We start from the raw sequence: 144,179 nt of genomic DNA on the forward strand, positions 1-144,179 counted from the left end.
TCCTGAGCTCAAATCAGGAAATTCTCAAAGGCAAATGTGATTTTTTTCCTTCTGTGAAGATGAGGTTTGCCTAAGCCTTCCCTCTGCATCCATGGGGTTGCCTGCATGTTGGTTCATTCCTGAGCTGTATCATGATATAAACTCGGGTTTTTATTTCACCTAATGCATTATGCTCCCCAGCGCCTCTCCTTAACCCAGCACTTCTGAGGATAAAGATAGTGATCAGATGGTCTTGTAGAGTAAGTGACCAGTACAAATGACCTTTTTGTAGCCTGGAGCTGATTTCTGGAAACACACTTTTTGAAGGTAATTCAGTTTAATAGATAATTCCTTATTAAAGCCAAAATGTTTCATTATATGAGATGACTAATAAATGTTTGGCTTCTTTGTATGATTGTTTTATCGTTTTCCCTCCAAGATCCTCACATCTCTGCTCTTTCAAAAAGTCCCAGAACAAAGCAGTGGTTATAGTGCCTCTCTGTGACATTCTGGTGGCATGACATCTCCCCTAGTGGATGACTGTGAGGCCTAAAGATGCAGGGGGAACTGGGGACCAGAATTCTTTGTCAGAGTGCTTTTCCTGCTAGGATATGAGTGACTGTGAAGCACTCAAACAGTAGGCTTACACATGGCAGGAATTATAGATGAAGCCAGCTTCCCTGAGACAACGCTGCTACATCACTGACCTGAGGGCAGTGGGTCCAAATACAAAGTTATTTGCTTCAAAATTCCCACACCCACAAACTAAACATTATCTTTGGTGCAAACACTGAACACTTAATATTTTTCAGTGCTGGGAAGGTGTGCATGATAAGTCCTCTTTCCAGTTATCTCAGGAACTTGTGAGACTTAGAAGGACTAATACTGTCTTTCATGCGAAGACCATGCACTCAGCTGCTTGGGCTCCAGTGTGTGTGATGAGGTTTCCCTTGGCCTGGACTCTTCAGCCTCATCTATAGCCCCGGCGAAACACGGCTTTGGGAAGAGCACAGTGGGAGACCAGAGCATTTCGGTGAATATATATGTACCTAATTTGATTCATGAACCAATCTGTCTAATCCATAAAGTGGAACAAAGGTATTTTATGGGCAGTGACCAGACCAAAAATTTCTGTCATTTTAAATTAGAAAATAGAATTACTTACATTTATAGTAAGAGTTGATGAGCTTGAGAGTAAGTGTTCTGTGCTCACTCAGGAGTAGGAGTACTATTTGGGGTTAAAGCTCTTTAAAAGCACTTCAACTGTTGTTTATATTTTAATTTTTATCTACCTTTGTGGGAACAAGTCAGATAGTTGTGGCCTTGGGAGGAAGACATGATGTCTGAGGGCAGGGGAGAAATGCTTGAAATGGCCAGGCTAAACAGAAAAACAGCCTTGTTGGCTCTGCAAATGAATGCTCTCTCTCCATAGAGGACTTGCTTTCTGCTATGCCTCCACGCTCAGCAGTGAGAGCGCCGTGTGCTGCTGTCCTGCTCCGGGAGGCGTGGGCCGGGACCATGTGGGCTCCGGGAAGCCACCTGCTGCCCTGCATGCGCATGTCCTTCCTGCTGCCCGTGCACCGAGTCTTGTTTCCAAGGCTTCTCAGGTAGCCCCATGGTGGAGATTTCGTTTTCAGGGCTTCCCAAAGCTGTGTATCATTTGAAATTGTTCCATTTGAGGAAAAACTTCAAGAATAGCTCTGTGCTCTAGTCACCAAGAAAGAATGTCATGAGAAACCTAAGTGTTGAGACATAAACTACTGAACTGAGGAGTTGGGATTAAGTGTATGGCAATAGTTAGATCATAGTTATCATTTTTCCCACCATCAAAGAAAGGTTAAATAGTTTCCATAATGTGGAATGTGGACAAGGCTCCTACCCTTAATGTAGACTTAGATATGCCGTTGTTTGTCTCAGGCTATTTGTGGTGAATAAGCGGAGTATTTTTAAATGCTGTGGCAGCCTTGGAAAAACTGCAGGGCTTTAAAGTTGCTGACAAAATATTTCTTAAACAAATAAATCTGATTTAGGAATATCTAAACATGGACAAAGTACTTTTAAATCTGACATGTCACTGCAAGTGACTTTAAAGTGGTTGCTTAAAAACAACACTAACATGTCAAAAGGATTTGTAGCGCTTAAGTTGTTCTGCTAAGACCTGCTTTTCCTAAAAGTACCTTAGAAAGGTTATTTTAGGTCTCAAAGGATCTTATGGTAGAAAACTTAAGGTCTGAACAGAACACTAAACTTTCTTGGCTCTAAGTAACTTCTCTAAAGTACATCATTCAAGTTTTACCTGACCACCTCTGTAGAGGTGTTATGTGCAGGCGCGTCCTTCTGCAGAGGTTGGACTGTGTTCTGACCAGCTGCTGGATGTGCTGGGGTGCCTAGGGCCTTAAGAGTCTGAAACTAAGTGGTGTTCACCATGTACCCAGGAAAGAAATTCTGAAGAGTTGGGAGAGCTTCTTCTCAGCCTAAACACCTTAAGTTTTTTGTTTTTTCTAAAAGAAAAATTATAGTTTTATGTTTAACTTCCTTAATTATTAACAACAGAGAGAAACTCATGTTTTAACAAGTCCAGTTACAGCTACTCTGAGTAGCTAGCTGCCCATGGACCACTTACTCCCCAGCACTCTCTTCCAATAGGAATGAATAATATGCAGAGAAGCAACAGCTCTGCTCTGGGGCTCAGACTCATGGAATCCTAGTTCTTTAAATATATTTTGGTGGTCCTGAAGAAAGCTGTGACCAATAGTGGAATTCTTATTTCAGGAGTGTGCTTGTTCACTTCTCAGTCTTTGGATCCACTACCAGAGACTCATCTAGCTGAAAAGAAATTCTTAGGTAAGATCTTACGTGAATAAAATGATACAAAATGGGTGGTAGCTTAAAGCAATGTGAGCTTGTTGGTCCTTACTCTAATAGCGAGAATATTTAAATTAAAAAGTACTAAGTCAGCCAGATACTATCTGGCTTTGGGATCACTGAAGACATTGTCATACTGGGCAACATCTTCGTCTTGAATGAGAATAATTAATATCTGGGGTCACCACATTTGCTACCATTTAAAACAGGAGTAGTATGTAATTGCTATCTGCAATAGCATATCTAACCTAATACTTTAAAAGCAGCATTCAATTCCTAACAGATAACAGATGCACATGCCTTGATGTGACAATGTAAAGCCATATATATTGAAAATGGTAAAGTAAAGTAATATGGCCTTGGCTAAGTTACTGAGCTGTGTTCCCTACCTATAAAATGACTTTTGGAAAAAAAGCCCCACGTTGTAGTCCTATACCAAAATAGTTTACATTAAAAAACTGAGGCCCATTTAAGTGCTATAAATTTGGCCATTAATCATACTAGACTATGTTTCCTTTAAGAGAAAGTCAAATTGATATCACTTTGTCAAACCTAAACCCACCTGAACTAGCAGTCTCTAGTTGTGCTAAGGAAGGGCTCAAAGTCAGTATTAGAAATATTATACTTTATTGATTCTAGAGCAGCTAATCTACCGTCCCATGTTGACAAATAACAGTAAGAATGGAAGAAACACATGAAGGTTAAAGTGAGTGTCTACACCACTGTGGAAAATGTTGTAACAAGGTTCACTGTTCTGAAGAGGCAGTTATAGTACCTTAAAGTGTACAGTAATGATCCATTCTTGTTCCAAGCAACAAGAAGTGATTTCACTTGGGAGTCTGAAGTGAATTTATTCACACTGATTGTGCCCTCTGTTTTCATAAATGGTTCTAACTCACAAAAAAGCCCTCTTCCCACCCTCTAATGCTTGAGTTTAAAAGACAAAGAGGATAGGGAAGGCTGGAATGGGGTGGCAGGAGCTACCTGTAAGGCCCACGTTAATTAATTTTACTCACTATGGTAAAGAAGGAAGCTCTGTTCTTTTCGGGTGGCTTGCTCCTTTGTCCTCTTTCAGCTAAATTCTTTCCACAGATTTACCTCAGATGGGAAAAAGACCATTTGGGGGGAAAATTTTTTCTTTTTTTTAATTTTTGCTTATCTAAAAACTGTTGATGTGGATGAAGACTTTTGCCTCAAAATGCAATCACTACAGTCCATTCCAGCCCAGCCCTACAGCAAGTAGAGAACACTCCTGCAAAGCCACTGACAGCAGCCTTACCAGAGTCATGGAAAACCTGAAAGCTTGTAAAGAAAAACTCTGACCTTAACAAAAGACTACATTTGATAATGGAAATAATATATTTCTCCACTGATATACAATACTTATGTAATGCACTGAAAAAGATGGGATTTTGGAGTAAGAGCACAATTTGTACCATAACATTTTTGGCTCACATCTTCCCATTGGCGTCCTTGCTCCACTCTGAGGCCCTTCGCCACCCTTAGTGTATCTGGATAATACACTGCCACACACCGATGATGAAACAAGACAAGGAAACCACGTCACAAGCCACGATGGAGCCCATCGCATGCAGTTCAGCCCAGCTTTACCCTTACTTTCCTCCAATACAGACTCCAATTTTGAACCATCTGCAAAGAGTGCAGACACACAAACTAAAACAAGTATCTCCCTATGATTAGAATATTTTAGTCTTCAGAAACTTTCCAGATGTACCTTTGATGGAGGCCCCCCACCCCCCACTAGGACCCACACAGGGACATCCTTTGCTCCTGTGAGTCCTGCCAGAACTTGTGTAATGGGTGCTCAGCGTCTGCACCTTCTTCCTCACTCCTCCTCCTCTTCCTCCTCCTCCTCATCATCATCTTCGTCATGGCAGTGTGTAATTTCCTGGGGGGCCAGTGGGAAGAGGTTGGGGGGCTTAATCTCACTAATTGACCGTGTCAGTTGGTGCCGCTTGTAGTCGGTATCTTTGAAATCCACTGATGTGCGGTTCCGGGTGGCGAGCGGGGACTCCATCTCATTGATATCTACATGTGTGTGTTCCACTGTTGACTCATGAGGCATCTACAACAAAGCCAGAAGTTCAGAAAGCAGATGGAATAGACACAGCTGTCTCCTAAGCCCTCTGCCTGTGTTAGATGGCCACACGGTAACTCCCAAAATGGACCAGAGGCCAAGTCAATTCAGTTAAAGTATCTTCTTAGAACTTCCTAAAGTTCCCTATCCTCTTTTCTCTCCCAAACCCTCAGAACTGTGCCCAGATCAGATACTATAGTCTAAAACTGGTAAGATGGGAGAGAAATTACTATTTCACAGCTAAAAAGTCTTGAAATCTAGATGAGTATTATTAACAGAATATAGGAATATAAAATTACACTTCTCTCATTTAGTACTAAATAGAGGAAAGCCTTCACCATTCAAACAACTTCTAAACCTCATAGTTTCAGAGTAAAGTTAAGCTCTGTAACATTCTATCTCGATTGATCTTTTTCAGACACCTTTTTGTGCAACCATGTAACCTGGCCATGAGCTCTGCACATTAGAAAGAAATGATCTAAACTTTCATGTGCCATGCAGATAGCTAGTTGCAGAACTTGGCCTTAACAGTGTATCTTAACCGTAAATAATGGCCTTGGGCTATATTAACTCACCAAGACATGGGCAGCTCTGAAGAGGTAGCTGAACGGATAATACAGCAGGTTGATGAATGATGCTGCATAGAGATCAGCGTAGCGCATCACCTGACTGGCAAAGAGGGTCTGCCGGGAGCCACTGCGGAATAGGCTCCCCATCATTCCATAGCACATGTCCATATCGTGAGTTACTTTCTAAAACAGAGAACAAGGTTAACGCTCAGCTCATTCAGCAGACATTTACTGAACAGTGGCTATGTGCCACTTCTTGTATAAAATCAGAGAAATCATTTCAAGTTTATTTTCCAAGTTTTCTCTCAAATCCCATTTGGTGGATACCTTAATACGTCTCTGGATGGAGCTGATATCTGGGCGCTCATTGCTGCTGCTGTCAAGGTGCCTGGAGACAAGAAAAATTCAGTGAAAATCTCTAGAAAGGATGTCTCGTATATCTAGGTGACTCCTGAAGAGGTAGATGATTTTTAGGGAAGTAATTTTTGATATGAGGAAACTTACTTGTAGAGTTCAGCCAAGAAAATATCCAAGCTCTGAAGCTCTTCGAAAAGTGCTGGAGTTTGGAAGAAAAAGGAAAATGTTTTAAGTAAATAAAAAAGCATCTAGTTTTTAACTATTACTAAAAACTAAATTACAAGGTTTCAGATATGGCTGAAGAGTAAAGCTGTAGGTGAGGGTATAAAATGACTTCCCTCACCTTCAGGAAAACCCACTAACACTGCTTGGAATCTGGCAGCACATGACACCAGAATTTCCTCTAACTGCCCTTCCTCCTCCTCAAAACCACTAACTATACAACTTTCCCAACTGGATGCTGATTTTGAGCTTGCTGCTACTGCTAAGTCATGTCAGTCGTGTCCGACTCTGTGCAACCCCATAGACGGCAGCCCACCAGGCTCCCATCCCTGAGATTCTCCAGGCAAGAATACTGGAGTGGGTTGCCATTTCCTTCTCCAATGCATGAAAGTGAAAGTGAAGTCACTCAGTCGTGTCCGACTCTTCGCAACCCCATGGACTGCAGCCTATCAGGCTCCTCCATCCATGGGATTTCCCAGGCAAGAGTACTGGAGTGGGTTGCCATTGCCTTCTCCATTCTGAGCTTAGTAAGTGCCAATTCATACCCCATCTCGGGTATGTCAGCAAAGCAAGTGTTAACAGTTTCACTTTTGGATAAAAGAATGAGTCACAAGTTCAGAAAACAGAACTAAATCAACTAAATTTCTGAAGTTAGTTGTTAGTGAGTGAGAGTCACTCAGTCATGTCCGAATCTTTGTGACCCCGTGGATTGTAGCCTGCCAGCTTCCTCTGTTCATGGGATTTTCCAAGCAAGAATACTGGAGTGGGTTGCCATGGCTAGCCAGAAAGTCCCACCAAGAACTACAAGCAGTAGCAACAGCCAAATATGTTGTAAGCGTTCCAGCCTTTCTTAGCCTGGGTTCCCCAAAGAGAATTAAGCAGTGGCGCATCCACTGTATATAACAAATATTCTTGATCTACCATCTGTGAGAGAACTGAGAGTCATATCAAATCATCTTTGTTTTGCAGTTCAAAAGAGGAGTCTCAGTTGAAAAAGGTTGTACTTCTATCTCCTTTATAAACACACTGCCTCAGTTAAGTCCCAGCAACTTTATGACAGTAGGTATTATCTTCATTTTCACATCTGAGGATACTAAGGCACAGGGTGTCTCAGCATCTGCCTGAGGGCATGAAGATATTAAGTGGTAGAGCCAGGGTTACTACCTGAGGCGGGGCTGAGTTTTCAGAGCAGTAACATTCTATATTTTAAAAGAATTCAAGAAAAAGGGAAAACAAGATAACCTCTCCAAATTCTGGACTTGTGTGAAATATGTGCCTATATGAGAAGGAGGTGCTCAACTATTAGGACCCGCCTCTGACTCCCTGCATACAAAGTAATGGTTCATCAATGAGGACTGATTCATAGCTAGCCATTAAGATATAAACTAGCAATAGAAAAGATTTATAAAGTAAGAACAATGGTTCCTTACAACTCTTATCGGTCCAGACATGCAGTTCCTGTGCGAGTTCAGGAATCACCAAGAAAGTTCGCCACCCTTGCCGTTTCTTTGATTTTAAAATGTCCCCAAAAATGTGATCTCCAATATACAAAATGTCTTTGCCCTTGGCTCCCAACAGATCACAAATTGTATCAGATGAACCTGAAACAATGCAATGAGAAAATAAAAACCAGCATTCCAAGTACCATAACCATTAAATAGTATATAGATTAATTTTATTCTTTTAAGTATGTGAGGAATAGACCGGAAAAAGGGCTCACCTTTCTTAAGTCAAAGACTCACCATTGTCTTTTTTCATCATTCTTTTTACTGCCTCTATGACAAGGCCTTTAGCTCCACTGTGCTGACCAGAGCTCTCGATCCCCAAATCCAAGAGCAACAAAACCACGTCTCAGCTTGAGGGACCATAACCCTCCAAAGCACCACTACCATTTCTCCTCACAGGTCTGCCATTAGGTTGGCTTTGTTCAACTGCTGCTCATTCCAATAAAATATGCATCTATGTCTGTAGAGACTCCTAAAACCCCCTTGAGGTCTTGGGAACCATCCATGTGATTCCAACACTGAGAAAATGCCTCAAATATGCAGAGGAGGAGGACAGGAAAAACTGGTCCTTTTAGTGAAAATCAAAGATTCATTAGGACATGCTGACAACTTCTCAAACCCATCCTCCCAACTCTTTAGTAGGTGACTGAAGTGTTTACCTTCAGAAGACGCTATTTTTAGAATACTAAAGAACATAAGAAGCATGGTGTCAGGAGGACACCAAAGCTTTCACAGTGAGATTCAAGCACAGACTTACATAAAGGAAAGTGCGTGACTCACCCCCAGAGTAGACGATGCCATGCTGTAAGGGGCCCGTGTAGGTACCAATTTTCAGCTTGCCAGTTTTCTGTGAGAAAAGAATTTGGATTTTGTAAAGTTATCACAATCTCCACCAAAAATGCTACTTGGCTAGGCAGCCAAATCAATCTCACTTTTGAATTATATTCATTTGAATTATTCAGCTATATTAATTGAGACCAAAACTCTAACTTCAAAAGAGGAGATAAGGCTAATAAGTTAAAAATACCTGTTTCCTGGGGAAAGAATAGGAGAGAGGGAAGGAGGAACATGAAGGATAATTGCTCATGGACAGACCATCCTCTCAACTTACAGTATCCACCTGACGAAGTACTGTGCCTTCTCCAAAGAACAGTGGTTTCCGTGCATCCACCAAGATCAGGTCAAAGTAGGACTGCCACGGTCGATGAGAGCTCCCAGGCTGATAAGGAAGAAACAGCAAAAGCCAAAACATCACTCCTAATCTAAAAGCACTTCTGTTTCATCTCAAGTCGGATGAAAGCAGTATATAAATACTAAGTAAAACCAGAAAATGCCACTGTGAAAAACATACTGTGGCTTATTATAAGGCACATCCTTTTGAAAGCAGGCAAAGTGAAAATATAAACAATGACTCTAATAATCTCTGTATTTTAAATTGTTTCACCTTACTAATTTATTTCAAGCAATTTAATGTATAAAAAAGTGTGCTCATACTCTAAAAATGGGCTGAAGAGGCTCAAAGGGACTAAGGAGAGATGCAAAAAGACAAATATGTAAGAGACGGACTAAGAAAGAGGCAGTTTAGCATCTGAACTGAAGTATATAGCTAACACAGAACTATCATTAGCAAATTTTACGGGTTATGCTTTCAGAATGGTGGTTCCAGGTATACACTGGTCTTTGGCTCATGCTGCAGGCTAATCAGCACTAATGTGGAAGGTATGCCCATCAACATTACTTCATCTTGAACTGGAACCATGGCTTTTAACCTTTTAAGATCAAGACAAAGAGCATGAAATACTGTGCTTTTGGGTGATCTCAAAAGTCATTAACTAACATTTATTCAGAGAAACCTAGTGACTAAACCTGGGCCTCTTTCATCACAGGCACATTTTTTACCATTTGAGCCACCAGGGAAGCCCCCTAAATTGTGATTAGTATTCATTAAATCTAAGACCATACAGAAGGAATGACGACTTCTCTGCTAAGTATCAAAGTTAGCTGTTCTTTTGACACAAAACTCAGCAATTACTAACAGCAGAATATAGCAGTTGTTAAGAATATATACATTTTCTGTTTCTTTTAATAAGATTATCTCCTTCAACCTGAAAATTCCTTTTTGCCACACAAATTTAGCAATTCTGTATAAAACTTCTTGGGCATAAAATTCTCATCCCATCCTACTAAATACCACACGAATCTCTCATTTCTGTCTACCAAGTTTTCAAATTGCTAGCAACTTTAAATTATACTAGCTCCTGCATTACTTCTAATATTAATGAAGATTTCTGGATGGCTCCTGACCAATTCCTTACGCTCAATATTCCAGAATATTAAATGCATTCATTATTGCTAAATCAACAGTCTGTTATATTACAGAGAGTACCTTGGGGCCATGTGGGAAATCAAACAGGTAAGTCATAATTTTCTGGAAAAAAGAAAATCCAACATAAGATCCATTTACTATTTCTGCAAGAGAATATAGGACACCTAAGTAAAGCACACACAAGCTGTTTATAAGACATGCCTTTTTCAATACAAGATTCATTACATTCTTGTTTCCTCTAAAGTTTATGAAATCATGGGAGTTGAAGATAGAAATTAATGCTTCATCACAGCAAACAAATGCAAGCTTCTGACATTCTCAGTAGAACACAGGGTTCTTCTAGGAGATATTTTTATACAGATTCATCCATATATTCCTATCAAGTTCTCTGAGTGGACCGGAACACATATTTGGAGGGAAGGGGTATCTGCGATAAGGGTGTAGAGAAAACTGATGACTCACATGGAAATAACACACCGTGGCCCTCTTACTACTGTTCCCAGGACAATCAAGCCAACTTATTCCAAATCACCAGATTTCTAAATCAGCATTTTACATAAAGAGGGTTAGCGAGCACTAAGCTTGCTAGGACTATGAACTTGTAACCAGCTTAGCGAAAGTAACATGAGGTTAAGGAATTAAATCAGCTTTTCTATATGCTTTAATCATGGCAAAAATTTTAAGAGGTAGTAAATTTTGATGGCTAAGAGTCAAAACATCTTTTTACCATCTATTGCTGTCTGGCTCCCAGCAGCAGGGAGGGAACGTATTACGCATGTAATAAAAGGTGTGACTTTTCAAGTTGTAGAATGACACACACAGATACAGAAGACACTGTAATCAGCACAAATGTTTTAAATCACCCCCAAAATGAAAACCGTTAAGTAGCCAATTATAATCAGGAAAAATCGTCCAAAGAAATAGTCATAAAAATTTGAGAACCACTTTGAGGTGTGCCATTTATTTTTTCTTTTCTCATTCTGCTTTCAAAATGAAATGGCAAAAAACTACTCTCACTTAATAAACTACCTTCTTTTATATTCATAGTTCTTTAGTCCAATATAATTCCTTTGTATAAAGAAATATATTAAGCACTTACATCTGTATATTTATAGTCACTGTTGGTGGCAAGAAATACTTTTCCTACTTCCTTCATCCGGCTCAGAAGCAAAGGCAGTTTTCCCTGAAATGTAATGATGATGATGAGTGGAACAGCAAAACACAAACACAGATCTTCTTCCACATGTGATGGGGTTATGTCCCGATAATACACTGAGCATGGCAGCCAGGCTAGTCTACCTAAAATGTGCTGAGAACATACATTAGCCTACAGTTGGGCAAAATCATCTAACACAAAGTCTACTGTAACTTATAGAACACTGTACTTAAAGTAAAAAGCAGAATGGATGTATCAGTTGTTTACCCTTGTGATCTCTTGGCTGACTAGGAGCTACTGCTCACTGCTGCTGCCCAGCATCTCGGGAGTATCAGAGGGCATATCACTAGGCCAGGAAAAGATTCAAAATTCAACACACAGTTTATACTGAAATGTATCACCAAATATATATATATATATATGGTTCCTGTGAGAGTGAATATATATATTCACTTACACTGTGGAGTGGTCAGATACAGGACTTTTTTTTGTCTACTGAAACAGAACAGGTGATGCCCTTTAAGGGAGGGTTGGTTGGTTTCAGAATTTTGCATTTAGAAGACCACACTGTCATTGTGCATGAATTATTATATATGCAGAATATATATGGTATATATAATAGACTATAATAGACATATAAAATATATAATTATATGCCTATTAAAAACATAACTCTAACCTCTTCTTTATGTCTATCTCAGGAAAGAGTTTAAATTACCTTGTAATCTCTTAAAGTAAGTGAATTAACTGTGTTATAGATTAGGAGAAGCCAATTTTAGAGATCAGCTAAATACTCTATGGAGAGTATTAGATATGGTCTCAGTGTGTACACTTTCATTTTATGAAATACCTTGCAGAAATGGCATGATGTGTATAGAATGCAACTTGAAAGTGCCCGGACTCATCTGTAGCTACACGAGGAAATTCTGACTCCTGATGTGACCAGAAAGAAAACAGCCTTTCCTTCTCTCACAGTGAATAGGTCCCTTCACTCAAATCCTCTTGCACCTCTCCTGAACCCCTCAATGTTCTTTCTTGAAACAACAATCATGGACGTGGGAGTTGGATGGGAGATAGGAGGTACAAAGTCTGGAAATAAGACATCTTTACCAAAGAACTTTGAGGGAATAATTGCATCTACTACTTTTACTCCATAAGAAAGGAAGAAGTTATCTCATCTCAGTGCTCTGTGTGTGTGTGTCTGTGTATTTTTTATTCTGAAATAATTTCAGACTTAACAGAAAAGTTGTAAAAATAGTACAGAGGGTTCCCATGTATTCGTCATCCAGCTTCCCTTATTATTAACATCTTAACCCCAGTACAATGATCAAAACTAAGAAATTGACACAATGCTATTAACTGTAGACATTTAAAATTTTTATTATGTTTACCACTAACGTCTTTTGAAGTATTTTAAAGCTTTCCTCATTATTCCCAGTTGATACGTTAAAGACAATTTAAATAACAGTCACACGTGTACATTTTTTAAGATGATCTAGCACCACGGTTATGATTCAGAGTACACTGAGGTGTGACTTTTGGCTTTCTACTTACTAACTGTATGAACTTGGGCAAGTTACTTTATCCTGAGTCCCCAGTTTCTTCACCTCTAAAGCAGAGGTAAGAAAAACTAACTCAGGGTTTTATGGAAGGTTAAATGGGATAATGAATGTAAACACTTAGCACAGTGATATGTACACAGTAACCACTCTAGCTGCTATTACTATAATTAGAGCTAGAAGGATAAATGAAATACTGGTCCTCTTTGCCTAATAAAAAACAGGAAAAACAAACCTCATGCTCCAGCTAAGAATGCTTGGTGATTATACTTGGCATGTGTTAAAGTGCCAGGACAAAGAAATATCTTCTCTTGTCCATTTCATTATAAATAAGCTTGCTAATTTCCCTAATAGGTAAAGCAAACTATCATGCAGATCTACTTTTCCCTTTACTACTTACATCTTTAACTACATACTTCTCAAGATTTTCAACTGTTTTTTCCTTAAGGGAACCCTAAAGAAAGAAAAAGAAAGCAAGAAAAGAACAAAATCAATTTTTAAGTTTATTATAAAAACTGTGTCTACTATTAGCTTAAATGCATTTCTTAAATATTTCCAAAATTAAAATGGCAGATGTGATTTGCGGCAACTCTGCCTCCAAAATGTATTTAAGATAGAAATCAAAAGGCATTTCATATTTAATTCAGCACAATTTATAATAAATGTAAATATAATATTATTAATCAGTTAATGTTATCAGCCAAGGAGGAGGTATTTGGAAAAAACAAATGGACCATAAGCATCCTGAAAGGATATGGTAAGTATAACCCTAACACTAAAATCTCTTCTAGTAAGTCTGGAAAATGCAAATTGAAATAAAATCTAGAAGCCAAGCACCACAACTGAGGAAAGACCAGCATTACCTCTGCAAGCCAGACAGCCAAAGACAAGGACAAAAGTATTCTAGAGAGCTATCACTAGAGGCAAATCCCCCTTTTTTAACAGGTGAAAAACTCTGCCCTGTTTGCACTTGGAAAGTTAATGTCAGACCATAAAAGACACATGCCAGGCAGTAAGCAGGTGAAGAAGCAGCTCCAAGGTACCTTGTAATGAACCCAGTCAACTGCGTCTCTTACATCCTGGAACATACTCCGGTAAGACATGAAGAGGTCCCCATCTTTAAATCCTGTTTCGCAGCTACAGAAAGATGGAAAGAACATGACAGGGAATCCAAAGGAGGGTAAATAAAGGGAATACCAAACACTGCCCAGGGGACCCAAAGGTTCCTTTGTCACATAATAAAGGCTGTGTGGCTAATTCGGAAAATAATCACTCCCTAATGAAAATCCATTCTGACCATCAGAGATGACTACAGTGTTCAATGGAATATAGTAACTGTGAACAGATACAAAATGGTAGAAGAGTATGATGGAGGCTAAAAGGCTAGTTCCAAAAATAACAGGTTGTTTTATTCATCCCTTGTAAGAAACAGGTTCCCATCAAAGAAACATTTAAAATTGGTAATTTAGGTTCTCGCCACCCTGACTTTTCTGACACTGTTTCTAAGGTATGGTCTATTTTTAATTTATCTTAGTGACTTAGTGCTCAACCAAATTTAGTGCCTTGAAGTGGGTAAGGCCTAAAGAGGATAAGAAGTTAGCAAACTCTGGCACATATGGCCGAACTTAACAATTCCCCCTAGAAAGGAAAGGATATCTTTTTCAAGACTTAAGCACATTTTTACTTGAAGGAGGATAAACAGTATCTTCCTCAATCAAATCTTGCTGGGCCTGGGAATGAAACGAAATTACTATCCCTGAATGGCTCCTGGGTAGCTGCTGTGAAATGAGTTGGGGGGTTTTAGTGCAATTCTGCTTGGACAGATAATCATCACACAAACCTCCCACTCAGTTGTCACAATTAGCACCTCTGCTGGCCGTCTTCATTCCCAGGAGAAGCCAATCAGAAGTGGTCCCTTCCAAACATGGCTGCAGCACACTGGCAAGGAGAGGGCCGTGTGGGAGGTGAGGGCCTGCATGGAGCTGCTGGTGCTGTCCCATCTCTCAGGCTGGCACTGTGGCATCTCTCACTAGCACTAAATTCACTTCAGAAAAGCAGAAAAGACCTACAATGGCCAGTTCTCTAAAACCCTGTACATTAATTTTAAAAAATCAATTGGAAAAAGAAAATTATAGTACACACATACCTGGTATATCTGGGACAATTAGTAAAAAAATCTACTAGGCAGGCCAACAGGTAGGTCTCTGAAAAATGAAGAATAGATATTCATAAGCTATAAGTGAGATAACTAAAATCTGTTTCTCTCCCTTGAGCAAAGACAAATGATCACGGAAAGAAGGGGAGACATCAGTATATGTAAGCATAGAATGAGTCTACCTGGTAGGTTGAATAGTGTGTTCAGAATGTAAAATCTTTCAGTGTCATCTCGTTGAATAAATTTATTTGGATACTGCTCTCTAGTTTCTGGTCTGAAAGAAAAAAAAATTAACCGACATTCAAAAACAATATAACTCTGAGACGTATTCATCATTTAAAAATTAATTCAAATATTTTGGTAGCTATATGCAAGGTGGTGTTCCAAATAATACACATGGGAAACTCTGAAAATGAAGAGGCTCACTCACTGTTTCAGCCCCTAAAACATTCTCAGTCTGGCTAAGGGAGGGAGTCGCACACACAGACAATTGTGAAGGTCCAAAACAGAACTGCCACAAGAAAGGTGCAAAGAGCTATAACAAAACAGAGGAAGGGGAGAGAGACCATTTCAACTTAATGGGTAGAGAAAACGGAATGTAGAGAGGAAAATCTAGGAAAAATCCATGAAAGTCATGGCATATGAGCTGATTCTTAAAAGTTAAACAGCCCAATCCAGAAACTAGTCAAATTCAAGTAGAGAAAGGGGAACAGAAATATAAAGCTAGAAAGATGAATTGAGGCAATCATGCTATTGTTTTCATATATTTTTCATCTGAGCTAAATTGTAAAAGTATTAAATTAGTAGGAGTATTAGGATACAATGGAAAAAGAAATGTGATGTGTTGCAAAAAACGGCTACAAATCTTTCCTATCCCTTAGTAGTGTGACTCTGCAGTTCCTCCAACTAAGAGGCACAGTCTCTCTCTCTCTATCCTTGAATACAGGCTTGAGTAACAGAAAATGGGATCCAAGAAGACTTGGAAAACACTTGTGCATTAGGGCCAGTGTACTCCTGCTGGAGAGTAAAAGGCCCCATGCAGAAATGAGGTGCCCCCGCCAAGAGGCTGCCCACTGTCAGACATGTGCATGAGGCCATTCTCCATCGCAGAATTGCTCAGCTGACTCAGAATTTTAAGCTAAATCAAATGGCTACTGGTTTAAGCCACTAAGTTTTGAAGTCATTTATTATACAGCAAGAACTAACCCCAGTCCATGGGGTTGCAAAGAGTCGCACATGACTGAGTGGCTAAATTGAAGAACTGACTGACACAGACACAGAGGCCTGGGAAATCAGTTAGGGGTTCCTGCAGGGGTCCAGTTGAAAGTATGAGGGGCATGGGCATGTCCTAGAGTGGGCGCAAAGGAAATTAAAGAGAAGAATTACTCAGGAGGGATTGCCAAGGTAAAAAGAACAGGCAATTGAACAGATGTGGTAGACGAGGGACATGGAGCCGAAGATGATAATTCTCACACTAAGGTGTCTCTGAGAGGGTGGTGGTAATATTAACTGAAACATAAAAACTAGATAAAATACAAGAGGAATTTTATTTTGGATATGTTAATCTAAAAGTAAACATTTTTATAGGCAATTAGAAACAAAGGTCAAGAACTTAAAACAGAGATTCAAATTAGAGAGGTTGCTGGGATCATCTACACACAGGTTAACAGAGGCAGTCAGGTAGACTATTAGAGCAGAAGAGGCCACTTAAGAGTGTAGAGAAAGAAGAGAAGACTGTGTCAAGGTCCACAGAGGACATTCAGAGTTTAAAAGAAAAAGCCAGTGAAACAAACAGAAATTGTTAAAAGATGCATGAACCTTGAAGAGTGAAATGAAACACTGCAAGAAGAGGAAGGAGATAGTATTAATTATTACAGAGAAAATAAAAAGGAGAAAAACGAAAATACAAAAATGAACAGTCCTCACAATGAATATATGAAGATTAACTAATTTAAATAAAGGACACCAAATTTAAATTTCATACTCAGGATAACTTGGGTAATGTTTGTTAACTACAAATGTCATAAACTCTACTTAGGAATATAGAATCACATTAGTTCCCTGTCCTAGCCAGCATTCTGAAACAAGAGTTCCCAATGAAGAATAACTTTGTGGAATATCATATCTTCTAGCCTTCCAAGATTTTCTGTAATGAAAATTAAAGCAGAAAGAAACAGTAATGATATACTTTCCTCAGTCAGGTTTAGTAAGATGACATTGTCCTCTTGAATATCTTTCCCTATTCCCTTCATCATTTAAGAGTAATTCCTTTACATAAGGAAAGTTAATCATTATGCAATTAGAACCCAAACTGACTTATAAATACAGTTAGCAATTACATTTTGTTTAAGTGTCAAGTCATGCTAGTATACATTTAAAGTAAAAACTGACTCATGGAGAGGTAATATATTATAAAAGAAGGGATGCTAGACTTAGGAAGAAAACAGAGTTCAGTATTGCTAACTATCTGTGACCCACAGAATAAAGATTTGATCTCAACATTATTCTAACCTAAAACTTTAAAAGCCTTTAACTATTGCCTGAAAAGAGGTTCCAACTCACAGGCAAGGCATTTAAGGTGATGCTTGGTGGAGCCGTAATTTTTCTTCCAACTTTGTTTACCACTATATTTCAATAATTATCTCCGTTGCCCTCCATCTTCATTCTGGCCTTCTCCGTGGGCTTTCTAAAGACTGTACAGTGCTAAGTACTGTTTGAATGATTCTGCAGGTAACACATAAATGATTTATTTCTGAAACAATATTAAATATATTTCCAAAGAAACTATTTGGAAACTTTATTGGCTTCTTTGGGGGGAAGAAAGGAGGTCTATAGATCTCGAGTTAGTAAATCTAATTGTAATTCTAACATATGGAACTGCTTCTCTTTTTTTTCTTCTCTTCTCTATCTCCCACCCAATAACACAAAAATCCCTCTTCAGGAATTCATAAATAGAACCTTGGTTCATCATTATTGGGATTCTGAATTATAGTGACAATATCCATACATAAAGAGTCTGGGTTTCTAGTACTATCTGCAGTCACTTCACCTTCTAAATTCCACCTTTTGATATTCATGAACTTGAACAAATCCCTCAGAAAGAAATGGTGAAAGAAAGGTAGATATAACTACTGGTCTAATCAGATGTGTCAAGTAGGGTATTTATTTCATACTGTTCTCCTAGTGTATACCTGGAAATCACTGAGTCTGTGTAATGCCAGCTGAAGACTTAACAGATGATTCAATTCCAAATAGGGCATGGCGGTTACCTCAGATTTAAAGGAAACTCTGGTACAGTTTCAGTTAGTGTCTCTTATCACAAAAAAGTATTTACCAAAAAGACATTGTTTATTTAACAAATTTCAATGTAGACTGTGTGTAGTTTTTACTACTTTGCTATGAAAATAAATAATAGACTGATACTTAACCCATATTGGTTTTAAGAGTTGTTCTGACCCTAATAGTGTCAGTGGTAAATTAAGTGGTATAATAGTAGAGAAAACGTATAATTGTAAAGCCACAATTACAGAAATTGTCAAACTGGGGTATTGTGATTTTTAAAGAAAAAATTTGAGATGTTTCAAAAAAGATACTAGACACTAAATTTTATCTGCTGTTTATTACTAGGGTGGAGAGTTCAAATTAGGTAAGAATAGTGGAAATATGCTAATTATGAAAATAAAACTTATCCTTATTTGTTTCAAATAGTATCACTCTGTATTCATTTTAACCCCGTGTTTAAAAAAATTTAACCACATGATCAAATACCTGAAGGTATACATTAGAATATAAAAATAATGTATTAGCTGTTAAAAATCTTAGTCATTTACATTACTGTAGTTTTAAATTTTTCAAAGTACTTTATGTACATACCTCTTCTGAGCAGCTACCTGAGAACTGTATTAAAAAGGAGAAAATAAAAATCTTAGAATTTCAAATAAGTCAAAGCCACTACAGTTTTTTGGCAAGTTTCAAGATTAGCTTTGTTGGATGCTATATAATTTTAGAAGGCACTTAATTTAAACAAAATGTAACTGCTAACTATATTTATACATCAGTTTGGGTCCTAGCTGTCTAAAAAATAATTGTTAAGTATTCTTATGTAAAGGAATTGCTCTTTAATAATGAGGAAATAAGAAAGTATATTATACTGGGGAAGATAATGTCATCTTCACATTGTTTGACTATAAAAACACTAGAAAGAGGTTAAAGGTTCTTTGTACTCACCCCCTTATGAAGTTAAATCCATGTGCACAGACCAAGAGGTTTCCATAGGCATCAACTTTCAAAAGATTTCCATACAGTGTATCAAATACTAGTCCCCTATGGGAAAATGAAGATATCACCAATCACACAAAGTAATAAAGGCAAGGATCTAATGTAGTATTTACTCAATCACCACAAACCAACCTTCACCTTATTCAAGTTTTATGGTGGCTCATGTATGTACCCAAAAATACAACCCTAGAGGGTAAAGTGAGTGAATAAAATCTTAAAAACGAATCCCAGAGCAACTAACAAATACTTAACTCTGTCCAGATGAATAATCACAATTGTTTTGTGTGAGAGAGCTTAATCAAACAAGGTGTAAACAAAAATTTCTCTGAATACAGCTGGTTCTGTTCTAAAACAGAGCTTCTTTTTATTCTCTTAGACAACTGAGTTGGCTTCTATTTCCCTCTATTAGACATTTCTCGAGCCACCTGAGGTGGTCTGCGGTTCCCGTCGGATGGAAGTGCATTCTGCTGCCCAGTGAGAAGTGAAGAATCCTTCCCAAGCCCGCCTGTCCAGTCCGTCGTATCTCACCCCAGGACTTTTGTGAGAAATATTGTGAGCCGGGCGGGCTACAGTCCATGGGGTTGCAGAGAGTCAGACACGACTGAGCAGCTAAGCACACATGGGATACATATGATGGCATCTCAAAATAAGCCTCGTGTTAACCTCAAATCTTTCTTATCAAATCCAGAAATGGAAACTGCCAAGAAGGCTCCTGATTACCCAGTTAAATATATTAGCAAAACAAAATATATTAGCAAAACTCCCAACAGTGTAAGAGAGGAGCATCTGCAATTACTGACCATCAGTTTTAATAATCCCTCTTCTCATAAATTTGTTGTTGTTGTTTAGTTACCGAGTCCAACTCTTTTGCAACCCCATGGACTGTAGCCCACCAGGCTCATCTGCTCATGAGATTTTCAGGCAAGAATACTTTGAGTGGGTTGCCATTTCCTTCTACAGAGGATCTTCCCAACCCAGGGATGGAACCCGAGTTTCCTGCATTGGCAGGCGGATTCTTTACCACTGAGCCATCAGGGAGACCCCTTCTCATAAATGGATCTTCTTTAATAGCAATGAATTAAGTTCAAAGTTCAAATCAGGAACACAAAAGATATGGTGTACATTAAAGGTTCATGGTAATTTCAGAAAACCAACCAAAAAGCCCCAAAGACCTTTTGATGTTTTGTTGCATCTTTTTGTTTGTTTGTCTGGGGGATGGCATTGGTTAGGGACACATTTGGAATTATTAATTTGGGGGACAAAAGGATGGGTTTTAATCCAAAAATAATCTTGAAAAATTACCTGGTAGGGAATGTAGAGTCATATGCGAAGCTGAGAAGCTCTTGAGGATAGCCAATAGAAACCAATCTCTCCACGGTAAGCTCAAAGCCAAGGGACTCATACTCCGGGGACTTGTACACTGCACAAAGAGGAGGTTCTCATTAAAACACAGCCAATTAAAACGGAAGGCAGAGTGAATTTCAACTTTCCCAATTCCTCTCTCCTACTAAATTTGCCATTTTTCTTCTTTTCCTTCAAACTTCATGTTTTGTACTGCCTCAAGTAATCGCAGAACTCAACTGTTAGTCCGTGGAAACAGGTCATGTTATGATAGGAGTAGCAGCAACAAGATGAATTATCAGGCATTCCAGGCTTCTTCATTCTTAGGAAACCTAATCCAATCATTTTTTTCCTTTTTATTCTCTTAGGCCCACAATCTAAAGTTGGGAGGCGGGGAATGTAATAGGCACAGCTGTGGTATTAACCATGGGAATCTAATTAATATAAAACTAGAGAGAGAGGTCTATATAAGTTGAAGTCCTCACTGATGTGCATGACTGGTATAGGAATTCTTCAAAACTATTTTTAAAAAAAAAGACTAGTCTATTTTTAGAATTACTATCTGGCTTAGGAATTGCCTTAAGCTCCAACCAGCATAATTCTATTTGTTAGGATTTAGGTGTTTTCTTTTATCAGTCCTAACAATGTCATAGCCATCAAAATTGCATTTTACAAATTATTAGTGCTAAAACTACCATAAAAAGACATGCCTAAGACAGGGAAGTCTGGATATGAATTGGGAATCAGACACTGAAGAATTATAACTCATTTTATTAGACCTGATTATGGAAGAATGAATAAGTGCACGAATATATAATGTTATATATATACCTCCTTATCTGCCAGAGAACAATGAGTTTTTTACAGGTGAAGTAAAATAGATTTTGGAATATGGGGGTTTCTCTCAAATATAATGTATGTCTGAAGTTTTCTATAATGAAAAACCTTTTCAGAATCATCACAGTTCAGTATAAAGAAAATGTTGCTCCTTTAAACGGGTTTCTTCCAAAATAAAGGATGTAGGTAGACATTCTTCCATCAGTTTTCTAGGAGCAGGTAAGCCATATTAAAAACTTAAAAATAAAAAACACCTGTGATCTTGCTAACTGCCAAATGATGCCAAAAAAACTCCCCCAAACATCCTATTCTTATGTCTCATAATAATGAAACTATTATTATAGTTCTATCTACAATTAACACATAGCCTATGGCTCAAATGGACTCTTCATTGTAATTAGTCTGCCTATTCAAGTTAGAGCTAATATTTTAATGAGTATGATTCAACTTTCCCTTTCCGAAAACAATCCTTTAGAATATTTCTGGAAATACATAAAACGGTAATACTGGTTGCCTCCAGCTGGGAGCTGAGTAGCTAAGAGATAGGAGAGGAAAGGAGGCTTTCGTATACCTTCTTCTGTACCTTTAAAACTTGTAATATGTTAATATTATTTATCTATCCTTTTTAAATTGAAATTTTTAAAAACAAGGTGAGCTTTCAAAATCCTTCAATAAACATTTGTCATATTAAAAAGCCTACAAATTTTAAAGTCCTTTAGGAGATGCTTAAGTCTCAGCTCACCAGAAAAATGCCAAAAGAAGCTCTCATTTCTTCTGTGGAATGATGATTTCATGCCTAAGCTAACTCTGGCTAACATTTTCAAAACTGGCTATATTTTTCTCCTCCTCTCAATTTCAGCACCATCCTCACCCATCCCTCTCCCCCAAAACTTTTTAAATCCTCAGGCATGGAAGATGCACACTATTGTAAAGGAAGTGCTATGTATATATACATGCAAACAGAACAAGAGCCGGTGTATTATCATAAAAACTAGGAAAGCATGGTATCCATTGATGTCAATTTGAATTATTTTGAGAATATAAAATAATATCTCACCCCTCGAGCTTACGCCTCAACTGAAAGTAAATTTCATTTTAACAAGACTTTCACAAAACAAAGATTACTTCTCAATCCTAACAAAGCCCCACTTATTTCAAACAACATTTTATTTAATGGAACAAAATTCCTGTATAGCAAAGTCATTTGGATAATCCACTGATACTTATTCTCATAGGATTTAGCCCATATAAAATGTTTTCAATTATTAAATTTTCATAAAGATAATCTGCTGGATATACCTTAAGAATGGGAGACAGAAACAAAAGTTAATCATCCCCACTGATTACCTCTAAATGAACAATTTTCCCTAGTTAGAGAAGTGATGAAGTAATATTCATTAAAATCTATTTCTATGAGACAATTTGGACTGAAACCCAAATCAATTTATTGAGAGTTTTTAGTGAAAAAAAAAAATGTGGGAGGCTAGAGAACACAATTTCCCATTCTGCCATCATAAGGAATAGAACAGCAGAAAATAAACACTATACTCCTGTCATGTTTGCGTTTATTCCAGGGCAGAACTTCCAAATGATTGTCTAGAAACTCTACCTACTGAAGTAAATACTTCATATTTCCTTTCTCTCAATGAGTTTAGGATGCTTCCAAAAAATACAGTTTTCCCCAATTGCTTTTAAAGTTGCACGACAAGTACAAACATCAGTTGAAGCCAGAATTTAGGTTTTCCTGAGTCTCATCCAAAGCTTCTCATGGCGGTATATAGTGCCACTATTAAAAATGAATTTCTAGATTGCGCAGGCCATCAAAGTTTAGGCTTGGGTGTTGAAATACACTACTCTCCCTCCAGTTTCTTTCAGCTAGTCCAAAATAAACTGTTCTATTCACAGATGGGAATGGATTTAGCAAAGAGAGTCCAAGTTCCACTCTGACAACACCATCTATTTCACTAAGCTCTATGTTAATCAGTAAGACCTACAAGCTATTGACATTTTCTCATAAGCTTCCTGGATAATCATTTCAGTAACACGAACTCCCAGGTCATTAAATCATCTGCTAGAGAACTATACACTACAGCCAGGGCTGGAGAAGCAGAACTGCAGCTGCACAGAGCATGAATCTAGATGTTTGGTTCTAAGCGTCCCCTGAGGATAATTACAATCTGTTCTGACCTGGTGGCAAAAATGACTACTCTTGAAGCCTACATATCATGGCTCAAATGAATAAATAAATAAAAAGCAAAATTCCTTTTTCAGTCAACCAGGCACTTCAAAGCCAGCCTTGACATCTGTGGGTAACCATATGTATCACCTCAGACTTACAGCTCTATATGCCTCTACAGCTGCAAAGGGTCTAATTTCAATTCCTCTGGCACAACTGGCAAGTAAACGATGCACAGCTTCAAACTCAGTTCTTATAACTGACTTTCCAAAACACAGCCAATAACTTCAGGCGTAAACATAGCCTTACACATGCACTGCTTATTTCTTCTTCAAGAAGGTCCTCAGGCCTATCCAATATCCAGAGACAAAGGAAGAGGTTATTTTAAGGGCCAGAGTCCAAAAAAGAGGCCTGCTTCAGGCACCAGGGCAGCACACAGTGTTCTCAGGTTATGTAACCAGACTATAAAGAGAACAACCAAAGCTTTGAGAGCTGAAGCTACTGAGAGCATTTGAAGATATTCTTTACTCCATAATCTGTGAGAGAGAGAAAAACAGGTCTTCCAGAAGTATCAACTGCCCGTTGTGGGGATGAAAGCTGTGGGCTCTGTTTTGAGTAGATTTTGTTCATACAAGATACAGTCTGTATTAGAGGAGACAGTCCCTTTGGATGAGCCGAAAACTTTCTGCAGGGAAGTCTGGGACTCTCATGCACTTTTTACCTTTGCCACCAAGACACAGTGTGTGATAGTTTGGAGATTTTAGAAAAAAGGAAGGGCACACCTCGACAGAGGTTCCAGCCTAGCGGAATGCTGCTGCCAAAATGAGAACTCACATGAGGCAGACGCAGACGCGGAGTGTGTCACTCCAGTCTTGAAGGAGTCACACTGGCTCTCCTGTTAAAAAACAAAACAAAGCAACAAAACAAAACAAAAACAAAAACTGGTTTTAACACTGTTGTGATGGGCTGGAACAGAGAGATACCATTTGGAAACTGGTATTAATAGGAGTTACTGCCTCCTATTTAGAAGCCTCTGACCATCACTAAAATTCATCTAATTAGCCATAACAAGAGTACTGAAGATAAGCTTAAGTATTATACATTATTTAACTTTTCTTATACCCTAAGCCTAGAATACAAGCCTGATCCTGAAATGTTAAGTCAAAAGACAAACAGAAAAATAAATTTCTTTTGTCTTAGTTTATTTTTTCTGCCACATTTCAGGTTTATATGACAAAAACTGAATGCAACTGGTAAACAGAGTTTAAAATTGAACTACAGCAGGTGAAACAGACTAATAAAGAATACAAGAATAAACCAGAGCAGTCTCATCTCACTTTTAAGTGCTCATTTAAACAAAGTCCGCTTGTACCTAACAACCCACTTTTCTACCCTTCCAGCACCTAAATTTGTAATCTTGATACAGGTAAGAACCAACTTTCCCTATTAAAGATCTAACTAGATGTCCAAATATGGAACAGAAGGGAAATTTTTTTTGATTCTGGGAATGGATATTTGCCCTTGGTAAATGGAGTCGTATTACTCTATTTTTTAAAAGTTAAAGAAACTACCTAGTCTAGTAAAATAACTGACTTGAAGATACATAAATCTTTTAAAGATACTGATAAATTTAGGATATGAATTATGTTTAAGTTATAGGGTGTTTTCCCTAGAGACATTTAGGTTTTTGAAAACATATATTTAGATTCCTCCAACTTCTGTATTTTTTGTGAAAGGGAGATGGTACTAATTGGAAGAGCAAAATGACCAAATACAATGTTGAAAATTTCTAAAACTATTACAACTAGGAGAAATGAATACTACTAATCATACTATGAAAAGCAAAAATCCAACACAACCACTCAAGAACAGTTATTTGCTTTTATGCTATAAATGTGATCAACATCAACATTCTTTATTTAGGCTACATGATCTTGGTTCTCTGAGCTAACTAGGAAAGGTAATAATTCACATTTTCATTAAGGAAACTTTAAATTAAATCTATCCATTCTCATATAAACAAATACCAGAGGGCCTTTTCTATTTTTCACAACTATTTGAAAACCCCAACACACTATCATAGACAGTCAAAAATTTTCTCTCTAACCTATGAGATCAAAAATGATCTTTAAAAAATGAAAAATTCTAAAAACTACCTCAATTTTAAAGTACCTAAAATCCAAAATCTAGGTACCATTCAACACTTTCAGTAATACAAAATAAAACCAACTCCAACATGGCTAGATATGTAAGTAAGTGAACAAGCAGAGTCTGAAAGACTGTCAATCTTAATTCATTGCCAATGCAAAATTAAATGGTAATTAAAAGATTTATTTAAAAAGTCATTAAGAAATTAAAAGAATATTTATTTTAAAATAAAATGAAAAAAATTACCTAACTCAAAATTTCCCCTCTGAGAACCTATATGCTTAGTAGGAATGTGTATTTAGACTATTTTTTTCATTTTAAAACAGAAAAACTGGCATTTTTTGAAATAATAACTTTAAACACCCTCTTTAACCAAAGATGCTTGTTAATTTTTTTAAAAAAGAGAGAAACAGCTAGTATATAATTTTTCCCTCAAGAATGAATAGATCATCACACTCAAATGCTTGTACTTGAAGTTAGAAGAATGTAACAGACATCTGTATGTCTACTGTATACAGGTATTAGATGCTGAAAACAGAAAACAAAATAATTCATAATCTTAGGCCTGGAGGAGATCACAGTGTACCACAATTAGATTTTTATAATAAATTTTAGAAGATCTACAACACAATGTGACTAAGGAGGTACAGGACAGAAACGGGGCCAATCAGCCCAGTCCAGGAAGTCTTCTTAAAAAAAAAAACGTGTGATTTACTCAGGCTTATATGGATAATCCATTTTTATAACCAGTATCTCAAGGTACTACAAAATTTACCAAACTTTCTGAGACTCACATAACATGTTTCAAACACCTCTGTCAGGGTCAGGCAAGTCAATTAATGTGCAAAATGATCTAAGTGTTGGTGTAGGTCTTGGCATAAAGGGTGAAGGAGCTGTCGGCTATAGCTGACTTCCCTGTGGGAATGAAAGTTAAATGCTGCCCTTTATGTGATAACAACCAGCCTAGATTTTTACTTGGAATCTGCCAATTTTTAGCTACGGACTCAACTGAGAAAACCAACAAACTTTACTTGAGCCAAACGATGGTCTGTGGTTTCAGTTGTGCCCATGGGCCACTGGGGTGCAACCTCCAGTGTACACTTTAGATCAGATACTTCCACATAAGTTCTCTCATCTAACTGGAATGTTTCGACTGTCCTTTTCAAAGAGTCGTCGTCTGTTTTTTTTTTTTTTTGGCCGTACCACACAGCTTGTGGGATCTTACTTTCCTGATGAGGGACTGAACTTGTGAATCGGCCCTTGGCAGTGAAAGCTGAGTCCTAATCACTGGACCACCAGAGAATTCCCCTCTTCAAAGAGTCTTAAAGAAGTAGAACTTAGCTACTTAATGAATTGGAAATCCAGGTGGAAATAAATTCATTCTTCAACAACCACAGAATATCCTAGATAATGTTGTTCTACTCATCTCAGGAAAAACGGAGTGAAAGTCACTCAGTGGTGTCTGACTCTTTGCAATCCCATGGACTATACTATACAGTCCATGGAATTCTCGAGGCCAGAATACTGGAGTGGGTTGGCTAAGATCCCCTTCTCCAGGGGATCTTCCCAACCCAGGGATCGAACCCAGGTCTCCTGCACTGCAGGTGGATTCTTTACCATCTAAGCCACAGGAAAAATTGAGGGGTGGATTAAAAAAAACTTAGAAAATAAAGGAATCTTTACTGTAGTCACTCAGTCGTGTCCGACTCTTTGTGACCACATGGACTGCAGCCTATCAGGCTCCTCCATCCGTGGGATTTTCCAGGCAAGAGTACTGGAGTGGGTTGCAATTTCCTTCTCCAGGGGATCTTTCCAACACAGGGATTGAACCCAGGTCTCCCGCATTGCAGGCAGACGCTTTACCATCTGAGCCACCAGGGAAGCCTGTAAATCAAATCCCTTATGATTATACAGTGAAAGTGAGAAATAGATTTAAGGGACTAGATCTGATAGACAGAGTGCCTGATGAACTATGGATGGAGGTTCCTGACATTGTACAGGAGACAGGGATCAAGACCATCCCCATTGAAAAGAGATGCAAAAATGCAAAATGGCTGTCTGAGGAGGCCTTACAAATAGCTGTGAAAGGAAGAGAAGCGAAAAGCAAAGGAGAAAAGGAAAGATATTCCCATCTGAATGCAGAGTTCCAAAGAATAACAAGGAGAGATAAGAAAGCCTTCCTCAGCGATCAATGCAAAGAAATAGAGGAAAACAACAGAATGGGAAAGACTAGAGATCTCTTCAAGAAAATCAGAGATACCAAGGGAACATTTCATGCAAAGATGGGTTCGATAAAGGACAGAAATGGTATGGACCTAACAGAAGCAGAAGCTATTAAGAAGAGGTGGCAAGAACACACAGAAGAACTGTACAAAAAAGATCTTCACGACCCAGGGTGATCACGATGGTGTGATCACTCACCTAGAGCCAAACCTCCTGGAATGTGAAGTCAAATGGGCCTTAGGAAGCATCACTACGAACAAAGTTAGTGGAGGTGATGGAATTCCAGTTGAGCTATTTCAAATCCTAAAAGACGATGCTATGAAAGTGCTGCACTCACACTGTTTATAATAGCCAGGACATGGAAGCAACCTAGATGCCCATCAGCAGATGAATGGATAAGGAAGCTCTGGTACATATACACCATGGAATATTACTCAGCCGTTAAAAAGAATTCATGTGAATCAGTTCTAATGAGATGGATGAAACTGGAGCCCATTATACAGAGTGAAGTAAGCCAGAAAGATAAAGAACATTACAGCATACTAACACATATATATGGAATTTAGAAAGATGGTAACGATAACCCTATATGCAAAACAGAAAAAGAGACACAGAAGTACAGAACAGACTTTTGAACTCTGTGGGAGAAGGTGAGGGTGGGATGTTTCGAAAGAACAGCATGTATATTATCTACGGTGAAACAGGTCACCAGCCCAGGTGGGATGCATGAGACAAGTGCTCGGTCCTGGTGCACTGGGAAGACCCAGAGGAATTGGGTGGAGAGGGAGGTGGGAGGGGGGATCGGGATGGGGAATACGTGTAAATCTATGGCTGATTCATATCAATGTATGACAAAACCCACTGAAATGTTGTGAAGTAATTAGCTTCCAACTAATAAAAAAAAAAAAAAAAAAGTGCTGCACTCAATATGCCAGCAAATTTGGAAAACAGCAGTGGCCACAGGACTGGAAAAGGTCAGTTTTCATTTCAATCCCAAAGAAAGGCAATCCCAAGGAATGCTCAAACTACCACACAATTGCACTCATCTCACATGCTAGTAAAGTAATGCTTAAAATTCTCCTAGCCAGGCTTCAGCAATACATGAACCGTGAACTTCCAGATGTTCAAGCTGGTTTTAGAAAAGGCAGAGGAACCAGAGATCAAATTGCCAGCATCCGCTGGATCACAGAAAAAGCAAGGGAGTTCCAGAAAAACATCTATTTCTGCTTTATTGACTATGCCAAAGCCTTGGACTGTGTGGATCACAATAAACTGTGGAAAATGCTGAAAGAGATGGGACTACCAGACCACCTGACCTGCCTCTTGAGAAACCTATATGCAAGTCAGGAAGCAACAGTTAGAATTGGACATGGAACAACAGACTGGTTCCAAATAGGGAAAAGAGTAAGTCAAGTCACCCTGCTTATTTAACTTATATACAGAGTACATTATGAGAAACGTCGGGCTGGAAGAAGCACAAGCTGGAATCAAGATTGCTGGGAGAAATATTAATAACCTCAGATATGCAGATAACATCACCCTTATGGCAGAAAGTGAAGAGGAACTATAAAAAGCCTCTTGATGAAAGTGAAAGAGGAGACTGAAAAAGTTGGCTTAAAGCTCAACAATCAGAAAACTACAATCATGGCATCTGGTCCCATCACTTCATGGGAAATAGATGGGGAAACAGTGGAAACAGTGTCAGACTTTATTTTTTTGGGCTCCAAAATCACTGCAGATGGTGACTGCAGGCATGAAATTCAAAGATGCTTACTCTTTGGAAGGAAAGTTATGACCAACCTAGATAGCATATTAAAAAGCAGAGACATTACTTTGCCAACAAAGGTCCATCTAGTCAAGGCTATGGTTTTTCCAGTGGTCATGTATGGATGTGAGAGTTGGACTGTGAAGAAAGCTGAGCGCCAAAGAATTGATGCTTTTGAACTGTGGTGTTGGAGAAGACTCTTGAGAGTCCCTTGGACTGCAAGGAGATTCAACCAGTCCATCCTAAAGGAGGTCAGTCCTGGGTGTTCATTGGAAGGGCTGATGCTGAAACTCCAATACTGTGACCACCTCATGCGAAGAGCTGACTCATTGGAAAAGACCCTGATGCTGGGAGGGTTTGGGGGCAGGAGGAGAAGGGGACGACAGAGGATGAGATGGCTGGATGGCATCAGCGACTCGATGGACATGAGTTTGAGTAAACTCCGGAAGTTGGTGATGGACAGGGAGGCCTGGCGTGCTGCGATTCATGGGGTCACAAAGAGTCGGACACAACTGAGTGACTGAACTGAACTGACTTAGTGTAGTCACTTGATTTGGTCCCCCACCACAATACTGAACAACTATGTCATAACAACTGTAATTATCTGAATCTGATTCCTTCACATGACTGTGAAATCAAACAAATGTTCCCATTAATTGAAAGAAACAGTCATGTCATGGTCTGCCTAGGTAACCAACTTTCAGAGTTCCCTGACCCAGCAGGTTTTATCTATAAGGTTTAACCTAAATCTTCCCTACCCAGCTTAACTCTGTTATCATTTGTCCTATTCTCAGTGGTCATTATCCCTATGATAAAGGAAACATTCAGAGAATGTGTAAGCAGAAAAGAGATAATGCATCAAAGAGAGCTGTTATGTTAGGAATACTTTAAAAACAAATTTCTCCATGTTGAAAATGGCATGTGATTTTTTTAAAAATTCATTTTAGTAATTTTACTGATGCAGCAAGTATTACATGATGTTTATTCCCACAGAAAAATCTGACTTACATTTGAATGTCTTTATGCTTGGCAATGGAAAACAAAGGCCATGAACACTGAAAATGAATTTTTACACTATGTAATATAGAGATGAAATTGGGTTTTAATAAGCAATCTTTTCAATTCCCTAATGATCTAGGGAATTGGTCCATAGGGTCGCAAAGAGTTGGACATAACTGAGCAGCTGAACTGAATGATCTAGGAACAAACCACATAATACTGCAATTCAGAGATGAATTTATAAAATTAGTGAAAACTCTACTGGGATATAGAAATGACAAAAAGGAAATCAATCAAAGCTTGGAAATGACGTGTAGTCACAGATATATATTTACTGATATCTATCTATCTACAAAAGGGCTGCCTAAAAGTAATGTGGGCTTCCCTGGTGGCTCAGTGGTAAAGAATCCACCTCCCAATGCAGGAGACGCAGGTTTGATCCCTGGGTCGGGAAGAGAAGGAAGTGGCAACCCACTCCAATATTCTTGCCTGGGAAATCCCATGGACAGAGGCGTCTGGTGGGTTACAGTCCACAGGGTCGAAAAAGAGTTGGACACGACTTTAAACAATAAGAGAAGTAATGTATAAACTTAACACATGTAATATAAATCTATATCTAAAAATCATAGTTTTCAGAGTATATATCTCAATTAATACAAAGAACTTTAATCCACAAGAAGAAAATGCACTGGAGTATTAAATAGTATTTCTTTTTTAATTCTTTCCTAACATACAGACACCACCTCAAAAGTATGCTTGGCTGGAGAAATAGTATTTCATTTCCTGAGGGAGGTAGTGTAAGAAAGTCTGAAGTTTAAGAAAAAAGCAGCAAGAGAAGCTCCAATAAAGATCATATTCTAACATATATATATATGGAATTTAGAAAGATGGTAATGATAACCCTATATGCAAAACAGAAAAAGAGACACAGATGTACAGAACAGACTTTTGGACTCTGTGGGAGAAGGCGAGGGTGGGATGTTTCGAGAGAACAGCATCGAAACATGTATATTATCTATAGTGAAACAGATCGCCAGCCCAGGTTGGATGCATGAGACAAGTGCTCGGGCCTGGTGCACTGGGAAGACTCAGAGGGATTGGGTAGAGAGAGAGGTGGGAGGGGGAATCAGGATGGGGAATACATGTAAATCCATGGCTGATTCATGTCAATGTATGACAAAACCCACTACAATATTGTAAAGTAATTAGCCTCCAACTAATAAAAACAAATTAAAAAAAAAAAAGATCACATTCTCAAATAGAAATGAAAGGACTGAAAAAGACCTTTAAATTTAAAGACTGTTTTAAATATAAAGTCACTTTGTTGGTATTTTGCCAGTTTCTTCCACCTGATTTTTAAATTTAACTTTATTAAGGATATTTTTTAATCATACATAAAAGTAGAGAGAAAATTAAATGAACTACTTTAAACCCATCACCCAAGCTTTAACGATTATCACTATTTTGTATTCTTGTTTCATCTACCCTCCCTAATTTATTCTACCCCAATTGAGTTAACTATTATTAGATGAGAAACTTTTTAAACTGATCTTTAACAGAACATTTAAACAGCATAAATGTACACAAATATCAAGGGCTTCCTGGGTAGCTCAAACAGTAAAGAATCTGCCCACAAAGAGGAAGGCCAGGGTTTGATCCCTGGGTCAGGAAGATCCCCTGTAGAAGGTCATGGAAGCCCATTCCAGTATTTTTGCCTGGAGAATTCCATGGACAGAAGAGCCTGGCAGGCTACAGTCCATAAACTCACGAAGAGTCAGACACGACTGAGCGACTAACACACACACACAAGTATCATACATATGCACCTACAGAATTATTCCATTACCTAGGTCAGGTGATCCTTTAATTACAGCTTAAATCTCCTTTCCATTTAGAGGCCAATGAAGAACAGTCTTTTTATTAGCAGTAAGTTATTATAAAACCCTTCCAAATTAACGATTGCTTAGAAATATTTTAACTATACTATGGTTATCAATTTTATAGTTTTGATGAAAAAATCATTCTACCAAAAGCACTAATCTTTTAGTATGATAGGACTGGCTTAGTATTACCATGCATTAATACTCTCAGGAAATCCGAGTTAACATATAGGCTGATATGCTGGGCGGAACAAAATAAAACAGTGTAAACATGTGAGAAAATTTTTAAACTAGGGACGCCATCAACAATAGCTCAGTTTAAAAAAAGAATAGCTTAAATCAGTTAAAGAAACAAACTAATAAAATATTCCTACCTAAGGATCAATGAATCTATTCCAAAGTAGTTCTCCCTAAAAGACAACTATCCCTCAAAAAAAGAAAAACCAAAAAATCTCCAAAACAATCCTGAAATGAACACAATCAAACTGTATTATGCCTTTCCCCCCATTCTTTCCCCAAATAATGCCTTTTAAAAGCAAATATAGTAAAACTTACTCATCAAAATGAGACTTTTCTCATTCAAAATAACCACTCCATAGCAATATATACTTACTCCAATAATGCATGACTCAAAACATATCTGAAATTGTTTCAAAATTACTTTCAGAGTCTACAGCACGTTGTTCTAGATATATATCGCCCTGGTAATATGTTTTCATCAACAAACGATGAATTTAATTTAAGATGGTGGGGAGGCAGTTATTGAGAGCAACCAGTGATTAAAAGGGAAATTGAAGCTGGGTTAAAAAAACAGGTGAGTGCTGAGAGCTTCTCTGGTGGTCTAGTGGTTAAGAATCCACCGTGCAACACAGGGGACACCGGTTTGATCCCTGGTCTGGGCAGATCCCATAAACCTCAGAGCAACTAACTTGAGCGCCACAACTACTGAGCCCATGCACTACAACTACTGAAGCCTCCATGCCTAGAGCCCATGCTTTCCAACAAGAAAAGCCACTGCAATGAGGAGTCCACGGACCACAACCAGAGTACAGCTCCCACTCACAGCAACTAGAGAAAGCCCATGCACAGCAATAAGACCCAACACAGCCAAAAATTTAAAAAAATAAATATTAAAAAGCAAAACAGGTGTGACTACTTGAAGCAATGAAGTAGATTTTCATAGAATTGGCTATGAAAACAATTCCAAAAGAATTACTAAAATTCTAAGAAATAGCCATATTACAGTAATTTTTCTCTAATCAGGTGACTTTATGAAGGATAATATGTATTTGGAAGCATATCTTCTTATGGACATTCTTTTATAAAAATTAGTCTTTTGACCCATTTTATATGTGTTTAATTTTGCAAGTCACTTCAAATCTCTTCTGGGGGTTTACATAAAAGTAAACTTTATTGCTTTGTATGTAATAAACCTTCTAGCTATGTAAACTGATTCAACCATAGGCCCTGTCAAGTACAGCTTATTCTAACTGGATCTTTGATACAAATCACTGATTGTACTTGAGTACTAAATTATCACTTCTCATCTTCACAATTCTTTTTTGGGTTGAGTCCTCATAATGTATTCTAATTAAATTTTTGTTTTGCTTATTTTTATGAGGGTATTTTCCAACTTACTTTTACTGATAAATCTATCAACTAGCATCCTTGTTTTTTTCTTTTATGGAAAGGGATCATCTCTTTTTGGAGAAAGGTTTCCCTCACTCCTTTTATCTGTTACCCTAGTTTCTCTATTCACTCAGCTTATCCCCCTTTTCTACTGTTTCAGAAGAAACAAGCAACAGAAAACCACCTTCAAAAGTTCTTTTGAGAAAAAAAAATTTCTCAGGGGAGAAATGAATGCACTTATCAAACTACATCTGTTTTTATATTACTTTAATCTTCAACTCTGTATATTTGATCCATTCTCAAACTGATACATCCCTCATGAAGAAGACGATACACATAGGTTAATAAAACTTTCACTGACTTGGAGGCTCTCATTCACTAACACAAAAACCTCTTGCACATGGAGAATCTGTCTGGAGGGCTGTGCGTGCTGCATGCTAAGTCTCTTCGGTCATGTCTGACTCTGTGACCTCGTGGACTGCAGCCTGTCAGGCCCCTTTGCCCATGGGATTCTCTAGGCAAGAACGCTATGTGTGGGTTGCCATGCCCTCCTCCAGGGAATCCTCCCAACTCAGGGATCAAACCCGTGTCTCTTATGTCTCCTGTACCGGCAGGCGGGTTCCTCACCACTAGCATCACCTGGGAAGCACCCCAGAAGAGACATAGAAGTTGTTGTTTAGTTGTTAAGCTGGGTTCAACTTTTCTGCGACCCTATGGACTGGAGTTAGGTAATAATGTGCAAGTTCTGTTTTCCAAGTTATGAGAAGGATGCTCTGACTATCTCATGACCTAGGATAAGAAGAATTTCTCTGCCCTTTTTGATCATCTTCCTTGTGGTTATCTTCCTTGGTTTATAAAACAGAACTTTTTTTTTTCAAGAAATGCATTTCTTTAAGAGACCCTGTTGTCACACTAAGAACTTCAGATTCATCCAGTTTATACCCATCCACAATTAAGTTCAACTCAGCTGATGTTTCATATTCATTTCATTCAGCACTATTGCAAGGAACCTCATCTTTCTTTAAGGAGAGGTGCTGAAGCACAGACAAGTTTACATTGTCATATGTTTCACTTTTTAAAAAAGTGCTCTCCCTGCAAATACGGTCAAATGATTGACAAGAATGTTAAATCCATTTAGCAAGGAAACAGCAGTCTTTAATGGTGTTAAAACTAGATGTCCACATGTGAAAGAATGAAGTTGGACCCTTACCTTATACCACACAAAAAAAATTAACTCAAAATGGATCAAAGATCTAAATGTTAAGAACTAAAAATATAAAACATTTAGGACGTTTTCATTACACTGTATTTGGCAATGATTTTTGGATGTGAAAGCAGCAAAGTCACAGGCAACAGAAGAAAAAACAGGTAAGTTAGTCTTCACCAAAATTAAAAACTTTTCTGCTTCAAAAGACACCATCAAGAGAGTGAAAAAACAACACACAGAATGAGAGACAATATTTGCAAATCATATACCTGAGAAGGGATTAACATCCAGAATATTTAAACAGCTCCTACAACTCAATAGCAAAACAAACAACCCATTTAAAAATTGGACAAAGAACTTTAGATATTTCTCCAAATAAGGTATACAAATGGCTAATAAGCACATGAAAGATGCTCAACATTACCAATCATTAGGAAAATGCAAATTAAAACCACAATGAGATACCAACTCACACCCATTGAGAGCTATTATCAAAATAAAAACAACAGAAGCTTGAAAATAACAGGTTTTGGTAAGCATGTAGAGAAACCGGAACCCTCTTGCATGGCTGATGGCAATGTAAAATGGTGCAATCACTGTGAAAAACAGTGTGGCAGTTCCCCCAAAAGTTATACATAGAATTACCATATGATTCGGCAATTCCATCCCAGGGTATAGACCGAGAATAACTTAAGCAAGGACTTAAGCAGATACTTGTACACCATTGCTCAAAGGAGCATTAGTCACAGATTGCAAAGATGGAAGCAACCAAAGTATCCACTGACAGTGGATAACAAAATGTGGTATATAAAAATAAGGGAACATTATTCAGCCTCAAAAAGGAACGAAATTCTGAGATATGATAAAACATGGATGAAATTTGAAAACATTATGCTAGGTGATATAAGCTAGACATGTATGACTCTACTATGTATATTAAACATCTAGAATAGGTAAGTTCACAGATACATAAAGTAAATTAGAGGTTACAGGGGTTGAAGGGAGGAGGGAATGAAAAATTACTGCTTGATGGGTACAGGGCTTCCCTGATAGCTCAGTTCATAAAGAATCTGCCTGCAATGCAGGAGACCCTGGTTTGATTCCTGGGTTGGAAGATGCACTGGAGAAGGGATAAGCTACCCACTCCAGTATTCCTGGACTTCCCTGGTGGCTCAGCTGGTGAAGAATCTGTCTGCAATGTGGGAGACCTGGATTCGATTCCTGGGTTGGGAAGATCCCCTGGAGAAGGGAAAGGCTACCCACTCCGGTATTCTGGCCTGGAGAATTCCATGGACTGTATAGTCCATGGGATCACAAAGAGTCGGACACAACTGAGAGACTTTCACAATGGGTACAGAATTTCTGTTTGGGATGATGAAAAAGTTCTGGAAATGGATAGTGGTGAAGGTTGCACAACACTGTGGATGTATTTAATGCCACTCAATTATATGATTAGAAATGAAAAAACAGCAGTTATGTTACGAATATTTTACCACAATTTAAACAAAGGGAGGGAAAATGTGCTCTACCCTGTTTGAGATGTCTTGAGGGACAGTCCACCAGTATTATATAATACTTCTTACTTTAGAATTCTTTTCCTCACCCCTTTAAATGCTTCTAATGCCAATAAGCTTGGTAAGAATACACAACTGCTGACAGAAACATGATCTGAGTGCCCTGGACTTTAGTCCAAGCAAATACACCATGCAAAAAATGTTCATTTAAATGTCAAGTGAGTTGAGTCAGCTCCAGTAACAATTAAACAAGATCAGAGGGCATCTACTATGCCTGAGAGGATAGGATAAGAAACCAAAAGTCCTGAGATGCTTCTGCAAGTAGCAGGGTAACCTTCTGATTGACCGAGACTAAGAACCAGTTTCTCTTTATTTCTTCCCTGATGCTCCTAATAGCTTTTTATTCTATCTTCCTTCCCCACTTTAGGCTTGTTAATGCAAAGTGCTTAGGTATATGGGATTATTACATTTCACCCCCAGCAGTTCATGATATGGTGTAGACAGGAGAGGAGGTCAGAAAAATTCAAAAGGAAAGAGTCTAAAACATATTTTCAATCCCTCCCAAGATTTTTTAATTGGAAAAAAAAAAGCACGATTTTAGAATTCTAAGAATATAGTACTCTGAAGCTTCATTCCCTTAAGATTGCTTCTATTAATAAAAATTAAAGAAAAATTGGATAAAACTATAGCACTCCCCCCTTGTCTTCGATGGATTCATTCCAAGACCCCAACTGGATGCCTGAAACTGCAGACAGTATCAAAGCTTACATACACTACTTTTTCCCTATACATACATACCTCTGATAAAGTTTATAAATTAGTCACAGTAAGAGATGAACAATGATAATGTAATAGAACAATTATACCAATATACTATAATAAAAGTTACATGGTCCTTCTTTCTCAAAATATGTACAAATTTAATGCCTTTTCCATCTTAACTAAGCCTCATCACACACACAGTAGCCAAAGTTTTTATGATTTTCTAGTTCCTTTTACACAATTTCATGAACAGAATATTCATTCTTACTATAGACCTTGGTAACCTTAGCATATGATGATTTTTTTTTTTTCCTTATTGAGAACTTTTTCTTTTTCTTTTTTTTTGAGAATGAAATTTCATTTGGTTTCTCTTCAGCATATATGCACTGCCATATATTACTCATCATATTACTCTTGCTCTTTGGGGCCACTAATAAAAAATAAAGGTCACTTGAACACAAGCACTGTGATATCATGACAGCTGATCTAATTACTGAGAGGGCTACTAAGTGACTAACAGGGAGGACACTCTGGACAGAGGGATGATTCATATTCTGGGTGGGATGAAACAATCAAGTACAAGAGTCCATGAAGCTACTCAGAATAACGTGCAATTTAAAACTTACGAATTATCATTACCATCTTTCTAAATTCCATATATATGTGTTAGTATGCTGTAATGTTCTTTATCTTTCTGGCTTACTTCACTCTGTATAATGGGCTCCAGTTTCATCCATCTCATTAGAACTGATTCAAATGAATTCTTTTTAACGGCTGAGTAATATTCCATGGTTCGGGATGGGGAATACATGTAACTCCATGGCTGATTCACGTCAATGTATGACAAAACCCACTGCAATGTTGTGAAGTAATTAGCCTCCAACTAATAAAAATAAATGAAAAAAAAAGAAAAAAAAAACTTACAGGTTGTTTATTTCTGCAATTTTCCATTTAAGTATTTTCAGACCACAGTTGACTGTGGGTAAATGAAACCATCAAAAGTGAAACTGTTGATCAAGGGGCAACTACTGTATCTGGTCCCATCACCTCATGGGAAATAGATGGGGACATTACTTTGCCAACAAAGGTCCATCTAGTCAAAGCTATGGTTTTTCCAGTAGTCATGTATGGATGTGAGAGTTGGACTGTGAAGAAAGCTGAGCGCCGAAAAATTGATGCTTTTGAACTGTGGTGTTGGAGAAGACTCTTGAGAGTCCCTTGGACTGCAAGGAGATCCAACCAGTCCATCCTAAAGGAGATCAGTCCTGGGTGTTCATTGGAAGGACTGATGCTGAAGCTGAAACTCCAATACTGTGGCGACCTCATGCGAAGAGTTGACTCACTGGAAAAGACCCTGATGCGGGGAGGGATTGGGGGCAGGAGGAGAAGGGGACGACAGAAGATGAGATGGCTGGATGGCATCAGCGACTTGATGGACATGAGTTTGAGTAAACTCCGGGAGTTGGTGATGGACAGGGAGGCTTGGCATGCTGCGATTCATGGGGTCGCAAAGAGTCGGACACGACTGAGCGACTGAACTCAACTGTATCTGTAGTTTAAGGATGCGGACTACATTTAGACGCCAGAGCAAGACGGATTTTGCTTTAGGGAGAATTCCCATTTTGGGGAAAAAAAAGAAGGCTTTTATCTTTTATGTTGATGAACTTTTTTCTATTATTAAGTTCTTATCAAGAGATGAGTAAATAATTTCTGTACCTCTGATAGCTGGGAGCAGCAAGAGAAATGAAAACTGACTTGGTTTTAAATTTTAGCTAGGAGGTGCAGTGGTAAAGAATCCACCTGCCAATGCAAGAGCCGAGGGTTCATTCCCTGGGTCAGGAAAACCCTTTGAAATAGAAAATGGCAACCCCCTCCAGTATTCTTGCCTGGAAAATTCCATGGACAGAGGAGCTTAGTGGGCTACTGTCCACGGGGTCATAAAGAGTCAGACACAACTGAGCAACTGAGTGTGTACACGTTTGAGTCAATGTACAAGCTTCATACAAGTCATCTTACCTGTTGACTCTGGGGCCTTATTTGTAAAATGGAGCTTTATTATCGCTGTTTAGTCACTAAGTCAAGTCTGGCTCTTTAGCAACCCCCTGGGCTGCAGCCACCAGGCTCCTCTGCCCATGGAATTTTCCAGGCAAGAATACTGGAGGGGATTACCATTTCCTTCTCCAGGGGATCTTCCAGACTAAGGGACTGAACCCGCAGCTCCTGCACCAGTAGGCAGATTCTTTACCTAGTGATTCCTATCTCAGAGGGCTGATGTGAGAATTAAACGGTACACTGTACATAAAGTACATTTCATAGCTTCTAATGAAAGTGAAAGTGAAAGTGATTAGTGGCTGAGTCGTGTTCGACTCTTCGTGACCCTATGGACTGTAGCCCACTAGGCTCCTCTGTCCATGGGATTCTCCAGGCAAAAATATTGGAGTGAGCTGCCATGCCCTTCTGCAGGGGATCTTCCTGACCCAGGGATCAAACCTGGGTCTCCTGCATTGCAGGCAGATTCTTTACCGTCTGAGACACCAGGGAAGCGCAAGGGTGACTTTATATTTGTGAAGGGCATTAAGTAAATACTAGTGAACCTTCCCCCACACCTCACTGCTACCCAAAAATGTTGTGCTACTCTCCCTTGGGGTAAATTTCTGAAAACAATTCTACATATATAATTTTGATATTAATTCCATGGAACTTACTGTATGTTTAAGTTTTTCATGCAACCCAAAAGTCAACTAGTTCTTTCCACTTAAAAGAGTCTTACTGTTTCAAAGAAGCAAATAACTCCCCTTGTACTTATGATACCTCTGTCCTAAAGTAAAAATTTTAAATTTAAGTAAGAACCTTTTCACAGAAATCTATTTCTTCAGCATGATCCTGCTAAGAAATAACCCTTCACTGAAAACACTGCTTAATTTCTATGGAAACATAATCTGATGCCAAATACTTTGTCATTAAGAATCTACTCAGAAAAGAACTTTAACTTTCTATTTTTTGTGATCATTGGCAATACTTAAGAAGAAAATTCAAAAGAGTGATTAAATATTCCACTGTCAACTGTTTAGCATTCCAGGTTTCCCCACAATATAGAGGAATACAAATGAGTTTAATTAATATTGATACTTTTCTCCTTAGAGTTTCCCTTATGCTCAAGTTCAGTAAATTAACATTTTGGTATCACCAATCAGAGCAAGAAAACTACTTTCCCTGCATTTATCATTTTACATATATTCATTATTCCATTCAAACCTTATACCAATAGTTCATCCCTATAACCCTGCCCTGTTTTTGGATTAAATGAAGAGGTTAAGTAACATGCTAGTAGCCAAGAGCTAGTACAAGGCAGAGCTGGGATCCAGATCCAGGTCTACCACACTCTTCTTTCTCTTACCACAGAGCCTCAAAGGTAAAGATGAAAAACAAGACTGGGTCTGAGCTCAGAGTGCATGGAACTTACCCTTCAAAACAGAAAAAGAGCTATCCTGGTTTGTTGTTTTTTTTTTTTTAATTACTTTTTTACACCAAGATTACACTCACTTAACAACTAGTGACTAGCATTTTGCTTGTTAAAGAAACCACGTTTTGGAGATTAGCAGTCTGTCAGAAAGAGATGATCTATTACCATTAGGAGGTGATCTTAAGTACATTATGTGACTCAGTTAATCATAAAATATTTTCTCGTTTGAAACCTCAGCAATAAATTTCTAGGTGTAATATTATAAAACTAAGTAACAAAATACTAACAGTAATGGAAACCCCAGGTCTGTTTATGCCTATATGCCACTTGAAAAATGAACAAGAACTAAACCTTAAAAACTCAAATCCTCCTTTTATTTTCTATTTTCACTCTTCTGCCCACTGTTAGTAACAACAAATTCTGTAACATAACATTTTTAGGAGTCCTGTATGCAAACAAAATCAAAGAAACAAAATTAACAAATAGTACAGATTGGTCCCTTCATTCTATGGAGAGGGAGTAATGTGGTTATAAACAACTTTCTTGCTCTCTCACAAGTTCAAAAACCTAATCTTAGGTCAACTATCAAGATCTTTTTGGGCTTGGTTTGTCCTGGAGAATGCACTTACAAGTCTGATCCATCAGTCTGTCTCACTGAAGCACAAAAAGGCTAAACATTACTCTCAGATAAAGACCACAAACACAAATTCCGAGGTCTAGAAAGGACCTACAGTAGACAATTTAATAAAACAGGAAACCAGAATATAGTCCATCACTTGTTGGTAACGAAGCTAATATACAAGACTAAGTATGACGCTTGCTCCTCGGAAGAAAAGCTATGACCAACCTAGACAGCATATTAAAAAGCAGAGAGACATTACTTTGCCACAAAGGTCCGTCTAGTCAAAGCTATGGTTTTTCCAGTAGTCATGTATGGATGTGAGAGTTGGACCATTAAAGAAAGCTGAGCACCAAAGAATTGATGCTTTTGAACTGTGTTGTGCAGAAGACTCTTGGAGTCCCAGGGACTCCAGTCCTTGGATTGGATATCCAACCAGTCAATCCTAAAGGAAAGCAGTCGCAAATGTTCATTGGAAGGACTGATGCTGAAGCTGAAGCTTCAATACTTTGGCCACCTGTTGAGAAAAACTGACTCACTGGAAAAGACCCTGATGTTAGGAAAGATTGAAGGCAGGAGGAGAAGGGGACAACAGAGGATGGGATGGTTGGATGGCATCATTGACTCGATGGACCTGAGTTTGAGTAAGCTCTGGAAGTTGGTGATGGACAGGGAAGCCCGGCATGCCGCACTCCATGGGGCTGCAAAGAGTCAGACATGACTAAGCAACTGAACTGAAGTATGGCCTAGATTCTAAACACTGACTTTTGTATACATTTAATCTGTATTTAGTAGACAAACTGGTTATACTATAATTAATGTACATAATTCCATTAGAGAAATAAAGTGTTAACCTAGAGTACTGCAGAGATGAAGCTTTAAATAAATACCAATACTGGCATTAATTCTATAGGCAGGTTTCAGGATTAAAACTGATTCAGGTCCAAAAATTCTCTGCTTGCAAGTTTTAATTTTTATCTATACAAAAATGTCAATCTTACACAGAAATCCTGCAAATAAACTAATAAAAACAAAAAAATGTATAGCTTGCTTTAATTACAAGGATAGCTGATGATAAAGGGATCTTCTCATAAAAAAAAATAACTATGTGAGGTATGAGGCTGACATTGGGATGAGATGAAGACAGTGAAGTTCCCATCAGAACGGACTGTTACTGAACACTGTGATTCACTTCACTCAATGAATAAATGTACCAAACTCTAAGCAAAATCATGAAATTTTTGAAAATTAACATAAGGCCATCTGGCCACCTGATGCAAAAAGCCAACTCATTGGAAAAGATCCTGATGCTAGGAAAGATGGAAGGCAAAAGGAGAAGGGGCAGAAGAGGAGGAGATGGTTAGATAGTATCACTAACTCAACGGACATGAATTTGAGCAAACTCTGGGAGGTAGGGGAGGAGAAAGCAAGCCTGGTGTGCTGCAGTCCACAGGATCACAGAGAGTCGGACACAACTCAGCAGTACAACAAAAACAAAATCAATTTCTCTTCTAATAAACTAAAAGAACAAAAACCCCACAACTTAATTTCATTCTATCAAAGGTTTGTATAATTCACTTATGGAAAACTGCGAGTTTGGAATAATTACATACACAGCTTAACATGCTTAGAATCCATGTATGTATTCTTGCCTCAGTTATCCTCTTTCTTATTAGTGATAAATCAAAGTTTTAAGTGATTATTTACCACTAATTCTATCAACCCTGACATCTGACATGAAGATGAGGATTATCAAAGTCAATCTTCTTACCAATCAATATAGACTAAAAGTGACCCAAAGTTAACCCAATCCATGACACCTCTCCTCCCAAAGAAGGTCTCCTATGGTCATTTTCTAGACCCAAACAAAACTGTTTTCTTATGAAAATAGCTTAACTCCCCAAAATTAGATTCCATCCCAAACTCTTTCCATGGAAAGGTCATATATATTTCAAACATGTGTAAACACGGGAAGAGAAACTTTGAGAAAACCTATGTAGTTGTTTTCTCTGAAGAAATTTAGGGAAAGCTTACAGTGTGATAAAGTAGGCCCTGAAACCATAACCACCTTCTCTTACTGAATGAACCATTCCAAAACAAGACTGCCACTTGAGATGTAATGTCCTATCCAGACTCTTCGGAAACACCAATCCTTGCCTTACTATCAATCTCACTGCATTCTAACTCTAAAAGCCAGTAATCCATCTATGCTGTAAATGATAACCCTGTGACACTCAAAACATTACTTGCCAGAATAGCCAATTCATAGATTATGTAGATAGCAATTTTATAGCATATCTAATCATTTCATTCCAGATAAAATGAATGTTCATTAGCTTGTTCCTTCTCCCAATTAAAAAAAAAAAAAAAGGCAAATGGTCATTGAATGTCTTCTCTTTAGGAATAGAGTTATACAAAGAAGGTAGCCATTTATTGTAACAGCTACTATTTATTAAGCACTTAATATATACGGAGCTATTGATAATACTGGCTTCCCTGATAGCTCAGTTGGTAAAGAATCCGCCTGCAATGAAGGAGGCCCCAGTTCGATTCCAGGGTCAGGAAGATGCCCTGGAGAAGGGATAGGGTACCCACTCCAGTATTCTGGCCTGGAGAATGCCATGGACTATATAGTCCATGGGGTCGCAAAGAGTCAGATACGACTGAGCGACTTTCACTAGTTCTAGTTATTGATAATAAAAAAAAAAAAAGCTAAAACAACCAATTCCTTAACCCCCAAACTCTAAAGTCAGTACAAGGGGAAAAAATGAAACAAAGTGTATTGTGTCACATTTCATTCTGCATAGAGAACTGGCATATTTCATTAATGCCTGAAGCAAGAAAGTAGGTCAACAATATCAAAGATATTAATGGTGCTAAGAGAATACAGAAGCAAAACAACCAAACTTAAGAATAATTTTAAAACATTATGAATTATTTGATGTCAATAAATTTGAAACTTAGATGAAAAGGCACAAATTATCAAAATTGATACAGGAAGAAACAGAAACTGACTAGCCCCATATTTTTGTTTAAAAGTTGAATGTATAATTTGAAGTGAAAGTCGCTCAGTCATGTCCAACTCTTTGAGACCACCATGGCCTATGCAGTCCATGGAATTCTCTAGGCCAGAATACTGAAGTGGGTAGCCTTTCCCTTCTCCAGGGGATCTTCCCAACCCAGGGATCAAACTCAGGTCTCTCACACTGCAGGCAAATTCTTTACCAGCTGAGCCACAAGGGAAGCCCAAGAATACTGGAGTGGCTAGCCTATCCCTTCCCCAGCAGATCTTCCCGACCCAGGAACCGAACCGGGGTCTCCTGCATTGCAGGCAGATTCTTTACCAACTGAGCTATCAGGGAAGCCCAATAATTTGAAACCTTCTCACAAAGAGATAACTCCTGGCCTACATGGCTTCACTAGTTAATCCTATCAAATATTTAAGGAACATGTACATGACCAAGTACATGACCAAGCAGGATTTATTCTAGGAATGCAAAACTGGTTTAATATTCAGAAATCAGTCAGTGCAATTCACCCTTTTAACAGACTTTTAAAAAAGCAAAAAACATATAATCATCTCAACTGAGACAGAAAAACATCTGATGAAATTTAGCACCCATTCACATTAAAAAACAAAACAGAACTCTCAGAAAATTAAGAATAAAAGGGAACTTCCTCAACCTGATAAAAATTATCTACATAAAACCAACACCTTATTTAACAGTGAAAAACTGAACATTCTCTCCCTAAGATCAAGAACACTCAGGAAGTTAATACAACATGGTACAAAGGTTTTAGTCAGCACAATGAAGCCAAAAAATTTTTTTAGTAAAATAAATTATAAAGATATATGGGCTTCCCTGGTGGCTCAGTTGGTAAAGATCCCATGGAGAAGAAAATGGCAACCCACTCCAGTATTCTTGCTGGGAAATCCCATGGACAGAGGAGACTTAGTGGACTACATATAGTCCACAGGGTCGCAAAAATCATACACAACTTAGCAACCAAACCACAATAAAGATATATAGATTGGAAAGGAAAATTAAATCATTTGTAGATGATATGATCATAGTGAAGATGCTCAGTCGTGTCCGAATCTTTGCGACGCCATGGACTGTAGCCCACCAGGCTCCTCCATCCATAGGATTGTCCACACAAGAGTACTGGAGTAGGTTGCCAATAGAGGTAGATAATTCTAAGGCATCTACAAAAGAGTTACTAGAACTAATAAGCAAATTAAGCAGGTCACAGGACACAAAAACACACTGCATTTCCAAATGCTAATGACAAAAAAAAAAGAAAATGGAATGTAAAACACCATCTAAAACTACATTAAAATATGAAATATTTAACAGATAAATGTAACAAAATATGTATGAAACCTTTATACCAAAAATCACAAAAAATTGTTAAGATACTAAAGAAGATTAGGTAAATCAAATAATGTATCATGTTCATGGACTGTAAGATTCTACATAATTAAGATATCAAATGGAATAAGGGATGAAGACAATCATAAACAAAATCCCATCCAGGCTTTTTTGAAAAACTGATGAGTTTATTCTAAAATTTACACAGAAATATGAAGGACCTAGAATATCAAAAATAATTTGAGAAAAGAATAAAGTTAAAGGACTTAACACTACCTTACTTTAAGAGTAACTATAAACCTACAATAACCAGTCAAGACCATGTGACATTCACTGATATCAATGGAATAGAATGTCAATAGATAGACTAACACATATTGGCCAATACAGTCACAAGATATGTATCTGAAAGAGGATCAGCATTCAGAATATATACAGAACTTCTATAATTGACAATAAAAAGATAAACAACCCAATTAAAACATAAGCATTTGAACAGGCACTTCACAAAAGAAACACATATACACAATAAGCACATGAAGAATTTCAACATCACTAGTTATCAGAGAAATACAAAATAAAGTCAACAGTGAAATAACACTACATATTCACTAGAATGGCTAAAATTCAAAGGACTGACAATATCAAGTGTAGATAGGAGTGGAGCAACTAGAATTTGCATGTTTTCTGGGTACAAATTTAAAATAGTATCACTACTTTGAAAAACCATTTGTCAGTTTCCCACGAGGTAAACATTATATGGCAATTACACTCCTAAATGTTTTCCCAGAAAAAAATAAAAATATACATCTACAAATAGACTCCTACACAAATGTTAACAGTTTTACTCACAATAGCCCCAAACTGGAAACAACCCAAATGCCCGTCAACAGATAAATGGACACACAAATTGCGGCATAAAAACAAAGGACTGCTACCTGCTCTCCTGACCCCAAAAAGTAAAGTTTAAAGAGAAAAGAGAATTTCATCATTTTCACTGGTTAGCACCACTAGTAATAAGACCTATTATGGGCCCCTGGTATCATGCTCTAAGAAGGGCACATACTTCTTTGGTATTTTTCCCAGCTATGCACAATACTTCAATCTATTCATGGAAAAAAAAAATCAGACAAATCCAAATTGTGAAACATTCTACAAAAACATCTAACCAGGACTCTTCAAAAGTGTCAAAGCAATGACAGATATGAAAGACTCAGAAGTATCACAGAAGAGACATAGGAAATATGACAACTAAATCCAATGTGAAATTCTGGTTTGGATCTTGAACTGGAATAAAGGACTTTAGTGTAAAAACTGAATAAAGTCTGTAGTTCAATTAACAGTATTGTACTAATGTTAATTTCTTCATTTTTATAATTGTCCTACAGTCAACCATGGGTCAAGCAAGACGTTACCATAGGAGAGAGTAAAGGCAAACTATTACTTTTGCAACTTTTCCACAAATCTAAAAATATTTCAAAATAAAAAGTTTAAAAAGTTAGGGGTGAGAAAAAGAATGAACTACCTACTGACAGACACAGCATGAATGAATCACAAAAACATTATGCTAAGCAAAAGAAGGTAGAAACAGAGTACATCACTGTATGCTTCCATTTACATGAGATTCTGGAAAGGTATAATTAATCTGTAGTGACAAAAAGCCATGGGGCAAAGAGGGGAAGGAGGAGAAGTAACTTCACAAAGGCAGTGAGGGAACTTTCTGTAGTGACAGAAAAATTCTCTATCTTGATTGCGGTGATGATGTTTGCTTGTTACACAGGCATATACATTTTGTAAAAGTCAATCTATGTTATTAAAATGCATGTACTTCATTGTATGTAACTTATTCTTCAATAAAGTTTATTAAAATTTTTAAAATGGGTCCATGCATAAAAGTATTTAACTTGAATAATTAGTGTATATTTTATATTGGGTAAACATAAAATACCATGATTGATTCTTAAACTGATATATTAAAACTTATGCACCCAAATTGTTCATTCAATAAATATTTACTGAGCAACTAATATACTCCAGATTTTAGGCCACACATAGGACACAAATGTGAAAAAGAAACTCCTTACCCTTGAGGAACTAGCAGGCCAAAGGGGAGACAAGCAAGTGAACAAAAACTGCAAGTGAATTACAAATTGCTCTGGGGAGTGATATACTAAGGTGTCAGGATTGCACAGAGAAGACAATGTCTCAGAAAAGGCTTCAGAGAGAATATAAGCCCTTTCCAAGAATTCATCCTGTGAGGCAATTCCACTTATTTCAGGGATATTTATCCCAAATACTCAAAGCTTAAAAAAAAAAACACTTCTTTTAGTCTTGTCACTGTACTTTATGGCACATTTTTCTCATGAAAAGTCCTTAGTACTTCAAGAGTGTGGTTTGTTTGTTTAAAAACCAAAAGTTATTCAGATAAATTTTATGAATATTTATTATGGAAAACAGGTGGCAGTATGAAATCAGTAAAGTTGTTTTCCTACATGCTTTATGAAGTGAAGGCAATACCACAAGGATAGTAACAATGTTTTTCATCCAAAATAGAACTGCTGGAATAATATATAGTCTCTCAAGGGGGCTACTTTATTTATTTATTTTTTTTTTTTAAGGGGGCTACTTTAAACAGCTTTGTCTTTTTGAGTGCCTAAGTCTTGGTTAGTTTGTCTGCAGGGGGAGGGGGAAGTGCGTATCACTTTCAAATTATACCTTGCTATAAACTGTCATTATTCAAAATATAATGTAAACTTATTATATTCACATAAATTATATACATATGTATACATGCATGCTTAAGTCTGAATCTTAGTTCAGCTATATCACAACTGAATGTCTTTAGACAAAGCCCTCAAAATCTTAGTGTCCTCTGTTAAATGAAGACAATAATAGTAGAATCTGCCTCGTAGGATTCTGTAAATATTAAATAAGTGATGTGAGTGAGATAATCTGCATATTAAATGAAATAACCAATGTAAAACACTTAGAACAGGGCTTGGCATATAATAAATACCTAATAAATGATAATAATCACTATTATATATAGCAAAGTATAGTGTCTAAACTAAGAATAAACATCAAAATATAAAGTAAGATTACAAAAAAAAAAGCATATAAAAAGAAGAAACCATAAGGTAGCTTTAAAGTTTAGAAACCAAGATTCAGTGACTTTTTTGTTAAACAAGAGAATTCCTTTTTAAATTGTTCTATAGAATATACAGTTATGTCAATGCTCAGTAACAAAACGCACCAGGCACATTAGAAGTTTCCAATGAACACTTATTAAACTACTTCAATACAGTAAGATGGTCTTAGTAACCAAGAAAAAAAAGTTTGTCACTTTTCAGCCCCATTAACTTCTATCTCTGCTTTAGTTAATACCCCTTTCAGCTGCCAAAAGATCTTCTTTTCCCTGGACAGCAGAATTCTAGAAAGGAAAGACTGCAGGATTTTCTTCCAATTTTCAACAAGATCTACACTGAGAAAGCATAGTGTTTCTAACTGCTCTCTGGTCAGAATATCTGAAAGCATCTGTGTCCAATTGGGAAAACAGAAAAGAATCTACTGCAAAAACAGCTTGAAGGTTAAAGAAAACTAAATAAATAACAAAGATTATAGAGAGAAGAAAGAGAAATTCACATCAAGTCAGTGTATATTTTCAATATATAACTTGCTTGGTAAAATATACGCACATCCATGTAACAAGTACCTATAGACCGCATGTGCTCATTTTTGTACATTTTATATTCACTTATAGTTGCCTAAATTGAACATCAAATAGAGATTTATATAATTTGAGATGGAAGTCAATTTTCTAATACTGTTATATAAAGTTTCTGAAGATAAGTGAATTAATACATTTTAATGTTTTGTGTACTTAAAGACAATAGTTTTAGAGAAAATTTCTGAAACACTCTTTGAGTTGTACACATGTGCAGGTACAAACATATAAACATGTGCTCAACTCAGTTCTTCACCTCCTTTTTTTTTTAGTCTATTTTTTTTATTTGAAGTAAAACTGATTTGCTATGTTGGTATTAGCTTCAGGTGTACAGCAAAGTGATCCAGGTATATATATATATATATATATTCTTTTAAAGATTCTTTTCCACTATAGATTATAAGATATTGAATATATAGATCCCTGTGCTGTACAGTAGATCCTTGTTGTTCATCCCTACTACCTCTGAAATTAAATGACATTTTTGCCAGACTGCAAATATTTTAATAAAAACTTCGTAAGTTCTCAAAATATGTTGCAACTATTGGCTAATACATTAAGTATGTCAAATATATCTCAGAGATAGAACAGCAAAAACAGCAATGCTGGTGTCTAAGGTCTATTTGATAATGAAAAAAGTAATAGCTCTAGCTTTTAAAGTCTTTACATAGTATATGTATGATCATTTCAAAAGAAAACCAACACATTTTCCATTTGTCTTAAGAATAACATTGAAAATTTTAACTGATAAAAGTTTACCTGTGGTAGACAGACACAAAATTCCATCCTTGAAGAACAGCTTAACACAGTAAAAGCCAAAAGTGCACAAATATACATATTAATGCATACTTTCATTGTATCATTTCTTACCAGGGCCTCTAATTTAGCACTTGTTCTACCTGTACAATCTAAATCTCAAGGAAATCTGATAATTTCAATATTCACATATGTCAATGAAAGCAGCCTGGCAACAAGAGCTTCTGGCAGCTAAATATGTGACTACATCAACAAGTGTTTATTGAAAGGTCTAGTGGGTTGTATCCAAAGTAATAGTTCTTTAAGCAATCAGAAAGTGCTACTCACCAGCGAGTGTATAATCCATGTCAAAACCAAAACACTTTATTTTTTCCATGGCTAAACTCCGGTTCACAAACACCCTAAAGAAGAAAAAAAAAAGAGTAAAAAATGATAACACTGTAGCCAAAAAAAAAAAAAAAAAATTAAATTCAATGGAATTATCTGGCTATCTTTTTAGATATCATTTAAATACCAATATTAAGATTCACAATATAAATTATTCAAGTCCTCCTTATACCATATGTGACATCAGATACTACACAAAAATATGTGACTTTTCTTATTGTGTCTTTATTTTAACAAAGCTATGTACTCAAGATTTCAGAGAATCAGTTTTCCTTTTCTAAGTCTGACCCCATAAAATAGCTTATTTCTGATATTTTATAATTCATTCACTCATTTATAATTTATTTAATGAACAGAGGTTCACTTAAAGCCTATCATATGCCATACAGTAAAGACATAAATATAAACAGATTTATTCAACAAATACTTACCAAATGCCTACTACATACCAGGCACTGTGATATGGCAGAGAACAAAAGAGTACCCGCCCTCACGGTACTTACATTTTAACCAATCTCTATCCTTGAGGAATTCAGCAGTAGCAGGAGAGAGGTTTAAGCAAATAATTAAAGTATTTCAATAAATGCTATAAAATAACATGCAGGAGATAGCACAAGTTGTTTGAGCTGATCTTAAACAATCAGTAGGAGTTTTCCAGTAGGATAAAGCAAGAAAGGCACTCCACAAAGAATGACAAAGTAAAGATAAGGTTTGCAGTGAACCAAAATACATTTACTAGAGCTGAGTTTTCTTTGGTTTTACTTTTCTGTTGCAAACGCAAGTTTTCCAGAAAAGGGAAAGAAGCAATAAAGGTTATGAAGCTAAAAAAAAGGTAGCAAGGGTCAGATTAATGAAGACTTTGTGTGCCACACTAGAGAGATGGGACATTATCCTGCAGGCAAGAAAAAATTATCAGATTTTGATGAAATGCAATAAGCAGATTCAAACTTCAGAAAGATGACTATGAAGATACAAGGAAAACTAAACATAATAGTATGCAGGATCATCATCATGATGGTGCTTTGGGGTAAGTTTCAATCATCTCTGAAAGTAAGGGTATCCCCTCCATCTCAACCCAAAGTTTGGTGGCCAAAATTACTGAATGGTTTATCTTCTTATTACCAAACCTTTTCTTTGTCTTCATCTCATAAGTAACTATGAGACGTGAGAATGCTACAAATCACCCAGGAAACGGTAAAAATAAAGATATCTGGGCTAGGCTTCTCCCACTGACAATATAGGTCAGTAGTCTCCAAAGAGAAGTGACTGCACCTGAGGCTATGAAAGACTCCCCTGGAATACAGAAGAAAGGGTTACAGCTTCTACTCAAAATTGTCTCGTATTTTTAAAATGTCTAATTTGTGTATGTCTTCTACTATACAAAAGTAATGATAGTAGTATATGTAATTTAAGTATGCATCCAGAGGGATGACTGTTCCATACTTTAACTGATGAAATACTCAAGTTTGGAAACCATTAATCTAGATAACAACTTAAAGAAAAACCTCTTCACCAACTCAAGAACTATTGTTTTAACTTTAATAGAAAGCTTTTCCTCTCATCTCAGAATGCACGCACCAATCTTATATGCAAATAATCAAATATTTGCTTACAATATTTTAACTGGTGGACTTAACAGGTCCTTGAATTCAGAAATGTTATTCTCTAAAAAATATGAACTTATTTCTCTCACAGTGTGCTATGCACACTAGATAAGTTTTATAAAACTCTTAGTCCCTGAGACAGATGTTATGTAAAACATTTATACTTTCTTTCCCTAAGAAAACCTGTTATTCTGGAAAATCAACCCTTATTTTGATTGGGTTAGTAACGGATGGGAAAGGAAGAGTAGTGAATAGCTGAAAGATACAGGGAACTAGAGGACAAATGACACCTACTCAAATCTTTTTAAAAATACCCCCAAACTCCAAATATATCACCATGACCCTTCTACCACTTCATCAAATTTCACTCTATTACTACCAACTGGAGCATCTACTTTATTATCACCTTTTTTCAGTTACATAAATCCTTATGAAGGCACAAGAGAAGGTAAAGACACTGAGTAATGGTTTTAACTCTGGAAACACTGAAGCTGAGACTTTTCAAACACACTCTCAATTCAGGCTAGGGGGCCAACTGGATCAAATCCTTGATCAAAGCCCAAACAGCTGACATGCCTAAAATATTCTGTGGGAATTCAGCAGGAACAGACTGGGAAGATTTTTCTATCCAGGAGAGAGAGATATAGGACCACATAATAAAAGGAACAGTTTTGATTCTGACATAAGAATGATGCAAGCTGATTTTAGACACAGCTACAATCATAGACAAAAAGATACTTTGCTGGTATCAATCACTGCTAAAGGCAGAAAGAAACAGACCCAGCTAGATAATCCACCCACTTCTTTCTCGTCCAGAAGAGAGGTTAACCTGTACTCCTTATCACATTTTTAAGGATACAGAGATCATACTATTATCCTTAGGCATTGTCCATAGAAACTCTGGGAATGATATCTATCAGGAATAAGAAAATCTGCTGTTTCTGCAAAAATAATCATTGCTAAATATCCATTAAATCACACTCTTTCCTCTTTGACTAACTGGTCATTTTATTCAATCAACATGTTTGTTGAACACCTATTACAAAGCAGGTACCATTTTATGACATACATCCTAGAAGCTATCCTTTAGGGAGTAGCTAAAACTAGTAAGATTTTTTAGATGTCTAAAATTAGAAAGATGCTTTTCTATGAAACCAAATATCCTCTATCTTTTCATTTTCATTTAAGGTAAGTACCCCCACCTACAGAAGCAACTCCTTAACTTAAAAAAACAATCACTCCTGTCTCCCCTATAATTTATTACTATTATGAAACAAAAGAAAAACCTCACATATATTCTCACCACTCCTTTTCTTTCCCTATTTAAGCTACAATATGGGAGAAGGGGGCAATAGGGAATTAAATCTAATTCATGCATGAATACCTAGAGTGCATAAGCAAAGCTGTGATGACAAAAGGGAACAGCTGCATTATAGATAACTGCAGTAATATATATGCCATGATTTATAAAGATAATAAACATCCAAATGCTGAAAGTATGCACTGACTTCAGCTGAGAGGCAGCCCTGAGCCAGAAATACCACGTCTCCAGAATATAGCCTTAAAGCGAAACTGATCTCCTGGCGTCAAACTAATAAATATTCTTTACTGTTATTATATAAAAGAAAGTGCTAGGTGTTCTATCAATTAAAAGGCTGATTCACCATCTCACCACACTTTTAAAACAAAAATATCCTTATCTGCCTTGGGGAAGCCAAAATTTTCTATTGGTCCCAGAACCTTGACTGTATCTTCATTAATGCCTGTTAACTTGTGTCACTTTTCTAAATTATTAACCAGTGGAACATACTCCACGTCTCTAGCTTCAAGAGCCTGCATATACTTGTGAAACTTTCCAAAGCTTACTTTAAATAAAGCACAAAGCTGCCACCCTAGAAAGCACAACTGAACTAAGCATCCAACATTAAAATGCAATTATCAGCCAGAAATTCCTATGTACTAAGCCATTTGCAAGACATAGATTTGAGCATTAAAACAGACACAATCTTTAGCAGACAGACCAAGAAACACTATAAAACTGAGCACAGATGTCAACATAAAGACAAATGTAACAGCTTTTACTATCATACAGCACTGCAGTAAGGCATAAAACTTGAAGAAATGCTATCCAAATAAATACAGACATTAAACAAAAGAAATAAGACTATTAACGTAATGTGCTTTAAGAACAGGAATCTAGTATTCTCACGCTAAAGGAACATGAACATGCAATTTATTAAATTTGGAATTTTGTAAATAGCAAACTCTTAATGGTTTTGAGATTTAACTTGTAATTCAAAGCAGCATTACCTCATCTGTCACTGGTTGCCGTTCTGCAAAGTGTGAAACTATCTGAGTCAACTAGTTCTTGAAGTCACATAACAGAATTCTTCTTCAAATTCCTAGTATAATTTTTGTGTGTGTGACTTTAACCTTACTTCAAAAAGACCGTTTTAGTCGGAACCAGGCCCCTCCACAGTATGTCTCTTCTGAGACAGTGCTGGAGAAAACACCTCTGTGTCTAATTTAACTTGTCATTGGATATCACTGTTGCTCCACATGAATCCATTTGGAATAGAATTTCTCTGGCACTGGTGAACTTTATCCCTAGCTCCTCCTCCTGCCCAGGAGTCACAATTTCCTGGCCAAAGGCCCAACAACAGTTACTGCAACAACAAATGAGACTAAGGATACAAGCAAAAAATCTCAGGCATGTTTTGGTTATGGGTTTGTGTAATTATATCCTCAAAGTTTGTTACAGTTACAAGCGCCTGTTGGAGAGTGCAAATTTAGATTATCAACCAAATGATGTATGTGGGTGTCTGCTAATTAACAGAAAAATACTATAAGGTGAATTTTTGTTGAAAACCTAATTTGTATCTCTCTCCCCAAACTAGTCTCTATTTCCACCAGGGCACTCTCATTTCCCCGTTAAGTCTAAAACCTAGTTAACATCTTTTGATTCTTTCCTCTCCCTCAAATCCATAACATCTAACTTGCCTTCATTTAAATTTCCAAATGTCTCTAATCCAGATCTTCCAGTCCACTCAAACTGCTAACAACCTGTCCAGGTCCCTCATTAACTCTTCAGCAATCATCTCTCAATGGCTCTGCCTGCACACTAATGCCAAATTAATTGCTTTGAAGTAGTGCTACTCAAAAGTGGGGTCCACAGTCCAATGCAGATTTGTGAAGTGCTGTTACTGATTTAAGAAACTGCAAGTATTTAGAAACTTTTATAACAATTTGACAGAAAAGTTTTGTTTGTTGAACATAAAAACAAAAACTGTATACTTTCATTTTATGTCTCTTCATTTTTCAAGCAATTAATTTTTATCATAAGTATCAATTTCTAACAGAAGAGAAGTCTTTTAGAAGAAAATGGTTCTCCAACACAGATGAGAAGCATGGTCCTAAGGCCCAGCTCTAATCATGCTGCTCTCCCTCTTAATAACCTTTAAACATTCCTCACTGCTACTGCTAAGTCACTTCAGTCGTGTCCGACTCTGTGCGACCCCATCCCTGGGATTCTCCAGGCAAGAACACTGGAGTGGGTTGCCATTTCCTTCTCCAATGCATAAAAGTGAAAAGTGAAAGTGAAGTCTCTCAGTCGTGTCCGACTCTTCGCGAACCCATGGACTGCAGCCTACCAGACTCCTCCGTCCATGGGATTTTCCAGGCAAGAGTACTGGAGTGGGGTGCCATTACCTTCTCCAAGATTCCTCACTACCTACTACCAAATACAATTTTTAAAAAAATCTTCGAGGAGTTCAAAGCTTTCATTATCTTTCCAAAATCAGTTTTATCTCACGTTGCTCCACATCACACACCTTTAGCTCTAGTAATTAAAATGAACTACGTGTTATTTCCTAAAAGTTCTCTGAAACTTTGTTCATACTGTGCCCCATACCTGAAACGTCCTTCTTAGTTATCTCTACCTTATTTTTCAAGACCCAGAAATTTCAAGACCCTTGAAATTTCTTTACGAAATTCTTCTGGCCATGCCAGAGAAGTATTGTAACAATGATGCCCCTGGGTCTTAGATTACTTTTTTTATTTTATTAAAGATATTTCATCAACAACTAAAGTTCTAAAATGTGATGCATGTGAGCAGTTATGGCACGTCTATATTTTATCATATACACAAACTAAGTGTTTAATTCCCCTATTCTTTACTGGATTATAATCTTGGAGAAAAGGATTTATTGCCTTCCCAATAACTAGCATAGGGCCTAGTAATGACTAGACACAATACTCAATTGAATTAAAAATTAAACTAAAAAAAATTTAAACTAAAAACTTAATAGCAATTAGTGACTGCCAGAACTGTGGAGAAGAAGGAATGGGTAGTTTGCTTTGGGGGATAATAAAAATATTCTGAAATGAGTGCTGTTGGTTGCACACCTCTTAAGAATATACTTAAAACCACTGAACTATACTCTTTAAAGGGTGAATTGAATGGTATGTGAACTATATCTCAATAATGCTGTTATTTAAAAAACAGAATGACAAGACCTTAGTCTGCCTTTACGCTCCCATTCTTCAGTAAAAGAATGACAGTGATCTTAAAAAAAAATTCTTATTTATGAAAATGGATCCTTAAAAAATTGAAAGTTTAAATACTTCGAATATACAGACACAACAAGAAATTGTGGACTAGATTATAAAAGTAAGGTCACTAAAGCATCCGTTTTTTCATAAATTTCCAGCCAACAGTTTCTTACTAATTTGGCTGAATATTTTCTCTGAGGAACACCCTCAGGAAGGATACATTATAAGATCGTGCTATGAGACCAGCACTCTGTGCTTCAAAAGTCTGAATACGCATGCTATCATTTCTAAAATAATACATGAATTATCATAATTTCTCTTATTCAAATACTCAATATAAAAAAGTCCCAGTGAAGAGAATGTGGAGGTATACAAAGAACAAAATTAAAGATGGTTGAAATTTAAGATGCATCAACTGTAAAACTCACCCATATTACATGCCACTAAAAAAGGGCCAGGAGGGGTGCCCAAGAAAAGTCAGTCTTGTAAAGCTAGGATTATCAAAGGACTATATCCATAGTACAAGGAAAAAGGAGAACTAAGTCTGCAATATAGAAGAAACACACAAGGACATTTGCGCTTCTTGACCCTGACACCAAGTCCAAGAAATGGGAAAAAACTCCCCCTGAGAATCTGAACAACAAATCTGGTAGGTTTGTGGTTTAAATTTACCCTACTAGCATGGTTAATGTTGCCCCTACGTGACTGACAGAAATGAAACTCTCTCTAAAAGAACTCAACTTAATTCTAGGTGGCGTATTGCTAGATGCAGCCCAAATTCAGAGATGTCTAAATGTGAAAAACATATATCTTAAAAAGTGATAAACAAGGACTAATGAGAGTAGCGATTATGCTGTCCTTCCCCAAAGATTTCAAAGCATACTTTTAAGGAGAATCTCTTCAAAAGACATTAAAATTCCCTTCACTTTCAACCTCAAATGAAGAGACTGCAGTAATGAGAGAAGAATGGTGGGGAATAAGAAAGAGGACTAACAAACGAAGAATACATAAATTAAAGGAGAAACCGGGAACCATGGCAGTACTTCTGAAAATTACTGTTCAAAAATGTCAGTCTAAAAACAGGTTTTTTCCCCTAAATTCTTTACTTTTTCTCCCCAATTTTTACAAGTAAAAACCAATGTATAGAAGATAATGTATAAAATACAACAAAATATCAAGGTTGAATTCTGTGGAATAAAAATTAGAGAAGAAAATATATTTATCCATGTTATCATTAGGTCAAATTAACAAGTGTGCTGACTGTGCCCATAATGGAAAACAGAGGTCAAAATCTAGAACTTAAAAGCAAATGACAAAACTGATTTTGGCTTCTCACCTAAAAGACAGCAGGCTCTAGTGATAAAAGGCATTCTGAACAGCTCCAGAACACGAGGGATCAATCATTACAATGAAAGAAGAACGTATTTTTTCCCCCTTGCATTACAAATCCTAGAGTACCTATATTTTTCCAAATATATTCCTTTGACTATGCTAAACAACAATAATTTTATTTATAAGATTTTAAATAAGCAAGTTCAGTTTCTCAAGTCTCATTTCCCCTCCAACTTTATTGAGGTATAATTTACTTCAAGTGAAATCCACCCATTTTAAGTGTGAAGATTGGTGAGTTTTGGCAACTGTATACACCCACGTAACAACTACTACAATCAGCCCAAAATATTTCTTCATGTCCTTTGCAATACTCTCCCCAACCAATGGCCACAAAATACCAATGATCTATGCTGTCACTAGTTTTCATGTAGATGAAATCAAACACCATGTAGTCTATGTCTGGTTATTTTTCTTGACACAATAGTTCTGAGACTCATACATGTTATTACATGTATCAAAAATTAGTTCCTTTATTCCAGAGTAGTATTCCATTGTATGGATATACCACAATTTATTTACTTATTCAATTACTGGATATTTTGAGTTGTTCCCAGTTTTTGGCTATTGTAAATAATGATACTATGAACACTCACATACAAATCTGTATGGACATAATGCTTTCATTTCTCTTGGAGTAAATACCCAAAAGTGGAAATATCAGTCCATTTAATAAGTGTATGTTTAACTTTAAAAGACATTGCCAAAATGTTTTTATTTTGCATTCTCATCAACAATGCTTGAGAGTTCTAGCTGCTCCACATTGTCAGTGTTTAGTCATTCTAGTGGGTCGGCAGTGATACATAACTATAGTTTTAATTTGTATTTCCCTAATGGTGTTAGTGGTAAAGAAACTGCCTGCCAATGCAGGAGACAAGAGAAACAGATTCGATCCCTGGGTCAGAAAGATCCCCTGGAGGATGGCATAGCAACCCACTCCAGTATTCTTGCCTGGAGAAGCCCATGGATAGAGGAGCCTAGCAGGCTACAGTCCATAGGGTCGCAAAGAGTCGGACACAACTGAAGTGACTGAGCACGCAATGACAAATGATGCAGAGCATCTTTTCAAATGTTTACTGGCCACGTCTTTTTGTGTGAAGAATCATTTATAAACTGGGTTATTTGTCTGTGTTATAAGAATTCTTCAGGTATTTTGGATATAAGTTCTTTATCAGATATATATGTATTGAGAATATTTTCTCTCAGTCTATGGCTTACCTTTTTATTTTCTTAATGTTGTCTTCTTAAAAGCAGAGGTTTTTTTTAACTTATGATGAAGTCCAATTTATCAATTTTATCTTCCATGTTTTTATTTTTTATGTATTTAAAAAGAAATCTATACCTAATTCAAAGTCACAATCATTTTCACCTACACTTTACTTTAAACTTTTATATTTAGGTCTATGATCATTTCTGTGTTTTTTTTAATATATATACGATTGAGGCAAAGGTTGAGATTCACTTTTTTTCTTTATGAATGTTTAGTTGTTTCAGCACATCTGTTAAACAGATTAACTGTTGACTTACCATGGCGTCATTACTGAAAATCAACTGACTGTATGTGTGGGTCTACTAGGTTTCATGATCTCTATATATATATCTATCCTTACACTAATAACATACTGTCTCGATTACTATATGTTTACATAAGGCTCAAGTATAATTTTTGATGATTTAACTCTACTAACAATCCTTTTCTATTACTTATTAGGGAAATACTTCATAGATATAAAAATAATCACATATACCAACATTCTGAATATAAGAATCATTTCATCCCAAAGTAGAAACTTTATCCATTTATTTCTAAAGATAGCAAAGGAGAATAAAAGCTAACTGATTTCATTTATAGGTTCCATTCAATTCAAATGCACTTGTTCATTACCTATTCAAACAGTAAAAGAATTGCCTCATGGATCCCTAGAAATAATCTAAAATACTCCTCCAGGCTTTATAGTGTCCTCTGACTTATACAGATCTTTTTTTAACCAACCAATTCTAACATATATTTTACCATGGGGGGCAGGGGGGAACTACTAATTACTTCCCAAGAACTTTGACTGCATCTAGAAATATAGTTCTTCTTAAATCTATAAACCAGCTTTATAAATAACCACTGTACAAGCCTAACAAATATTACCAGCATCCATGATAATATGTACCATAAAAATTGTTCAATAAAAACTGCAAGCTTCTAGCTAGAGCTAGAAGGAAAGAAAATATACAAACCTGAAGAGGCAGTCCTCTCATAATTTTCACATTTAAAGAAACCTCAAAATTCCAGTGATGCCATGAGAGGTCTAAAAATAATACAGAATTATTTATACCCATGGCTGCTCTTTTTAACTAATAATGAGGCTTTATAAAATAGCAGTAAAATGGGCCAATTTTATTTTGCTCACAATCAATACATGACCAGATTAAAATAAATTATAAACACAAGACTCTGAAACTACTTCAAAATTTCTACTAGAAAAAAATTAAGAACTTCAAGAAAATCAATATTTAAATCGCACTGTATTTTTAAAGAGTTTTTTTTTTTTTTTTGAGGGGAATCTGTGTCCTGTTTGATCAAAGGGGATGTTTCTCTGGAATTAACCAGGTCAAGTTATGCTTGAAGGTTAGAAATGAGATTGTTAACAGGATGGAGCTATTAACTTGCATGTCACCTATGATAGTGGTCATAAAAAGAATATCAATAATAATTCAAATTCTGAAACATAAGAGTAAAGACTATAAAGACAATTAAAAAACCCTACAGAACTATTTTATATCGCAAAATAAAGATGAACGGGGGATTCCACCTGAAATTATTTTTGTCTACAAGTGACCAGAAAGAAAAAAATCACAGGTTGCTTTTCAATCTTTCACACCATTTTCTAAAGGTACAAATTATTTTCAAATGCACTTGAATTTTTAAATTTCACTCATTTCGATGTAAAACTCTTTGGTAAGACACTTGAGTTTGCTTCCAATCTTCATAAACACTTTCTACTGAAAAACACAAGGTAAACAGGGTGCTTATCTCTCACTTAATTTCTATGCAGATTATCCACCCTCAATGCAGTCTTTCCAAATAGCAACTGTAACTTCACAGCAGATTACATGTGAAACAGTAGCAATGTAAACTTTCCGCTGAATTTCTTTCAATCTCTCCCCCATCTCTACTCAGACTGGTAGCACTGCTTATTAATCTTCCAATTCACTCAGATGACTAGAACATCTCTTCGCTGAGAAAAATGAGGAGAAAAGAATAATAAACTCACTTACCCTTCCTTAGACATTCTCAAAGATCTACTTCCTCTGGAAGAGAATACAGGATCAACAAACAAGCTTCACTGATCTCTTGAGAACTGTAGCTCATTTGTTAAAGCACAGAGAATTCAGGCCCTGAGAGGCCCAACAAATTCGGGCAAGATGCCGAACCCTAAGCAGGCAATATCTCAGAGACCAATATCCTCAGCTTTAAATACTTAAAAACCAAAGAATAATAGGAAAAAATTGAAGAGCAGGAAAAATAACTGATGGTCTAAACTGTGTAAGACAGGCAGTTTAGGCAGGAAACTATCCAAATGGCAAGTTCCCGTAAGAGACGGGAATCGTTACTGGCAAACACACAGAAAAAGCAAATTTACCCCCTAATGAGGCCCGCCAACAGTACGCAAACAATGTGAGTTTCACAGAACGGAGTGGCCCTAGTCAGTTCAAATCATTTAGTTTACTCTCAGAGGAAAAAAAAAACATAATACACAGTACTATGTTTTAATTATCAGTTTAGTTATTTCCTCCCTTAAAAAGTGAACAATGCAAACTACAAGAAAAATAAGTATTTATGTGCCGATCATATTACAGGAGTAACCTAAAGTATTTCCACACTGTGGTCTCTTTTCTGATCATTAACTACCTTTAAGAAAAACATCTGTGTTCACAAATATTTTACTCATATACTTGAAAATGTCAGCCCATGTGAAAAGAAATTTACAGATCTTTGGCATGTGGAGGATATACCCAGAACATTCTAAAGGTTAATTCCAAATCTCAGAGCAAGTTGCAGTTTGAAAGAAAAACATTTGCAACATTCCTGCCTCCTGACCAATATAATGCATAGGGATTATGCAACAGGGGAAGAAATAAACAAGTGTGCTAAAGTCTAAGAACACTGATAAGGCAAATAAATCCTCCTACTGATGGTTTGATTTAAAAATAAAATATACATACCTTAAAGAAATACTAGTTGGATTTAAATTTTTAAAAACTTTTATCTTTAAACAGTTATCTATCTTACCATAAAGATTTCTATTAGTTACTATAAAATGTTTAAATAGTCACCAAGTAACTAAAACCACTACCAAATACTACAAATTCAAACTAAAATTATTTTCAGTTTATTTAGAAAAGCAGTATGGTGAAAGAGAATGAGCACCAGAGCAACTAGGTTTAAATTCAGCTTTCTGGCTGAATAAGTTAATTAACCTAAGCCTGAGATTTTTCATCTATAGAAGACAGATAACATCTGTCTGTCATTTGTAAGCACTCAAAGAACCATTGGAACTTGAGGGGTAACAGGGAAAGCATTATCTCACCAAAATATCTCTTGGGAGATACACTGTAAAAATCCAATTCTCAAATTACACATGAATATGAAGGACTTTCACTATCCTCAAACCAAATTCCATAAATACAAGAATACAAACTGAATATGGAAAAATGATCTAATCCTTAAGAGTGCCAACTTCCCATGGCTTCCCTGGATTTCCAGCTTGTGGCATCACAGCTCAGTGTGGTGGAAATAAATGTAATTACTATTTTAAGACTTTTGACTTGTAAAGAGAAAGGAAAACAAAAATCTCACTTGAACAGAAGGTATACACACTTATACGAGTTTCCCATGCAAAAGAAACTGCATTGTCTAGCTATTTCAAACTCAGTTCATATATTTAAGAAATGTTTACTAAATGTCTACCTGCCAGTACCTAGTACCAGTAATACAAAGACAAACATGACAGTTCTTGATTTTAAGGAATCTCTAATGGAGGAGGTCCATCAAAAACATTAAAAAGTTGTATGTAATTGTAGTATTAGACATATACACAACAGAGAGGTGCACTTCCCTGTCTTATTGACAGACAGGATGCCCAAACTGTTGCTGTTAAACTGACACTATACTAAGCACTTTTATAGTTATTATCTCATTTAATCTCAAATAACTCTATGAGGTAGAAATGATTCATATTTCATAGATGACAGAACAAAGTTTATAGCAGTTAAATACTGTGATTCTAAAGAAATTAAAATGAAATAATCCAAAATACTAACCCAAGGCCCAGGTTCCTAACCACCACACTAAAAAGGATTAGCAACTGTTAATCAGATTAAGAGGAAAAGAGGGGTGGAGAACATTCCAAGAGAAGAGAAATTATGAATGAAAAGCAGAGTGACACAGATATTATGGTGTGTGGGAAAAAAATTAGATGCAATTCAGCGTTGACAGAATACAAGAATTTGAGGAAGGGAGCTTCTCAAGATGAAAGTGGAAAGCAAAAGATTAGTCCTCACAGGGTCTTAAATACTATGTTAACAGGCTTAGGATTTATCCTATAGCATTCTGGATATGATGCCACTCAAAGGTCTTAAGCTGGGTGATAACCATGATTTACAAAACAGATCTGAAGATGACAAGGCTAAAAGCAGGCAGACATAAGCGGGGTTATGGTTACTTTTGCAATGCCTGACAGTGATGACCAGAGCCTGGACTAGCACCATCAGGAATGAAAAGAACAGGCCAGAATCTAGAAAGATTAGGAGGTTGTATTAAAGTGCACACACGCTCACATGTTTAAATGCATTGAAAGAGGACTAGAAGAATGCTCTCCAAACTACTGACATTGTTTACCTATGACAAAGAGGAGTGGGGGTGAAAATGTAAATGAAGGGGAACTTTCATACTTTATATATTTCTGAATTCCTGAATATTGCACAATAAGAATTTAATTATGTATTACCTAAATAATTTCAAGCACTTTTAAAAAATAATTACAAGATTAAAATTTGGGATTGATAAACTGTATTACTCTCTATTTCTTGGATTTATGGTAGTCACACTCACAGATGGTTTGACTTCCTAATGAGAATAGTAACAATTACAATTATTTTTTAAAAACTTTGAAAAGGGAAGTGGTTGGAAACAAAGATAGGAATGTACTTCAGATCGTTTTGATTCTTAAACCAAAATTCATTAAGATTTAAATGTTTGAGGAACTTTGCTAGTGGTACAGTGGATAAGAATCCACTTGCCAATGTGGGGGACATGGGTTTGATCCCTGGTCCAGGAAGATTCCACATGCTGTGGAACAATTAAGCCTGTGTGCCACAACTCCTGAGCCAGTGCTCCTCAACAAGGGAAGCCACCGTAATGAGGAGCCCATGCACTGCAATTAGAGATGCAATGAAGATGCAGCACAACCAAAAATAAAATTAATTTCTTAAAAACCTAAGAAAGGGACTTCTTTTATAGAAAAGTATTTAAATGTTTAATATATAACTGGAAATTATATTTTTTAAAAAGTTAACAGTATATTTGAAAAAAGATTCCAAAATGAAATGCTGAAGAAAGTAAAAATTAATTAAAATAAAAAATGTGAAGAACAGATTCAGGTCAGACCCAACCAAAAACAGAATTAGTGAACTGGAAGGTAGGTCAGGAAAAACATTCCAGAATGTGACACAGAGACAAAAAAGGATGAAAAATACAAAAGAAAGGATATGAGAAGGGAGGAAAACAGTGCCAAAGTCTAACATACACTTATCAGAGTTCTTTCTCCAAAGAGAACAGAGCAAGGACAACACATGAAAAGATAACAGCTGAAAATTTATAAACCAATTAAAGGCAAGCATAGAATAAAGAACTCCAATGACTCCCAAGCACAATAAATAAAAAGAAATCCAAAGTTTATTACCTACCAATTTGGGGAGGAACATTAGTGGGAGTGACATTTCTGACAGTCTTTTTGAATAGTTTTGATTTTTGAAACCACGTTACTATTATATATAATACAGTTGACCCTTGAACAAGGAGAGTGTTGGGGCACCAAACCCCACACAATTGAAAATCCACATATAACTCTGCAGTCAACCCTCTATTTCCTTGGTTCTGCAAACTAGGAATAGAAAGGAATCTCAAACTAAGATCAGAAAGGAACTGCCTCAAACTGATAAAGGGCAGCTGTGAAAAACCTACAGCTACCATCATACTTAATCATTAAAGACTGCAACCTTTCTTCCTAATTTAACAATTGGAAGAGTATTGGAAACAGAACTCTTTTTCAGCAAATAGAACTAAGACAACTGGATATTCACATGCAAAAGAAGGAATTTAAACCCTCACCTTGCACCATATACAAAGTTAGCTCAAAATGTATATAAAACTTAAACATAAAATTATAGAACTCTCAGAAGAAAATACAGGTATAAATCTTTGTCCATAGATTAGCAATGATTTCTTAAACATGAAAACAAAAGCATGAGAAACAGAAATCATATACAGATTGAACTTCATCAGTAAAAACATTTGTCCTTCAAACGACACTACCAAGAAAGTGAAAAGACAACTCACAGAATGAGAGAAAATATCTGAAGATCATATACCAGACAAAGGTTTAATATCTAGAAAAATGAATAACTTACACAAGTCAACAATAAAAAGACAAACTCAGTTAAGAAATGGGCAAAGGATCTGAAGAGATATTTCCTGAAAGAAGTTATATAAATGGTCAATAAGAACATAAAAGATGCTTCATGCCATTAATAATAAGGGAAATGCAAATCAAAACCAGAATACCACCACATAAACACTAGGACGGATACAGTAATTTTTAAAAACCCACTGACAATAATTAGTGTTATTTTGAGAATGTAGAGAAATTGGAAGCCACATACGCTGCTGAAGGGAATGTAAAAAGATGCATTTGCATGGCCAAAGTTTGATGATTCTTCAATAAATTAAACAAAAAGTTACCATATGACTCAGCAAATTCCACTGCTATATATATAACCCCAACATTGAAAACATATCCACATAAGATGTACACACGAATGTTTGCAGTAGCATTATTCATACCAGGCAAATGCAGAAACAATCCAAGCATTAAGCAACAGATGAATATATAAACAAAATGTAGTATATTCTTACAATGCAATATTATTCAGCCATTAAAGGAATTAAGTATTGACTCATGCTAAAGAATGGATGAATCCTGAAAACATCACATGAAAAGACAGGAAAAAAGCCACATATTTTATGATTCCATTTATATGAAATGTCCAGAATAGGCAATTCTATAGACAGAAAGCAGATAAGAGACTGACAGGACTGGGGAGAGAAGAGAATGAGGAGTAACTACTAACATGTGTAGACTTTCTTGTGAGGGTGATGAAAATGCTCTGCAATTAGAGAATGGAGATGTTTACACAACTCCCAATATACTAATATACTGAATTGTATATTACTATTTTATGTTCTATGAATTAATCTCAATAAATCTGTTTTTTAAAAAATCTGTATTAAGACAAATCAATAAGAATAAGAGACAACTCAATTAGCAAATGAATGGAACAGTCAAGTCACAAGACAGTATCCAAATGGCTAGTTAACATATGAAAATGGTGTTCAACCTAATAATTCACCAGAAAAATACAAATTAAAACCAAACTGATATGTCACTACATAACCAGCAAAATTACTTTTAAATTATACATACTATTGAAGAGATTGATATTAAAATGTTGGTTACACTGCTTTCACACATTGCAGGTAAAACTGTGAATCAGAGTAACCACTTGGGAAATCTATTTTTCCTCTGTACTAAAGTGAAATGTATGCTTTACACGTTGGCCCAGAACACTACTCCTTGCTATTCTTCTATTTTTTCAAAATTTAAATACAGTAAAATCAAACTTTTGGGGTGTGCCATGTGATTCCATCCAAAACTCTCCTGCTTTCCTCCTGTAGTCACACTCCTCCTCCTCCTCCTCTGACAACTCCAAGAATCCACTTATCAGTTCTCCATCACTAAGTGTGCTCAGTCACTTCACTCGTGTCTGACTCTCTGCAACCCCACGGACTGTAGCCCGCCGGGCTCCTTTGTCCATGTGATTCGCCACACAAGAACACTGGAGTGGGTTGCCGTGCCCTCCTCAAGGGGATCTTCCTGACCCAGGGATTGAACCTGTGTCTCCTGCATTGCAGGCAGATTCTTCACCACTGAGCCACTGGAGAAGCCCGTCCATCACTCTAGTTTTGTCCTTGAGAGTACCAAATGAACAGAATCATACAGTGTGGAACTTCTTAAGACTGGCTTCTTCGACCCAGAATTGTCTTTGAGGGTTAAGGTGCTGTGTCTTATCGATAGTGTGGTTCCTTTTTCCTGAGTTATATTTCATTGTATTTTATTTAGGATGCACTGCATTTTATTTAGGCATTCACTCACTAAAGGGTATTTGGGTTGTCTCCTGTTTGAGGCAAAACCAGTCAATCCTAAAGGAAATCAACCCTTAATATTCTTTGGAAGGACTGATGCTGAAGCTCCATTACTTTGGCTGCCTGATGCGAAGAGCTGACTTACTGGGAAAGGCCCTGATGCTGGGAAGACTGAAGGAAAAAGAAGCAGGCAACAGAGGATGAAATGGTTAGATAGCATCACTGACTCAATGGACATGAGTTTGAGCAAATTCCAGGAGACAGTGAAGGAGAGGGAAGCCTGGCATGCTGCAGTTCATGGGGTTGCAAAGAGTTAGACATGACTTAGTGATGGAGTAACAACAGACTAATATACTCTACACATTATTCGTGCAGTTTTTTTGTGTGAGCATAAGGTTTTCATTTATCTAGTACAAATATCTAGGAGTAAGATCTCTGGGTCATTAGCTAAATGTCTCTAACTTTATAAGAAACTATCAAACTGTCCTGCAGAGTAGCTGGAGCATTTTGCCTTTCTACCAACAATGAAACAGAATTCTGAATGCTCCACATACTTATCAACATTTGGTACTGCCAGTATTTTTTATTTTAGCCATTGTAATAGGTTTATACAATGTGGTTTTAATTGGCATTCCCCATTTCTTTTTATGCCCTCCATATGTCCTCTGCAGTGATGTGTCGGTCTTTTGCCCATTTCTTCATTGAGTTGTTCTTATACTGTTGAATTTTAAAAGTTCTTCATATATTCTGAATACAAGTCCTTAATCAGATGTGTGATTTACAAATATTTTCTAAGTTGGTAGCTAGAAACTGAAAAAAGTCGAAAGCTCCAAAATGAATAAACAAACTGTGGTATAATCATACAACAGAATGCCAGATAGTAATAAAGAAGAACAAATTACTGACACGCACAACAACATGGCTGAATCTCTCAGACATTATGCTGAATAAAAGAAGCCATATCCAAAAGAATCCTTGAGGGAGTTCCCTGGCCTCATGGTTAGGGTTCTGGCTTTCACTGCTGGACAATCCCTGATCAGGGAACTGGGATCCTGCAAGTCACAAGGCATGACCAAATATCATTTTATAAATACATTGGTTTGGCCAAAAAGTTCATTCAAGTTTTCTTGTAAGATGTTACAGAAAACATACGTATATACAGATACACAAAAGAATCCTTGAAGGTGAAATAAACTATCTAAATATGAATAACATTTCCTCAGCCAAAGTTTCTTACTATAGGATTTCATTAAATCAAAGATTTGCTATCTTTTGTTCTCTCTCTTCTTTGCCACTGCCATGACCACCACTACTTTCCTTTTTTATTTTACTTTTTGTTTGGGGAAAAAGCACAGAGGGAATGGTGGCAGAGAAACTGAGAATGTTTTAGGATCTACTATCTTCTTTTGAATAATAAAGTTTAGAGAATTTGTATTCCATAAAGCAGCATCACTGCACATTTTAAAGAGAACTTATATCTAGAACACACAATACCCATGATACAAGAAGTTATGTCACTGAGAGAATTTTATAAATTAAACTTGTTATGTTGAGATAACTACAGATTCACATGCAACAGTAATAAATAATATAGATTCCTATACTCTTCATCCCCAATGGGAACATCTTGTATAAATATAATATCACAACCAGAAAACTGACATTGATACAACTCAACAACCTTATTCAAATTTCACCAGTTTCATATATACTCATTTGTGTCTGTGTAGATTCATGTTCCACTAGATGGAACAAAATAGTTCCATCACAAGGATTCCCTGTGCTACTTTTTACAGCAACGCCCATCTCCCTCCACCCAAGCCAATCCCTAACATCAAACCACTACTCCTTCCCCAATCTCCATAATTTTACCATTTCAGGCATGCTATGGAGTAATACAGTAAGTAACTTTGTGAGATTTGCTTTATTAATTCAGCATAGTTTTCTTGAGCTGCGTTAAAGTTGGTGCATCAATAGTTCATTCCTTGTTACTGCTGATAGTATTCCATCACTTAAATGTTCAAAGTCTTACCAATACCTGAGTCCTCATTTGTCATTCCTTAGGAATACGAAACACTAGCCAAAGCATTAGAATGATATAACAAAAAAATTAATATAGTTCTGATACTCTACCTCATTCTTCTTACTCTGACAGGACATCTGTACATTATTTAAGGATGGCTTCTTGGCATTTCTGAGAACCTTATTTCCATTTGACTTTCAATCTACAATATGGCTACTGAAATTTTAACAATTTATCCACTTGAATATTAGAAACTATACTAAAATGGCAGGTTAACTCAAAATGATACAAAATGGTAAGTAATGATAGATAAGTGTCTCTAACTTTATAAGAAACTACCAAACTGTTCTGCAGAGTAGCTGGAGCATTTTGCCTTTCTACCAACAATGAAACAGAGTTCTAAATACTCCACATTCTTATCAACATTTGGTATTGCCAGTATTTTTAATTTTAGCCACTGTAATTTGTATATACAACATGGTTTTAATTGGCATTCCCTATTCCCTAAAACAGGCTTCTCTGGTGGCTCAGAGATTAAAGCGTCTGCCTGCAATGCAGGAGACCTAGGTTCGATCCCTGGGTCAGGAAAACCCCCTGGAGAAGGAAATAGCCATCCACTCCAGTATTCCTGCATGGAGAACCCCATGGATGGAGGAGCCTGGTAGGCTACAGTCCACAGGGTCGCAAAGAGTCAGACACGACTTAGTGACTTCACTTCTTCCCTAAAAGCACATTTCTAACATGGTTGGTGATGGTATAAAATGGTATCATTTTTATGATACAAAAAGCTGAATGACATTCATGTGATATCTGTAAGTAATTGAGAAAAAAATTAAACTTCGCTTACCCGTAGTCCTTGTCTGCATAAAATCTGACACCTGTCTTTAATATGAGGTTAAAACAGTATTAACATCTCTAATTCTACTAGTGTGCTAAGCTCTAGGTACTAAAAAATAAATTCCTTTTATTCCTTAGACATATATGATAAACTTATGTTGACTGGAAAATAAATTATTATTCCACAGATCTAAGTAAATACTGATATAAAGGCCAAAATTTCAATTAAAAAAATAATTTCAGACAACTATACAAAGAACTTTAAAGACAAAGTGACTACAATGTCTTTCAAAATAAGACAAAAGTTTGGATAACCAGAAATTCACAAACCCAGTTACTTATCTAATTTCAGTTTGACAAGATAAAAGCAACTGATGAATTCACAAGCTATGTTCACGAAGAGCAAATTTACTTACAAAAATTAATCTGTACTGTAATCATTGAAACTTTAAAAGGATAAAACCAAATACCTGACTTCAGCATCCAGGGTACTGTCAACAGGAAGAGCAGATGAAAATTCTGATAGTTCCACTCCTGGATTTGGTGGACACAAACTGTGACTGGTACTCATTATTATCAAATTCTAGATATTCAACAGGGTACTAATCAAAAGGTAATTGTTTAACCTGCCTCCTTCAAGCCACAATAAGATCTAAACAGCTCAGCCTGTCTTCTGACTATATACAGAAACATATTCCAATGAAGGGTTTGGCCTGATGATTAACCCCAGCATAGACATCTCAACAATCATAATAAGGAAATGGAAGAACACGTCATACATTCTGAAGGCCAGTTTCTTAATAATGACACATGAACGTCATTTCCATATTGTAACTTAGAAGACTAATATTAAGCAAGAAAAAAAGTTGGAAGTTAGGTATTTATTTACTTAATTAAAAATATTTACCTTCTTCCAAAAGGGAATTCTGAAGCATCACATACAAGGTACAATTATGATAAATGATCATCACAGCTTGCCTGATTTAACCAAGGATAAATTACCAATCCCAATAAATGTCTTTAATATAGAGCCCTGAAATGGAATACTCTATAAATTGACTTAACTAAAAAACTAAATTTCTTTTCAAAGCTATTAAAAAATTTTAATTAACAAAAGCAAATACCTGCAAGAATTCAAGAACCTAATTCTCTATATTAAAAGGAAATTCTGGAATATGCTACAACAGAGATGAATCTTGGTGACATCATGTTAAGTGAAATAAGCCAGTCACCAAAGACAAACACTGGATGATTCTATTTACACGAGGTACTTGCTGCTGCTAAGTCACTTCAGTCGTGTCTGACTCTGTGCAACCCTATAGATGGCAGCCCACCAGGCTCCCCCATCCCTGGGATTCTCCAGGCAAGAACACTGGAGTGGGTTGCCATTTCCTTCTCCAATGCATGAAAGTGAAAAGTGAAAGTGAAGCCGCTCAGTTGTGTCCGACTCTTAGCGACCCCATGGACTGCAGCCCACCAGGCTCCTCCCTCCATGGGATTTTCCAGGCAAGAGCACTGCAGTGGGGTGCCACTGACTTCTCCACACGAGGTACTTAGGGTGGTCAAAACCATCAAGACAGAAAGATAATGGTGATTGGTTGCCAAGGGTTAGGGTGAGGGGAGATTGGAAAGTTATTGCTCAATAGGTATAAGGTTTTAATTTTACAAAATGAAAAGAGTTGTGGGGATGGACAGTGGTGATGACTACCTAACAATGTGTATATACTTAATACCACTGAACTGTATACTTAAAAACAGTTAAGATGACAAATTTTAGGTCATGTATACTTTATTAAAATAGAAAAAAGTGGAAAAAGTTTTAAATGACCTAAAAGTTCAAACCGTTCAAGATGCTTTTTCTATTCCTCCTATTATTCTACTATATGAAGAACACAGGGTGTGAGAGCCTGTCTAAAATCTTCCAGGAGGTTATCATTCCAAATGAGTCAGAAGTGCTCTCAGGCTGTGACATATTAAATACAATTAGGATATTTGATGTTTCCTAGATGACCTCTCTTCACTACATGATTCTAAGCCCTTGTTTTCAGTGATGTTACATCATAACCAAATGTATACTTTATGAATATAAAGACTACATAAAAAATTGAATAGAAAGTACAAAACACCTCTCTCTAGATTTTTTCTCTTCCAAATGCATATGTTATGCCTTTTATTTTTACACACACACATAAACACTGTTTTACAGTTTAATTCCCACATACATCAAGCAACATGTCTCACTGCTGCAGAGGATCACTAGTACCCACTGACTAATTGAGTCTTCCTATTTTTGATGGGAATTAATAGAATCAAATCAATTTGTTACGAAATACTTTGTTTCCTTTCTAATAGATTTGCACCACTAAGTGATCAAAACAGAAAACTTATTGGGGTCTAAAATAAGTTATACTGGCTACAGTGGGATGGACTGAAGATTCCACCTTGTCAAGACAGATTTGTTGTCAGCTTATATGTTCAATTTATGTCATGTTGAGCTCCAGGACTATTTGAAATATAAAAATGCACTAAATGAAACTGATGAGACAGGACAGTTTACACTGCATGAAGCTGTTCAACAAACTCTGGATGATCATTAAAACCCCTTTGTCTAAACCAAATCAAGAATGTAGAAGTAGTTGGTGTTCTCAATGAACATAACAAGCAAACAGAAAAAGCAGAATGAAAGATTTGGAATTTGGAAAAGGCAGTACCCATGTTTTAAACTCAAGAATACAAAAATCAGCACATTTTGTGAGGTTCAGGATTCATCCTTTGCATCCTTCTAAGAATGTGACACTAGTTGGCAGGAAGGTGTGGTTTTCACCTGAAGTGATAAAAATTTGTGTATATCACAAATTAAATGATTCAAATATACAGTTTTTTGCTTTGGGAATTCAGTTTTTAATTTTTCATCTTTTACTAAGTTTCCAAAATTTTGTTCTATAGTACAAGTAGTACTCATAATATTTGTTCTTACATTTTTTTCATAATGTAAACAATGAATTGGAAAAAAAATGCTACCTAGTGACCTAGTATCAGGAAAATATCACCAACCTACTTAAAAACCAACTACTGATACAATAATTAACTTTCAAAATATTCAATATTCAGTATCAATCTTCTTCAAAATATTAATGCTTACTGAACCACTGAAATGTTACCTAATCTGGATTAGCTTTCCTACATAGGAAAGAATGGAACCAGAATAGTTCTTTCATCTGTTTTACAAAAACTTATCTGTATAAACTAATTTAACCATCTCAGAAGAGATGAGTAATTGAGTTGTCACAGATTTCCTGGAGTTCCCATGCAATTTTTTTGGCACTACCAGTAAACCAGCATTTCTACTTATTCCTGGCTTTCCCAAGATGGAAGCAGAGATGGTTCTAGTGTGGCCCAGATGTTTCTATCAAGTATAAACTTCTAATTTCTGTCTAAAACCAAATGATTCCTAATTACAATACCTACTTCCAAGTACCTCAGCTACTTAAGGTTCAGGTAGCCATTAAAATTTAGAAACAGCCATTTAACTGAATCTATTAAAAGTGGAAAGTAAATTGAGAATACTTTACACTTTAAACTTTTAAAGGAAAAATGATTTAAAGGAAATTTTAAAGTCTTAATATAAGAAAATACTGTTAATATCCAGAATTATTTACATTCAAGATTAACACAGTAATCAGTAGGCACAATTCTAAAACTCTATTTAAAAATTATAATCAGTTTCTGGCAAATAGTAATTAAGAATTGTATTATTAATAACTAAGGCACAATCTTTTAGCAGCTGAAGTCTTTCTGCTCTTGAGGACTTTTATTAGTAGATATAAGAAGATATAAGAAGTAGATATAAGAAGCAGTAAAAAGAAATTTTTTTTTTTTTAAAGCAGCAACAGCAATGTGGTTAAAAGTCTGGCAATTAGAAGTCTGGACTTTGGACTGGTTTGAACCATGAACTAGCTGTGTGATCTAGGGTAAATTACCTAACCACTCTGCACACTAATTTCATAATCTGTAAAATGAAGATATTATATGCCCACTTTATAGAGCTCTTTTGAGAATTGAGCTGACAAAACAGGACTTCCCTGTTGGTCCAGAAGTTAGGAATCCGCCAGTGCAGGGGACACAGGTTCGATCCCTGGTCTTGGAAGATCCCATATGCCACAGAGCAACTAGGCCCATGAGCCTCTACGACTGAGCCCAAGAGCCCTCGAATTTGTGCTTCCTAAGAAAAGCAACCAAATGACAAGGAAGAGTAGCCCCTGCTTGCCACAACTAGAGAAAGCCCAGACGCATGGCAACAAAAAGCCAGCGCAGCCAAAAATTAAAAAATAATAAATAAAATAAATAGACTAAATACTTACCGATGATAGGCTTCTCGCCGATACTTTTTCAGGGCATGTTTATCCATGTTAGCAGGCATATCTGCTGCATTTTGTAACCGATCACTCCAGGAGGTTGTCATTTTGTTTTAATTGTATGCTCAATTCTAGAAAAGAAAAATCAGTAATTTAGCATATTAACACTGTCATTCATATATTGATATCAGATTTTTTTAAAAAATTAGTAGAATTGTACATTGCAAACTATCTGATATAACTATCTATTTAAATATATTGTGGGACTTCCCTGGTGGTCCAGTGGTTAAGATCAGCCTCCCAAATGCAGGGGATGCGGGTTCAATCCTTGGTCAGGGACTAAGATCCCACATGCTGCGGGCGCGACTCGGGCCTCAACAGTGCAACTGCTGAGCCTGTACGCCACAATGAGGATCCTGCACGCCACAACTGAGACCCAATGCAGACTAAATTAACGAACATTTTGAAAAAATAAAATAAAATGTATTGAATATGGAAATATACTGAAAATTAAACCAACACTTCTACACTATCTAAATTTAGGAAAATAATTTCATATAGTAATTTCTATCCAGAAAGATCACATATATCACTTTCAAATAATTAAGCATGACAGTCAGTAATAATTTACTTTAATCCTAGATTCTAGAAAAGGAGCTGAGACCACAAAGATTTGAGAAAATATATAATGTTCAGTTAACATATGTAAAGTTAAAATATGTAAGGTAAGCAATTTTTAAATTCTGATAAAAACAGCAAAATCAATCAATGGTAGTACAAATATAAGTCACGTGCACTTGACTTCTAATTAGATTATGCTTTTGTATTTTTCTACAATAAATTATCTTCCAGATAGCATTAAAGACTGAACTAGAAGAAGAAATAAACTAAAAGATTTAATCTCATTAGAATAAACATTTAAAGCCAGGTAAGCAGGTAAATATCTTTACTGTATTTTAACTATAGGCCCTGTTATAGGTTTCACTTCTATTTACAGAAGTTTTCATCTGTAAATAGTTTTAAATAAGGATGAAAAATAACCTTTTAGAGTTCAATCTTTATTAACGTTTTATTAAAGTACCAATAGGGCTCCCCTGGTGGCTCAGAGGGTAAAGCATCTGCCTGCAAAGCAGGAGACCTGGGTTCGACCCCTGGGTCGGGAAGATCCCCTGGAGAAGGAAATGGCAACCGACTCCAGTACTCTTGCCTAGAAAATCCCATGGACGGAGAAGCCTAGTAGGCTATGATCCATGGGGTCACAAAGAGTCAGGCAGGACTGAGCAACTTCACTTTCACCTTTCTTTCTTTCATAGTACCAATACTTGTGAAAACATCTGCATTCTAACTTATTCCCAATTTTGAAAATGCTAACACTGTTTATATTAAGTCAATTTTTAAATAAGTCATCTTTGTAGCTTTTGAAAATAATTTATTGAAGCAAAATTCACATAAGAAAACAAACATTTTATAGTGAATAAGTCGATGGCATTTGGTATGCTCATAGTATAGTTCAACCACCACCTCTACCGAGTTCCAAAATATTTTTATCACTCCAGAGTAAAACCGCTTACTCAGGGGATTCCCTGGTGGTCCTATAAGACTCCATATGACCAATGCAGGGGGCCTGGGTTCATTCCCTGGTCATGGGACTAGATATCCCACATGCCACAACTAAAGATCCCACATGCTACAGGCAACAAAGATATAAGATCCCACGTGCCACAATTAAGACCTGGTGCAGCCAAATAAATATTACCAAAAAAAAAAATCTTACCTAGTAAGCAGTTTCTCCCCGTCCCCCCTACCCCCTGGCCACTACCAATCCCAGTTCTGTCTCTTTGGGTTTATCTATTCTGGATATAGCATATAAGCAGAATCATGTAATACGTGAGTTTTTGTGTCTGGCTTCCTTCACTTAGCATGTTTTCTAGATTCATCCATGTTGTACCATGTTTCAGATACTTCATTCCTTTTTATGGATGAATAAGAAATATTTCATTTGTATGTACCACAATTCACTTATCCATTCATCCATTAATGGACATTTGGATTCTTCTACCTTTTAGTTACTGTGAACAGTACTGCTATGAACATGTATGAACAATGCATTTACTTGAGTACTAGTTTTCAATTCTTTTGGATATATATTTAGATCTGTAATGTTCCTGAAGTAATCAAAATTTCCAAACCCTTTAGGTAACTGTGGTACTGGCTAGTACTAGTCAAGGGACTTCCCTGGCAGCCCAGTGGTTAAGACTCCATGCTTCCACTGCAGGGTTCACAGGTTCGATCCCTGATTGGGAAACTAGAATTCTGCATACCACAGGTGTGGCCAAAAAAAAAAAGACTCTAGTTAAAAACTGTATTTTAAGACTCTTCTATGCCAAAGCCTTTGACTGTGTGGATCACAATAAACTGTGGAAAATTCTGAAGGAGACAGGAATACCAGACCACCTGACCTGCCTCTTGAGAAACCTGTATGCAGGTTAGGAAGCAACAGTTTGAACTGCACATGGAACAACAAACTGGCTCCAAATAGGAAAAGGAGTATGTCAAGGCTGTATATTGTCACCCTGCTTATTTAACTTATATGCAGAGTACATCATGAGAAACACTGGGCTGGAGGAAGCACAAGCGGAAGTCAAGATTGCCAGGAGAAATATCAATAACCTCAGATATGCAGATAACAACACCCTTATGGCTGAAAGTGAAGAAGAACTAAAGAGCCTCTTGATGAAAGTGAAAGAGGAGAGTGAAAAAGCTGGCTTATAGCTCAACATTCAGAAAACTAAGATCATGGCATCTGGTCCCATCACTTCATGGCAAACAGATGGGGAAACAGTGAAAATAGTGGCTGACTTAATTTTTGGGGGCTCCAAAATCACTGCAGATGGTGATTGCAGCAATGAAATTCAAAGATGCTTTACTCCTTGGAAGGAAAGTTATGACCAACCTAGACAGCATACTGAAAAGCAGAGACATTACTTTGTCAACAAAGGTCCCCCAAATCAAGGCTATGGTGTTTCCAGTACTCAAGTATGGATGTGAGAAGTTGGACTATAAAGAAAGCTGAGCGCCAAAGAATTGATGCTTTTGAACTGTGGTGTTGGAGAAGACTCTTGAGAGTCCCTTGGACTGCAAGGAGATCCAACCAGTCCATCCTAAAGGAGATCAGTCCTGGGTGCTCACTGGAAGGACTGATGCTGAAGCTGAAACTCCAATACTTTGGCCACCTGATGCGAAGAGCTGACTCATTTAAAAAGACCCTGATGCTGGGAAAGATTGAGGGCAGGAGGAGAAGGAGACAACAGAAGATGAGATGGTTGGATGGCATCACCGACTCAATGGACATGGGTTTGGGTGTACTCCGGGAGTTGGTGATGGACAGGGAGGCCTGGCGTGCTGCAGTTCATGGGGTCGCAAAGAGTCAGACAAGACTGAGCGACTGAACTGAACTTAAAATATAAAATTAATATGTCATTTTTCAGGTTATTATAACTGAATCTAGATATACTATGAGGGTTTTTGTTTTTAAAAAAATTCATATAGCAAACCCAGGCTATTTTGTGAACCACCCCCCCCCCCAAAAAAAGGGTTAAATTTTGAAAACTAGAGCATTACAATGGAACTTCAATAATTTTTCATGTGGGGTGGGTTTGGATATTGAGCGAAAAAACAGGGCTATATTTCACATAAGTTTAAATAAGACTCAGAAATGAAATTTGTATTCTATGATAAATTAAGAGAAATTAGAATAATCATGCCATTAAAGAAAAGCTTCAATTTGAGTTCAAGTCCTACTGTGGTTATAGTTCATATAGCATAGAAAATAAATTTTTATTTATTTATTGTTAAGGCCATAAGTGAATTCCAACTTTTAAAAATCTCTAACAGTACTCACAAAAGTCTGCTTCTTTTTATTTTTAAAAAGTTAAGTAGATCAGCAGAGGGTGAACCCTCTAATCTTCACCTGAATATTGATTAGCACATATGTAGTTTGATTTCCTCAGTGAGGAAACCACACAAGGTCCTAAAAAGAACCAGCTAAAGAGTGTTGAGGAAACAATTTCTGAAGCTCACAGACTAGGAATAGTTCCTGCCCCTATCAGCTAGAATGTAAAACTTCATCATCATATAGTATTAAGTAGAGCAGTTGGAAGGATTTTGTGTCTGTAGAAGGCCAAAATTATCTGGGCTGCTCTGATCCTGCCTAGCAAAGATTAAAAGCAAGACCTAAGAAAGATCAAACTGCTTCCAAGTAACTTAACTATGTCACAAAATAAAAATATGTGTAAGAATACAAAAATATCTATTACTTAACCATGTAAAATGTATACTGTATGGCATCCAATAAAAAATTAGCAGCATTCAAAGAAAGGAAAATATGATACACAAAGAGGAGAAAAATCAACTGATGCAAACCCACAAATGACACAGACGATAGAATATTCAAAGACACTAAGTTGTTGTTATTAGTCTGTGTGATAAGTTGCTTGATTCCAACTCTTTGCAGTCCTAAGGACTATAGTCCACCAGGCTCCTCTGTCCATGGGGATTCTCCAGGCAAAAATACTGGAGTGAGTTGTCATGCCTTCCTCCAGGGCATCTTCCTGACCCAGGGATCAAACCCAAGACTCTTATTATTAGTCTAGTAGACTTAAAACGCCAAGTATAGATATGAAAAATTTTTAAAAATACACAAATCAAACATCTAGAAGTAATTACAACAATATCTGAGGTGGAAAACATGCTAAATAGATTAATGACAGAGCAGACATTACAGAAAACATTAGTGGACTTGGAAGACATAGCCATAAAAATTATCCAAATTAAAAGAGATCAGTGACCTGTGCAACATGATAAAGTATATTCTGATTTCTAATATATGCATAACAGAATCCACAAAAGAGAGAGGACAGAAAAAAAAATATTTAAAGAAACAGTGGGTGAAAATTTGCCAAATTTTATGAAAATTGGAAATCTGCAGATCCAAGAAAACTGACCAAACCCGAAGCATATGAGATAAGAAAACTACACCAAGATACATCAAAATCAAATTATTTAAAAGGAGTGATAGAGAGAAAACATAAAAGAAAAAGCTAGAAAAAAAAAAAAAAGTTAGACAGAGAAGACATCATCGAGAGAAAAAAGAAAAAAAATGTTTATCTGAAGCAGTGAAGTCAGAGGAAAGTGAAGAAACACCTCTAAAGTACCAAAAAAAAATAAGTGCCAACCTAGGATTCTTTACCCGACAAAAACACCTTTCAGACATACAAAAACTGAAAGAATTAATCACCAGAAGACTGAAAGAAATTTTAAAGAAGTCCTTCAGGTAAGAAGAAAACAATACCAGATAGAAACTAATCTACACAGGGATGTCCTTGGTGGTCCAGTGGTTAAGAACCTACCTTCCAATGCAGGGGATACAGGTTCAATCCCTGGTCTGGGAAGATCCCACATACTACAGAGCAACTAAGTCCGTGCACCAGAACAGTGCCGCAACTACTGAGCCTGCATGAAACAGCGATTGAAGCCCATGTACCTAAAGCCTATGCTCCACAAGAGAAACCACTGCAATGAGAAGCCCTCACACTCTAACAAAGAGTAGCCCCCGTTCACTACATCTAAAGAAAGCCCAATGTACAGCAACAAAGATCCAGTGAAGCCATAAATAAATAATTTTTTTTAAAAAATAAATCAATCTACACAAAGAAATGGATAACTATAAAATATTAAGTACTTTCAAAATACAACTGTTTGAAGCAAAAGTAATAATAGTATATTGTTGCGTTCTCAGTCACTTCAGTTGTATCCAACTCTTTGTGACCCTGTGAACTGTAGCCCACCAGGTTCCTCTGTCCATGGGATTCTCCAAGGCAAGAATACTGGAGTGGGTTGCCATGCCATCTTCCCATCCAGGGATCAAACCCAGGTCTCCCGCATCGTAGGTGGTTTCTTTACCATCTGAGTCACTCAGAAGGTTTACAGAAGTAAAATATATGACAGTAATAACACAAAGGTGGAAAGAAAGAAACCAGAAATATAGCATTTTAAGTATAGTATACTTAAAATGTATACTATACTTTTTAGTTTAGTTTAGTATACTATTTCATGTATAGTATACATGAAGCAGTATAATACCACTTGAAAGCAGACTGTGATAAGGTAAAGATGCATATTACCTACCCTAAGGCAATCACCAAAGTAACAAAGGTATAGCTTAATCAGGCAACAAGAGAGGTAAGGGGAAACAAGAAATAACCCAAAACATGAGACAAAGAGAAAAAGGAAACAACAAAGCAAACAAAAAATAGCAAGGAGGTAGAAGCACCTTAAACCACATTTAGAAAGTTACATTAAGGGTTTTTTTGTACCAAACATAATCTGTATTCACTGCTGGTGAGAATTCAAAGTGGCACAGCCACTTTCAAAGATAGTTTGGCACTTTCTCATAAAACTAAACACACTCTCACCACGTGATCCAGCAATCATGCTACTTGTTATTTACCCAATGAAATTGAAAACTTATGTCCACACAAAAACTACAGGACGTATTACACAAGGAGTATGCCCAAACATAATCTATGGACTTTAGTTAATAATAATGCCTCAGTATTGGCTCATCAATTCTAACAAATGTACCACGCTAATACAAGATGTTGATAACAGGGAAAACTGTGTTTGTGGTGGGGCATGTGTGTGAGGGAATATTCAGGAACACTCTTTTTTAATTACGTTAAGTTTTAAACATCTACCCCAATCAAAAAAAAAAAAAGCTGTAAAGACTTAAATATTGATATTAAGACATGATGCCACAAAACTCCTAGAAGAGAACACAGGCAAAACATTCTGTGACATAAACTGTACCAATGCTTTCTTAGGTCAGTCTCCCAAAGGCAATTAAAAAAGAAGCAAAATGGGACCTAACCAAACTTATAAAGCTTTTCCACAGCAAAGGAAACCATAAATAAAATGAAAAGACAACCTACAGACTGGGAGAAAATATTTGCAAATGATACAACTGACAAGGACTTAGTTTCCAAAATACATAAACAGCTCATACCACTCAAAAACAACAATAAAAACAGTCCAATAAAAAATGGGCAGACCTAAATAGACATTTTCCCAAAGGAGACATTTAGATGGCCAACAGGCACATCAAAAGATGCTCAGTATCACTAATTATTAGCAAAATGCAAATCAAAACTACACCCTCATACCAGTCAGAAAGGCCATATCATTTAAAAGTATTCAAATAACAAATGTCGGAGAGGGTGGGGAGAAAAAGGAGCCCTCCTACATTGTTGGGAGGAATGTAAACTAGCGCAGCGAGTAGGGAAAACAGTATGGAGGTTCCTTAAAAAACTAAAAATAAGAGTATTCCCTGGTAGTCCAATGGTTGGGACTCCAACCTTTCAATGTCAAGGGCACAGACAGGTTCAGTCCCTGGCTGGGGAGCTAAGAGCCTATGCCACATGGCACAGCCAAAAAATTAATTAATTAAATGGTTCATTTAAAGAAAGTAAGTCCATCCTTTATCCTGAGGTTTAAAAAAAAACAACTAAAAACAGAGTTGCCATAAGATCCAGCGATCCCACTCCTGGGCATATATCCAGAGAAAACTATGTAATTTGAAAAGATACATGCACCCTGATGTTCATAGCAGCAGTATTCAAAACACAGAAGCAACCTAAATGTCCATCGACAAATGACTAGATAAAGAAGATGTTGTGTGTCTGTGTATAAAGTGGGATGTTGTTGCTGCTGTTTAGTTGCTAAGATTTGTTCAACTCTTTTGTGACCCCATGGGCTGTAGCCCACCAGGCTCCTCTGTCCATGGGATTTTTCTAGGCAAGATACTGGAGTGGGTTGCCATTTCCTTCTTCAGGGAATCTCCAAACCCAGGGATCGAACCCACGTCTCTTGAATTGGCAAGAAAATTCTTTACCACTCAGGCACCAGGGAAGCCCATTTCACATGCTAGCAAGGTTATGCTCAGAGACTTTCAAGGTAGGCTTCAGCAACATGTGAACCAAGAACTTTCAGATATACAAGTTGGATTTCAAAGGGACAAAGGAACCAGGGATCAAACTGCCAGCATTTGCTGGATCACGGAGAAAGCAAGGGAGTTCCAGAAAAACATCCATTTCTGCTCCATTGACTAAGCTAAAGCCTTGACTGTGTGGATCACAACAAACTGTGGAAAATTCTTAAAGAGGTGGGAGTACCAGACCTCCTTACCTGTCTCCTGAGAAACCTGTATATGGGTCAAGAAGCAACTTGAAAACCGGACAGGGAACAACGGACTGGTTCAAAACTGGAAAGATGTACGACAAGGCTGTATATTGTCACCCTGACTGTTTAACTTCTAAGAAGAGCACATCATGCAAAACGCCAGGCTAGGCGAATCAAAAGCTGGAATCAAGATTGCAGGGAGAAATATCAACAACCTGAGATATGCAGATGATACCCCTTTACTGGCAGAAAGTGAAGAGGAACTAAAGAGCCTCTTGATGAAGGTGAAAGAGGAGACTGAAAAAGCTGGCTTTAAACTCAACAGTCAAATCTAAAAGGAAATAATATTTGTTCACAGACCTCAGTAAAGTGAGGATATGATAGATAAACAATCAATCAACTTACTACTAGGTTGGCATTACAAGTCATGTTCTGCACATTATGGTTTATATGTATATGAGTGATACAAAAATATTTCACTCCCTTTGGAAGTTTAAATATTGACTCTAATTTTGTTTATATATTCCACTTGTCTCTTTTCATGGCTAACAGAGGACATAAATGAAACAAAACTGTATTTTCATATTGTGTTTCCATTAAAGTGTTTTCTATCATTCTTTAGGTGGGAAGGGGGAGATAAGCTACAGTCGGGGGGAAAACATTTGCAGTTCAGTTCAGTCACTCAGTCATATCTGATTCTTTGCAACCCCATGGACTACAGCATGCCAGGCTTTACTGTCCATCACCAACTTTCTGCTCAAACTCATATCCATCGAGTCGGTGATGCCATCCAACCATCTTATCCTCTGTTGTCCCCTTCTCCTGCCTTCAATCTTTCCCAGCATCAGGGTCTTTTCCACTGAGTCAGTTCTTCTCATCAGGTGGCCAAAGAATTGGAGTTTCAGCTTCAGCATTAGTCCTTCCAATGAGTATTCAGGACTGATTTCCTTTAGGACTGGCTGGTTTGATCTCCTTGCAGTCCAAGGGACTCTCGAGAGTCTTCTCCAACACCACAGTTCAAAAGCACCAATTCTTCATCACTCAGCCTTCTTTATGGTCCAACTCTTAAAACCATATGTGATTACTGGAAAAACCACAGCCTTGACTAGACAGACCTTTGTCAGCAAAGTAATGTCTCTGCTTTTTAATATGCTGTCTAGGTTGGTCATAGCTTTTCTTCCAAGGAGTGTCTTTTAATTTCATGGCTGCAGTCACCATCTGCAGTGATTCTGGAGCCCCCCAAAATAAAGTCTGTCACTATTTCCATTGTTTCCCCATCTATCTGCTATGAAGTGATAGGACCAGATGCCATGATCTTCATTTTTTAAATGTTGAGTTTTAAGCCAGCTTTTTCACTCTCCCTTTTCACTTTCATCAAGAGGTTCTTGGTTCTTCACTTTCTGCCATGAGGGTGGTGTCATCTGCATATCTGAGGTTATTAATATTTCTCCCAGCAATCTTGATTCCAGCTTGTGCTTCATCCAGCCTGGCATTTCACATGATTTGCTCTGCAAATAAGTTAAATAAGCAGGGTGACAATATACAGCCTTGACGTACTCCTTTTCCAATTTGGAACCAGCCCACTGTTCCATGTCTGGTTCTAACTATTGCTTCTTGACCTACATACAGATTTCTCTGGAGACAGGTCAGGTGGTCTGGTATTCCCATCTCTTTAAGAATTTTCCACAGTTTGTTGTGATCCACACAGTCAAAGGCTTTGGAGTAATCAATAAAGCAGATGTTTTTCTGTAATTCTCTTGTTTTTTCGATGATCCAACAGATGTTGGCACTTGATCTCTGGTTCCTCTGCCTTTTCTAAATCTAGCTTCAACATCTGGAAGTTCTCGGTTCATATAGCTGTTGAAGCTTGGCTTGGAGAATTTTGAGTATTACTTTGCTAGCGTGTGAGATGAGTGAAACTGTGCAGTACTTTGAACATTCTTTGGCATTGCCTTTCTTTGGGACTGGAATGAAAACTGACCTTTTCCTGTGGCCACTGCTGAGTTTTCCAAATATGCTGCTGAATATTGAATGCAGCACTTTAACAGCATCATCTTTTAGGATTTGAAATAGCTCAACTGGAATTTCAAATCCTTAAAGATGATGAAAACATTTGCACACACCTAATAAAGGAACTCGGAGAAGGCAATGGCACCCCACTCCAGTACTCTTGCCTGGAAAATCCTATGGATGGAGGAGTCTGGTAAGCTGTGGTCCATGGGGTCGCTAAGAGTCGGACACGACTGAGCGACTTCACTTTCACTTTTCACTTTCACACATTGGAGAAGGAAATGGCAACCCACTCCAGTGTTCTTGCCTGGAGAATCCCAGGGATGGGGGAGCCTGGTGGGCTGCCATCTATGGGATCACACAGAGTCGGACACGACTGAAGTGACTTAGCAGCAGCAGTAGCAATAAAAGAACTTGTATCCAGGACATATAAAGAGCTCTCAAAACACAGTAAGAGGGCTTCCCTGGTTGTTCAGTGGTAAAGAATCTGCCTGCCAATGCAGGAGACACTGGTTTGATCCCTGATCTAGGACAATCCCACATGCTGGGGAGCTGCTGAGCCTGTGCACCACAACTGCTGAGCCCTTATGCTGCAACTGCTGAAGCCCGAGTGCCCTAGAGCCCACTGCTCCACAGCAAGAGAAGCCCTCGTAATGAGAAGCCCATGATCGCAACTGGAGAGCAGCCCCAGCTTTGCAACAAGAGAAACCCTGTGCAGCAACCAAGACCCAGCACAGCCAACAATAAATAAATGAAATCATTAAAAACAAACAAACAAAAACCCAACACACAATAAGACAAAGAATCTAATTATCAAAATACAGGCAAAATACCTAAACAGACACTTCATCATAAAAGATATACAGATGTTAAATAAGCACAAGAAATGATACGCAACAACATTTATCATCAAGGAAATGCAAATTATAACTATAATGAGATTCTCCTACACGCCTATTAAAACATCTAAAATTAAAAAGACTGACCAGGGACTTCCCTCGTGATCCAGGGGTTAGGACTCTGTGATTCCACTGCAGGGGGCACAGGGTTCAGTGAGGGAGCTAAGATCCTGCATGCCACACAGTGTGGCCAAAAAAAAAATAGATTAGCCATGCCAAATTTGATGAGGCTATAGAGCAACTGGAACTCTAATACATGGCTGGTAAGAATTAGAAAAGAAAAAAATGGGACAAGCACTTTGGAAAACAATTTGTCGTTTCTTTTTTGTTGTTTTTCTTTTTTGGCCATGCAGCATAGCTGGTACAATCTCAGTCCCCTGACCAGGGACTCAACAAGATCCACAGCAGGTAAAGCCCAGAATCTTAACCTCTAGGCCACCAGGGAACTCCCAGCATTTTTTTAAAACATATCTACTCTGGGTCCCAATCTTTCTACTCCCAAGTAATTGTCCAAGAGAAACGAAAGCATATATCCATATAGGCTTGTACACGAATATTCATAGCAGCTTTGTTTGTAATAGTCAGAAAGAGAAAACAACCCAAATGTCTACTAACAGGTGAATGGATGCATATGGTGTTACATCCACACAATGGAATACAATGAGGCAATAAAAAAGAAAGAACTATTGATACACAACATGAATTAATCTCAAAATTATGCTGAGTGAAAGATAAAAAACTGAGTGCACACTATATGGTTTTGTTTATATAAAATTCTAGAAAATGCCAACTAATCTACAGTGATAGAAAGCAGATCAGTGGTTGCCTGGAGTAGAGAAATGAGGTGGAAGGGCCCGAGGAAACTTTTGGGTGTGATATGTTCATTACCTCAATTATGGTGACTGTCTCATGGCTATACACATATGTCAAAATTTATTGTACCCTCTAAATATATACAGTTTGTTGTATTTATACCTCAATAAAACCATTTTTAAAAAGTCAGGCCTTTCTTTCCCTCTTTCCTTACAAATTAGAGGCAGTAATTATACTAACAAAAGAGTTCCTCCATATATTTTAATTTCTTTTTGTATTACTTTCTTCAAATTATTTGTAGGAAAAATTCAAAGCACCTTCTTGGATCATTCATGGACTAAACAAAACACATTTTATTTTAAAAATTCAAGTTACAGAATCTCAGCAAAGGTAACATAAAAATTTATTCAACAAAAAACATAAAAATAAATGATTAACTAACCATGTAATCATTAACATGAAATAAAATCTGCCATGAACTCTATACAGTTTTGTGAAGGTTAAGGGGTGAGATTTTCTTAAATCATCTTCAAAAAGTTCCTTACTTGACAGTTTTCCTATGATCTTATCTAACACACATAAGTGTTACTATGACAGACTTTTGGACTCTATTCACAGAGCCAGCCTATCCAATGCTGAACTATTTTTCATAGCAACAATAAAATTACAGATGATTATCATATGGCAAAAAAAAACAGTGCTCCAGTAAGTAGGTAAGCATTTCGTTTGTCACCTGTTTACAGTGTCAAGCTTAAGAGTAGTTTTTTCAGTAAGGTACAGCAGAGACTAATGTTGAATAAAAGGCTCAAATTTTAATTCCTTCCAAGCAATAGTGGTACAGCTTATACTGAAACAGTACTTTGCTTCAATATAAATCATCCAGCCTGCAAAATAGTTCTATCTAAACAGTAGCAATTGAACTCTCAGGCATTCAAAATACTTTAGTTTCACACTTTAAAAATATTTCCTAGGCAAAATATACATATTTATAGTTCCCTTCACCACCAGCATCACCCTCCCCCAAAGAAAGGGAAACCAGCTGCCCCCAAAGCTCCAGGCAACTTCTGAAAACAGGAAGCAGAGTAACTGAAACGGCAGGGTAAGCCTTGAGTATGCTGCAGCCTGGTTAGCAAGGCCATTTTAATGTCTGTTTCAGGTCACGTCAGTAGCTCACTTGGAAAGAAGTGAGTAGCACTTCAATACAGTATGTAGCACAGATCCATCTGGCAAACTTTTCTCACATAGCAATTTGAACCAAATATTCATTTTTCAGTGGAATACGTGTATCACTATAGGCAATATATAATGATAACAGTAATACAAACACTTAGTGTTTTACTAAATTTCACTGGAAATTATTTTGTGTTTGAAATATAAAATTAGGAATTTATAAGTTTTATAATCAACCATTCTCATTCTCAAAACAATGAACACTGCTCTGAGACTTGAATGGAAAGGATATTTTTAAACGGCTTTTTCAAATTTCCTCACTTTAACCTGAAATTTATTTTATTTTCAAAAATACGACTTTCATTGCATATGGTGCTGTGCTCAGTTGTGTTTGATTCTTTGCAGCCCCATGGACTGTAGCCAGCCAGGCTCCTCTGTCCACGGAATTTTCCAGGCAAGAATACTGGAGTGGGGTGCATTTCCTACTCCAGGGGATCTTTCCGATCTAGGAATCAAACCTGTGTCTCTTGTGTCGCCAGCTCACCTGCACTGGCAGGCGGACTCTTTATCACTAGTAACTGAATGTTACACATATTAAACTGTTATAGTTGACTATACGGAAAAAGAAAAGTTAAAGCTATATTGCCCATATGTATGCCTGGTATCACACTAACATTTTACACATAACTCTTGATAATCCTAATCCTTGACAGATGAGCAGTAAAACCAAGAAACTGTAGAGGTACATTAGCTGGTTACATCATTATGTTGCCATCAAGGGCCCCTTCTGTAAGAAGACCACAAACCAATTTACTTACAAATACAGTCCCTGGAAAACAAAGTAAGCCAGATCCAAATTCAGATTAATTTGTCTAACGATACTGCTAAAAATCTAAATCACAGTTTATGTAGTTAATAGGCCCACCCCTAAATCAAAGAACAGCACTCTGAAATAAAATACAGCTTTGCAAGTATTCTTGTAACCTTTGTTTCTTCTAATCATAAAACACATGAAAGAAAATAATCACATAAATTAAGACGAAGGAATACTAATTTCTCCCCAAAAGTAATAAGACTCCTTGGGTGGTGGTGGTTGTTTAGTTGCTAAGTCGTGTCCAACTCTTGTGACCCCGTGGACTGTAGCCTGCCAGACTCCTCTGTCCATGGGATTCTCCAGGCAATAATATTGGAGTGGGTTGCCATCTCCTTCTCCAGTAAGACTCCTTAAAAGTGTGTTATGTATAAACTATTAAATGTTTCATTAACTCCTGTCTTTTTAGTTTATAAGGAACAGTTTTTTGCTCATTTTTCATTCAGTTCTTTATATCATTTGCCCATATTTTACATTTGTGTAAAAGACTAAGTTTACACATCAAGTGATACAGATGGCTAACAAATTCCAACTAATAAAATCTCACTTACCTATCCACAAATATCACTAGCTATTCTCGTACCCTACTTTATTTTTCTTTTTTGAACATTTACACTTCTAGATTTAACATATTTGACAGTTTTATACTGCCAAGTCATTCTCTCTAAAATGCAAGTTCCACTAGTGTTTTATTCACTGCTGTATCCTCAGTTCCTGGAAATGCAGACTTGAAATATACAGGCAGAAATAAACTCTTAAACCTCTACATTTGGAGCATTTTGCTTTTCAGAAGCTAATTTCTGTGTACACCTGAAAATGCAAGATTACACAGGTTCTTTTTAATGCTCTAAATCAATCTTCATGAAATCTTACTCTTGGTTCAAAAACGCATAAGATTCTTAGCTTGATTAATATAGTATTTTGCTAACATTTCGACACCAGGCCTTCAAACAAAAGGTTCCCTGTTCTCTGATGGAAAACAACAAAACTAAGAAGAGATCTTGTCAAATGAGAAATGTACCACCTGTTGCCAGGACAACTTGTTTTTCTTCTTCAAGCAACAACATGCTCCAATCTCTAGTTTGAAACCGTAACTAGAAAATGTGACTGTATTGCATATGTTCCTAAACTTCCAAAAATAGACCCAAAAAAGACCCAAATTTTATGTTATCCTGAACACTTTACTGCTGCTACTCCTAGAATTCCATTAACTCTGCCACATCACACAGAGTTCATCCGTATATGAAGGTTGCTTTCAACTGAATGATCTGAGTAATACTAGACCTTCAACAACAACATAGTTGTTGACAGAAAGGAGCAAGAGAGCATGTAAAGAAAGCGTTTTAAATGACTATGCTTGAGAATATGTAGTACAGCAGTTCCCCCTAACCCTTATCCAAGAGGGGACACATTCTGAGACCCCCAGTGGATGCCTGAAACTGGATAGTATGGAATGCTATATAAGCTATATTTTCCCCTATACATATATACCTACGATAAAGCTTAACTTACAAATAGGGCACACAAGAGGCATGTTAACTACAATAAATAATAATAAAACAATTTCAACAATACAACTGTAACAAAAGTCATGTGAACGTGGTCTCTCACTCAATATCTTACTCTACCATATTCATACTTCTTCTGGTGATGATATAAGATGATAAAATGCCTATGTAGGGAATTCCCTGGTGGTCCAGTGGCTAAGACTCTGCACTCCTGATACAGGGGGGCTGGGTTCTATCCCTGGTCAGGGAACTGGATCCCACATGCCACAACTAAGATTCTATGCAGCCAAATAAATAAAAATAAATGTTTAAAATAAAATGCCTATGTAATGAGATGAAGGTGAGGGATGTAGGCATTGTGACACAGTGTTAGTTAGGCTACTCTTGATCTTCTGATGATATGTCAGGAGGAGAATTATTTGCTTTGGGTGATTCTGGACTACTGGGCCATAAGGAGGTCAATGATTGGGGATCCCGGACAGGACAGTGCTAGATTTCACCACATTACTCAGAATGGCATACTCACATTACACAATCTAAAACTTATGACTTGTTTATTTCTGGAATGTAATATTTTCAGGCTGTGACTGCAGGTAACTGAAACTGTGGAATGCAAAACTGTGGATGAGGGGTGACCACCATAGGACTTTTATTTCTTCAAAACACTGCTATAATTAGCTAAGGTCAAACGCATAAAGGTAACAGAGCAGAACTGTTTTTACATTCAGCTAACATATAATACTTTGCAATGGATGATTTAATAATGATTCATGAATATCCTTTTAAAAAGCTGATGGGGACTTCCCTGATGGTCCAGGGGTTAGGAATCTGCCTTGTGGTGCAGGGGGTACAGGTTCGATCCCTGTTCAGAGAATGAAGATCCCATGTGCTGCAGAGAAACTAGGCCTAAGAGGAGCAGCTACTGAACCCAAGCACTCTGGAGCCTGGGCACCGCAATTATCACCATGACAGTTCTACCTTTTTATTATATACATTCATATATATGGCTTAGTTCACTTTTTTGATGAAAATTCGGAGATATGGGACTTCCCTGGTAGTCTAGTGGTTAAGAATCAGCCTTCCAATGCAGGGGACACAGATTCAATCGCTAGTCTGGGAAGACCCCCAGGCAGCAGAGCAACTGACCCTACGCGCCACAATTACTGAAGCCCAGGCTCCCTAGAGCTGGTGCTCCAACAAGTGAAGCCACCACAACGAGTAGCCCTCAGGCAGCAATGAAGACCCAATGCAGCAAAAAAGAAGAAAAAACAATTTTTTTAAAAATTCAGAGATATGTATAAATTCAATGTCTTAGTAATGCTAACATAATAATGGCTAACTTTCCCAGTGGCTCAGAAGTAAAGAATTCACCTGCCAATGCAGGAGACATGCGTTCGATCCCTGGGTGGGGAAGATCCTTAGGAGAAAGAAATGGCAACCCACTCCTGTATTCTTGCCTGGGAAATCCCACAGACAGAGGAGACTGGCAGGCTACAGTCCATGAGGTCCCAAACGAGTTGGACACGACTTAGCGACTAAACAACAATAAAACATTTAATTAGCGCTCACTTTTTCATGTATTATTCTAAGCTCTCTATATATTTTATCTGACTTCTCACAACAACCATATGAATTAGGTACCATTATCTTCATTATACAAAGAAGAAAACACCATAAAGAAGATAAATAATTTGACCAAGATTATAGAAACAAACTTGTAGTAAAGAGTACAGATTCTGGAGCCATACTGACCAAGTTTAAAACTTGGTTCAAATGCTAATTAGTTCTGTAACTGAGCAAATTATACAATCACCTCAGATTCTTCTACTCCAAAATGGTCAGTTGGAACAAGGATTTAATGCATCAATAAGTGCAACATACTAAGAACAGTGGCTGGCACACAGTGCATGATAAATTATAATATTTATAATACTAGAGACCACAGGGTTTAATACTTATGACTTCTGCACAATGTAGTAAATACTTTATGTTTGAAGGAATGTTATAGTAGGTTTCTACTTTTAGAGTCCAAACTTCAGAGTGTCCATTAAATGCCACAGGCTATACAATTTCACACATTTTTTTCATGTCAATCTAAGTATCCTAAATATAATCTACTATCGGTTTCTTTCTTTCCTGAAAGCTCTCAGTTCCTCCTAGGATTATGTCATCAAACCTATTGCAAAAGTCAATAATTTAAGGCTAAGAATACAGCATTCACTGATTTCAGATTTGTGAAAGATCCCAATGTTACATCTTGGTGTTATTTACAGCAAGATACCATGCTGAAACTCTTACAAATATATCTTAAAATGTTCGCAATTTTCATACAGAATCTTTGAGCTGTTTCAAGCTCTCCACATTTAGCACGGTTCAGATAACAAAATTTTCACAATTTAGTGCATAACAAAAGCCATGCAGTCTTTAGAATTTACAGAGTAATTTCATAACAAACACAATGGCAGAAAAAGAATGTGTAACACAAATGCTAACTGAACACCATATTAAAGATAAGACTAAGCAGAAAAAATAGCATCTAAACCTAAATATAAAAAAAGCAAAACCATGTAACTTTTAGAAAATAAAAAAAGATGAAAAGCCTTAGGACATCAAGGTAGAGAAGACTTTCTTGGATAATAAACACAAACCATAAAGGAAAAGATGGACAAATTTGACTAGGTTAAAATTTATAGTTTATACCTGCCAAAAACATTTGGTCTGAATTTAAATACCCTGCCAAAAAACATTTAGTCTGAATTTAAATACCCAAGGAAATGATCAGACAAATCCAAATTGAGGTATGTTCTATAAAACAACTAACCTGGACTCTTCAAATATCATCAATATTACGAAAACAAACAAAAATCTGGGGCTCTGTTGTGGATTAAAGGTAACTAAAGGGACATGGTAACTAAATGCAACTCATGATCCTGAACCAGGGATGGGGCTGAAGAATAACTATAAAGGTCATTATTGGGACAACTGAGAAATTTTTAATATGCACTGTATGTTAGATAATAATGTTAAATTCATATTAACTGTGATAATTATACTGTAGGTTTATAGGTCATCCTTGCTTTTAGGATATTTAAGTATTAATATATCTTTTGAGAGATGAAATGTCATGATGTCTACAACTTACTTTTAAACAGTTTAGAGAAAAAAATCTATATAGGAAAGAAAACAAACATGGCCGTGTTAACAACTGGTGAATCCAGGTGAAAGGTGTAAGTGTATTCACTGAACTACCACTGCACTTTTCTGTAGGACTGAAATTTTTCAAATAAAAAGTTGGAATAAAAATGTAAAACTTAAAAAAATCTAAAACTTGGACTTCCCAGTTGTCTCGGTGAAGAATCTGCCTGCCAATGCAGGACATACGGGTTCCATCCCTGATCAAGGAAGATCCCACATATGGCAGAGTGACTAAGTCAGTGCTCCACAACTACTGAGTCAGAACTATAAACCTCAGGAGCCCTGCGCAACTACTGAGCCCATGTGATGCAACTATTGAAGCCTACATGCCCTAGAGCCTGTGCTCTGCAATGAGAAGCCACTGCAGTGAGAAGCCTGTGTACCACAACTAGAGAGGAGGCGCTGCTCTCCACAACTAGAGAAAGCCCAGGCAGTAACGAAGACCTAGCACAATCAAAAATAAACAAACAAGTATTTTTTTTAAAATGTAAAACTTGGGACTTCCCTGGTGGTCATGACTAAGAGTTCAAGTTCCCAATGCAGGGGCCCTGGATTCGATCCCTGGTCAGGGCAAAAACAATGTTAAACACCATCACTAGTCATTATGGAAATGCAAATTAAAACCACAAAGAGATATCACTGCTCACCTGACAGAAAAGTTATTATAAAAAAAAAAAATCCCAAGAAATAACAAGTGCTGGTGAGGCTGTGGAAAGAAAGGAACCCTCAGGGGCCCTGGATTTGATCCCTGGTCAAATTCTTCACCACTGAGTCACCTGGGAAGCCCAAGTTTTACAGTTGTTGGTTTTTTTTAAGTTTTACATTTTTATTCCAACTTTTTATTTGAAAAATTTCAGTCCTACAGAGAAGTACAGTGGTAGTTCAGTGAATACACTTACATCTTTCTTGGATTCACGAGTTGTTAACACTTTACCACAACTATACCCAGTGTATCCAAATAAATCAAATAAATATAGTTTAAAAAAAAAATGTAAAGCTCGTGCACAACAAAAAGTAAAGAGCAATCAAACACTGAGAGGACATCGCAATATCATAACAGGGAGAGTGTCAGTATAAAGTAGAGATAAAGAGCTGCAAACTAATGATAGAAAAGAAAATAGGCCAACAGAAAAAAAAGAAGGATACGAACAGCAATTACAGAGAACAAAAATCTCACAATAAATGGATGCAAACAGAATAAATCATTACAATAAACGGAAAAGCATATTAAAATGAATTGAGCTTGATTTTAAAATTGAAGAGTCTGACAATATCCATGTTTGCAAGGATATGGCAAAATGGGAACTCTCACAACCTGCTGATGGGTATTTCCTATTTAGTGTTTTGGAAAATAATTTGACCTTATCTAATAAAGGTGAAGATCCTCATACTCTACAACCTAAGAATTCCCTAGGCTTAGAATTCTCTCACACCTGTAAATAACATGACACATCGAAGAATGTTTATTACAGCACTGTTAACAACAGCAAAAAAGGCAGAAACCCCTACATATTCATAAACAAACTGGGTTATTCACATAATGCAATATTATAGAGCACTTGAGATGAACGAACTTAAGATATATCTATCAACATGGATATGCAGCAAAAACAATGTTAAACAACATCACTAATCATTAGGGAAATGCAAATTAAAACCACAAAGAGATATCACTGCTCACCTGACAGAAAAGTTATTATTAAAAAAAAAAAAAACAAGAAATAACAAGTGCTGGTGAGGATGTGGAGAGAAGGAACCCTCATATACTGTAGGTGGAAACATAAATTGGTGTAGCCACTAGGGAAGACAGTATGAACATCCCTCAAAAAAGTAAGTATAGAACTACCATATGATCTAGCTTCTAAGGATATTTATCCAAAGTATATGAAAACACTAATCTGAAAAAAGATACATGCACACCCCTATGTTCATTCTGGTATTATTCACAATAGCCAGGATTGGAATCAATGGATGAAAAGATGTGGTATATATGTACATATATACACAATGGAATACTACTTAGTCATAAGACAATGACTTCCTGGTGGCTCAGACGGTAAAGCGTCTGCCTACAATGTGGGAGACCCGGGTTCAATCCCTGGGTCGAGAAGATCTCCTGGAGAAGGAAATGGCAACCCACTCCAGTATTCTTGTCTGGAAAATCCCATGGACGGAGAAGCCTGGTAGGCCCCAGTCCATGGAGTCACAAAGACTCGGACACTACGGAGTGACTTCACTTTCACTTTCATAAGACAATGAAATCTTGACACATGCAGTAACACTGATAGACATTAAGGATATTATGCTAAGTGAAGCAAGCCAGATGGAGAAAGACAAACACCGTATGATTCCACTCATATGTGTAATACAAAAAACTAATAAACAAACAATAAATAAACCAACACAAACAAAAACATAGACAGAAAAGAGTACTAATGACCACAGGGGCAGTGGGAGAGGAAAAGGGAAATGGGTAAAGGAGATCAACTATATGGTGCTCGATGGACACTACATTTTTGGTGGTGAGCAAAGGGTGTACAGAATTAGAAATACTATATTTGTGAAACTTATATAATGCTATAAATCAATGCACTTCAATAAAATTAATTTTAAAAAGAACAAACAGGCTCAATATTGGGATAAACCTGGAAACACAAGCTGGGCAAGAAGTCAAACATAGCCCCCTCCAAAAAACATACTCCCCCGAAAATCTTCATATGGGGACTTCCCTGGTGGTCCAGTGATTAAGAATTCGCCTGCCAATGCAGGGGACACCGTTTCAATCCCTGGTCTAGGAAGTTTCCATATGCCATGGGGCAACTAAGCCAGTGTGCCCCAACTACTGAGCCTGCTCTCTGCAACAAGAGAAGCCGCCGCAACAAGAAGCACTTGTACCACAGCTAGAGAGCAGCCCCGGCTCGCCACAATTAGAGAAAGCGCAAGCGCAGCAATGAAGACCCAGCACCACCAAATAAACTAATCAAAACATTTAAAAATCTTCATATGAGCTTCTTTCAACAATGCTTTATCATAAAATATCTTCAAAAATATAAACAATGACTCAAAAACAAGTTTTTTATTGTGCATAGTACATTAAACAAGAGAATCATGTGCGTAACATATTAAACAAGAGCATATGCCCTTTTATGGACATACACATATTAGTAAAACTATATAAATATAATGGGAATAATTACTGAATTCATGAAAGGGCAAAAGAGAGGAACAGTATCAGCAAGGGTTCATACAGGCCTTACCTGCATTGGTAATTTTATCCCTTTGAAAAATACAGTAAATTGAAAGGAGAGACTACACAATTAGAACAGGGACTAATATGGGGCAAAAAACCCACAAAATAAATATGAACTGTAATTAAGATGATTACATTATATTCTGTATTTTAATATATTTAAAATATTAAAGAAATCCCATTAAATTGAACCAAGAAGCATTAAAAAACATATACTCCATGGACATCTGAAAGGGAAACATACTAACACAGTGGGCCCTCAGAATCCATGGGGGCACTGGTTCTAGGATACACACCCCCTCGTCACAGATACCAAAATTCCCAGATGCTCAAGCTCCTTATATAAAATGGCACAGTAATATGACCCTGCCATATGACCCAGCAATACCACTTCTGGGCATACACACTGAGGAAACCAGATCTGAAAGAGACACATGCACCCCAATGTTCATCGCAGCACTGTTTATAATAGCCAGGACATGGAAGCAAACTAGATGCCCATCAGCAGATGAATGGATAAGGAAGCTGTGGTACATATACACCATGGAATTTTACTCAGCCGTCAAAAAGAATTCATTTGAACCAGTCCTAATGAGATGGATGAAACTGGAGCCCCTTATACAGAGTGAAGTAAGCCAGAAAGATAAAGAACATTACAGCATACTAACACATATATATGGAATTTAGAAAGATGGTAATGATAACCCTATATGCAAAACAGAAAAAGAGACACAGAAACACAGAACAGACTTTTGAACTCTGTGGGAGAAGGTGAGGGTGGGATGTTTCAAAAGAACAGCATGTATACTATCTATGGTGAAACAGATCACCAGCCCAGGTGGGATGCACGAGACAAGTGCTCCGGCCTGGTGCACTGGGAAGACCCAGAGGAATCGGGTGGAGAGGGAGATGGGAGGGGGGATCGGGATGGGGAATAAGTGTAAATCTATGGCTGATTCATATCAATGTATGACAAAACCCACTGAAATGTTGTGAAGCAATTAGCCTCCAACTAATAAAAAAATTAAAAAAAAAAAAAAAAGTTTACAAACCACACACACAAAAAAAAAAATGGCACAGTACAGTCGTCCTTCTGATTTTTCCCCATTTTGCAGCCAGATACGACAGGCCTACTATATCCAACCAACTTGCTGATATCATATTTTTGTTGCTGTTAAGTCATGTCCAACTCTCTGTGACCTCATGAATGCCAGGCTTCTCTGTCCTCCACTATCCTCTGGAACTTGCATGTATATTTTTATATGTACATATATGTATTTTATATATACATATAAAACATACAGGGAATTCCCTGGCAGTCCAGTGGTTAGGACTCTGCACTTCCACTGCAGGGGGCACGGAGTCAGTCCCTGATCGGGGAACAAGGAACCTACAGTATATATTCAACCATTAAACTTCAGGCACCAGATTTCAATCTTCTCTTTCCAAGGAGACCCTGACACTGCAGCCTTTTTCATCTCACACTCTTGATAATGCTTCCCAACCAAAAGAAACACACAAAAGAACAAATAGTTCAACAATGAGTCAATTTAATTCTGATTCTGTATTTCACCCAAACAGGGGGTCATTTTGCTGCTCTGCTTGCCATTTTGCTGGGGGGGGGGGGGGGGTGGTACTGCTGAAGTTGTTTTTCATGAAAAGGAAAACAGCCACTGCAAACTTTGGTAACCAATCATAGGACACAAATTTCAAATGATATTTGCTTTAAGGTAATTGCTTTAAATGGTAAAAAGTCACATGACATTTACTCTGTTCAAAAGACAAGGACTTGACACTCCATAACAATTTGCTATCAATTTCCTTAAAACAAGTAACTTTTTCAGGGCTAAACTTTAAAAATGAAAACAAACACCAGCTACTTGTAAATAAGGGCTGTCTTGCTTCATTAATTTTGCTCTATCTGCAAGAAACCCATGTAGCCTATCTTCTGAATAGTTGACTCGAATTTCTCTCTCCAGTTTTATTTCATACTATTGATCTACCAAACTCTTTGTTTTAGTGACAGCAATCTATTCAGCAAACCCTCAATATATCCACTTTTGCATTTTTTCCTTACTCTCAAGTGTCACTTTCTTGTTTTCCCTGATTCCGCCAACCTACAGTAATCTCTCCATTTTGAACCAAAAAAAAAAAAAAAACCACACAGTACTAATAGCTAACATTTACAGAGAATTTAATGGGTGCTACCCACTCCAGTGTTCTTGCCTGGAGAATCCCAGGGACGGGTGAGCCTGGTGGGCTTCCATCTGTGGGCTTGCACAGAGTCGGACATGACTGAAGCGACTTAGCAGCAGCAGTGTTACTTCAATGGAATTATCCCACTGAACCAACACAACTCTGAAATTTGTTCTATTTTTCCCTTTTTCATGGTGAGAGAAACTGAGTGAAGTTCTCTTAAGGTTAGTTCTCCAAGGGTGCATGAATGGTATGGCAAGCCAGGTATCAAACACAGACTCCAAAACCCAGGCCCTTAAACATGTGTGATGCCATCTCCTGGCTCAGTGCCCTTGTATTGACCACCTTTACTGCTCATATGTCATTTAATATATGCCCTGTGATATTTAACATTTTGTGTTCCGAAATGTTGCCTAAGCAGCTCAAAATATTACATTCATTCAACAAAAATTTACTGAGAGCCTATATGCCAGGCACTATTGACTAGTAGGCATAAAATCATGTTATGGAGCCTCCACAAAAGAAAAGTAGATGAATTCTCTAGATACATGGATGACATCCAGATATGTGGGGAAGCGCAAAATTTAAAATATGTAAAAGGAATTATAACTACATAAAAATTATATTTACATAAGAACTGGAAAAGGGGCATCCCTGGTGGTCCAGTGCTTAAGAATCTGCCCTTCAATGCAATGGACACTGGTTTGATCCCTGGTCCCGTGGGAAGATCCCACATGCTTTCCTGTAACTAAGCCCTGTTCACCACAACTGCTGAGCCCACGTGCTACAACTAGTGAAGTCCACTGTGGCCATGCGCCACAACAAGAGAAGCTGCTCATCAGAACTAGAGAGTAGCCCCTGTTTGCCACAACTAGAGAAAAGCCCACACAGCAACGAAGACCCACCACAGCCAAAAAATAAATAAATCTTAAAAAAATAAAGAACTAGAAAAGATATTTGTCACAAATAATATGATAAAGTTGGGGGATTTTTTTAACTATTAAATTTTGCTTTTGGGTAAGAAAGGCAAGCAATAAAAAGATGTACTTTAAAAACAAGTTTTATGCTCTCTCTTTACCCCATTAAGCAGTAGAAATTAGAAATAGTCTAGAGGCAGAAGATGAACGTTTGGCCAACATTCCCCTTTCCCTGGCTTTCTTTAGGAAGCTACACCTGAAATAACTAATCAGGCTTGCAGATACCCTTTGTAAATATCTATATAAATCTCCCTACAATTATAAACTTTTGGAAACCTGTAGCCGATTATAAATTTTCAAACAATGGAATCAAATCTTGGAGCTGAATGAACCCTTGCCAAGTATCTCCTTGGGCTCTCTCATTTTACAGACTAGTTGATCATTAAATTCTAAAATCTAAATTCTGGGTTGATGAGAATAATGTAGCAAGCTATACCGAAATGTGGTGGCTTACATTGCAACAGAAAAGCATTTCCAAAATAAAGTTTATGCGCGCTAGCATCAGCCCAGCATGTGGAGTTCTGCTTTTAATTACAAGCTGTGTCTTCTTGAACTTAACCTCTTCAGGCCTGGATGCCTTCATCTGGAAAAATTCTAACCATGTTGAAAAGTGTCGAGGTAAATATCTGAAAGGACCCTTCATTACGGTTCCACGATAAATGGCACTCTTTCACATTACAGTTACCAGAGTTTGCATATACTGCTTTAAGAGGCAAAATGAACAGTATATAAACAATATGAAACAAGTTCAATCATGAAGAATCTGGACACGCACACCTACGCACAAAAACAACCCTATAACGGTGACTAGTCACTGCAGAGCCCTGCACTTACAACGCATCCTCAAAACAAGGGCCCAAAGCCAACAGCAAGGGAAAACGCTACATCTGACATCCAACTCTACCTACTTGCCTTTAAAAGCTCAGGCCTACCACAGTCAAAGCCCCCAAACGTCATGCTTGTAACTACAGGTTCAGGCCTTAGATTCGCATCTCACTCTCGGCTCTCAAGGGCTTCAGGGGTCCCCAGGAAAAGAATGCACTGCCACCAGACAGTTGGCCCCGGACTCGAGAGCCACTGGGAAAAAACTAGCACGTTTTTCTCGTGGCGGCTTGCAATTCGAAGTGAGCTTTCCAGGAAGTGCTGAAAACGACCAAACTGGCATGTGGGCTTTCAGTTGGCAATTTCTGGTCGTTCTTGCTACAACGCAGTCAACCTTGCATCCTAACAACACAGCTGCCGGCTACTTCCTCGGGGAGAGGGGGGGTCGACCGGGAACGCGCACGGGGTGGGGAGGCCCATTAACTTGGCGGAAAGGCAGACGTCGGGTACTGACGGGAGGAAGCCAGGCGTCGGCAGGAAAAAATAAGCTGAACTGAGTAAAGGGGTGTTTGCCCGAGGTAGGATGGGGGCTACCACCAGCGTGAGGGAAAAGCAGGGGAACGGGCCGGAATGCGGCGAGACTGACTGCGGAGGCTAGGGGCCGCGCTCAGAGAGTAAGGCGGGTCCCGGCGAGCCCAAGACCGGGAAACAATGGCGCGAGCGTGACGTGGGGCCGGGGGCGTCGCCGCGGCGCGGAGGAAGGGGCTGCTCTGAGGCTGGGGGCTAACTGGGGTTGGGGGCGTGCGAATCTGGGGTGCGGGGTCCGCGGGCGCGCAGGCGGGCACTCAGACCAGAGGAGCCTGACGGGCACAGCAGCCGAGTAGGACCGCTGCGGGGGCAGGTGGGGGGCCCTGGCACAGGTCGCGCGCTCTGCCGCGCACCCTCCCTTGCTCCCTCGCTCCCTCGCTCCCCGCCCGCCCGCGGGTCCCGCCGCACTCACCGGCCCGGCCGCACGGCAGCAATCCCAGCGCGCAACTGCCGCAGCCTCCTGGGCGCGCGCTCTCCCCGCCCCCGCCGCCCCGGCACCGCCCCCCTGCTCGCGCCCTGCCAGGGACCGGAGCGCTGTTCCGTCCCGCAGCTCCGCCGCAGAACCCGGCCGCCGCGACGCTCCCTGGCCACGCGGCGGGAGTGCGGGCGCTAGGCGGGCCTGCGTCCCGGTCCCTCGCGCGGGTCTGGGGATTGTCAAATAACAGAACATCGCCTGCTGCTGAGCTGTGGGGTGACGCACGTTGACAACCCTTCCATGTCCCTTAGGTCTCCATCCCTGGGCCTTCTGCAGGGCCCTGGACTACTTCACTGACACTCCGAAGCTTACCCTCAGCGGGGTGGAGGCATCCGTTTTCCCAGTCACAGAATCTGCCAGACGAAAGGACCTCAAAAAGTCCTCTGGCCCAAACTACGCCTGAGTCCCAGTAATGACTAAAAGTACGACTTGGAGGTTTGTCAGAAAGGGTTGGAGTCTCCGTTCCACAGCTCGCCAACTGTGTGACCTTGTGCGATATACCTTAGTTCATCATACCACTTCCCTCATCCTTAATACAGGTGTTAATACATCCTTAACAACACTGCCTACCTCTTAGGATGATGACAGAATGAAATAAGATAATAGAGGAAGTGTCCTCGGCACAGTCCTGGCACATAACCCTCAAGAAAATCTCCTACCCTAACCAACTCGCGTCTGAAAGAGCTCCTCAATGATAGAAAGCCTTAGCCTCAACAGCTCTGACCAGCCAGAAGGTGTTTCCTAAGCGTCCACTCTCTGGCCCAAGTCCTAGCCTTTAGAGCCTCAGAGAACAAACAGGTCTAATCTCTCTCCCACCTTCTGCTTTTCAGATACTTGAAGACTTCTGCCCAAGATCTTCTCTTTTCCAGACTAGTATCTCCCATTGCTTCCATTGTTTCTTCCTTTGTCCTGATTTTGAGGGTCCCTGTCCTCATTCTTCTTACACACGTGGTCAGTTTGATTGTGGCTCCTTCAGAGTATGTTGCCCAAGACTGAATCAAATGTTTGTGATACCATCAGAGCAAACCAGGCCTCGTAGGGCTTATTGCCTTGCATTCAAGAAATAAAATTCTTGGCACCTGCACTATTGACTCATTGAGCTTGCAGTCAACTAAAACTTCCAAGGCTTTTTAATAAGTGCTCTGCTGGAATATTTCTACCCTCTCTTGTGTTTTTGAGCCAAGTTCAGTACAGGTTGGCTGAGGACAGGCCCTGAACTCTTACCTGTTGGATTTTTCAGGATATGTGGGGAAAAGAAATAGGAGTTTGAAGGTAGTCTGACACTACCTTTAAACCAAGTGCACGTGGAAAAAGGCCAGAGTTTGTATCTAAAGATCATGGCACTAAGCAAATAAATATATATATGCAATGTGATCAAAATGAAGTGCATGCACAAACACACACACACATACACACCAAGACTAGAAGGAAATATGTAATTGAGTATGGTTTTCATAGTGGTTTTCTCTCAGTGATAAGAATTAGGGCGAGTTCTTCTTTATACTTTTTCGTAAACTTCCCAGATTTTCTACATTGTTTATATTTCTTTTGTAATCAAGAACTTTTGTTTCCAAAAGAAAAAAATCAGAAAAAAAATTTTAAATCAGAGAGATAAAATAAAGACAAAAAATGGGAAACAAAGGGATAACAGACTAGGAGAAAACATTTGTTAATATATAAAACAAAGGATTTGTATCTGCAACATATAAAGGATGCAACAAATCAAGAAGAAAAAAATTCACTACAAAAATGGGCAAATGTAAATAGGCAGTTCACAGAAAGAAAGTTATAAATTACCAGTAAGAATACAGAAAGATGCCCAAGCTCAGTAGTAACCAGGGAAATGGAATTAAAACTGAAACTGGCAACAATTTTCAAGCTTCATAATATCAAAAGAATGTAAATTGGCACAGCCACTTTAGAGGGCAATCAGACAACATCTATTAAATCCATGTCTCAGCAATGCCACTTCTAGTTATCTACTATAATCCGATGTTTTGGAGGTATGAACAAGGATAATTGCTATGATACTGCTAATAAAGAAAATTTTTATCAGTCAAAATGCCCACCTATAGGGCAATGGCCAAATAAAATATAGAAAACTCTTACAGTAAAGGAATTCTGTAGAGTTCCAATTTAAATAAGTGACCTATATGTTAATTTACATCTATCTCAAAATCATATATTTGAATGAAAACAGCAACTTGCAGCATGAGATTGATTTCATATTTTATAGACACTCTCCTCAAAATGCATAATTTCAGTCTAATCGTGAAAAATCATCAAATAAGCCCAAATTGAGGGATATTCTACAAAATACCTGACCTGGATTCCTTGAAATTATTAAGGTTATGAAAGCCAGGAAAAGACTTGAGAATTATCAGACTGAAGGAGACTCAGGAGACAAGACAATTAAATACAATTTGGGATCCTAGATTGGATCCTGGAACAGAAAAGGGATATTAGTGGGGAAACTGTTGAAACTCTAATGAAGTCTATAGTTTCTAGTATTGTACCAATATTAACCTCTTAGTTTTGGTCACTGAACCAGAGTTACGTAAGTTGTTAAAATTAGGAAGGGCACACTGAAACTTTCTGTACTATCTTTGTAACTTCTGTAAATCTAAACATTTCAAAGTCAAAAGTTAATATAAAACACAGACATACATACCATAATTTCTTATCATCCTGCTATAGACAATATATGTGTACCCATCAAATTCATATGCTGAAACCTCAGCCCCAATGTGATGGTATTTGAAGGTGGGCCTTTGGGAAGTAATTAGATTGTGAGGGCAGTAAACAGAATTAGTGCCCTTATAAAAGAGATCCCTGAGAGCTGCCTACTCCCTTCTCCCCTGTGAGACACAGCAAGAAGAGAAGACAGCTGTCTCTGAACCAGGAAATGGGCCTTCACCAAACACTGAACCTAACACCTTGCTCTTGGGCTTCCCAGACCCTAGAACTGTAAGAAATAAATTTCTATCATTTATAGACCACCCAGTCTCAGGTATCCAGTTACATCAGCCCAAACTAAGACTTTCAAAACAGATTGTAAGGCTATTGGCCAAACTCTTAATCAGAGGTTATCTTTAAAGATAAGGGCAAAAGACCAAAATTGTGCGTAATGTTCAAAGGGGGTATTACCTTTAGTTGTAATGTTTTAGAAGATAAAAGCACTCATGCATTGCTTTTTTTCTTTCTTTTTTTTTTTTTCATGCATTGCTTTTTAAATCAAATATTAAGTTAAAAAAAAAAGCAAAAGTACAAGATTCTTGGTCTCATGACTTTCAGGAGTAAGACAAGCCATGCCAACTGTGAAACAACCTTCTAACAGAAGGCTGGGGAGCCTATAGAAGCAAAGAAGAGCCCTAAGTGGCTTGCTTGGTCTATCTTGACACTGGCTGAAGGGCTCAGGCAACACTTGGCAAGAAAGACCATTCCACTGTGGCCTTGGATGGCTTCTCACCAAACTTCCTGCCTAAGAACCCACATGGCTGCCCTACCCTTCTGATTAACACAATTTTCCCCTAGAATACCATAAACTCTGAGTCACCCAGAATGTGACCTGCATTCATAGGTCACTCATCAGTTTTCTTCTTCTTGGCAGAATCCCTCAGAGAAATGAAAGCATTGCTCAACATCCTGGCCTACGGCCTAGAAAGAGCCTGCCCCCAAAGCTTTCTCCCAGGAAGTATTCAGTCAGAGATCCAGTCAGCCACCTTGCAAGTCTCCTCTCTTTTTCATCTATCTTTCTCTAACAGCACAGTGTCAGTACTTAACTATAATAATGCCAGTACAGGTATTATGTCAGGAGACAATTAATTAGAAAATATTTAGTCCAACTAGAAACATCTAGTTCAACTTGAGAGACAGGACATCCATGTAGGATTTAGGAGCACCTACATGAGTTCAAAAATATGCACTGAGCTCCTACCATGTGCCTCACACTGATCAGTAGAGACATGAGTTTCTGCCCTCATGCACATTTCTGACTGCCTAGAAAGATGGACTTTAAATAAACAAATAATTTTACTACAATTCTGGTAACTGCTATGCAGGAAAAGTAAAAGATGCTTTGAAGGAGAACAAAATAGGGGGTCAGCTTTGGGGCAGGGAGAGGGTCAGGAAGCATTTCTCTGAGGAAATAACATCTTAGGGGGAACCTGAATAGATGAATGAAAGTGAAAGTTGCTCAGTCGTGTCCGACTCTGCGTGTAGTCCATGGAATTCTCCAGGCCAGAATACTAGAGTAGGTAGCCTTTCCCTTCTCCGGGGATCTTCCCAATCCAGGGATCAAATAGAACTTTCTAAATTAAAAAAAGTGAGAGAGGGGCTTACTTGGAGGAGTAGAGAAATCTTTAAAGAGGAACCTGTGGGCACAAAGGTCCTGAAGTAGGGCTGGACCTTGTATATCTGCAGAATGATCAGCAGCCTAAGAAAAAGGGAGAAAGTGGCCAAAAAAATGATCTAGAAGGAGGCAGAACCAGACTTCGCAGGGCACTGTAGATCAGATAAATGATCTGCAGCCTTATCGTAAGTACCTGATGGCATAAAGCAGAGGCGTGGCAGAGGTCACGTCTGCAGTTTCAGTGAACAGGATGTAACCAACCGATCAATTGCCTCATACACTCATGAAAATTAACTCATTTGAATCAAGCAAAGAACTCCTAGATGCCTGTTGGAAACTTCTGTTGGGTGTATACAACATGAGAGAGACAAGGTCTGCAACTTTTATCACAATCCTTCTATTTATCGAACATCCTCCACACTTAACCCCAGAGTTGCTGAACATCTGTTTAAGAAATTAGACACTTAGGTAAAACATGAAATCAGGTCATTAGAAGACCCATGCTACATCAGTGGCCCCCAAGAACTTCAGAGTTTCACGATAGATGGATTCCTGAGGAGACAGAAGAGTAAGAATCAAATACATAGAGATACTACTTCATACCTACTTTAAGGAAGAAAAAAAAAAAAAGGAGGTAAGTGTTGGTGAGGATGTAGAGAAACTGGAACCCTCCTGCGTTGCTGGTAGGAAGGTAAAATTGTGCAGCCTTGGTTGGTGGTTCTTCATAAAGCCAAACATGTGTGTGCTTACGTGCTCAGTCACTTCAGTCATGTTCAGCTCTTTGTGACCCTATGGACTGTAGCCAGCCAGGCTCTTCGGTCCATGGGATTCTCCAGGCAAGAATACTGGAGGGGGTTGCCATGCCCTTCTCCAGGGGATCTTCCAGACTCAGGGACTGAACCCACAGCTCCTACACTGGCAGGCAGATTCTTTACCTAGTGAGTCCTATCTTAGACAGCTGATGTGAGAATTAAAAGGTATGCTGTATGTAAAGTACATTTTGTAGCTCCTAATAATATATGCTTAATATTTGTTCTCTCCCTCCTGACAATTTCTCAGAAAAGATGAAGGAGCCTAGATACTGCCCATGATATCAACTAGTTCTGAAATAGTAACAGAAATAATGAACTTATTGCTGGACTTAATTAAATGGCTTAGAATCTAAAGGTGATGAAGCTGGTAAAATATTAGAATGTGTTTCTTTCGGATCTTTGAGCCCAAGAGGATTAAAAAAAAAAAAAAACAACAGATGATTGTAAAATCAAGGTGATTTTCTAAATGAACCAAGTTTGAAACAGTAATATATTTTCATAATCCTAAACCAAGTGTGTGAAAATTATTAGTTGCTTAGTCGTGTTGGACTCTGTACCCCATGGACTGTGGGCCACCAGGCTCCTGTCCATGGAATTCTCTAGGCAAGAATACTGGAGTGGGTTGCCATTCCCTTCTCCAGGGGATCTTCCCAACCCAGGGACCAAACTCACATCTTCTGCAGCTCCTGCATTGCAGGCATATTCTTTACCACTGAGCCACCAGGGAAGCCCCTAGAATGACCATAATTCTACTTTTGGGTATATACCCAAAAGAACTGAAAATAGGGTATGGCAAAAACCACTACAATATTGTAAAGTAATTAGCCTCCAACTAATAAAAATAAATGAAAAAAATAAAAATAAAAAATGAATTTTAACAACAACAAAAAAACTGAAAACAGGGATTCTAATAGACACACACATACACACACCAATGTTCATAGTAGCTAAAAGGTAGAATGAACCCAAATGTCCATCAACACATGAATGGATAAACAAAACATGGTATATCCATACAACAGACCAGCCTTACAAATAAATGAAGTTCTGGTACATGCTACAACATGGATAACCTTAAAAACATTATACCAAGAAAATATTATACCAAGTAAAATAAGCCAGGCACAAAAGGACAAATATTATATACCACTTCTGTGAGATATTTAAAATAGGCAAATTCATAAAGACAGAAAGTAGATTAGAGGTTAGCAGCAACTGAGGTAGCAGGGAGGAATAGGAAGCTATTGCTTAATGGGTCCAGAACGTCTGTTCGTGATGATGAAAAAGTGTTGAAAACAGGCAGTGGTAATGGTTGCATAACACTGCAAATGTACTTATGCCACTGAATTGTACACTTAAATATGGTTAAAATGACAACTTTCATATTATATATATTTTACCATTGTAAAAAAAATTCAAAGGCAGGATGGATTGGGAGTTTGGGATTAGCAGATGCAAACTATTACACAGAGTAGATAAACAAGATCCTACAGTATAGCACAGAGAACTATATTCAATATCCTCAGATAGACCATAATGGAAAAGAAAAAAACACATGTTTATTACACAGATAAAAATATTAAAAAATAAAATGGAAAAGAAATTTTTTAAAAAGAAATCAAATACATAAGTAGGACCGTTTCCTCTATGTTCACTGAGCTCATTTCAAACTGCCACTTTTCAGTTGCTGGTCCCCACATCCCTCCATAAAGCACTATTTACATTTTGAACTCTATTCACGGCCTTAGCTTAAATGTAGCTCAGAAAGGCCTTCCCAATCTCACTAGCCCAGGATTTTCTTTCATGCTGTCCACACTTTCCCTTCCCTTCCCACAATGGCAGTTAAATATTTGTGTGTTTGTGTCTTTAATATCTGCCTTCTCATTAGGCTGTAAGCTTCAGAGAAGCAAGGACAGTCTTGCCCACTGTGTCTTATTTCATCCCCTGAGAGCGAGTATAGCACCTAGCCCAGAGTCTGGTACATTGTGGATTCCATATATATTGTTACATAAATAAATTAGTGACTAAATGTGTTGTGGGACTGTGAGTGGATTTTATTTTAATGTCTTTCACAATGCCTTGAGTCTGATTAAATTATTTAAAAAAACATAGCACATCAGGGCTCTCATTCTTACATCCCCGTGTTCTTCCTTGTGAAGTCATCAGCAGTCTCTTAGAGCGGGAACCTGAATGAGACACTAGTACAATTTGTTTCCAGGTAGATCTGTTCCATCACCAACCATTCAGATTTTGGTTCCTAAATGACAAGTTGTTGGGCTTAATTAAGATAGAACATTCTTTGCTGTGGGACCAGAACTGCTAGCCCCCTAGCATTTCACAAGTACAGGTTAAGCAGCATCTATATTAAGAACACACTCTCATCAGCAACAGTGGCTCATTAACAGCAGTGATTCTTAGAAAAATCAGGAAGCCTGTGTAGTGGTCTTTATGTGTGTGCTATAGTCCCACCTTCCTAGGGAAAGAATGGTGCCTCTTGGTCACATCAGAGACTCAGGCCTGCATCTTAGCCATTCTATCCAGTCCTGGGTTCGTATCGAACCCTGCTTGGGTCCCACCCTAGTCCTTCCCAGTGATATTGAACAGTATTTCCCCGTCTTGCTAATCGTGTTCGTGAGGCCAATTGTCTTGCTGTATCTCACTGTGCACACTGTTCACTGAACCCATGGTAGGCAAGGCACGAGCTGAGAGGCAGGAAGAAAACGTGAGGAGCCATAGGAATCGCAGACTTATTTATTCTCTCTTGGCTGGCGCAGCAGCTGTAGCAGCAGACTAACATAACATAACATCACAACGTACCATCACATAACATAACCGCACAGCCATAACATAACCTCTCTCCTGGCAACAGCAAAAAAGGTCTCCTCAGGTGGAGCTTATATATGCTTACAGAACAAAAGTAGCCTGTGGTCAAATGCGTGCCTCCTGACGGGCATGCCCACTGGTATAAGTGCTCTCAGCTGCTACATAATGATTATTTACAAAACATGGGGCAAGAGCAAGAGGCCGTGGGGCAAGAGAGCCTGACCACTCCATCTTGGCTAATTTGCCCTTTCCTGACATCCCCCATTAGGGAAATTTATTTGGGGAGTTCCAAAGTATATTTTGATATGACTAGTTCTGTGAGATGTTATTAGATATTCCTTGAAAAAAAAAAAAGTTCCATTCTTACAGAATTCATGAAAGGCCTATTTAAACTCTCAGCACTTGCTTGACCACTAATTATAAATGCCTGGGACAGCACATCTACTTTGTCTTTTGAAGACTGGGCCTTCGTAAGCAAGAAAATGGCTCTAGTTTTCACAGCAAAGAAGTGAGGCCTCATCCAAGGATATACAACAAGGGTTTGTACAGGGACCTGTCTCAGGGATGCTTTATTTTCTTCAGTCAATGGTTCTCAAACAACAACCAAGAATAAGGGTTGCTTTTCAAAAAAGCCAGTTCCAGACCCCATCCCAGTCTATGGCTGTGTGGCCTGGGAATTCACATTTCAACTAGCTCCCCAGGTAATTCTGATGCAGGTGGTCCACGTATTCTCTGAAATTGCTATCTACCGCAGGCCTGCCCAAGGGACAGGAATCGATGTTGCCATGGCAACAGCCAATCTGCACCACCTCCTGCTGCCCGCTGCCTGGGCAACGACTGACTTTTTGGGTCTCTTCCTTCTTTGCGAGTCCAAGGAGCCACTGTGAACAGCAGTCTTTCAATACTGTGGAAACTATTCAATTGAGTAACACAAAAGAAACTGACTCATAACTGTAAGATCTCAGATTATAAACTACGTCACCGCAACTTCAGAGCACCCATCTTTTAATCTGCTTTCTTGGCTTCTCTACAGATGTCAGATACTATCCCTGGATGATTGCATTTCGCTGGAAAAGGGTGTAGTCCCTGAGACCCACACAGTTTTCCAAGCCTGCCACGAGCTGGGGTTCTCCCTTCTCAGTATCTATAGTACTCTTGTAACGAGGGTCCTATTAGTTAAAAGTAAATAAATCTCTCATTTGAGCAATGGAAAGTTGAGTTCATTACTTCTTTCTTACATCCAATCAATTATTTTGAACTATTTTTGGGGTTCAATGCTGTCTGAAAGAAAATCCATGCTAGTTGAAAAGAGAGTAGGTTAAGTACCAGGATTTATATATAAACCCTTAGATAGAAGAGAATAATGGCCTAATCCCCAGAACCTGTGACACTGTTGCAATTATAGAGCAAAGGAGAATTAAGGTAGCAGATGAAATTAAGTTTGCTAATCAGCTGACCTTAAAAAGGGAGCATAGTCTGAATTTTCCAGGTGGATTCAATGGAATCACAGGATCTTTCAATGTAAAAGAGGGAAAGACAAGAGTCAGTGTCAGTGATGCGATGTAAGAAAGAGTTGGCTGGATGTTGCTGTCTATGAAGATGGAAGTGGGCCATGAGCTGAAGAATACCTGCAGCTTCTAAAAGCTGAAGGCAAGGGGATTGATTGCTCCGTGAAGCCTCTGGAAGGAACATAGGAACATGGCCAAATAATACTTTGACTTTAGGCTTCCCTGGTGGTCCAGTGGTTAAGAATCTGCCTTGCAATGAGAGAAACAGGTTTGAGCCCTGGTTCTGGAAGATTCCATAACCACGGCGCAACTAAGCCCAGTGTGCCACAACTACTGAGCCTGCACGCTGGAGCCCTCAAGCTGCAACTACTGAAGTCCAAGCATCCTAAAGCCTGTGCTCCACAACAAGAGAAACCACCACAAGAAGAAGCCCATGCACCACAACTAGAGAAAGCCCGGGCACAGCAACCAAGACCCAGCACAGCCAAAGAAAAAAGACACTGACTTTAATCCACTGAAACCCATTTCAGATGTCTGGCCTCCAGAACTAAAATAATACTTTGGTGTTGCTTTAAGGCATGAATTTGTGATAACTAGTTACACCAGCAATGGGAAACTAATATACAGGGAATTAGGAATGGAGATCAGAAACAGGTACAGACTAGAGAATTAAACAAATGTGAGCTTACTATCTTATCTCTAATAGTGGTCCAGGGGAAACTTTTCATTCTGAGTTTTCCAGGAGGAAAATTCTGCAGTATTAGAAAAAAAGAGAGACAGAGAGAGAGCAATTATATTTTTTATGAGTTAAATTCATGCACATTTCTTTTTTGGTCCCTTCAGTGTTGGTATTTTGTTTGCTTCTCCCTTTTTTTTTTTTTTCCTGTAGTATAACACCAATGTACATGTATACAGAGAAATGAGCAAAAATCACCTTCACAAAGTAAACACATCTATGTAACCACCGCCCAAACCAAAATACATAACCAGAAGCTTCAAAACTCATCTCATGCCCCCTCCCAAGCACTACTTCACCTCCCACTGATAATTGCTACTCTGACTGTCAATCTATAGATGAATTTTTGCCTGTTTTTGAACCTTACATATATGGACTCTTACCTATGCATGCCTTTGTGTCTAGCTACTTTCACTTATAGTTATAAGATGCATCTGTATGAAGCAACTGTTTGTCTATTTTTATTGCTCTATAGTATTTCACTGTGTAAATATAAAGTAACTCATCCATTTTTAAAAAAGAAAAATTGTGCATTAAAAGTGGTTTCACCCACTTCCAGGGCTTTTCAGATTCTTTACCTGCTAATAAGTAACGGTAAATCCCAAAGCAAGGATAAAACACCCAGTTTCTCGAACATATTTGACTATGAAACTTTTTTTTCCTATAAAGCATCTTACAAGACTAATATTTTGTAGGACATGCTCCAGGAAACCCTGGTCCGGAGCAATGGTTTTCAAACTGTGCTCCTCAAAGCTCTAGGGTCCCAGATTGTGACTCAATACTGCTTAAGGGATAAGAGTTAGGTTATTTGGATCCCCATTTCTGCTTAAACACACCCTCCACTTGTATCTGTTTTAAGAAGGGATTTCACATATATGGGGTGTATGTATGTATTAACTGCCTATGTGTTTATGATTGAAAAAAAAAGGGTTTGGCTGCTTTAAAACCTGTGTTTGAAAAACCACATGTTTTCATGTGGTGGACCTCCCAGAAGGCCTCTGCACAGACTCTAGTTCCAAGCTACAAGGACTTGCTGACCTTATCCAGAGTTCATCGCTTCTGCCATTACTGACTTGCCAGGTTCTGTCCAAGGGCCATCCACTGATTCTCTTAGTGGTGTTGTGGAAAGGGCTCAAAAAAGATCATTGACAGCTGTTCAACACAGATCAAGCAGATTAGTCCATAGGCAGCTTCTGTCCATGGAGTCAGAGGCTGAAAATAGATCATTACATGCCATAAAAGTCTGAAATTGCTTCCAACCAGGCACCATGGTTTAAGGATTAAGAGCATGGACTCCAGAGCCAGACTCCCTGGCTTTAGTTTCTGGCTCTGTCGCTAACTAGCTGTGACCTTGGGCAAGTTTTTCAATACCCTCACATCTTAGTTTCCTCATCTTTAACATAGAGGTGAAGATAATAATAGCATGTACCTCATAGGCTTGATGAGGATGAAATGAGATCATGTTTGCGCAGCAATTGATACCGGGCTGGGCATCTAGAAAGCACCATATAATGTTTGTTAAATAAAACCAAAGTGGTTCTATGAACTCATGGATGGCAAAGCCCAATTCCATGCATTTTAATTATTTTACTGTTCAGTGTTTTACCACTGCCCTTGAGTAAGGCTCTCTCTATGGCCGTCCACGCCCCTTATAAGTTAGGATCACATGGCCCTCCAAAATGGTGAGGGTTACCAGACTCAGGATTCCTTGGATCAATAACATTTCAAAAGCCATTTGGGGAATTTACTCAGGGTAACCATTATAACTATGCCATTCAGGACATGAAAATAAACTACTGTCTACCGTCACTACTATTTCACAAAAGGCAATTTCAATACCAAAGAAAGTAGGAAATACATAATCTCAGAATAAAAAACAGGGCTTTAGATTAAATTGACCTTAGTTTAAAAAAATACCACGCCCCTGTTCTGGTTTTTCCATTTCATCTTGAGCCAGTGGCCAAGGGCCAACCCCTGTCTGTGACCCAGCATTTGGCTAACAGTGCTCTTGTGTGTCCCAGGACACATGGGCCATTATAACTAAACACTTCCCTGAATGTCCAAGTCTCAAAGCTAGCAGTGAACACCCCAGACTGTGCAAAACCAGAAGGCATTGACTAATGATCCCAGGTAGCACTGCTATGCTCAGAGGTAACGGATCACAGGGGAATTGGGTAGTTTAGTTGTTCATGATAGCATCTGAGGTGCCTTTTAGAACCATGGCTCGATTCCAAGGAGCCAAGAGTGAGCTACCTGGGTGTTCTAGGAAAAACCTCAGTCTTTCCACCTGTGTTTTTCCTTTACTCTCACACCACCACCACACTTAAACAACACTTCTGACACCCGATCTGTGGGGTTTTCCCCCACACCAAGTGATTCTCTGTGACACAGTGAGTTGTTCTACAATGAAACTCAATTTCAACACTATCTACTAAAGACAGCATCAGATCCCACAGGTTAAAGACTCAGTCCCTTGAGACTGCCTCCCCTTCCTACCAACAAAGTTTCAGATGCCAGTCACAAGTAGTAGGCCCCTAGATCATCCACAACATCTGCCTATTTGCTGTTCAGTTGCTAAGTCATGTTCGACTCTTTGTAACCCCATGGACTGCAGCACACCAGGCTCCTCTGTCCTTCACTATCTCCCAGAGTTTGCTCAAATTCATGTCCATTGAGTTGGTGATGCTATCTAACCATTTCATCTTCCACTGTCGTGTCTGTCAAACTTAGCTACAAACTGGAGGTTCCCATGACCTCTTCCTCCTTGGATTTGATTATCTGCTCAGAGATACATTTACTTACATTTACCAATTAAAGGATACCACTCTAATGGAAGAAAGTGAAAATGAACTAAAGAGCCTCTTGATGAAGGTGAAAGAAGAGAGCGAAAAAGCTGGCTTAAAACTCAACATTCTAAAAACTAAGATCGGGGTGTTCAGCCTCATCACTTCATGGCAAATAGATGGGAAAAAAGTAGAAACAGTGACAGATTTTATTTTCTTGGGCTCCAAAATCACTGTGGACAGTGGTTGTAGCCACGAAATTAAAAGACGCTTGCTCCCTGAAAGAAACGCTATGACAAACCTAGATAGCATATTAAAAAGCAGAGCTATCACTTTGCCAACAAATGTCGGTATAGTCAAAGCTATGGTTTTTCCAAGAGTCATGTATGGATGTGAGAGGGGGACCAAAAAAAAGGCTGAGCACTGAAGAATTAACGCTTTTGAATTGTGGTGCTGGAGAAGACTCTTGAGAGTCCCCTGAACAGCAAGGAGATCAAACCAGTCCATCCTAAAGGAAATCAACCCTGAATATTCATTGGAAGGACTGATGCTGAAGCTCCAATACTTTCGCCACCTGATGTGAAGAGCCAATTCATTGGAAAGGACCCTGATGCTGGGAAAGATTGAGGGCAGGAGAAGGGGCTGACAGAGTGAGATAGTTAGATGGCCTCACTGACACAACGGATATGAGTTTGAGCAAACTCTGGGAGATAGTGAAGGACAGAAAAGCCTGGTATGCTGCAGTTCATGGGATCGCAAAGAGCTGGATACAACTTAGCAACTGAACAACAACACTGATAAAGGACACAGATGACCAGCCAAATGAAAAGACACTTAAGGTGAGGTCTGGGAGAGTCTGAATACAGAAGTTTTTGTCCCAGTGAACTCGGAGTATATCAGCCTCCTAGCATGTGGATGTGTTCACCAACCTGGAAGCTTCCTCAGCTCCATACCTTTGAGATTTTTATGAAGGCTTCATCATGTAGGCACAACTGATCACTGACTCCATTTCCAGCCCTTCTCCCTTCTTTAAGAAAATTGGAGGCAGGGATGAAAATTCCAAGCTTCTAATCCTGGCTTGATCTTTCCAGTTAGGTCATCTAGGAGCCATCCAGGCCCCACCAAGAGTCTCATCATTAGAACAAAAAACACTCCCATCTCCAAGGAAACTACAAGAGTTTGGGGAGCTCCATGCCAGGAACCAGGGAAAGAGACCAATATATGTTTTCTATTACCTCACTCTGGGTGCACAGACACAGTGAGAGAGGCCAGGATGGGGAGTCAGGACTCAGGGGCTGTCACGCTGGCCCTGCTGCTGACCCAACTGTATAATTTTTGGTGAGGTCCTCAACCATTCAGAGGCTTGTTTTTCTCTTCTACAAAATGGGGGCAGTAATGCCTGCTTTGTATTTCTCAAGGTTGTTTTGGGACTCATGTAAGTAAAGGCTGTGAATATGGTGCTGAAGCACCAGAAAGGAATGCATATTTGTGACTCTCAGTCCTCACCCCCTTCTAGTCAGGGCCCCAAGTTTCCCCACCAAGTTTATACCAAGGATCCTTCCCTCCAGCCTCTCCTCCAGCCCGAGTAGGATTCCACAGTACAACACCCTAGGGTTGACTCCAAGGCCTTGGGTTAAAGCAGTTGGGTAAGGAGAAGCCAATTTTTTCTTACTCAAGAGTCCTGGTCCCCCAGGTTGCTCCAGGAAGGAGGGAGCTGCTAAGTATTAAACATTCAGGAATCCACAAACACTCTCAGAATTCCAGCTTAATGAGCCCGTTCAATAATGCTTCCTGCTAAACTAACAAAGAGTGATAGCAGAAGAATGCTAGGAGACATTCCATCCCTCTGGTTCCAGCCAGTCCTGGCAGCTCAACTTGTTGTATCAATGCGTTTTATTTGGAAGAAACTTTAGATGCGTGGTTCTTAATTCTGGCTGAACATTAAAATCACCAGGGGAGCTTTTAAAAAATACCCGTGCCTGGCTGTTCCTCACACTAATTAAACCAGAATCTTTGGGAGAGGGACCTAGACATCAGTATTTTTAAAGCTCCCCAGATGATTGCAAGGTGCAACCTAGTTTGAGAACCACTACTATAGAGGATCCAGGTCAAACACCTCACTTTACAGAAGGAAAAACTGAGGCCGTGGGAGTTTAAGAATTTTGTCCCTATTTAAGATAGGGATAGAACAGGGTAGTTATACAGGTAGTTGCAGAAGTTCCAGTATGGGACTATATAGAGGGAAACCTAGGAAATGATGAGAGACCACTGTAAGTTCATGATCGCTCAAGAATGCTATTGACACATGGTAGAATGAAGCAGGCTCACCTATAAAGCCATAAATAAAAGCACGAGATATGCCCCAGGTTATTAGGTGAAAGAAAAATGTCACTACCCTTCTACTGATTTTAAAAGCCCTATTACAGTCCTAGTTTGATCTCATGGAGTCAGACAATCTCCTGCCCAATATTGAAGGAGGAGCTAGTGAAGTAAGTCTGACATCTACTTGAAGAAGGTGGGCTTTCACCCCTCTCCCACTTTCCTTTGATTATAAAATTGTAGCCCACTTAATCCTCCGGGCAGAGCCCCATCGCCTGCCCGCTTGTCTCTCTCTCACAAGCATCTTGTATTAACAAATCTACTTCTTGCCCATCACTCTGCCTCTTGCTGAATTCCTTCTGCACTGAGACACAAGGAACATGAGCCTCAGTAAGTCCAGACATCGTATGAGGGATTCTAATGAAAAGACTGTGGGTTCAAGTCCCAATCTGAGGTACACAGTTTCAGCACACCTGATTAGAGTTTGTGATATCAACCCAACAAGTCGATGATAATTCCATTTCATTATTGAGCATTTACTCTGGGCCAAAGTGAGCACCAAGCACTTTACAAACATAAACTCAATAAACCATAATAATTTTATGAGAAAGTTGAGGCCCAGGGAGTTTTAACTAGTTCTCTTTAAGGTCAAAACAACTGAACAGTGGCAGAGATTCCAGTTCAATAGTTCAACTGAGTTCGAGCTGTGTACAGATGATAAGACAGGGATAGGGTCCTGCCCTTAAGAAATTTACTGTCTACCTGCAGGGACAGGACACAGGTGAGGCAACACTTAAAACACACTTTGTTAACTGTTCTAGTAAAAGTCATCAATGGAAGGACAAGGAAGTCACCTAACTCTGGGAAAGGTCAAAGAAGTCTTCTTAGAGTAGGAAGTATTGAAGAAGTCTTAAAAGTGAATAAAAGTTTAGTGAAAAGCAAAGAGGGAGAGAAAGTGGGACTGGCCAGTGTAAAGGATGTGAATGCTCAGAGCTATGCAGTAATTCATAATGACTTGATAAGTACATTTGGGTGGAGCTATCACCAAGAGGTGAGACTGAGGAAGTACAGAGACTAGATCATTAAGGAGTCTGAAAGAGGGAACCATAGCAGGATTATAAACAGATAGTGGAAGGATATAAATGCATGTGTGTAAAAGGTTATTGCAGGATATGATATCAAGAGCATAGGCAACAAAAGAAAAAACAGATAAAGTAGATTATAACAAAATTAAAAACTTTTGTGCATCAAAGTACATTCTTAACAGAGAAAAAGGACAACTCATGCAATGCGACAACAAAAATATCCAATTCAAAAATAGGCAAAGGGCATGAACTGATTTTTCTTCAAAAAAAAAATATAAATGTCTAATAAGCATATGAAAAGATGTTCAATAACACTAATCATTAGGGTAATTCAAACCAAAGCCAAAATGAAATATCACCTCACAGCCAGTAGGATGGCTATAATTTAAAAAAAAATAGAAAATGACAAGTGTTGGTGAGAACATGGAAAAATTGGAACCCTTCTATATTTCTGGTGGGAGTGTAAAATGGTGCAGCTGCTATGGAAAACAGTACGGCGGTTCCTTAAAAAATTAAAAATAGAATTACCATATGGTCCAGCAATTCCACTTCTGGGTATGTACCCAAAAGAATTGAAAGCAGGATCTCGAGAGCTATCTGTCCACTCATGTTCATAGCAACATTACTCATAATAGCTCAAAGGTAAAATCAACCCAAGGTCGTCTAGTCAAAGCTATGGTTTTTCCAGTAGTCATGTATGGATGTGAGAGTTGGACTATAAAGCAAGCCAAGAGCCGAAGAACTGATGCTTTTGAACTGTGGTGTTGGAGAAGACTCTTGAGAGTCCCTTGGATAGCAAGGAGATCCAACCAGTCCATCCTAAAGGAAATCAGTCCTGAATATTCATTGGAAGGACTGATGCTAAAGCTGAAATTCTAATACTTTGGCCCCCTGATGGGAAGAACTGACACATTGGAAACGACCCTGATGATGGGAAAGATTGAAGGTGGGAGGAATAGGGAATGACAGAGGATGAGATGGCTGGATGGCATCACTGACTCAATGGACATGAGTTTGAGTAAGCTCCAGGAGTTGGTGATGGACAGGGAGGCCTGGCATGCTGCAGTCCATGGGACTGCAAAGAGTCGGACACAACTGAAGTGAACTGAACTGAACTGAAAAGCAACCCAAGAGATGAGTGAATAAATAAAATGTGGTATACATATGTACAAGAGACCATTATTCAGCATTAAAAAAGGAAAAAATTTTTGGTACATATTACATTATGGATGAACCTTGAACCTCACCATGTTAAGTGAAATAACTGTGCTGTGTGCTCAGTTGCCAGGCTCCTCTGTCCACGAAAGGACAAATACTGTATGAAGTACCTAGAGTAGTCATATTCATAGAGACAGAAGATATGATGGTTACCAGACAGAATGATGGTTACCAGGAGCCAGGGGGATGGGTCAGTTCAGTTCAGTCCCTCAGTCATGTCCGAATCTTTGCAACCCCATGGACAGCAGCATGCCAGGCTTCCCTGTCCATCACCAACTCCTGGGGCTTGCTCAAACTCCAGGTGATGTCCATCGAGTCAGTAATGCCATCCAACCATCTCATCCTCTGTCTCCCCCTTCTCCTCCTGCCTCTAATCTTTCCCAGCATCTGGGTCTTTTCCAATGAGTCAGCTCTTCGCATTAAGTGGCTGAAGTATTGGAGCTTCAGCTTCAGCATCAGTCCTTCCAGTGAATATTCAGGACTGATTTCCTTTAGGATGGACTGGTTGGATCTCCTTACTGCCAAAGGGACTCTCAGAAGTCTTTTCCAATACCACCGTTCAAAAGCATCAATTCTTTCAAATCTTTCAAAAGTTCAATTCTTCAGCACTCAGTTTTCATTTTGGTCCAACTCTCACATCTGTACATGACTCCTGGAAAAACCTTTGACTAGTCAAAAAAGCTTTGACTAGACTGACTTTATTGGCAAAGTAATGTCTCTGCTTTTTAATATGCTGTCTAGGTTGGTAATAGCTTTTCTTCCAAGGAGCAAGCGTCTTTTAATTTCATGGCTGCAGTCATGATCTGCAGTGATTTTGGAGCCCCAAAATAATAGTCTGTCACTGTTTCCATTGTTTCCCCATCTACTTGTCATGAAGTGATGGGACTGAATGCCATGATCTTTGTTTTTTGAACGTTGAATTTTAAGCCAGCTTTTTCACTCTTCTTTTTCACTTTCATCAAAAGGCTCTTTAGTTCCTCTTTGCTTTCTGCCATAAGGGTAGTGTCATCTGCATATCTGAGGCTATCAATATTTCTCCCGGCAGTCTTGATTCCAGTTTGTGCTTCATCCAGCCTGGCATTTTGCATGATGTACTCTGCAAATAAGTTAAATAAGCAGGGTGACAACATACAGCCTTGATGTACTCCTTTCCCAATTAGGAACCAGTCTGTTCTGTGTCCAGTTCTAATTGTTGCTTCTTGACCTGCATACAGGTTTCTCAAGAGGTAGGTAAGATGGTCTGATATTCCAATCTCTTTAAGAATTTTCTACAGTTTGCTATGATCCACACAAAGGCTTTAGAGTAGTCAATGAAGCAGAAGTAGATGTTTTTCTGGAATTCTCTTGCTTTTCCTATGATCCAATGGATGTTGGCAATTTGATCTCTAGTTCCTCTGCCTTTTCTGAATACAGCTTGAACATCTGGAAGTTCTCAGTTCACGTACTGTTGAAGCCCAGCTTGGAGAATTCTGAGCATTATTTTGCTAGCGTGTGAAATGAGTGCAATTGTGTGGTAGTTTGAACATTCTTTGGCATTATCTTTCTTTGGGACTGGAATGAAAACTGATCTTTTGCAGTCCTGTGGCCACTGCTGAGTTTTTCAAGTTTGCTGGCATATTGAGTGCAGCCCTTTCACAGCATCATCTTTTAGGATTTGAAATAGCTCAGCTGGAATTCCATCACCTCCACTAGCTTTGTTCCTAGTGATACTTCCTAAGGTCCACTTGACTTCGCACCCCAGGATGTCTGGCTCTAGGCAAGTGATCACACCATCGTGGTTATCTGGATCATTAAGATCTTTTTTGTATAGTTCTTCTGTGTATTCTTGCCACCTCTTCTTAATATCTTCTGCTTCTGTTAGGTCCATACCGTTTCTATCCTTTATTGTGTCCATCTTTGCATGAAATGTTCCCTTGGTATCTCTAATTTTCTTGATGAGATCTCTAGCCTTTCCCACTCTATTGTTTTCCTCTATTTCTTTGCAGTGACCCCTGAGGAAGGTTTTCTTATCTCTCCTTGCTGTTCTTTGGAACTCTGCATTCAGATGGGTATATCTTTCCTTTTCTCCTTTGCCTTTCACTTTTCTTCTTTTCTCAGCTGTTTGTAAGGCCTCCTCAGACAACCATTTTGCCTTTATGAATTTCTTTTTCTTGGGGATGGTTTTGATCACTGCCTCCTGTACAATGTTATAAACCTCCATCCATAGTTCTTCAGGCACGCTATCAGATTTAACCCTTGAAACTATTTGTCACTTCCACTGTATAATCGTAAGGAATTTGATTTAGGTCATACCTCAATGGTCTAGTGGTGTTCCCTACTTTCTTCAACTTAAGTCTGAATTTGGCAATAAGGAGTTCATGATCTGGGCCACGGTCAGCTCCCAGTCTTGTTTCTGAGATGGATGGTGGTAGTGATTTCACAACCTGAATATACTTGATGCCACTTAACCATACAGATTAAAATGGTAAATTTTATGTTATATGGATTTTACCACAAAAAATTTAGGACAACAGCATTAATATGAAAACACAAAGAGGAGATCACTTAAAAAGCGAATGCCCAGGGGCAAAGAATCCAGTAAGAGCCTGCTAATGTAAGACAGTGGCAGGGGAGATGCAGGGGACATACACTAGAGATCTGTAGGAGGTGAGTGGCTGGATGGGGTGTCAGGAAGAATGAGGAGCTGAAAGGCTCGTCCCAAAGTCCTGATATGAAGGAGTGATGAACGGTGGTACCCATCACCAAGACAGGGCCCACAGAGTTGATGGGAGAGGAACAGGCTTCTGAGAAGATGCTGGTTCAGCTTTGGACAAGCTGAATTTGAAGTACCTGAAGAATGTGTGCTATGCTTAGTTGCTCAGTCATGTCTGACTCTGCAACCCCATGGACTGTAGCCTGCAAGGCTCCTCTGTCCATGGGGATTCTCCAGGCAAGAGTACTGGAGTGGATTGCCACGCCCTCCTCCAGGGGATCTTCCTAACCCTGGGATCAAACCCAGATCTCCCACATTGCAGGCAGATTCTTTACTGTCTGAGCCACCAGGAAAGCCCACCTGGAGAATATCCAGTGGCACTATCTTAAAGGAATCAGATATACTACAAATTTATCCCAGAAGGTTGGATATTTTATGTATGATAATAGTATTATGGTTATTTTTTAAAGTTTGTATCTTTTGTAGAAAATAGGGGTGAATGGGGCAGGGCTGGCCATGCGGTGATGGTTCTTAGGGCTAAGTTATGGTACACAGAGATTCATTATGCAATTCTATCTATTCTGGGGACTGATCAAAAATCACCATAATAAAAAGTTTAGAAAACAATAATAAAGAGAGATGTAAAACTGTAGGGCAGAAATAAAGACATTGTTTTATTATCAACAATAATAATACAAAGGACTACCACTTAGGGAGTCTCTGTGGCAGGCACCTTGCTGGGCCCTTTACATGTACTTTTCATGACAACTCCCATTTTACTAAAGTTCAGAGATGTCAGGTGTCTTGCATAACAAGTGGCAAACTTTAGATTATATGAGGTATAATCAGAGGGAGCAAATAAAACAGGAAGCTAAAAGGGCTAAACAAGGAAAAGTATAGATTACTGACATTTGAGAATAGGAAGAGGACCTATACCTACCACTTATAAAGAAGGTGGTGGGTAGAATACTTTGCAAACCAAGAAGGAACAGAGATTCACAAAGAAAGGAGTGGCTCTTACTGTCAAATATCAAAGTGCAGGCAAGTTAGCAACTAAAAACTGCCACTGCTTTTTTACAGTTAGGAGGCTGGGAGTACCTCAAGCCTTGGGAAGAACTGCCGTAGTGGTGGGGCTAGAAACCAGGTTTGGAGTAAGTGGGAAGCAAATTGGGCCTACACTTTTGATAAGATATGCTATGAAGGGAACTTGAAAAAATTGGTGTGATACTGTGATTTATAATAAGAAATACATATTTGGTCTTCATGCATTTCTAGCAGAGCTTCTAAAACCCTTGGAATTTCCTAAGTGATGAACGTGATAAAGATGTCTTTTGTTAATGAGGTTACTCTTGGACCACACCTAAAGGATGGGGTTGGCTGCCAGGAGAATCGACCATGTTTTTAGAGGGATGGAGCTCTTCCACACTTCTGACCTCTAGGGATGGGAGAGGGGGCCAGAGATTAAATCAGTCACCAATGGCCAATGATTTAGTCAATCATGCTTATATAATGAAGCCTCCATAGAAACCCCAACGGATGGGGTTTATGGCACTTTCAAGTTGGTGAACATCTCTTTCCATGTGGCTATCTCTGAGTTATATCTTTTTATTTATTTTTTTTTTTTTAATTTTTTTTTATTTTATTTATTTTTTTTTTTCACTTTCACTTTCTTTTTTTTTTTTTTTAATTTTTTTATTAGTTGGAGGCTAATTACTTCACAACATTTCAGTGGGTTTTGTCATACATTGATATGAATCAGCCATAGATTTACACTTATTCCCCATCCCGATCCCCCCTCCCACCTCCCTCTTCACCTGACTCCTCTGGGTCTTCCCAGTGCACCAGGCCCGAGCACTTGTCTCATGCATCCCACCTGGGCTGGTGATCTGTTTCACCATAGATAGTATACATGCTGTTCTTTTGAAACATCCCACCCTCACCTTCTCCCACAGAGTTCAAAAGTCTGTTCTGTATTTCTGTGTCTCTTTTTCTGTTTTGCATATAGGGTTATCATTACCATCTTTCTAAATTCCATATATATGTGTTAGTATGCTGTAATGTTCTTTATCTTTCTGGCTTACTTCACTCTGTATAATGGGCTCCAGTTTCATCCATCTCATTAGGACTGATTCAAATGAATTCTTTTTGACAGCTGAGTAATATTCCATGGTGTATATGTACCACAGCTTCCTTATCCATTCATCTGCTGATGGGCATCTAGGTTGCTTCCATGTCCTGGCTATTATAAACAGTGCTGCAATGAACATTGGGGTGCACGTGTCTCTTTCAGATCTGGTTTCCTCAGTGTGTATGCCCAAAAGTGGGATTGCTGGGTCATATGGCAGTTCTATTTCCAGTTTTTTAAGGAATCTCCACACTGTTTTCCATAGTGGCTGTACTAGTTTGCATTCCCACCAACAGTGTAAGAGGGTTCCCTTTTCTCCACACCCTCTCCAGCATTTATTGCTTGTAGTCTTTTGGATAGCAGCCATCCTGACTGGCGTGTAATGGTACCTCATTGTGGTTTTGATTTGCATTTCTCTAATAATGAGTGATGTTGAGCACCTTTTCATGTGTTTGTTAGCCATCTGTATGTCTTCTTTGGAGAAATGTCTGTTTAGTTCTTTGGCCCATTTTTTGATTGGGTCATTTATTTTTCTGGAATTGAGCTTCAGGAGTTGCTTGTATATTTTTGAGATTAATCCTTTGTCTGTTTCTTCATTTGCTATTATTTTCTCCCAATCTGACGGCTGTCTTTTCACCTTACTTATAGTTTCCTTTGTAGTGCAAAAGCTTTTAAGTTTCATTAGATCCCATTTGTTTAGTTTTGCTTTTATTTCCAATATTCTGGGAGGTGGGTCATAGAGGATCTTGCTGTGATTTATGTCGGAGAGTGTTTTGCCTATGTTCTCCTCTAGGAGTTTTATAGTTTCTGGTCTTACATTTAGATCTTTAATCCATTTTGAGTTTATTTTTGTGTATGGTGTTAGAAAGTGTTCTAGTTTCATTCTTTTACAAGTGGTTGACCAGTTTTCCCAGCACCACTTGTTAAAGAGGTTGTCTTTTTTCCATTGTATATCCTTGCCTCCTTTGTAAAAGATAAGGTGTCCATAGGTTCGTGGATTTATCTCTGGGCTTTCTATTCTGTTCCATTGATCTATATTTCTGTCTTTGTGCCAGTACCATACTGTCTTGATGACTGTGGCTTTGTAGTAGAGTCTGAAGTCAGGCAGGTTGATTCCTCCAGTTCCATTCTTCTTTCTCAAGATTACTTTGGCTATTCGAGGTTTTTTGTATTTCCATACAAATTGTGAAATTCTTTGGTCTAGTTCTGTGAAAAATACCGTTGGTAGCTTGATAGGGATTGCATTGAATCTATAGATTGCTTTGGGTAGAATAGCCATTTTGACAATATTGATTCTTCCAATCCATGAACACGGTATGTTTCTCCATCTGTTTGTGTCCTCTTTGATTTCTTTCATCAGTGTTTTATAGTTTTCTATGTATAGGTCTTTTGTTTCTTTAGGTAGATATACTCCTAAGTATTTTATTCTTTTTGTTGCAATGGTGAATGGTATTGTTTCCTTAATTTCTCTTTCTGTTTTTTCATTGTTAGTATATAGGAATGCAAGGGATTTCTGTGTGTTAATTTTATATCCTGCAACTTTACTATATTCATTGATTAGTTCTAGTAATTTTCTGGTAGAGTCTTTAGGGTTTTCTATGTAGAGGATCATGTCATCTGCAAACAGTGAGAGTTTCACTTCTTCTTTTCCTATCTGGATTCCTTTTACTTGTTTTTCTGCTCTGATTGCTGTGGCCAAAACTTCCAACACTATGTTGAACAGTAGTGGTGACAGTGGGCACCCTTGTCTTGTTCCTGATTTCAGGGGGAATGCTTTCAATTTTTCACCATTGAGGGTGATGCTTGCTGTGGGTTTGTCATATATGGCTTTTATAATGTTGAGGTATGTTCCTTCTATTCCTGCTTTTTGGAGAGTTTTAATCATAAATGAGTGTTGAATTTTGTCAAAGGCTTTCTCTGCATCTATTGAGATAATCATATGGTTTTTATCTTTCAATTTGTTAATGTGGTGTATTACGTTGATTGATTTGCGGATATTGAAGAATCCTTGCATTCCTGGGATAAAGCCCACTTGGTCGTGGTGTATGATTTTTTTAATATGTTGTTGGATTCTGTTTGCTAGAATTTTGTTAAGGATTTTTGCATCTATGTTCATCAGTGATATTGGCCTGTAGTTTTCTTTTTTTGTGGCATCTTTGTCTGGTTTTGGAATTAGGGTGATGGTGGCCTCATAGAATGAGTTTGGAAGTTTACCTTCTTCTGCAATTTTCTGGAAGAGTTTGAGTAAGGTAGGTGTTAGCTCTTCTCTAAATTTTTGGTAGAATTCAGCTGTGAAGCCATCTGGTCCTGGGCTTTTGTTTGCTGGAAGATTTTTGATTACACTTTCGATTTCCTTGCCTGTGATGGGTCTGTTAAGATCTTCTATTTCTTCCTGGTTCAGTTTTGGAAAGTTATACTTTTCTAAGAATTTGTCCATTTCATCCAAGTTGTCCATTTTATTGGCATAGAGCTGCTGGTAGTAGTCTCTTATGATCCTTTGTATTTCAGTGTTGTCTGTTGTGATCTCTCCATTTTCATTTCTAATTTTGTTAATTTGGTTCTTCTCTCTTTGCTTCTTAATGAGTCTTGCTAATGGTTTGTCAATTTTGTTTATTTTTTCAAAAAACCAGCTTTTAGCTTTGTTGATTTTTGCTATGGTCTCTTTAGTTTCTTTTGCATTTATTTCTGCCCTGATTTTTAAGATTTCTTTCCTTCTGCTAACCCTGGGGTTCTTCATTTCTTCCTTCTCTAATTGCTTTAGGTGTAGAGTTAGGTTATTTATTTGGCTTTTTTCTTGTTTCTTGATGTAAGCCTGTAATGCTATGAACTTTCCCCTTAGCACTGCTTTTACAGTGTCCCATAGGTTTTGGGTTGTTGTGTTTTCATTTTCATTCATTTCTATACATATTTTGATTTCTTTTTTGATTTCTTCTATGATTTGTTGGTTATTCAGAAGTGTGTTATTTAGCCTCCATGTGTTTGAATTTTTAACAATTTTTTTCCTGTAATTGAGATCTAATCTTACTGCACTGTGGTCAGAAAAGATGACTGGAATGATTTCAATTTTTTTGAATTTTCCAAGACCAGATTTATGGCCCAGGATGTGATCTATTCTGGAGAAGGTTCCGTGTGCACTTGAGAAAAAGGTGAAGTTGATTGTTTTGGGGTGAAATGTCCTACAGATATCAATTAGGTCTAGCTGGTCCATTGTGTCATTTAAAGTTTGTGTTTCCTTGTTAATTTTCTGTGTAGTTGATCTATCCATAGTTGTGAGTGGGGTATTAAAGTCTCCCACTATTATTGTGTTACTATTAATTTCCTCTTTCATACTCGTTAGTGTTTGCCGTACATATTGCGGTGCTCCTATGTTGGGTGCATATATATTTATAATTGTTATATCTTCTTCTTGGATTGATCCTTTGATCATTATGTAGTGTCCTTCTTTGTCTCTTTTCACAGCTTTTATTTGAAAGTCTATTTTATCTGATATGAGTATTGCGACTCCTGCTTTCTTTTGGTCTCCGTTTGCATGAAATATTTTTTTCCAGCCCTTCACTTTCAGTCTGTATGTGTCTCTTGTTTTGAGGTGGGTCTCTTGTAGACAGCATATATAGGGGTCTTGTTTTTGTATCCATTCAGCCAATCTTTGTCTTTTGGTTGGGGCATTCAACCCATTTACATTTAAGGTAATTATTGATAGGTGTGGTCCCGTTGGCATTTACTTTGTTGTTTTGGGTTCACGTTTATACAACCTTTCTGCATTTCCTGTCTAGAGAAGATCCTTTAGCATTTGTTGAAGAGCTGGTTTGGTAGTGCTGAATTCTCTCAGCTTTTGCTTATCTGTAAAGCTTTTGAGTTCTCCTTCATATCTGAATGAGATCCTTGCTGGATACAGTAATCTAGGTTGTAGGTTATTCTCTTTCATTACTTTCAGGAAGTCCTGCCATTCCCTTCTGGCCTGGAGGGTTTCTATTGATAGATCAGCTGTTATCCTTATGGGAATCCCTTTGTGTGTTATTTGTTGTTTTTCCCTTGCTGCTTTTAATATTTGTTCTTTGTGTTTGATCTTTGTTAGTTTGATTAATATGTGTCTTGGGGTGTTTCGCCTTGGGTTTATCCTGTTTGGAACTCTCTGGGTTTCTTGGACTTGGGTGGCTATTTCCTTCCCCATTTTAGGGAAGTTTTCAGCTATTATCTCCTCGAGTATTTTCTCATGGCCTTTCTTTTTGTCTTCTTCTTCTGGAACTCCTATGATTCGAATGTTGGGGCGTTTCACATTGTCCCAGAGGTCCCTGAGGTTGTCCTCATTTCTTTTGATCCTTTTTTCTTTTTTCCTCTCTGCTTCATTTATTTCCACCATTTTATCTTCTATCTCACTTATCCTATCTTCTGCCTCCGTTATTCTACTCTTGGTTCCCTCCAAAGTGTTTTTGATCTCATTCATTGCATTATTCATTTTTAATTGACTCTTTTTTATTTCTTCTAGGTCTTTATTAAACAATTCTTGTATCTTTTCAATCTTTGTTTCCAAGCTATTTATCTGTAACTCCATTTTGTTTTCAAGATTTTGGATCATTTTTATTATCATTATTCTAAATTCTTTTTCAGGTAGATTCCCTATCTCCTCCTCTTTTGTTTGACTTGGTGGGCATTTTTCTTGTTCCTTTACCTGTTGGGTATTTCTTTGCCTTTTCATCTTGTTTAGATTGCTGTGTCTGGAGTGGACTTTCTGTATTCTGGAGGTCTGTGGTTCCTTTTTATTGTGGAGGATTTACCCAGTGGGTGGGGTTGGACGTTTGGCTTGTCAAGGTTTCCTGGTTAGGGAAGCTTGCGTCAGTGTACTGGTGCGTGGAACTTGATTTCTTCTCTTTGGAGAGCAATGGAGTGCCCAGTAATGAGTTTTGAGTTGGGTCTATGTGTTAGGTGTGACCTTGGGTAGCCTGTATGTTGCCATTCAGGGCTATGTTCCTGTGTTGCTGGAGAATTTGCGTGGTATGTCTTGCTCTAAAACTTATTGGCTCTTGGGTGGTGGTTGGTTTCAGTGTAGGTATGGAGGCTTTTGGACGGTCACTTATCACTTAAAGTTCCATGTAGTCAGGAGTTTTCTGGTGTTCTCAGGTTTTGGGCTTAAGTTTCCTGCCTCTGGATTTCAGTTTTATTCTTCCTGTAGTCTCAGGACTTCTCCAACTATACAGCTCTGATAATTAAACTTCTAGGTTAATGGCGAAAAGATTCTCCCCCGTTAGGGACACCTAGAGAGGTTCACAGAGTTACATGAACAGGAGAAAAGGGAGGAGGGAGATAGAGATGAGTAGGAGGAGAAAAAGGCGGACTCAAGAGGAGAGAGACAGATCTACGCAGCTGTCTGTTCCCAGAGTGTTCTCGTATCTCAGACACCTACAAGGATTCACAGAATTGGATGGGGAAGAGAAGGGGAAAAGAGGAAATAGAGGTGTTCTGAGGTAGAAAACAGAGAGTCAAGATTGGGAGGGAATAATCTTCGGTTTTAAGATAGGGCTTCTCTTTTTTTTTTTTTTTGTAAGGTTATAGTGTAGTGAAGATGAAAATGAAGAGTAGTAGAGGAGTACTAGAGGACTTTAAAAGAAATAAGAGAAAAAGAAAAATAGAAAATAGAAGAGAAAAAGGAAAGAAAAAAAAAAGAAGAAAAAGGAGAAGAAAAAAAAAGAAAAAGAAAAACAAAAAAAAAAGAAAGAAAAAAAAAATTTTTTTTTTCCCCTAATTAAAAAAATCGTAAAAATCTATGAAAATGAAAGTTAAGGAGTAATGGGGGAGTAATAGGGAATTTTAAAGGAAAATAAAAGAGAAAAAATAAAAAAGAAAAATATAAAAAGAAAAAAAATTTTTTTTTTTTTCCTTACTTAGAAAAAACAGAAAAATAAAAAAAAAAGTAAAAATATGTCTAGGAATTTCTCTGGAGCTGTTGCGGTCAGTGTGGGTTCGGCTCAGTTTCAGATAGCTCCTCGTTCCAGCTTGCACTTCTCGATATCTACAGGGCCCTTCCGGTGAAGTCGGTGTTTTCTTCAGGGATTTTAATCTGTTGCACCAGTCCCTTCTGAAGCGGTTCCCTTTGTTTATTTGGCTTCTGTTTGCCGGTCTCTTCAGAGGCTCATTTCCGCCCTGACACAGGCGGCCGGAGGCGGACTCTTATTCAGGTAGCTAGTTCCGTTGCGCTGCTGGGAGGGGCTGACGCTGCGGGGCGGGGCTGGGGCTGCGGGGCGGGGCTGACGCTGCGGGGAGGGGCTGGCCCTGCGGGGGCGGGGCTGACGCTGCGGGGAGGGGCTGGCCCTGCGGGGGCGGGCTGGCGCTGCCGGAAGGGGCTGACGCTGCTTTCTCCGTCTGCGCTGCTCAGGCTCCCGGCTGTTCTATATGGAGCGCGCCCCGCGCTGCGCGAGGTTCCAGCCCTCGGGTGTTACACAAAAGCGCGGAAGGAAAAGCTGCGCCTGCTCTCTGTGCCTTCCCGGTCAGAGCGGTCCAGGCAGCCAGGGGCTTGGTGGGCGCGCTATCCCCAGGTGTGGCGCACCCACTCCCTTCCGCGGACCCAGTCTCAGTTTCCGCTGGCGCCAGGCGGGTGCGCGCGCCTTCCGCCCTCCGCGTCCCCAGCCCCAGTCCCCGCCCCGCGCCGGTCGGGTGCCTGCGCCCTGTGTCTCGCCGCGACCTTCCCCTCCCCCCTGCCTCCTGCCTCCGGCGGGGCTGGGCCGGTCCGCAGCCTGCGAGCTCTTCTCGGGACTTTCCCCGTCCCTTTGTTCTGCGAACGGCCGGCAGTGTGTTCCGGCCGGTCAATTTTCTCTCTCTCCTTTGGTCTCCCACAGTTCAAGTTGGCACCTCACAGAAGCTCCCCCCGATTGTCCTCAGGGCACTCAGGCCCGGACCCTAGCCCAAGCAAGGCTGCCTAAGACTCCCTTCCCGGGACGGGTCTCCGTCCTTAGCTCTTTTGTCTCACTTTTTATCTTTTATATTTTGTCCTACCTCCTTTGGAAGACAATGGTCTGCTTTTCTGGGCGCCTGATGACCTCAGCTAGCGATCAGAAGTTGTTTTGTGAAGTTTGCTCTGCATTCGGTTATTCTTTTGATGAATTTGTAGGAGAGAAAGTGGTCTCCCGGTCCTACTCCTCCGCCATCTTCTATATCTTTTTAAAATAAACCAGTTTTAAAAAAAAAAAGAACCTCCCTAGTGGTCCAGAGTTAAGACTGTGCTTCCACTGCAGGGGGTGCAGGTTCAATCTCTGGTCAGGAACTAAGATCCCTCATGCTGGCATGGCCAAAAAAACTTTTAAATAAATAAAGACCTCAAAAACCACACAACTAAACCAGTGATTTAATAAGTAAAATGTGTCTCTGAGTTCTGTAAGCCACTCTAGCCAATTAATCAAACCCAAGGAAGGAGGGAAAGAGGAGAGCGAAAAAGTTGGCTTGAACTCAACATTCAAAAAACTAAGATCATGGCATCCGGTCCCATCACTTCATGGCAAATATAAGGGGAAAAGTAGAAACAGTGGCAGATTTTATTTTCTTGGGCTCCAAAATCACTGTGGACAGTCAATGCAGTCATAAAATTAAAAGACGCATGCTCCTTGGAAGAAAAGCTATGACAAACCCAGACAGCATATTAAAAAGCAGAGATATCACTTTGCCAACAAAGGTCCACATAGTTAAAGCTACGGTTTTTCCAGGAGTCATGTATGGATGTGAGAGGTGGACCATAAAGAAGGCTGAGCACTTTATGAATTGATACTTTCAAATTGTGGTGCTAGAGAAGACTCTTAAGAGTCTCTTGGACAGCAAGGAGATCAAACCAGTCAATCGTAATGGAAATCAACCCTAAATATTCATTGGAAGGACTGATGCTGAAGCTGAAGCTCCAATACTTTGGCCACTTGATGAGAAGAGCCGACTCACTGGAAAAGACCATGAATATGGGAAAGACTGAAAGCAAGAGGAGAAGGGGGTGACAGAGGATGAGATGCTTGGATGGCATCACCAACTCAATGGACATGCGTTTGAGCAAACTCTGGGAGATAGTGAAGGACAGGGAAACCTGGTGTGCTGCGTTCATGGGATCTCAGAGAGTCGGAGACAACTGAGAAACTGAACAAGAACAAGGACGGAGTGGGTTGTGGGAACCTCTGACTTTTAGCCAGTTGGTCAGAAGCACAGATCACACCTGGGATTTCAATTGGCATCTGAAGGCAGTTGGGCAGTCTTGTGGGATTGAGCCCTTAACTTGTGCCACAGAGATGCTATCTCTGGGTAGTTTGTGTCAGAACTGAATTGAGTTTCAGGACACCCAGCTGGTATCCAAGGATGGTTTGGTAGTGTGCGGAAACCTCCACACATCAGAATTGGTCCCAAACCATAATTAGCTAATAACTAGAGGAAGGTAGGCCCAAAGGTGAGAGAAGCTTGACCGTGTTGGTATGGGGGAGGGAAAGAGCCAGAGGAGGGACTGAAGACAGAAGAAAGGGAGGTGACAAAGATGGCACAGTGCTGAGGGGTCGGCAGGGGTGGAATCCAGCGCCCAGGTGACAGACTGCCTTGGACGGGAGGAGCAGCACCTCCTGGGGAAGGGGAGGAAGAAAGGAGGCTATTTGCGGGCTGGGGCTTAGGAAAGGGATGAGGGAGTCATGAGTCAGAGAGCAGGTGAACTGGGACTGGGGGCAGTGAGTAAGCCGAAGGCAAGGAGGGGTTCTGGCCAGACACCGGCATGTTGGCATTTCTGAGCTGGAGCAGTCATGACAAGGTCCAGGGTGTGCCGGGCTGAGGTGGCAGTTGTGGCACCAGAGTTAAAAGGTCAAGAATTATGACATGGATGATCCTGAGGAAGAGATCTGAGGTGGAGAAAAAGTCTGGTGGTTTCCATCCTCAGAGAGATCAGGGGAAAGCAGTTCCCTGGTTTAAGACAGAACTACATTTTGAGATTATGAAAAATAATTCTAAGTCCTAAATCACAGCTAGTCTAAACACCTCTTGCCAAAATGTAAATGTGTAGCTTCCTCAAGAGGAGACCAAATATTTAGATCCTGTAACAGACCAAAACCATGGAGCAGGAAACCTGCACGATTAATCCTGGCTCTGTCAGTTAACAAATGGGTTAAATCTACCTTTCTGAGTTAGACTGGGGCCTGCTCTCCATTCATTCATTCAGCAAACATGCCTTCTTTCTGCCAGGTCCCAGAGATGCAACAACAAATGATGTTTATGGAGCTCACAAACAAGCAGAGGAACCAATCCTGACAATGTGAAAATTCTAGGGCAGAGGTGGGTTAGAAAGTGTGGTGTGGCTGTGTGAACACAAAGATAGGCACCTAGAAGGGGGAAGGAGCACGGAAGAGTTAACATGAGATGAATCTTAAAGAAGGAGCAGGGAGCACCAGTCTGGGAATTGCAAGAAGGGCATTCCTGGAAGAGGACCCACAGGAGAAAGAGCACCAAGGGCCAGCATCGTCATGAAATATCACAATCCAGCTTGGCAGAACTGCAGTTCTTAAATGGTAGTCTACACAAGAATTGGCCTCAAGTAGTCCAGCCCCTGAGAGCAATGGATTTGGTAGGGCTAGGACTCTGCATTTTTATTATTTATTTTTTCTAAATTTCAGCTCCCCATGACAATCCTTATTCTTTTATTTAAAAAAATAGTCTCTTATTTTAAAATTTTTTATTTAGTATTTGTTTATTTTTGACTGCCTTGGGTCTTCATTGTTGCCTGAGCATTCTCTAGCTGCAGCCAGCAGGGGCTACTCTCTAGCTGCAGTGAGCAGGCTTCTCACTGCAGTGGCTTCTTGCTCTGGAGCACAGACTCTAAGGTGTGTGAGCTTCAGTCACTGTGGCACATGGACTCAACAGCTGTGGCTCCCAGGCTTAGCTGCCCGGTGGCATGTGGGATCTTCCCAAACCAGGGATCAAACCATGTCCCCTGCACTGGCAGGTGGATTCGTAAACCAAACTGGACCACCAGAGAAGCCCTAGAACCTGCATTTTTAAAACAAATGTCCTCTATGCTTCTGAGGACAGTTCACACTGCAAAACCCTGGCCGAGAGCACAGGGTAGCTGGTGGGAAGGAGTGAAGGTTGGGATAAGGCAGAAATTTTGGTCAGGACCACAGTGCTAAGGATGGGAGCTCAGTCTATAAGCAGTGAGGCACCTTTTGGGAGTGCCCTGATGACCTCTGTCCCAGAAATCCTAGTCTGGAGGTGGTTCTGGCAAGAGCCTGGAGAAAAGGAGGGTTGCTGCGTTCAAGCAAGACATGAAGGGTTTCTTCAAGGGAAAGTGTGTTATTTAGAGATCAAATTACAACGAGGACCTGATCCTACCACCTACTCACTAGCTGGGGGGTAGCCAGGACACCCTTGGGCTCCTAGGAGACAAAATCTCCTCTGAGGGAATAGTGACAGTCACGGTGGCCCACACAGCGCACACACGCCTACACAGAACCCAGGCCGGGGGCCACTCCCTGCGGTTCTGAGGCCTGTGCTGAGTCATCTCTCACCGGAACAAGCTTCTCAGAGACCCTGGGATCTTGCTTCACATGCTGCTGCTTGGATTCCCCTTGGTTTCCAGGCCAAGGAAGGAGAAAGAATAAACACTAACCAAAGGTGCCCAGCCCCAACCCCTTCCCCTTCTCTCTCCACTCCTCACCCTAGAAGTTAGGATAAACAACTGATTTCCCAGTTTCACAATCCTCTTGGCTGCTCCTGCAGAATAAGGGCAGAGGTAAGCACCTCTCAGAGCCAATCCAAGACTGGAAGGACTTGATGTTAACTTGGGAGGGGCCTCAGGGAGGGGGCCAGGCTGGCTAACCTGAAGCCCGCATCACCACCCAGGTCTGGCTCCAGGGGAGGGGCTCTCACCACACCAGACTGCTTGGTAACTTCCTGGTCAACTGACACAAGGGTGACCTCGCAGAAAACTACTCCCTTTCCTGGGCTTTGGCTTCCTCTGTAAAATGATGGAGTTGGACTCAAAGAAACTTACCCAGTCCTGCCATTCCTGGACTGATTGGGCTAAAGTGATTGGGGCTGAATATCCTCCTTCCAACATGCCCAGAAGCTTCGCTGGTGGCTCAGATGGTAAGGAGTCTGCCTGCAATGCAGGAGACCCAGGTTCAAACCCTGGGTCAGGAAGATGCCCTGAAGAAGGAAATGGCAACCCACTCCAGTATTCTTGCCTGGAGAATCCCATGGACAGAAGAGCCTGGCTAGCCCCAGTCCATTGGGTTGCAGAGAGTCGGACACGACTGAGCAACTAACATTTCATTCAATGTGCCCAGGAGGGCCAGGAGCTATTTCAGGTACTCTCAAGACACACAGATCCATTTATTTATTATTTTCTGAACACTTTGCTATGTGCAAATAACCAGTCAATCCTAAAGGAAATCAGTCCTGAATATTCACTGGAAGGACTGATGCTGAAGCTGAAATGCCAATGTTTTGGCCACTTGATGCAAAGCACTGACTCACTGGAAAAGAGCCTGATGCTGGGAAAGATTGAAGGCAGGAGGAGAAGAAGACTAGAGAGGATGAGATAGTTGGATGGCATCACCAACTAAATGGACATGAGTTTAAGCAAGCTCCAGGAGTTAGTGATGGACAGGGAAGCCTGGTGTGCTGCAGTCCATGGGGTCACAAACAGTCGGACACGACTGAGTGACTGAACTGAACTGAACTGCTATGTGCAAATAATAAGAACAGCTGTTGTTTTCAAGTGCTTTCTATGTATCAGCATTAGGCTAAGCATTTTACACTTATTTGCCCATCACAACAACCAAACAAAGTAGGAACTATTATTATATTTCATAAATGAAAAAAATTGAGGCTCAGAGAGACTAAGTATCTTGTCTAAGAACATTCAACTGGTAAAGCAGCAGAATGCATATCAGCTCCAGGTTGGTGAGCTTCAAAGACCAGGGTCTTTCCATTCCATCACACTTTACAATGCTGGTCAACCAATGATTAATTTGTTGTTGTTGTTGAGTTGCTAAGTCATGGACTCTTGTGACCCCATGGACTGTAGCGCACCAGGCTCCTCTGTCCATGGGATTTTCCAGGTAAGAATATTGGAGTGGGTTGCCATTTCCTTCTCCAGGGAATATTCTCGACTCAGGGATCAAACCATGTCTCCTGCATTGGCAGGTGGATTCTTTACCACTGAGCCACCTGGGAAGCCCTAAGGATTAGTTAGATGCAGATCTTGGCCTATACTGAAGTGGATCAGGGGAGAGAGAGAGAGGAAGGACAGATCAAGGACAGATGAAATTATTTTATTTTCTGGCAGCACCTCAAGGCTTATGGGATCCTAGTTCCCCCAACCAGAGATCAAACCCATGCCCTTGGCAATGAAAGCATGGAATCCTAACCAGTGGGCCACCAGGGAATTCCTGAAATTATGTACTAAATGAGAATAAGAATAGTACCTACCTCAACTGGTGGTTGTAAGAATTAAATGATTAATACATTCATAAGTGCTTTAAAAAAACAGCTACTAATATATACCATTAACTATTGTTATTAACAAATGTTTTATATATATATAGTAATTGCCATTTTAAAATTGTGGTAATGGATACATACCATAAAGTTTACCATTTTAACCATTTTTAAGTGGACAGTTCAGTGGCATTAGGCACAAACATATTGTTGTGCAACCGTCACCACTATCTATCTCCGGAACTTTTTCATCTCCAACTGAAATTCTGCCATTGGTCTTTAAATAATTATTAATGCAACTCATTATGATGCTAAATATGTGTATGCTCCTATCTCCTTGACAAAATGCTATAGGCTGCAGAGAAGGGCACGGGGTTGGAGATCATAGCTCTGGGTTCAAATTCAGATTCCTTCAAAGTCTATTTGAACTTTAAAATTCTCAACATCCGTTTCTCCATGAGGATAAGACTAATACATGGAGACCACAAGAGGTTGTGATTAGTATTAGATGGGATCACTGAGGAAAAAGCACATCGCAACAGCCATACAAAGCCATCCACCCCTTTGATTGGTGGATAGATTCTTTTAAGCCCCCAGCTCAGCACCTTGCACAAAAAAAGAACTCAGAAATCTAAACCAACCGGAGAAGCTCAAAGTTGTTGGGCCATACTGACCCCTGGTGGTAGCCCAAAACTGTGCACCACGGCTGGCCTCCCGGGTACACTTAAGGGCTAAGTGGGGAAGGGCTCCTGGAGGAGGGCATGGCTACCTACTCCAGTATTCTTGCCTGTAGAATCCTATGGACAGAGGAACTTGGCGGGCTACAGCCCATAGGGCCGCATAGAGTTGAACACGACTGAAAGCGACTTAGTATGCACGAATGGATAAGACCACGGGCCGGCTGGGAACAAGAAGGAAACCAAAGGTCACTGCTTGGAGGGGCTTTTCCTTCTCACCTGATTCTCCCATTGACCCAGGACATTCTCCAAGCTCAACTCTATGTTCCAAACGGGCCAGTCTCCTTTCTGTACTCTTGACTTTCTCTTACCACTTTTGCTCCTGCTGGAACACTTCCCCAACAACACTCTGGGGACTCCATCAGATTCAGAACGCTCTCAATCTCCATCAAACCTGCTCCTGTCCACCTCATTCAGAAGGCCGTCCTGGAACGTTCCAGCCAGGGTCTCCTTCACTCCTTTTTTAATCTCTACAGAACTCACAGCCCATACTTAACTATGTGCTGTGTATATTTCTCTCCCAAGTTTGCTTCCTTGATATAATTTGCTTGTTTTCTTAAAGTTTGCTAGGGTCTACAGAGCAAGAACTGAAGTGACAGACAGGGCTCCTTAAAAGTCATACTTTTTGTTTCTGAAGTGTAGTTGATTTACAGTGTCAGTTTCAGGCATACAGTGTAGTGATTCAAAATTTTTATAGATTATACTCCATTTAAGGTTATAAAATATTGATTATATATATACATCCTTGTATGTTATTCATTTTATACATAGTAGTTTGTACCTCCTAAGCCCTTACCCCTGTCTTGCCCCCACCTCCCCACAGATAACACTGTTTTTTTCTCTCCATTTATGAGTCTGCTTCTGTTTTGTTATATTCATTCGTTTGTTTTATTCTTTAGATTTCACATAGAAGTTATAACATACAGTATTTGTTTTTTTCTGTCTGCCTTGTCTCATAGTACTCTCCAGGTCCATCCATGCTCTTGTGAATGGCAAAATTTTCATTCTTTTTCATGGCCAAGTAGTATTCCTGGGTGTGTGTGTGTGTGTACATGTGTGTGTGACACCTTTATCCATTCATCTGTTGATGGACACTGAGGTTGCCTCAGTATCTTAGCTGTTGTAAATGATGCTGCTATAAATATTGGGGGGCATGTATCTTTTCAAATGAGTGTTTTTCAGTTTGGGGAGATATGTATATATATAAGATGTCACACACAAAGGAATACTACTTAGCCATAAAAAAGAATGAAGGCCTATATATGTATATCTAGGGCTTTCCAGGTGGTTCAAGTGGTGAAGAATTCACTTGCCAACGCAGGAGACACAGGAGACATGGGTTCAATCCCTGGGTGGGAAGATCCCCTGGAGGAGGTAATGGCAATCTACCCCCTACCCTAATATTTTTGCCTGGGAAATCCCATGGACAGAGGAGTCTGATGGGTTATAGTCCATGGGGTCATAGAGTCAGATATGACTGAGCACATACTCTTCATATATATATATATATATATATATATATATATATATATATTCACACCCAAGAGTGGTATTGCTGGATCACTAGTAGTTCTATTTTTAGTCTTTTGGGAAACCTTTGTACTGTTCTCCATAGTGGCTGCACCAATTTACACTCCCACCAAGTGTGCATGAGGGTTCCCTTTTCTCCACATCCTCACCAACATTTCTTATTTATCGTCTTTTTGATGATAGCCTTCCGGCAGGTGTGAGGTGATAGCTCTTTGTGGTTTTGATCTGCATTTCTCTGAGGATTAGCATTGTTGAGCATCAAAAGCTATACATTTTTGAATTCAAAATATGAGCCAAGTACAGCATTTTGGGTACTTTTAAAATATGCCAATCATCTTAATAATTCTAATGGAACTTTAGTGCAAATTACATATTATTTCAGTTTTATAGATAACAAAACTGAGCCTCAGAAACATTAAGTGACTTTCCCAAAGTCATAGCTGGTAAGTGGTTTTTTTTTTTTTTTTTTTTTTTTTTTTTTTTATTCAGTCTCCGTAGAGACTGTCAAAAATTGCCAATGCCGACTATATTTCAAGTCGTCATGGCGGGGTATTGGGAAAAGTTTTCAATTAGCAATAATCGCGCCTCGGATAAACCTCATTGGCTACGATACTGCCACTGAGCAAAGCTGTGGTAAGTGGTTTGAAGAGATATATAAACCAAATGCAGCCTTGTATCAATGTTAAATTTCCCAAGGGTGATGATTATGTTGCAGCTATGTAGGAGAACATCCATTTTCTTGGGAGACACTTGCTAAAGTATTTGGGGGTGAAGTGTCATGACGCCTACAACTAACTCAGTGGTTTAGGGAAACCTGTATGTGTATATATGCATCTGTATACAGAGTTAAAGCAAAGATGGCAAAATGTTAATTCAATCTAAGGAAAGGCAACGCAGCGTTCATTGTGTCACTCATAGCTTTTCTGAAGACTTGAAATATTTCAAAATAAGAAGTCAGGAATAAAATATATATTCTAGCTAGCAAAGTTTTAAAACTATCATGCTTCATGTTGGTGAGAGTATAGTAAAATCAACATACCAATAAATTCCAAAAGATAAACTGACACAACCATTTCAGAAAACAACTTTGCAACGCATGTCTGTGGAGTTTAAAACAGTGATTCTGTTTCTGGCAGTTTGACCTAAGTAAACAACTAAAGAAGAAAATAATGGAAAAAAAGTATTCACTGTGATGTTTTCTCCAGTGGTAAAAACAGAAGGAAAAAAACCTAAATGTCCAGCTATTGAGGAATGACTAAGTAAACTACACCAACTTGATGGGCTATAAGGTGGCTATTAAAATTGAAAATTATGAATAATAATTTTTAAAATATTTGATGGCTGTATGGAAACATGAGAAATAGGAAGTATAAGTTAAATTTTTTAAAAAGCAAAAGAATTAGCACAAAGAAATGGGAAGAAAAAAAATAAGCCTTTTTTCTTTTCACAAGGCTGGGTAGAAGTTCAGTTTGAGTCATTTCTCTAAGAGCCCTGGGAATTCCCTGGTGGCCTAGCAGTTAGGATTCTGGGCTTTTCACTGCTGTGGCCTGGGTTCAATACTTGGTCAAGAAACTGAGATCCCGCAAGCCATGCATCACAGTCAAAAAAAAAAAAAAAAGGCCCTAATTCTTACAGAATCTTTGAAGGAGTAGTTACAATCTATCCACAATATATCTATGATTTTAAAGCCATTTTTATGAGAGAGGGAATACATTATTCTAAATGAGGAAACAAAGGAGGGGAAAAGCCTTTGAAAGCCTGACACTGCCTGCATATCTGGGACTTTAAATGCACCAAGTCATTAATCATGAGATCCTAGAGCAAGAATAATCCATCCTAATTATAACAATTTCTTAAAAATGAATGTATTTGAGCAATAGAAATGATGGACCATTACACATTAATTACAGACCACTCAGCATGTGTCCCTGGTGCTCAGTTAGTAAAGAATCTGCCTGCCAATGCAGGAGAAGCGGGTTCTATCCCTGGGTCAGGAAGATCCCCTGGAGAAGGAAATGGCTACCAATGCCAGCATTCTTACCTAGAGAATCCCATGGGCAGAGGAGCCTGGCGGGCTACAGTCCATGTGGTTGTAAAAGATTTGGACATGACTTAGCAACTAAACCATGACATCAGCATGTGTCCACCTATGGGGACTGAGAGGAAGTAATGAGGATGAAAAGGTTGCGAAGCAAACTGTCTCAAATGATGAGAAAATCACATATCTGTGGGGAGTGGGGAGGGGGCATGGTCTCATTTTACAAGATACTAAGATACACAGGAGCAGTCCTCTCTGAAGGATAAGGGCCCTTCTATTTACCTTAAAATTCTGGTTTTCCACTATCCTAACCCTGCTCTCTAAAGAAACAAGAAAAGAAAGACAGAAATAGTGACAAAAGACATAAAGCAATCTTGTCTCAGAAACCCAGCTTGAATTTATGTAACCAGCAAGGCCTGTAACAACCAGAATCACCAGCCTAGAAGACACATGAAGTCACATCTCTTCTACTTTTCAAAAGAAACCGAGCTTGATCACCCACATGCCAGATGAACAGAAAGCCCAATAGCCCTTTCTCCCCTTGAGTTATCGTGTATCCCTGGTGTTATACAAACCAAAGGGGGCAGTGTTGTTCTAAGTGATTTAAGGACAGAGAATGGAAGAAATATTTCCATTCACCAGACAACCTGATTAGGGGAGCAGCTGCCTCTATCACTGTTACATGTGTGGTTGATGAAAACCCCTCATGCACAGCCTGACACATGCCTGCCTCTTGCTGCTGCAGGACGCTCACTGCTTTGCATCTCTGTGGTGCTCTGTGCTAGGCCCCCAAGGTCACTCTCACATACTGAAGTGTGCACCCACCTCCCCTCTCATTTCATGTGTTAAAAGTCATAACCCTAGTACTTTATATGTGTAGTGTCTCTGTATCATTACATAATGACCTTCTTTGTCTCTTATAATAATTTCTGTCTTAAAGTCTATTTTGTATGATGTTAGGATAGCCATTCCAGCTCCCTTTTAGTTACTATTTGCATGGAATATCTTTCCCATTCTTTTACTTTCTACCTAGTCCTGTCTTTGAATCTAAAGTGAGTCTCTTTTAGATAGCATATAGTTGGATCATATTTTTTTAAAAATCCACTATAGCATTCTCTGCCCTTTAATTGGAATGGTCAATCCAGTTACATTTAATGTAATTGATCATAAGGTAGGAATTTTATCTATCTGTTTTTTATACGTTGTATATCTTTTCTGTTCCTCTTATTTTTTCACTACTGTCTTCTGTGTTGATTAGCTATGCTCTAGGGCACCATTCTAATTCTCCTGTTTAAAAAAAATAATAATAATTCTCCTGTTTACTATATTTTTTTAGTTAATTTCTTTTTGTCCTTGGACTATGAACAACATACAACTGGACAGTTACAACTGAAATTACAATGAATTTCTTAACTATAACAACTTGGTTCTGATTAATGCCAACTAGTTTCACTATTATACAAAAAATTTGCCCCCATATACCTCCGTTCCCTCTCCCCTTCTTTGTACTATAATGTTTTTATCATACATTTTAATACATTGTGTGCCCATCAGTGCAAATTTATTATTATTGCTTTATATAGTTATCTTTTAAATAAGAGGAGAAAACAAAGAGCTGCAATAAGTACATTTATACTGTCTTTTGTATCTACCTATGGAGTTACCTTAAATGGTATTCTTTATTTTTTCATGTGGTTTCAAATTAAGACATGTCCTTTAAGCCAGTCCTTCAGGGAGCCACCTAATAGTTCAAAACGATCACAATTTCTTGTAAATAAAATCCATTCTGTTCCCTTTGTCCCCAACACCCATACAGGGAATGCAGCTATTTTCTTCAAGGCTACTTCCAACCCTGGATGGGACCAGGATAAGTTAAAACATCACAAAGCCTTGCTATTCTCACTGAAATACAGCTGGTGTTCCTTGAAAGTATTCCCCTGGTTGTTGGAGGCTTTTAGTTAGTGTCCAGTGTTCTGAAAAAGCTGACCCTGACAGTTTTTGTTGCATTTTTTGTTACTATAATGAAGGGATCAACTTTTGGTGTTCCTTCCTTTGTTGCTCTGCTGACATCACTTCAATATGACATTACTAGCAATGTTAACTTTAATCACTTGGTTAAGGTGGTATCTGCTGGGTTTCTCCACTGCAAAGGTACTATTTTTTCCTTTCTATATGCTATTCCAGGGAGTTTCCCCAGTTGCTCAGTGGTAAAGAATCCAACCAGCAATGCAGGAGACGCAGGTTCAATCCTTGGGTTGGGAAGCTCCCCATGAAGGAGGGAATAGCAACCCACTCCAGAATTCTTGCTGGGAAAATCCCATGGTCAGAGGAGTGTGGTGGGCTACAGTCCATGGGGTCACAAAGAGTCAGATCATGTATGCGTGCATGCTATTCAGCAAATCCAGGAAGGCCAAATCCAGCCCACTGCTTGTTTTTGTAAATAAAGTTTTATTGGTACAAAGTCACACTCATTATTTTACATATTATCTGTGGCTGCTTTCATGCTACAACAGCAGAGGTGAGTTGCTGTGAAAGAGACTATGGCTCACCCACTCCAGTATTCTTGCCTGGAAAATCCCATGGATGGAGGAACCTGGTAGGCTACAGTCTGTGGGGTCGTAAAGAGTTGGACACGACTGAGTGACTTCATTATTCATTCTTAATCTGCCTTTAATAGATACTATTAATAATTTATATTGTTATCTTTAATAATGTAGTTCTGTTTAAAATGTCCATTTGCCAGTTACTTTTCTCAGGAACTTCCCCTCAACTCCTGAGTTTTACTTGGAGTTTGCAGCAGTCTATGAAAGCATCCATGAGTGGGGATTTAGCAAGGCACTTTTTAGAGAAATAAAGATCAGTTTCC

General features: G+C 38.6%; 1 protein-coding gene and 1 non-coding gene across 6 annotated transcripts; both read right to left on the bottom strand.

The window, feature by feature from the left end:
* Nucleotides 1–3,454: 3,454 nt before the first annotated feature.
* NT5C2 (5'-nucleotidase, cytosolic II) lies at nucleotides 3,455–102,121 on the bottom strand. 5 transcript variants are annotated; one of them, XM_043925227.1, is made up of 19 exons: nucleotides 102,053–102,121; nucleotides 75,113–75,237; nucleotides 50,813–50,886; nucleotides 20,372–20,489; nucleotides 19,019–19,114; nucleotides 18,665–18,688; nucleotides 14,974–15,065; nucleotides 14,783–14,840; nucleotides 13,680–13,773; nucleotides 13,037–13,090; nucleotides 11,021–11,104; nucleotides 9,982–10,023; nucleotides 8,707–8,814; nucleotides 8,376–8,442; nucleotides 7,521–7,691; nucleotides 6,016–6,067; nucleotides 5,839–5,899; nucleotides 5,518–5,694; nucleotides 3,455–4,930 (listed from the first exon to the last, which is right to left on the bottom strand). In XM_043925227.1, exons 2-19 carry the CDS (start codon nucleotides 75,211–75,213, stop codon nucleotides 4,691–4,693), a joined length of 1,713 nt encoding a protein of 570 aa, XP_043781162.1. In that variant the 5' UTR covers nucleotides 75,214–75,237; nucleotides 102,053–102,121; the 3' UTR covers nucleotides 3,455–4,690. The 5 variants fall into 5 exon arrangements, with proteins under 5 accessions (XP_043781162.1, XP_043781164.1, XP_043781163.1 ...); XM_043925229.1 differs by lacking the exons at nucleotides 75,113–75,237; nucleotides 102,053–102,121 and adding an exon at nucleotides 54,787–54,965; XM_043925228.1 differs by lacking the exons at nucleotides 18,665–18,688; nucleotides 102,053–102,121.
* A 37,643-nt stretch (nucleotides 102,122–139,764) lies between these two features.
* Nucleotides 139,765–139,905, bottom strand: LOC122709664. Its single transcript, XR_006345641.1, has one exon. It is a non-coding gene; the product is annotated as a U4 spliceosomal RNA (small nuclear RNA).
* Nucleotides 139,906–144,179: the final 4,274 nt, after the last annotated feature.

This window comes from Cervus elaphus, chromosome 15, assembly GCF_910594005.1.
Source record: "Cervus elaphus chromosome 15, mCerEla1.1, whole genome shotgun sequence".
Taxonomy (NCBI): domain Eukaryota; kingdom Metazoa; phylum Chordata; class Mammalia; order Artiodactyla; family Cervidae; genus Cervus; species Cervus elaphus.

Bases quoted from the DNA above. Each gene is read 5' to 3' on its own strand.
- NT5C2 (XM_043925227.1), bottom strand. From the start codon at position 75,213: ATGACAACCTCCTGGAGTGATCGGTTACAAAATGCAGCAGATATGCCT. The intron at 19,115-20,371 runs GTAATTTTTCAA...ATTTTCCCATAG, and splicing joins GACTCTACATTCCCTACCAG to GGGACTAGTATTTGATACAC. The intron at 7,692-8,375 runs GTGAGTCACGCA...GCATTGTTTCAG, and splicing joins TGGCATCGTCTACTCTGGGG to GTTCATCTGATACAATTTGT.